At 33.4% G+C, this 144,179-nt stretch overlaps 2 protein-coding genes across 5 annotated transcripts; both read left to right on the top strand.

The window, feature by feature from the left end:
- Positions 1-49,287: 49,287 nt before the first annotated feature.
- On the top strand, positions 49,288-66,070 carry LOC136976471 (uncharacterized). Of its 4 annotated transcripts, none has more exons than XM_067271761.1 (10): positions 49,288-49,564; positions 55,847-57,876; positions 59,525-59,617; positions 59,785-60,165; positions 61,498-61,605; positions 61,695-61,861; positions 61,952-62,097; positions 62,939-63,019; positions 65,128-65,278; positions 65,572-66,070. In XM_067271761.1, exons 2-10 carry the CDS (start codon positions 55,867-55,869, stop codon positions 65,825-65,827), a joined length of 3,393 nt encoding a protein of 1,130 aa, XP_067127862.1. In that variant the 5' UTR covers positions 49,288-49,564; positions 55,847-55,866; the 3' UTR covers positions 65,828-66,070. The 4 variants fall into 4 exon arrangements, with proteins under 4 accessions (XP_067127862.1, XP_067127863.1, XP_067127861.1 ...); XM_067271762.1 differs by lacking the exon at positions 49,288-49,564 and adding an exon at positions 49,653-49,839; XM_067271760.1 differs by lacking the exon at positions 49,288-49,564 and adding an exon at positions 54,019-55,633.
- Positions 66,071-90,058: 23,988 nt separating this feature from the next.
- LOC136976474 (U3 small nucleolar ribonucleoprotein protein MPP10-like) lies at positions 90,059-139,408 on the top strand. Its single transcript, XM_067271766.1, has 11 exons — positions 90,059-90,177; positions 96,736-97,264; positions 98,582-98,823; positions 106,478-106,631; positions 115,465-115,606; positions 117,590-117,657; positions 121,175-121,306; positions 125,775-125,891; positions 129,637-129,744; positions 134,735-134,920; positions 139,225-139,408. The coding sequence occupies exons 1-11, from the start codon at positions 90,101-90,103 to the stop codon at positions 139,309-139,311; spliced, it is 1,842 nt and encodes a 613-aa protein (XP_067127867.1). The 5' UTR covers positions 90,059-90,100; the 3' UTR covers positions 139,312-139,408.
- Positions 139,409-144,179: the final 4,771 nt, after the last annotated feature.

The raw sequence follows: 144,179 nt of genomic DNA, 5'->3' as shown, positions 1-144,179 counted from the left end.
ACAGTTTCGTTTCGCGCAGCATCACTATGAATGCACCTTAACGACGCAGCCAACGTTTAAGCTTATCATGATATTGTTCGTGTATCTTGAATTAGGCTTTAGGCCATTCTGGCACGTTGCTCATCACTCAAATATCCCAAGCTTAATTCAGATTAAGAATGAGAACTTAAAACCTTTAGCTTTTGCTGTATGAATAAGAGAAATCCTCGTTGAATCTCAATTAATGTGAATCTCAATCCCAAAGCCGACGTTCTGACACGGTCCTTTAAATAAAGACATTTAGACAACTTTTTATAAATACGATACTTAAATCTTAAAAAACGTTATTTATAAAATAAAGAAATTAATATTTCTATCTCTAATTATTAATTTTAAGAATTTATTTTCGATAATTTTAGTTTTGTAAAATTTAATGGCGACACAAGAAATTCCATCTGAGTACATTCAGGCATTACATACTGCAGAGTATATTATACAGTTATTTTTTAAATATGTAAAAATAACATAAACTAAATATAAATTCATTTTTAAAATAGTATATTATGTATTATACTTATAAAATATTGAAAAATGGCCAGAAGCAAATGATTTTGCTTCCGCATCATGTGAAATTTTACTACGTATCTTGTGGTAATGTGACGCATAATAAATAAATGACGAAGTGTACTGTACAATTGATTACAGGCACGAAAAACGAAAAACAAATGATCGTAAAATAACATATTTTATGTATTCGGATGAAATTCGCACTTACTGTTCGAGCTCCTGCATTAGATTCGTATAGCTAATGTATTAGATATACAAGTATTAAGTCTAGACGAATTTTGGACTGTTCTTAAACACGTATTTTACAATTATAATAAATGTTGTCAGAAATATTCATAACTTTAGTGATTATTATTATTATACTATTGTAGTATCTTGTGTGTACTACTGTAGTAAGCCTATATTAAAAGTAAAGCAAAACATTTTACAACTCAGAAATGAAATAGTCTACTACAAATGAAACTATATAAAATTTTTTATCTTTATATTAAGTGTTATATATCAAAGTTTATTCCTAAAGTTTTCTTAGAACCAGTGCAACTTTTAACATAACGTGTTATCAGTAGAGTAACAGATTTTATGATTCAATGCCAGAATGACTGTGTGAGACAGTCATATAATATAATTTAGTTTACTATCCACAGGATTAAATTATGCAAAGGAAAGACAATAAAATTAAAGAAAGTTATGTAGTCTATTATTACTCATTCCTTGAAATTTGTAATGAATATTTCGGCATGAAAATAGTCAATTTTAACATTATATTTCGTTTCTATTTAAAATTAAATTATATTATTGATTTATTTTTATTAAGTCAACATTTCCTTTTAGATCTAATTAAATTACAGTTAAAAATAAATAAGAGAGGTATAGTAACTTTCCCTCTAAGCATCTTTCGAATGCTTCTCTATGAACTTCAAACTATTCAAGAGATTTTATAATATTTTGGTTAATATAATTCCTATAGTTAATAACTTCTGTTAAATTTCTAAATTACTAATTCTATCACTTATCATACTATCACTTACAGTAATAAGTTCTGGAAGAATTTATTAAGTTATTACGACCTTAAAATAAAAGGTAAATATGTTCTCGTGGCCTACAAGCTATAATTAGAACTATAAACATGCAAATTTTATAAAAATCACTATTTGTGTACAATATAACTAATAAGTTTTACAAATTCTTATAGTCTTTACAAATCTTCCAGTTTTATTAGTTTATATTCTAGAAACTGCAAATTCAGTTAGTCTCGATATATAGCATTTTACTTATGATCAATTGCATGTAGATTTTTATGCATAAAAATTTCACAACATCTAATAGACCTATTTCCATAGTCTATAACTTTTGTTGGAATTTGCTATATTCCTATGGATCACAAATTCTTGAAAGAAGTGCAATAGGTACGCTACGTTTCTACAATCATAAATGATCCTTTCATCTATAATTTCTGCGGGTGTTCATTAAGTTTGACACTTTTGACACTTAAATTTTGGTTATAAATTTTAACCTTCTTAAGATTCTTAACATTCAAACAATTAGAAGCAGATATGATATTATGTTGAAACTTAAATTTTAATCAGAATTTAGACATAACTGTTAAAATTTTACAAGCAATTAAGTACTTTGATTACAGGATTGATATAAAGTTCTTCTATCTACTTTATGGTTAACGAAGTTAGATCGGAGAAATTCAGCAATAATCATATAGAAAGGCATGTATTTAATGAAAACAAGCCCTGAATTCTATATGAGCACATCAATATCTCTGTGGAGCTTAAATCTGTATGCAGCATTGCGGAACACATTCCCTAGTATTGTTTGTTGACTGGATCTCTTGGACTTTATATGGGGCTTCATCAAATTAGAGTTCTGCCAAATGGAAGTTAGAAGTTTGCAAATTTTGCACACGCTTATTATAACGGAAATTATAAAAATCATGTAGAAACAATCCAGAATATGTCTCGCAACTTTAAATTCATATTTGAACACTTGCAAGCATATTGGCTGCAAATAAATGTTTATAGCTTAAACTTTTTTAGAGTTATAAATTTACAGACTTCTGAAAAAGAAAATTTATAATCTATTAAAGATTTAAAACATTTTTTATTTTTGCCATTGTAAAAACAAAAATTAGAACGAGACGACTTACTGAACTAAGTTTCCTATTTTGGGATTAAACAGTAAATTTGGGTGAGTGGTTTCTCCAATTTGAACAATATAGTTAATCACGCGATATTAAGAGACCATGTGATTACTTGAGAGGTAAACACCGGATAGTTTTAACGATTAAAGTTGTCAGAAGTCACACATTCCACTTAAGTTCTCAGATCTAAAGCTTGAGTTACCAAAGCAAACTACGATCGCCCAAATAGCTTAAGAGGTTAAATGAAGGTCATTTAAATTATAAAATATCTTAGTATAAGTTATGATAATCTGCAGGAGGATATAGTTTATCGCTTTTTAAATTTATCGATTACTTTATCTTCTATATCTTTTTACAATTTTTTCCATTTCTGAATATTAATAATTCTTATTCGCGGGGGCGGTTGTATTATTAATAGACATCATTTACACAAGTTTCTTGATAATTTTTCACGTTTTATTCGACTTCTAGCGTTAAAATAAATTGAATTTATAGTACTAATGTAAAATTTGAAACGCTTTAAAAATATATTTATTAAAGAATTTTTGCTTTCTTAATCAGGGCAGACATTTTTAATTTTACAAAATAAAACCATGAACATTTTTATTTTGGTTTTTAATTCTATATGAGTTTACGAATGCCACTCAATGATTCAAATAATGAGGAAAAAACTCTTCGAAACGTACAAAATTATCATAATTTTGCAGTATACTTCATCGAAAGGAGAAGAGAAAAAGATAAATTACAAATATGCCATCGAAATCTTGATCTTCCGTAAGCTTAGATGAGTCAGGCCTCTTTTATGTAGTGCAAAGAATAAATTTTTACGAGATATATTATGAAGGAGCAAATTATCGATACGAAGAAGTTTATTCAAGAAATTTTCTTTTAAAGATTAGGTCTATTCGAATATTCTAAACTGAACGACGTACAATATTTTCTTATCTAGCTATTTTGTTTGTAGATGTAGAAGTAGCTGATAGTGAGAGATTTTTTTAATGAAATGACACGTGCTACCTGCAGGCATGCCTATCATGTGACATATATGATAGGCAGGCATGCAATTTGGATCTACTTTTAAGATATTATACGGACGTGAACGGCTTATAGAAAGATTTAAATTGACTCTTAGGTCTATTCTTTGCATAGTTTAAAAATGACTCACGAAGCTATTTTTTCCCCCTTCTTTCTTCTTTTTACTTTTTCTTTTTTTTCGTAGCTTCTGTTTTAGATCTATTCTTTGCCCACTTTAAATTAAGTTTAGACCTTTTTGCAGTTTGTAAAAAGAAAATTGCTTGGATAGATTAATTGAAATATTAAATAAGAGAAGAGTCGTCCGTGGAACGTATTATAAGGAATTCTTTTGGCATTTATCTAAAAGTGGTCTTGTTTTTGACCCAATTTTGCCTTGATACATTAAAGTTTTAAAAATCGTCTACTTCATTCTACATTTTATTTTAAAACCAAGTATTCTTTCTTGAGTATCTAAAACACTCCGGTATAATCCATAGACCATGAGAAGCTTCGCTAACAGAAAGGATACATTTAAAATTTAGGAGTTAGGTAGTCATTTATTTTACGCTTAAAGTAAAATATTTGACGACATTTTCTAAAGCCACAGTGTTGCAGCAAAAGTACAGAAGTTTTTAATGTACAAAATAAAACATTTCCTAATGCGGGTGACTATTATCTAGCTGAAAATCGAAACGTAAGAGTCATTTTCGAGCTTACATCACTTTAAACACTTTATTTAAAAGTGACCGGCCTATTTTTAACGACTAAATTAAGACTTTTCAAGACTCCTTTCGGAAATTAAAAAATATAGCCTTAAAACTATTAAAATTTGAAAGTTATAGGCATAAAAAAGTACCCCAAAAAGACGGCATTTTTTCATATTCGCCTTGATATTTTTAGTTTTCGATCACAAGTTTCTGCATTTTAAAAAGGGTTGATGCTCACACAATTGAAATTAATGGAGTTATGCTTGAATTAAGTTCTAATGAGATTCCTAATATCTTCTAATGAGATTCCTAATATCACGTACAGTACTCGAACGTCTTATCTATGACTAGAAACTAGCTTTACACGATATACCGATACAAGAATATACATATTGAATGTTTTTTTATTTGTATTTTTTGCTTCGTTGAATAAGAACATTGACGAAATGCATTGAAATTCACGATCTTCTTTGGGATTAGACCTTACAAATATTTGTGAAAAGTCTTTCTCATTAAGACTTCAGTGAACTCGAACAAAAGAAAGTTAGACCATTAAATGATGAGAACGTGGTACACATTTTACTCGCGGTAACAACATAATACGAAAAATTGCCGAACTCGACGGGAGGTGCGACTTCTCCAATCGTATGCCTCCCTTTTAATGTTAAATAGAAGCTGAAAGTGGCCTCTTGTTTATGCGGGTTATGCACTCCTACTCCAGACGTGGGATACAAAAGCGACCAGTTCTCATTGATAAAGAGCGGAAGTTTAAACTATTATATCTAAGCCTTATACGTTTTTAAAGAAAAAGAAAAAAACAAAATCTGATCAATTTTACACATTGATTTACTCAGTCTATACATTATCATCTATCAATAATTGAGATAGTTCAATGTTTCTCGTTAATACATTATTTATGATAATATTTTTTGTGATGCATTTAGAAATAGCCGTGTTAATTCTTCTAACAGCCGTTATCTCGTATGGTAAATTAAGAATTAAAGTTTTTATATATCTCACAAAAAAAAATAAAAGAAAAGTCCAATCAGTTTTTGGGCCAAGAACCTAATAAAATAATCAGATTCCTGGAATAAATCTCTTTCGAGCACAATCACGCACTTATATTAAACGTTTGATTACATTTCCATTCATTAGTATTTGTTCGTTTCTTTGTCTTCAACTCTTCCGATGGACATTAATGTCAACCACGCTGCTTAAGATTCGATATAAGTCATTTATCCAAATGAAATCACATTTCCTGAATTTTTTCAAGGAATCCCTTTTCTAAAACATTAGCTTATATCCTATCTTTCCATTAGATTCATCATTATTTGCTTAGCTCTTTCATCGGAACTCTATCGAACATATTAGACTATTTTTCTGAGTGAAATGCGATCTCATTTAAAATTAATAGGTGCATTTTTGCAGAACCGATAATAATTTATTTATCAAGTTCTGCATTTTTTTTCTTCGTCTGCAACGTTTTCTCCTTTTTTTCGTCACAGAATACAAAAGTAGGGCTAAATAACAATTTTAAAAATAACAAAAAGAAATAGTTTCTGTTATTTTTCGGCATCAGAAAGCTTACTTTAATATAAATAATCGCTTCTAAAAATCGAATTAAATATTGAAATTATTATTATAATTTTTTTAAGTTTAAAATGTCTAATTAAGATATGCCATACTGTATAGACCTACTACAGATCACTAGAAAAATTAAACAGATAATAGAAAAAAAATATCCCATTCTTAATGAACTTATATGGAAGCAGAAGAAAAACGCGGAATTACGCTACTCAATTCCAATGTCAGAAAACAAAAATGAAGTTAAAACGGACGTAAAATGTAATCAGAACTAAATTAGAGATCTGATTATCTTTCAAACAATATTCTGTAATATTAGAAATATCCAATTTCATAACCATCTCAACTAAACAAAGAAATGAATTATTATTTATTTTAAGTCTGATGAACATAATTCGATCAATAAGTTTACATATTTATAAATAAACAATAATATAAACTTCAAACTCGATTATTCTATGCAAGTGTGAGCCTATAATCTATATCAGAAAAAGTGAGACGATATAGGTTTACTACAGATGCAAGGAAACGTGAAATATTTATAATAGATTGGACTTAAAAGAGGAGGAAAAAATAATCAATAGCTACTTTAGTCATTTCAATTTTCGGAAACAAAAGCAGTGAAATAAACGATTCAGAATTAAACTAAGTCATATACTAACTAATTTGATTCTGATACATTCCTCTATACAATATACGGTAGGTTACTATAAATAACAAAAAAAGGTAGGTCCATGTTTCATAATAGAGTTAACACGAACTACAGCATAGTGTAATGCTACGCTTTCAAACGGTTTTTCGGAAAAAAAGCGCAGCCAGACACCGCACGATTGGATAAATTTAACCCACAAATTTAGCTATGTAAGTTTATCCTATCATACCGGTAAAACAAACAAACACATCCTACTACACTGCAGATATTAGAAAGAATTATAAGTTCATTTCATAATGGAGATAATACAAAATAGAAAGTAAACTCGGCAGAATTACGTCACAGCAGTTTTCGGAAACAAAAGCGAACTTCAGATAGAGGTAAAGACCTATCTTCGTCTGAACTCCGCTTTTGTTTTCGAAACTCTAGCCAGATCGCTAATCTGTACACAGAGTAAACTGCATGTACAGTACTGTACTGTATTGTGAATATCATGACAAGACATTACTAGTATAAGAAAAAATTAGCTTCTTTATTAAACGACAAAAAAATATTTTTCATAAAGAATGTAACGCGAAATTCACTATTCATTAGGATTTTCTGAAACAAAAGAGGAGTCAGACAGTATACGACTGGATGAAGACCAAACAAACTACTGTAAATGTTTAGCTTGAGTTTATGCTTTACAGACACCAGAAAAAGTGATCTGTTTCATAATGGACCTGATGGAAAGAAGGGGAAAAAATTACCTCTTCAGTCATTTCAATTTTCGAAAAGAAAGGCGAAGCTCAGACAGCTACGTCTGGATCATGAGAAAACTATCCTGTAGACTATGATCTAGCTCTACTAAGCTATACAGACGCCAAAAAAAAGGGAACCATTATACTGCAGACACTAAAAAAAAGTGGCTTGTTTCATAATGGACCTAACCCGAAGCAGAAGACCAAAATTAAAAAAAAACAAAAAATGTACGGAATTGCTCCACTCATTTCAATTTTGCGAAACAAAAGCGGAGTTCAGACAAACGCATGACCGGATCGGGCCCAAAAAATACGATACCGAGCCACTTGGAAAGCAATTAAAATACTTTTCGATCATTTATTGCATTGTCATTCCCGAACCTCTTCCTCCTGTTTACACCCAAAAGCGGGCGTTTATCGGTTCGCCACACCTTACTGGCGACATTCAGTTCCACCCGGTCAAGGAAGAAGAGCGGGCTGTGATATCGCACGTGCAGCACTTGTCTGCCTTCCCACACTGACGTCTGGCGCAAAGTAAATAGGCAACGTGGCAGACGCTAGACATGAGGTGGGAGGGAAAACAGACGAACCGGGAGACCGACAAGTTGGAGCGTTGCCAACTTGACGGGGAACCTCGTCGAGCGACACCAACGGTCCGGATGCATTCCGCCCCGGGTTCGGTATACGTCTTTCTTCTTTTTTTTTTATTTTTTTTCTCTCTCTTTCTGTTGTCTGGAAGCGATCCGAGAGTTGATGGGAGGACCGGTCTACGAAAATCGAGCGTCGTAGAAAAAAAGGAGATGGAAGTAGGGTCGGCGGGAGGCTTTTTATGACGCGTGGCCGCGTCTCTCAAGTACTGTAATTGCTGTCGGAAACGGAATGTCGAAAAAGTGGTTGCTTAATTGGGATGGAGAACCGGATCGTTTGTTATGCAGTGCCGATGCTACCCAATTCTTCGTCTCGCCTGCTACTTTAGTGGTAAAGTTTTCGCCAATTGTCTGGCCGCTCTGTTTATTAAGCGCTCCCGGTCTGGTCGTCGCTCGTTATGTTCGTCTAATGCTATCACCATAACAAAATTTGGGAAAATTCCGAAGAACAATTTCCAACAACTCTACTGCTTCAATAATAATTTACAAAAATACTTGTAACTATTTTCGTTACCGTTAAAAATTTTAGCTAATTATTTAAATTTTCTAAAATTCAATTTAAATTCTAATTTTGTACGTTGAGATTGTTTATAATATCTGATATTACGTCAGTAATATAAACTAATAATAACATAAATATTGGTTTATATTTTTCTCCGGTTACTAATATTAAATGTACTTTGCTGTAATATGTAAGTTTTAATATGTCTACGTTGCCAGACCAATTTATTTAAATTGCCGATGTGTTTGGATATCATTATTATAATAAAGTATGAAAAATTGTTCGTATAAGGTTTAATTTGCATTATTTAATCGAAATTATGTTTGAATTATTACAGTAATAGTTTCTTAAACGAACGTACAGTACGGTACAGTACGGTACAGAGCACGTCGTCCCCGTTGGTGTATAGCAGTAGCTGTAATAAATCGGTAAAGCTCGAATATCTTTTACTGAATTCTTTATCTTTCTACAACATTAAAGATTTAAAGTATAAATATCCGTAAAACATACTATTATAGTTAAATTAGTATGACGTATTATGATATTTTATCATATTTCTCCTTGATTTGACTTATAGAAACGGGCGAAGATATTAATTGACAGTTGAGAAAGGATAAAATTTCCGGAACGTTTGCGAATTTAAGATACCATTTTGATGAATTATGTGTTACTATAGCAATAAAATTAAACAAATTTGTAAGAAGTTTTATAACTTCGGAACAGATGTATGAGCGATGATAAAATTATGAAATATATAAAAAAAATACCCTCGATACTTCTTGATAGACCGATTACCCGTAAAAAGAAGGTAGTAAAGTTTACTTAAATGAAATTTCCTCGGTAAACAAATCTCGGATAGCACTCCAGAAACATACACCTAATTGACTAGTATTAGCAATGTCGGGAGACACTGAACAATTAAACAGAAACGTAGGGAATAATATTATAATAGATTAATTTTGTCCTCTCGTTTTCCAACTTATTTTTATATTGTTTTTCTTCAGACGAATTTAGAAATTTTTCTGGAACAGGAAATTATTTTTCTCGAAGCAGAAACGGCGATATAAAAAGAAAAGAAGGTTGGTCATATTGGGCCTCTTAAAGGAAGGAAAAAAAAGTCCTAAAAAATTGGACGTGGAGGCAGAATAACACCATTTGGAGACTATTTGGAGAAAGCAAAGGGGGGCTTGGAAGATCTTAAAGTGCGATTAGTTTGCAGCCGAGTCGGGCCCTTTCTCAACAATCCAGAAAGACAATTACCTGATATGTGCACGATAATCCTCGGTCTTTTAGTTGCCGCATCTGATGAGGAGGTCGGCAATTAGGCTTACAGTTTTGCTACATTCCCCAAGGCCGAGAGATGTTTTTTGGCTGAGTCTGCCAATACGCTTCTCCCTTCTCTCTCATCAATATCTCATCAGCTGACTGCCTCTCTTCTCCCGAGTTCGAATAACACAAAACTTTAATACCAGGATTTCCACATATGCACTCGCGCCTTACTAAACATTTATTTTCCGAATGGAAACTAATTTAAAAAAATAAATAAATCTAGTATCTTAAGAGACTTAAGACTAATGGAAACTAATTTTAAAAAATAAATAAATCGAGAATTCGAGACGATATGTAGCGTATAACACATTAAGGATGTCACCTCAGATAAAACAAGTACTGTTTAGAATCCTAAATATAGGGCTCGAAATTCCCATTTCGTCTTGGATTTTAGCGATAAAATGGATTTAAAATCTTTTTCAGACTTCAAATTGTTCGAATTTCTTCATTTTTTTCCAGTTTACTATTTAACACTCTAAAATGTTTCTTTGTCAATGAGTGATTTTTTTTAAACAATATAAATCCATAGATTGAATAGTTTTAACTAAAACTACTGTTTAAGAACAATATAACCTATTAAGTTCGGACGAACAATCTCGCATATAAAACAACAATTGCTATTTACTATCGTAGATACAGACTCTAAATTCCCATTTTCAACTTAGATTTTTGTGATAAAATGAGTTTAAAATCCCGTTTAGGCTTTAAATTTAGCAATAGGCCTAATCTTCCATCGTATTCTCTCTCCTACCCGCTCCTATTAGTGTGTAAATTATTAAACGGAAATAGAAGTTTCACGCTTAAACAGGCCTACTAATCTTACGAACTGGATCTCTCCGTAAGCATTTATCAAATAATCTCTTTTATCTCTGTCCTCCTAAAAATAGACCCGCGATTAATCTCTTACAGATTGAAAAATGGTTTGAGATTCATTTCTTATCTCGTTCTAATTTAAAAAAAAGAACTAAGTCTATTAACTAACATAATAATTATAAATGGGCGAGAGCGCGACACTATAGAAAATTTTAAAGTGGGAGTTTCCATCTAGAAAACTTCCATAGGACAAAGCGGTTCCACAAAAGTTAAAGAATGACAGGGTGCTCAGTAATTGTCGAGGATAAATCATTATTCTAAGTGATCCAAGCGATATCGACGAGAAAATCTTTCGGACGTTTTACAAATAGGTGTTCTTTGTATAGGGTCTACACATATTGTAATAAGGGAAGAACTGCTTTTATATACTCAAATTTACGTTAGAATGGTTCGTATGAAATTTCATCAAAATCCGTTCAGCGAGAGTGGCCCCAATAGGTGCATAAAGATGGTGGGTACGGCGAATCTAATAGGTGCTTCTCCTTGCGAAACCGCGTTTAAAAATTGTACCTTACATAAAGAAAATCCCCGGCCTACTAAATATGGAACGGGTAGGGCCAATTTAAGAAAGATAATAATTCCGTTTCTTCTTCTTCATTCACTGTAACCGAAACAAAAGACTGCGTTAAGTTAAAAAAAAAACCGTACCTTGACCCATGGTTATATAACCCCATGACAAACATGGCATACAGATTTACGCTCCCGCCGGATTCGTAGCCCGAAGCGAGCCCAAACATTTCCTGCCTGGTGTTGACACAGCAGTCGACCGTCCATATTTTGTACACGTTCCACGCACTGCACATAACAGTCACATCATTAACGAACTTCATACTTAACCAACCTCTCCTTAATCCATAAATACGCTTCCCCTTTTCGATCCGCCTTCTTTAATTTAATATACGAATACACAATTTCGATTTTTTTCTTTTAGTTTTATTAATTTTCTCCGCTACGCTGTCGGTCCAGCCTTCTTAAAAGACTTTACAGGAATGCAGGACACTTCAAAAATGCGCCCTTTAGGTCGAAGAAGTACCGAAAATGTACCGTTCTATCATATTTTTCTTCCGCTCAAATTCATAGAGGCTCTTTCCCTCATATTGCATTCTCGACGTTTGCTCTTCTTAAATCGAATTTCCTCTCTTTCTTTCGAACTGCAGTCCCTAGCAAAATTTCCGAAAAAGCCCCTGCTCCCTACATACGGAGTAAAACCATCTGAGAGTGACTAAAACAATAGAAAAAATAAGAAAAACTACAACTGAACGAAGAATTTGCGAGCCCTGAAATAATCGTTCTATCGGGGTTTATCGCGTGTAAATTTTTTATACCGCCAAAACACACTCTCTGGAAGTCATATTATCGATAATAGTTACCCTCATCTTTCAGTTATCTTTTCTAAAGCAGCCAGTGCTATTTTTTATCTAGGGTTTTTGACCCTTATACTATTTTTTCTATCAGTTTTGAGTCTGTAGTACTATTCTGTAAAGACTCTAGGCTATTGATAATCACCGCTACCCGCGAGAGACATCGGAGGGAGAAAAAAGAGACCACAATACGTAATATCCGGAATTTATTTTGGGTGCCGCGGCCTCTCATAAACTGGGCAGAGAGCCGTCACTGCACCCTAGAGGCTCCCGTTTCGTGACGATCCGAGTCCTCACTTATTTACACTATAAAAGCGACCATCGTAGTATCGGACACGAATTGTCAAGTTTTAGATTGACAACAAGAAGCAACGACAACTTGACGTATGTCACGTTTGCACGAAAGAAAAATAAAGCCGGCTTCTTCCGTAATGCAATGCAACTCGTCATTGGTTGAGTTGGTACGCGACCGCTCTGACCTACTTATCGCCTTCAACTAATTAGTCGGTGCTCCAGGAAAACAACGGGGACGAACCGACAGCTATTGATCAACGTCTCTTTCAGCGAAAATCTGCACGGAGCGGTAACGATAGCCTTTCCTCTACGTTCTGCCGTTCGATCCTGTCGGCCGGCTTAAAAATTTCCTGGAATTTTTTTCCGAAAAATTAATTTCGTCTCTGAAAAAAGCTTCTACAGAAATGTGTGTTAATTTTAGAAGAACGTTACGAATTCTCGTAATGATATGTATGTCTGGACTCCGTATCAATACAGAAACTCATACTGGCAAGGAACCAGCTTTGTACGAGCATTTTTTTCCTATAGGTAGCCTATATATAAGTGGGACGTCTGCACTCTCCTCTGCACGAATCTACAGTACAGACGCTTAACAGTTTAAAAATTGATTCAATAAATATCTTACCATCTACGGTTTTTGTGGTTTAGAAGTGTCTTTATTCTGTCAACAGAATAGGTGAACATCTACAACTTTTTATGGTTCTCTAGAGAGCTGGAAGTCCCACCGATAATTACTTTTCTCTCTCCCTTTTTTTTATTTCTTACCCGAGTTGAAATACAAAACTTAAAAAAGTTGAGCCATTTCGGTTATACGATTCTTTTTCGTTCGATTAACCGGTTTGGGCCGTTGTGTAAACACGGAGAATTTTAACGACTTGGCAAAGGCCCGACCCGTGACGCTGGCAGCATTTCCGGTATAGACCATTAGCAAGCTAGACACGGAAAAATAATTGAATAGCAGAATTACGGTTTTAACCTGTTTGCACCTCTTTTGTAAAATGGTCGATTGATAACTAATCAAATATTTGCGGTCCTCTGTACTTCTGTACGAAAGAAAACATAATAATTTCATAAGTCCCCTCGCTTGGTCAAGAGTGGAGCTTGATTTCATCGCCGAGATTTCTCCACTTGTATCGAAGCAATCGGAATCTCTTTCGCTCTCCTAAAGATCGGTGTTCTCGAGTGCAGGTGTCCTAAACCGTGTCCAAGTATAAATTATCGCGAAGGAGCGCTGAGTTTGGGCGGATCTGATGCTTTGCCTCTTTTAGAAGCATTTTTCAGGCCAAATTCTAATGTATGGCATTAAAACTAAACCCCTAGTAATTACAAAGCTCCGACCAATTTAGATTAATATCACTATTTAGGAGGCTTTCATTTATTAAACTGGTGAAAGAGGCAACGGCTCCATTTAATGAAGGGCGTCTCGAGGATTCTTTCAATTAGTCTTTACGTGGAACTCTCACGATAAGAAATTTATAATTTTGGTCAGGGACGGGTCTTCGGATTGATTATTACTATTATTATATTGTTTTTATTTTTCTTTACGACATTACATCCTTTCGGAAGCTGCATTGTTCTATAAATTTAAGAGGGTTACGCTTTGCGGCGCGAGTTTTGTAACCGGGGACAACGGAATTAGTTACGAAATCCATTAGTAAGCACGGCTCGAAGCAGACGGAATGTCGAGGACGGGAGAACAAGTAGACCTAGCTGGAATCGAGATAAACAGAAATTACTTATCGCATTTTATCAGCCACACCTGGACACGTGAGAATCAGACGTGATATCCGGTGGTAGGTTATCTCAAGGCAGAAGATAAGTTCTCCTTCCAGTATAGACCCGGCGTTTTCTCCAGAGATGAGATGCCAGATTGTGCAGACGGCGGTGAGTTCGTAATCGGAAGAAACTATGGCTTGTCACGTCTCGGATTTCTCTCGGTTTTCCTTACCAAAATTTCTCTTCCCCCTTTTTTTTCTTCGCCCTTAAATTCCGATTGAAGGACTTGTTAAGTAAACAGGATGACCAATCGATCTGGATATGCACGGTCTCGATAATGCGAAGACGGATAATCGATGGTAAAGTGGACTCGATTTAATGGACTGTATAGTCTAGCAGGCGGTCAGTTAAAAATATGAGGTCTGAAGTGGAATTTCGATAAATTAATCTAGAGGAAGATGGTTACGGGTTTTTTCTCTTTTCGTGAATTTCTCTATAAATCACACCATTTTAGCGTAGTTAAGTACTCCTTGCATATATTATTCGCGGATATTAATTTTTTTCCAGATGTTTCTCAAATATTCGTCTTAAAATTTTAATTAAACTTTATTTTTATAGGGGCGATAAAATAATATTATTTATTTTATTATCTTATTTTAATTTTAATTATTAATGAACGTTTTACAACTATAAATGAGTAAAATGAATTATAAAAATTTCAAGATACATTTAACGAAATTAAATAAAACCCGATTTGATTAATGTCGTCTCATTATTTAATATTATAAACCATAATATTAAAAATATTCTACTATTTTATACGATTTTCGACTCTAAGTAAAACATCGCCGCGATATCGCGAGAAAAAACACGAAACAAATGGCAAAATCGCAAAATAAAAATTTTGTTTTTTTTCTTTTTTAAGTTAAAAAAATGTTATAAAAATCGAATAAAAATTGAAGCCGCGATCATTATTCGTTGAAGAGTTACCAGTTATCAACTTAAAAATAATCGCTGTACTCGAGATATTTTTAAAACTTTTCGCAAGAGCGCTCGCCAATCCGAGAGATCGCGATATTTCTGCAGCGTTGCATTTATGGCTGTATCGCTACCTTTCCTATCGCTAATTCGTCTCCCGCAAGATCTTTTAAGAAATTTTAAGCTGTTCCCGATTGGCGGAAACCATTAGTTCTGTCAAGAATCGTCATCTGGCGGAACGCGTCCTTTAACATGTCACGAATCGAACTGACGGTCAGAACATGACAGTGCACAACGTGACAAGCGAACGATCGCGCAGAACGAACTAGAAGACTTAATCGATGAGAAAGGAGAGTGAACAGCCTTGCAGGCACTTCCGGTAATGGAAATGGTGTTGGCGAAGGACGATTTTTTTTTTTCCTCGACGAAACTAGAAAGAAAAGGTAGAGGAGGTCTTTTGTCAGGATATATTCGAAGTATGCGTGAATATTCCATCAAAATGGGATTGAAATCTCGGATGGAGGTGTTGTATTATTTTACTATATATCGAGTTTCAAAATGTGAACAACCCTTGCAGTCGAAACAAGAAGTGGAACAATTCGTATCGAATGTCTCAACTCATATAAATTATAGGCAATCAACTTATTCATTGAACCGTACTTTTCTTTTAAAAATCGAATAAAATATAAAATGTACGCTACAGTACAATTGTATACGCAATAAGAAATTTGTTGCTGCGCAATTTTCTCTCGACTACGCTACCACATTTTTCCTTCCAACGAGAAGAAAATTAAGCAATTATAAAAATTTTTTCCAGCGTGAAATGCATAGTCTAAATTAGTCCGCTTGCGCGCAATAAGAAGAAATTTTATTTTAATTCCTTTATATAAAAACTATCTCCCCTTTTATGTTAATGAAAACAGAAATGAAGGTTTGTTTAGTCGAAAGGAAAAATCGATTTTTATGCGAAATATGAAATTTTTAAATTTTATTGATCTCTACGAAACGGCTATGTTTATTTCGCAAAATAAATGATGAAGAGATTCCGAAGAAATTCAAAAAAATAATGTTATCTTTCGTCGATATTCCGATATCTTCTATTGTTCTATATATATTTATACGAAATCATTCGGGCCGAATATGCAAATTTGAGGAAATTTATCCGCCGTTTACTGAAAAGTATTCGTATTAATCTAGTGTAACGTGTAAATTTTATGTCAAAAAAAATTTTTTTTCTGTATATTTACTTTCTAAAGAGGGAAAGAAGAAAATTTTCACGAAAAATTATAATTATAACTCAAAAAATTGTATATTAAATACGTGCATTTCGTAAGGGTAAATTGGAGAAATTTTTATCAAATTATCAATAAATAATTAATTCTATTAAGTATTTTATATACTTTTTAAACGGAAACATTCGACGATTCAGTCCATTTTATTGAAATTAATTAAATTATTCGTGTAAATTTTTCTGTGCTATTTTTTCCCCCGATAAAAAATTACTTTATATAAAATCGATTAGTTCATATTCATTGATTAATTTGTCAAAAAAATTTCCGGAATAGATAGCCTAATTTTACCTTACGTGAAACTGTTTATTTTTTAATATATTATTTTTTTTTTAATATAAAAATTTCCGAAAAAGGATTAATGTTTTCCTTTACGCCAGGCAGATAACACGGTATTGACTAATTTGTACTCGAGTTTAAAAATTTTTAATCTTCGTGTAATGCTTTAATATTAATCTGACGAATGGAGTAAATTTCGAGGTAAACTCCAACAGATTTATTATATTTTAGCGAAGAGGAAGATAGAAAAATTAAAATAAAAAAAAATGAACGCGAAAATAAGTAAATAGATAAAATGGCATTTCGGTAATTGATCGCAAATTGATTTAAAGATTCGGGAGTTAAAAAAAAGGAGATAATTAATCGTTTAAAATTCGCTTTATGTGAGTGGAACGTAAATCTATTGTCGAAGCCGAAATCATTTAATCGTTTGAACGAAATCGAAAACAAAAATTCGTCAGAGAGGTAGCAGAGCGTAACACCCGAGGCAAAACGTGGAAGGAGAAGAGGACGACGGGAGGGTCGAAGTTCCATCCCCTTTAGTCCGTTGACATGACAACCAGAGGGACAACTTTGCTTGATGTCAGCAGGCAGTTGCTAAAAGCTTAAGAGTCAGACGTGCGAACGTTGTAGGATGCTATTCGCGTATACGTGACGAAAACTTTTTTCTTGTCTAACTTCTCCTCGCCTTTTTAGCCAAGTGTAATCGAGGCGGTTAGCATGCGTAGAAATTGTTAGGCGTTGTTCCCACCGGGGAAGTGGACTGATCCCGTGTGTGATGCAGATGCAGACGAATAACTCATCCCCTAAAGATGGGAAAGCGTTGCCGATATCCTACTCATTAATGCAAAAATGGTATAGGGAGGTTTTTTCTTACAATAAAAAATAAGAAATATCCTATTACATTTTCTTCCAGTGATATACATATAGATATATATTTTTTCTAATTGCGTTATATTGCTATTGTAACAAGATGAGTTTAGTTCGGTACGATTTATAATTGGTTTATTGCTTTATACGGTTTCAGATTTTTTTTTCTTATTTATAAAAGTTTTTTTGTGGTGTTTATCTTCAAAATTTAAATTAACAGTCGAGAATTTCGGTTCAAATTTGAAACACCGTAAAATATAAAAAATGAAATTTTTCCTATAGAAAGATTCACAGATTTTCAATAGAAAACTATTATTTATTCCTTCATATTTTCTCCTTTCAGTACAGATTTTTTAGAATTTTATCGATTTTAATTTGTAAAATATACAAATTATAATAATTTTAAATTATTTACGGTTTAAATATGTTATTTTTAAAGATGTGTTTGTATATGTTATATATGTATAGATGCTGCGAAATTATTCCTACAAAGTTTATGCTGTTCTATCTATCGATAGAAAAAATTTGTTTTCGAGTTGTAATATTTCACGCATACAGCATACATTTTAAAATCTTTCGTTATATTATAGTTTTTACCGGAACAGTTCGGTATCTGTACGTGTTCACTGAGAAAATTCGATGTGCAGGTGAAGCAGTGTACAGTTAAACCTGTATAAGATGGGAATTCAATGAACAAAAATAGCCCGTTTCGTGGAGAGATTTCATGCCTCACTCTCTCCAAAGACCAGAAACCCATTGGCATAAGATAAGTTTCGTTTCGAACAAACTTTTATTACTTTCAAAAAAAAAAAAAAATTCTTTCATTAATAAGCCCACAATTATATAAGCTTATAGACATTAAAAGAGAAAAAGTAATTTCTTTAACACTTACAAAATGCTCGTTGTGTCTTTTTATACTTTTTAATTAATTATTACTATATATTCAATATTTATAAACTTTTCATGCAAAATGTCTAACTCAGGAATCATTTCGAAATTAATTTTGCTCGGGGGCATTTCGATAAAATTCATCTTGCGTTTCGAGTTTTTACTGCAATATGAATTTCCACCGAATTTATATTGTGTTTCGCATCTAATTTTACGAATTTTGCATTGACAAAATTCATTCCGCACGTCTGTATTGCATTTTTAATGCAAAATTTTCATTCTTGGGTCTTTCCTTTTAAAAATTTTATAAAATTCAAACTATAGAAATATTCCTTTTGATGCATATTATACATATTTTATTCCAAAATTTTGTGATCGATATTGTTCAGAATTTTGAGAAACATATGAAATATTTTATTCTGTATCATTTTCAGAAATACCCTTTGCGGACCATTCTTAATGTACGATACTTTACACACTGATTTTTTCCGTTACGAATTTTGTTGAGGATTATATATACTTTTCTTTTTTTTCTAATTTCTTTCTTCTTCCGAGTTTATTCAATAATTTCCCCTTTCCCCTGTTACGGATTTGCTTTGGTGATGCGACGTTCCTCATTCAGATTTTTTAATATTTTCTCGCAGGCCACTTTTGATGGTAACCCTATACAGATTTTCGATATTTCAGAACGGTCTCGGAAAATTTACTAATGCATCCGGTTACGGGAGGAGCGTGTTTCCTTTATATTTTCGCGTTTAACTCAGATCGATAACGAGGTCTACAAAGCAAGAATTAGGAGGAAGCGTAGCATTTTATGTAATCTTTCCCACCAGATACGGCATATTCCCCATAGCCAGCGCAAGATCAATGTAAAAGGTTCATGACGTTATGCGTTACCGAGGCAACCACATCGGAAGCGCAAACCAGTGTCGTTCCCGTTCTGGAAAACAACCGCTACTCCTCCTCGTTTTGTTTTTGTTCTATTTTTCCTTTTTTTTTCTTTTTTCTTTTTCTTCTTCTTTTAGTATCGTCTAAATTTCCGAGATCAGCATCGCAGTTTGGGTAATTCTTACCGTTTTCTCGGTATGACTGCAGTTTTATTGGAGACGGATGTAATAGTCACGAAGTTTGTCAGTTTTTTTTTCTGCCTTTCTCGGATAGCTTAAAACTTTTACTTTCTTTTTTTTTTATTCTTTGCTTCTAAATACGAGGTCTAAATCTGTATTATGGTTACACTCCCTCGCACTATAAACGAATTAGCGGCAAGAAAAAGAAATTACATGCGGAAAAGTATACTAGGCGTCAACTCGCTCTATACAAAAATGACTTATTCTACTTATTGTTCCATAAAGAAAAGCGTGCTACCTACACATAAACTTAAGCACGAAGATTTCCTCAGGCTAGTATCATCTACACTGTCTGACTGGCTTAAAATATTACGTAAAAATTAAAAATATATAAAAGGTAATCGGAACAGATGGATCTGATTCTATCATAAATTTTTTTTATAGATACGTAAACGTTCCGTTGCAAATTTGATAGATTTGACTATTAAAAGTTTGGAAATCTTTCCAAATATCCCGCCAAACTTTTAATAGGAAAAGAATCCTCTGGGTTAAATAAAAGAGGAGTATGACCAAACGAAAGGCCTTTTGCAGATAACCACTGAAGAATTTTGAAGGAGAGGGCTTAAAATGTTATTAAAGTCTAGCGTTGAGCCTATTTGTAAAGCATACGCGATCCGGCAACGATCGGTTTAATCAGAGGAGAGGCAAAAGCGGCGTAGAATATTTAGCACCATCTGTGCTTATCTTGTGTCACGTCAGTGTTTGGTCTTGTCGTGGCAACAATTTTAACGATAACGAATCGCTTCTGTTGATCATTGTCGTCAGACAATCCTGGAGATCGTGCTCGAGCCGGAGGAACGGTCATTGCTCCAATAAAGAAAAAACTAAAAACTTTTCCTTTAGGATATTCCCTCTCTACGATTCGAGCTTCTCTTTTTTCGTGTTGTTTGTGAATATTTAACTAAATATTGCTTTTATTTTTAGGCTCTCTTTAAGAAAGCAGAAAGAGAGATATTGGCCATTTCCTTCTCCCTTGTGAATGCAAGAAAGTCATTTTTTAAGATGCAGATTGAGGAAGAGCCGTAAGAGCCCGCATAGAATTTTCGAGATAGCGAATAAAGAAAACTATTCGAAAAGAAAGTAAATTATGAGGAAACACCTATAATTGAGATTATACCGGATATAATCTGCGAAAGATCTCGTTACTTTCGTACTCCTAGACCATTTAATAGATAAATACACAGATTAAATTCGGATTTTATTTTGCAATAATATCTAACATCTGGTAAAGAGCAAATGATAATTAGACTTTATTAACTATTGACTTATATTATTCAGCTGCCCTCTTCTCAAAGATGGAAAACTCTATTAACTCGCATCTTGCAAGTTAACATTAGAAAATCGATCAAAGTACTCCATCATCATCAGTTTGACTGTGGTTTTCATCGTGGTCTCTCCTTCTCTGATATCTTTGTTTGTCAATAAGTTTCGTAAGGTCTTCTAGGCAAAGTGCCCCTTACTTTATCGAATGAAGAAACGACTTCTCTACTAAACTTCAACCTTTGATATCTTCTCGGTTATCTCGCCACAAATTTTCTATCCTTGACCTTTTCGCTTCTCCTCTAACCATTGCGGTCGATGGTCATCTGACGGCAATTTCTCTACTACTAATAGGTCCTTGGCTCTTTCCTTCTTACTTCTTGGTTATGTCGATGATCCTTCATTCGTAGATAATCCCATCGCGAGATTTTGTCGAGTTAGCGATTTATAAATTTTAATCTTTACCTAACGATGCCATTTCTTCCCTTCAGATTCACAAAATTATCCAAGAAATATTTGGCATTTGTGTCAGGTTTCTGTCAAGGTGTTTTCGAGTTAAAAAAATATATAGGCCTACTAGTAATGGAAATCTAGAATACTTTTCAGTTTCAAAATAGCCTACTTTTAGACTAATGGATCATATGTAAAGTGAAAAATATTATCTATTAAACAGATATTGTTATCATCGAATACAAAATATACTAATGATGGTTTCAAATTTCAGTTGAAACGCTCTTCAGACACTAATAATCTGGTGATATCGGATATGGTTCGATGTTTATGTGGCTAATTCAGTTTCAAATCTAGGAGATTTTTGCTTTTGGAAATCGAATATAGAAGAAATCTTATAATTCGACAAGTTGCGAAATGTGTTCGTACTTAATATCCGACATTCATTTGTAATTTATATGTAACACAAGGCTAAGCAGTTTTATGAAACTGTCGGTGTTTTCTATCCTCTAAATCTCTCTCAAGTTCAGACATTTCGGTAATATTATTGAAATATATATAAATTTTTCGTTTTTAAAAGAAATAATATTCTCTCTTACATGAGATAGATATTATTCCCATTAGTCGGAAGCTTAGATCTCAATCATTAGTCGGGTAGGCTTTTACATAAGTAAAGCCTACCGACTAATGATCATATTCAAGCTTATTAGATTGAAATCCAAATGACATTAGAATGTTATTTATGTAAGCTCAGACTCTATCAATTAGGAAATTTTCATTACAATACGTAATCTAAGTTACTTATCTGACTGAAACTTATCCATAAGCTATTGTAGGCCGGCTAGGTGAAAATGCCTATGCAACGTATAACTTACCAGTTTAAAACAGTAAATAGGTTACACTTTTAGCACCTAAGCTGTGCCTATAGGCAATATAAAATAGGTCAACCGCCTCTTATAAATAAGCCTAGACAAGGAGGCACTATAACCGACCTATAAGTGAACTAGGCCGTTTAGTCTAATTGCAAATGGAAGATTTCCTTTTTTTTAACCATCGGCATCGCACTGTTATCAATGGAGATTCCGTTAATAATAACGAATAACAGACGTAGAACTGTAATGTACTTTTGAAGAAGAAACAGAAATTAAAAGTTCGATGATAGTCATTATAAGGATATAAATTCGTTATATATGTATATGATTTTCAGTGGAAAATCTCTTAAACGAGGATGTGAAAAAGTGTTTTAGAAGTTGGGATAAACTTGATGCTTGGAGTCGCCTGCTGGGCGTTTTCCGAGCAAGTAACAGGGGACATTTAACCCCTCTGTTGTCATAGTTACATGTCGATATCGACGTTGTCAAGGTGATGAATATTTCCTTTCCAACGAAGGGTAACCGTAGAGACCACTAAGGTTGTAATTCCACCCATTTGACGTTCGTCTTTTTGCTTTTTTTTTCCCCCTCCTTGGCAATTTAGAAAACAGGTGTGCGATTGTGACGTCATCGATTTATGAGTTCCGTAAAAGGAGACACGTCTAACATTTTTAAAGTTTAGACAGAAAGGTGAGATTAGTGTGGAGAGAAAGAGGTGTTGATGAATGTCTCCATTTCTATGCTTTTTTCTATAATGAGAACAGGTGCACTCGGTAAATTTATAGGTTTAAAAACGGACAAAACATTCTTTAAGTCTTTGTAGTAAACGGGTTAAATTGATTGGCAGCGAGACGAAGATGTGATGTATGTAACGAATTCTTTTTTCTTTTCAAAATGATTAAGAATTGGAGTCTTGAGTAGAGTAAAATGCGAGATGTTCAATACTTTCTAACAGATTTAGCATAAGATTACGAAAAAGAATCGTTAGCAAAGTTTAAATTTCTTTTTCGAACTACGTATAAATTTTACTAAGTCTAATCCCCGAGGCAGAGAAGAGAAGAGATAAGATGCAAAAAAATAATAAGTATGCAGGAATTTCTAATCCGAATAGGTCCTTATGCAAATTTTGTCTACGAAATAAAATTACTTTGGCGGAACACAAATTTGAAGAAAAACAATTCTAGGAAAGAGTTACGAGAAAAAGTATAAGAATGGAAGTATCATGCTGAACACGTCTGACCGTCGCTATAGGCAGCGTTTTCTAGTCAGGTGATGGGGGTTCGCCTTGTCCGACTTAGCACAGACGTATTTCCTGGTAGACTAGGGACACGTCTGTTCCGAATTTTTAAATTCGGCGCAAGTTTCTGAATGTAGCACATTTCGGCTCGAATATTTTTGTTTGGTATTCTGTACGATTTGGGATTTTTCAGGTTCTCTCTTTTTTTTTTTTCCACACGCACGCTAATTCGAACGTAGAGGAAGCGGTTTTTTTTTATCGTATTCATATTTTAATATTATAAGCTCTTCCGTATAAGCTGTTAATAAAATAATCTCCGTGTTACGATTTCAAATCGTAAATTTGCTAGAGAAATATTTGTAAAACCATCTCGGAGAAGAGTAAAGAGCGTAGAAATGATTTTTTTTAATGCTGATTTTTATTCAATTAACTAGTTACAACTGGAAACTGCGCCCCACGGGGCTCCAAATCTCAAAGAGAAGACGCCATTCAAAGTTCATTAAGCACGAAGCGGCCTCCGTCTCATTTAGGATCCAAGGTTCAAAGCCCCTTTTACAATCTGGCACGGGGCCTCGTTAGTTAAATAATAATTTCCATTTAAAAAAAAAAATCACGTGATGCTGGAACCCGTCAGCGCTTACGGTTCCATCTAGCGAAGTGCCATTTGCCACCCATCCACACTCAGCCGCATTAATGAGGCGACGTAACGAAAAGAGCGAAGCGGCGCCGAACATAAAGTAAGGAAAAAGAAAAAATATATATATCCCACTCTTTCTCTTTACTTCTCCCGTCAACTTTCCGTCCTCCGGGAGTTTCGCTACGAAGTATTATCGACCGGATAACCGACGATGTTCCCGAAGCCAGCGAATTCCGTCTCGCAGTCCGATAACTGGACAAGCGAATGGTTCGGAGCGAAGTGAAGAGAAGGGGGATTTTTGCGTTGTTCGCCGAGAATAAAAGGGCGGAAAAGGTTAGAAAGAAGGTGACGCCGAAGAAAATGTCAGGAGAAAAGCATAAAAGAAAGAATTGCCGAGGAAATGGCTCGACCAGTTTTATATTTTGCATCGCTCCTCCGCATCTTTTTTTCCCCCCCAGCTATTCTTTGGTTAGTGGGCGTCTTATAAATACTTCTATATTTAAAAAATACGAAGCAGTTTCTACTACTATTTTTTATTAATCGCTATTAATAAAGTATTAAAGTTTACATTAAAAACATTTCTGATTCTAAAGTAGATCAAGCATTAAAAAAGGGGAGAAAAATGTGATCTGAAACGGAAACAACAAACTGCGATTATTGTCTTGCCGAATCGAAAGCGTAAATTTATATGAAACGGAAAGATAAATCCGGCCGGAATTTATACACAAATGTTGGAAAGGGAAAGCACAAATCTGTTTTGGAAAAGAAAGCTCAAAAATTACTTATCATGATACGGCCGGAAGCGTCTCAAATGAGAAATAAAAATCGAAAAAAACGTAAATTCTGATTTTATCCAAATATACGTAGGTCTAGTATAATGTTACTGATACGGAAATATTTATTTGCTTAAAAAAATATACGAATAGCAGGGGGGGAATTGATTTGATTTATTTATTTAAGATTGTTTAACATAAATTAACGGTTTTAAATTAATGTCATTTTTAGAATTTTGACACGCAATCTCATATCGAATTTCGTTCCAGCTCATTTTCAGTATATTCTACCTTCCGGTTTCGCTTAGAGTGAGGCCTTGACCTAAATGTAACCCAATAGAATATCAAAATTTTCTGAAAATTTTAAAGAATTATTAAGTAGTCTTTAACCCTTTAGAAGATTTTTTTAAAATTATTTTTAATTTTCATGCGAAGAATCGAGTAGAAGAGTTTAGCAAATGTCTTGGTGTGTTTACGTTTCTATGGAATTTTACTTATTTGTAAAATATTCTAGGTTAGAATAATATATAAATTTGAGATTTAGTGAGTAATACGTCTAGCTTATTTATAGGTTTGGATATTGCTAAAAATAGACTTTTTTCCGGTAGGTTTAACCCCCTTCGTACTATATTCGAGAGATGTGAGTGAGGGGGTAAGTGTGGATTTAGTATGGACAGTCACTGGTTTCAGTGACCGGGGAGGGCTGTTCTCATATTGGATCGTTGAATAGGCACGTGGAGTCCTTCTTAGTCAGTAACATCGACACCATTTGTTAGAATCTCATACAAAGTAAGATCATACTTGCCCATTATTCTCTATTCTATAAAGTTATTACACCGGAGAAAAATGCGAAAAAATGGATGAAAATTCATAAACTTTCTAAAATTTCAAGTTTATTAAAAATTTCCTGTTTAATCTTCATCAGATTTATTTATTTATTATTTTTTTGGAAAATGTACTTTTTGCTATTAAATTTATTCATAAATTTCTATAAGCTGTTTAGTTATATGATTCTACTTTTTGAATTTTCATTTAACTCGATAGCGCCTTCAATTTTTATTTATTTTCGATGCGATTAAATTTCTTTTTTTAAAGATATTTTTTCACTTGAATTTTCTAAATAACAGTCTATTAAATTTTTTTTTAATTTCAATTTATGTTTAATTCTTCTGTTCCTATTTTAATCAGAAAGAATTCCTTTCAATGTTTCACCTTTAAGAGTTTCGTGTTTCGAATCAAATCGTTTCGTAGCGTGAAACATCTCTTTAAGCGTATCGAACAATTTGAATTTAGTTAGACCTTTTACATTTAGTTTCAAATTTTTAAATTTCATTTTCTAACAACATTTTTATTTTTTACGCCATTTTGGAACATTAACCTAAATTACTTATTTAATTTCGAATTCTCTTCGGGGATTGCAGTTTTTCGTTTTTTATTCTTTTCTTTAACCTTTCTCGTTTAACATAAAGCGTTATCGTAAGGTTTACACTAGTCGGAGACGTGATAAAAGTGCTGAAATTTTCTAAAATTGATAATTATCTTGGAGATTTAATTACTAAAAATTATAAGCAAACTAACGAGAATCGATCGCAGATCGATATTTTTTGAAGCGATCGAATATAAATTTTGTAAGATCAAGAGTACTCTACGGATTCGGCCTATTAAAAATGATTGGTATCGGCAATCCGTCCGTTTCTCCGTCCGTCTGTAGGATCGATACGCTCGAAACAGACGCCCGATCGAGTTCAAACGAGGACCTAACCGTGAAGGTCGACTTTCAAAGGCTTTTCAACTCAAATAATAAGGCTACACAGCCGATTTAATCACCGTATTTCATAGTAGTTAATGCTTTCATAAGACACAGTGTATTTTCTATATTTAGCGATATACTGGCAGTAGGGGGGTTAGATTATATAATAAGACCCGAGAAGTATTAGCATCGTGTATTATTATTAAATATCCATTTACGTGTTTATTTATTATATGTATTTTTTCGTAACAATTTGAAGTCGTTGCATTCGATCGCGGCGTGCCGAGTAGTAACGGCCTTCGACTGCTGCCGAGATATCGTGACGTCGAATCGTTATTCGCGAACGGGCTTTTCACATTCCCGGAACGACGGGAGGCTCACGAGCCTTCTTTATAGTGAATTTCTGAGGATAAAAGCGGTCGTAGACTCGTTCTAATCAGGCAACTTTGTCGTGTATGTGATCGATTATGAATTAATAATTCGTCTCTGCTTTTTTCTATTCGAAACCGCTTTAATACCGTGCCACCTCGTTTTTACGTTAATAGAAAATTCAGAAGACTTTTACGATAAACTTTTACGTAATATATGCTAATAATTTATACATAAAACACAATACTAATTAATAAATTAATATTTTAAGTAGTTAAAATATTACGCCTGTATAAAATATTATATGGAGATATATATGATGTTTGCTTAGCGAAAATATTAAAATTTCGTGCATAACATAATTGACTAGTCTACAGATGTTGTCGATTTAGTTACGTCAACGCGACCTACTTCGTTGACGCGTCGCATTCGCGCCGTCGCGTGTGTGTCGCGTTCTCTTCCAAAAACACGAAAATAAAGGTATTTTCTCCCCCTCTCTCTTATCTAGCTGATAAAACAAAATCCGAAACCAAGTTTTTCATTTATTTCTAGAAAATCCATTTATTGAAATATATCACAACGTTTTAATATTTTAAACGATCGCTATTTTATTTTAATGTGGAGGCGGTTGAAGATGAAAACAGTTGCCTGGAATATCTTAGAATTTACACATAAAACAACGATTACAGAATTTGTCCGAAGCATACAAATCTCTAGATAGGACTATAGACAGAACGTTGTAAATATAACGATATACAGATAGATATATTATGAATTATATTTATTTAGTAACATAAAATAGATCGATATATAAAAGTTATATATTTTTAAATCTTTACACATCATTGGTAAAGAAGAAACTTTTTTTAAAAATATGAAATAATTTAAACGGTACTTCCAAGCCCTTATAATTTATTGAATATTTTTGTAGTAACTTATATAAAAGTTAATATTTTCTTAGTCGAAATTATTAACAACAAATTGTTTGTTGTTAATGTGCATAAATCAATCGAGAACAAAATCATTCATGTGGTGTCTGTGCCTTTTCAAAATGAATAATGAGAAAAAAGGTATGCCACTTATTCTATACACGCATTTATTATTAAAACTAGTTTTGTTAGAGTATCGTCATCCAGGCATTATAATACACGGAATCACACTAGATAATTTCCAAGCAATTATTATTTTCTTTACTATTTTCTAATTTTCATTAACGTTTTAAATTAATTTTGATTTTCTTCAAATTTTGTAACATTTATTTTTAATTTTATAGGGAAAAAAAGGCACCCGACAGATAATTTCTTGCAGAAAAACTAAGATTATTAACAGAGCTTTGATGTTATAAGATAATAGATTTGATGGTTGTTAAATTATAAAATGTATATAACTTGTAATATATATATATTTTTTCATTCTTTCTTCGTTAAGTTAAAACTTTAATTATTGTACTATATTCATTCCAAACTTATTTTGTCCGTCTCTATTTACGTTCCAGTCACCGACTCATGAATATTTTAATATAATTTTATTTCGTGCGCTTCTAAATTAAAAAAAAAGAGAGAAAAAAGTGCATATGGATCTGTATATTCTCTATTAAATAGTTCATCAACTCTATGACTGCCTAACTTTTTTCAGTAGTCTATACCATTTCTTTGTTAAATTTTTAATCCATTTCGAATTTGAAAACAAAAATTTTCATGTCTCTTCTCTCAGAACAAGTTTCAATATTTCATATTGTAGTTCGATAGATCTTTTTCTTTTCGTATTTCCGTCCGTGCATTTGTTTATCTGTTTCCTGTCCGATTTAAAAAAATTAAATTTATTCATCGGAGATGCGTATCTATTTTTTATTTTTTTCTATTTTTTATTCTTATTTTGTTTTCGATTTTGGGTCAAGACGAATTTACTTAAAGTGTTAGCTGGACAATATTGTTTGTCTCGACCCGTAGGGTTCATACATCGTTTTCAAAATGGAAGGTGTTTCCGTTACCGATAAGGCTGTTTGCTCATCTATTCGTCCGTTAGCTCTATAATAAACTCGATTACAACGGAAATTACATTTAAAATTTTTAAAAATCCACACGAATTATACAATTTGATTTAGTAAAGGAATTATCTATCCTTGTTAATAATTATAATTGGGTAGGAAATCTATTAAAATTGGTACTAGAATTATCTTTCGATTTATTTTAGTGTGTTTCACGATTTAGTTATATGCTTTAATTTATAAATTATTCTGAAAAAATATCAGAAAAAAAAATTTGCCGAAAATCGTGTATAATGCGCACCACTTCGAGATGCGAATAACAAAACTAGAAAAAAAAAATTATTATAGAATTCGAAATTTGGTACAAGAAAAAATAAACTGCCGAAATATTTTGCAGAAATTTTAGTACACAATGAGGTAAATAATAAGGAGAATTACACCAGGGTAAATTGGGAAAAGTGAAGTTGGTAAAGTAAACTCGATCCGTCTCGAATTAATTAACAAGAGAAATTCTGAATAGAAAGTGCAGAAGAATTAATGAGTGAAATTTCTAGGAGGAAATATAAATTAAAATTAAATTTTTCCGTCACAAGCCGTAAACTAACTAAAATTTGAATTTGTTATCGAAAACGGCGGAATAATCGAAATTGTAAAGTTTCCTATCGAAACAGACTGGTAATTAAACTGCAAAACCTGTCAAAATAGAATTAAAAAAGAAAAAAAGAAAAAAAAGAAAAGTGGAAATCGAAAATTAAAATCTTTCAGTTTAAATAAATAAAGGGGTGGGAAAAGAACCGGGAATTTGTGAATCAGCAAATATAAATTCGAAAAATGCGCGGGAACAAAGCGTAAGAAAGAGTAGATATAGAGCTCGACCGGTTTGATTTTTTCCCATCGATAATTTGAGCGAATAATAGGACAGACTAACAGAACGGGCTTGACCAAATGACAGCCGTGCAGACACGTCATTGCACGGATGACGCAAAATCGAACGAACGAAACGTCGAATGCAGATGGCAGACGACCACAGTTCCAGTAGAGCGCTCAGCCGATAGTGAGACGAGATGAGAGCAAAGGGGGGTAGCGAGGGAACGGAACGAACGTGCGCCATTTCAAAAGCAAAGCCGACCACAGCAGCAGCCGTCCTTTTTTTATATTTTTAGTTTTTATTTTTTTTTATTTCTTTTTTTCTTTTTTCCCATATCCTTCTTCTTCTTCTATCCTACCCTCCTTTCTTGTTTCAATTCGTCGATGCCGCTTTTAAAAACCGGTTGGGTTCTTATACGAGGGACGAAACGATACCGGGTGCTAATTTACTAAAAGTTACCGGATCTTCGGTTGGTTATTGCTGAACGTATATCGCGCTCCGGTCGCAGCTGGTGTACGTGATGGGTTGGTGGGTTCGGCCACTAGATAGGAGCCTTTGTGTTTTCCCGATTCGCGCGCGCACACACACACACACACACACAGACACACACACATACACACATACACATACACACACACACACACACACACACGAACTATTTAGTCTTCTTGTTTATTGGCGACTTCCGCCTGGTGTTATATTTATAGAATGTACTGTACGTTGCGGGTGCCGAAAATTTCTAGGATTTGCGCTTTTCTCTTGGCCCGAATTTATTTTGGATATTAAAAAAAAAAATGTTTTTTAAAGTCTTTCGTACTCGCGGTGGGGGTTTTCGGAATTCGGTTTCGTGAATTAGGAATTATGACTACTTTCTCCCCCGCTTCAATATATTTTTTTTCTTTTGGAATATATCCAATTTTGAATTTTATAATTTTGATCAGGCGGGATTTACTGTTTATACCTTATGTGGTCCATTAAAATACTTTCAAAATTTTGATTCGATAGAATTTTTTGTTTACTTTAATTTTGACCAAATAATACAGTATTTTTATAATAAAAATTTAACTAAATATTTTTTAAAAAAAAGCGTTTTAAAATTTTATTAAATTTTATTTTTATTAAAAGTTTAAATTATTTATATTAATAAATTTTATATCCGAAATTTTCAGTATTTTATTTGAAATTGTAAAAGTATTATTCCTTTACGAAATTCGAATTTGCAATTTTTTATTATTATTATTTTAATTCAAACGAAAAAAATTATGCATTTTGAAGCTAAAAATATTTAATTTGAATTTTAAATTTTTGATTGAATAAAATTTTAAATTTTAATATTAAAGTCGAAATGAATTTGAGAAATTTTAATTATCTAGCGGAAAAGTTTTGGAATTTTGACGATATTCGATTTCTATTAAATTAAATTTTGATCGAATTTACACATTTTAAAATCGAAAATTTTAAATATTTTAAAGTTTTAATCTTTATATAACTAATTCATTTAAACATATATTTTGGAAGACTATTTTTAATGTATTTAATTAATTTATAAGTTCAAAATCTTTATTTTATAAAGAAATTCAATAGGTTCAATCGATGCAAAATTTAATTTTGGATCAAAATCATGATTTATTAATTGAGCATTTATCACTTAATTCTTTTACTTTAAATATATATTTGTAATTTTTCATTTTCGATATTTTAATATATAAGAAATAAATAATTTTTTAAATAAATAGTCTAATTCCTTTTTTCCTTTTTCTTTAAATTAGGCAAAATTCTATTTGACAATCAAAATTAATTTTGGAATTTTTGAGAAAATTCAAATTTAAAATCTTATTATAAGAGCTTGATTAATGAAGAAAATTTTGTGCGTCACATTCAAGCAAATTTATATAAATCGTATTCGTTAAGCCAAACTAATCAAGTTTTGATCGGAACAAATTAAGTTTCGAATTGAACCCCTTTTCAGGCAAAATAATCTAAATTTGGTGCTTGACTACATGAGTAATGACCGTCAGAATTCTAATTAGAACCTACATTTCGGTTACGGACGTCAAGAAACTATGAATTTTGTGGATTTTTCTTCAAAGAACTTTCGTCTAAAATTCAAGTTTAAATGCAAAATCAGGCAGAAAAAAAATCTTAGAAAATGATTAAAATTTTTTTATTTCCTGTCGAATTATAAATATCAAATATAATCATATAAAAATATAAAAAAAAAACATTATCGATCCACAAGAGGGATGGTCCATGAATAAGCGGAAGAACGATTTGGAAGTTTTACCAAAACAAAAATTATTTTTGTAAAAGAACGTTAAAAAAATCAAATCGGGACTGGAACTGAAACTAAAAGACACGTAGTGAAGTTCTATTCCATCAAAACAGGCAAACAAAAAAGTTACCATTGGGTCCGATCACAACTGTGCACCGTCTGTACCCGATCTGCCGTGTTTACGACGACCACAGCCGACAGTAAACAACTCGCTTTCTTCTTCCCTCCGTTTTCTCCCCCCTATAATCGCGTTGTGCGCATGTCCAGACGGGCTTCGGCTAGTGAGCGACCTCCCACAGCGACCAGTCAGCCTTAAAGTCTGCCTCTCAGGAAATTAACGAAGGTTGAAGATACGATCTGTCGGAAAGGGGAACGAACTGTACCCAATTGCAACCGTTTCGTATCCAATGCAGGATGGTTTCCTGCAGGATGCGTTCTGTATAGTCGGGTTTTTTCTATTTTCTTTTTTTTTTTACTAGGCTGTATTCCGGTAAAGGAGTGTCAGCTAGTGCATTGTAATCCCCTCGTAACTCCGAATATGCATTCACTGGTAATTCCGGGTGTCCTCTACTCGTCGGTACGGGTTATATCTCGGAATTCCCTCTAGCTTATTCGTAACAGGTTTCCTCCGTGATAATTCGTAACGCCGCTTAAATTTTTTTTGCAATAAAAATTTGTTTCTCTTTTCCCTTAATAAATACGCTTGTATTTTTTCACATAACTTTTCCTCTAATGGGTTTCTTGTTATATAACATTCAACTTTCTCTATCGCAACGACGGGTTTCTTTCAGTCATAACTCTTGATTTCTACCAAATAACTTCGTATTTCCTCTGTTCGTGGCTCCGAGATTCTCCGCTCCTCCCGATCGTGCGGGTTCTCTCCACTAAATAGCTTCGGGTTTCCGATTCGGTTTTACCATGCTTCGTGACGCTACAAAATCGGGTTTTTGTCCTCACGAATAACAAATATACGCATAATACTCGCAGCTGGTTCGCTTTTATTCATAACTTTAGATTTCCGTCGCAGCAACTTTAAGTTCGCTTTACCCGTAACACCGGTTTTCGACTATAAAATGGGTGCATCTACTCACAACTCCGGTTCTCCTCCGTTCATAAACTTTACCAGTTCCAGAACACAAGATCCCTCCTGAGGGACATTTAGGAATTTGCACACCTTTCAAGGGAGTATTTCGGCAATTCCTGAACTTCTTAAAGAGCGGCCCCGCTTTTGTCGGTGGTTATCAAGTTTTTTGGGGGGAAATTCTTCGAATGGATATGACCTAGCGGGAAGGCCGAGTTTTGTGGAAAAAGGCATGAAAACGACCCCGCCCTGTGACTAAGTATAGTGGGTGTGGTTCGCCTACAAACACCAACTGGTCACAGCATAATGAAGCGTTTTCTCATCCTAAGTTTTTTCGGCCCCCTAAAAGTTCTATCGGAACCGAATTAGCGAGGGCTCGTCCGTAGCCACCTTCCCGCAACACCACACTTCACACATCAGCGCATGAAGAGCCGGGTGGTAGATGGGGGCCTTGTAGGGGAGCATAAGACCCCTTCAACCCGTAACGATTGACCCCTACCAGGTTAACGCTGACGTCACTCATTAGCGGAGACAGTTTAGTCACCTCCGAAAGCGGTATCTCCAGTAAGGATTTCCCGCTTACCGCTTCGCCGATGCCGAGTTTTTGAACAACATCCAGCGTACAATTACGGTGAGGTTGGAAGTAAGGCCACCCCGCGAGCGGGACTAGTTCGGATGGAAAGTCGTACACAACACACGCTCCTTCCGAACCACCGAAAGATCGGTTTGAAGGTTTTCTGCTGATTTAACAACCAGTAACCGCTTTAACGGTAGGTTTTTTGAAAAGGGGGAAAAAACATCGTCGCGGCAAATTCCATCTCCGAAGCCAGAGCTTCTACGCCGGAAAAAGGAAGGCCTAGATTGCAGCGATGGCGTGCAGCCTTCCAGACGGGATAAGCGGTGCTGTGTGTAGTCCTAATCATTGCGCTGCTTTTTTTAAACCTTTCTTTTTCTATCCGCTTTTTTCCGTTCCGTAGAAAGAGAGAATCGTTAGGTGCGTCGACTTTGTTTCTGCCATTGTTTATTTCTTTGCTTGAATTCTCTTAATTTCTTTATAAAGACATTGAAAAACCCCCTTTTCTACATTTTACCGTATCCGAACACTTCACTAATTTTAAATTTTATCCTTTATTTGTCCAAAAGAAAAAAAAAAAAAAGGAAATTATTCTCAAAATTTAGGGAGAACCCGGCTCCGAAATTAATTTCTTGGGGGAGAGGCACGGAAATCGGGTTTGAGATCTAGAGGCACAAAAATTAATTTTCGGGTGGACTAGCGGCGTGGAAATTAATTTAGAGGGAATATGAGCACAATAATTAATTTTCTATGAGAATATGAGCATTATAGTTATTATTGTTTAGTCTTCTGTATGTACTAAAGCCATAATTTCTTAGTCGGGATGTAATAGAAAAATACATTTTTAATAAAGTACTCTATATATATATATATATATATATAAACTTGAATTTATTTTTAAGGAAACGAATGTAATAAATTAATATTCTACAAGGTTATACGTGTTATAATTAGCATTACTTAGTCTTTAGCATCAACTAAAGATATAAATTAATTTCGTTGGGGGACATAAACATAGAAATCAGTTTATAGGGGAGTGGGTACCAAAAATTAATCTTTGGGGAATATGGGCAAGAGAAATCAATCTTTTGGGGAGTCTGAGTACAGAAATTAATTTTTTGAGGAATATTGGTAGAAAAATCTAGTTTGAGAGAGATGGAGGCATAATAATTAATATTTGGTGGTTGCAGATATTGAAATCGGGTTTGGACAGATGGAAAATCCGATAATTAATTTTTTGAATAGCAGGGCTACCGAAATTGGGTCTAAGCGGGAGAAAAATTAATTTTCCAATCATAAAGACCAGTGAAACTTCTATATTATATTATATTATAATAAAATCCTCTCTATTTATTATAAAATAGCGAATTAAAATTTATCGAAATTATAAATTTTATATGATTTACGAGCCAATTAAATTTCGAAATTTAAATTTAGTTCATTCAAAATGGTTAAAATGTTAATTTAAAATATAATTGTGTTAATTTTTGTAGTTAGTTTCTGTTCATTAAAAAAAGATTAAAAAATTAAAAGTATGATTTTTCAATTTTATTATTCCTGGTCGTAAAAATTCATAAAAATATTTATAAGACTTTTTCTTATGAATAAATATATCAGTAACGTACAGTTAGGTAAAATTTCTAGTGGGAAAGTCCGGTTAATTTAGAGAATAAAAAACTGGTACTATTAAGTAAAATGAATTGGTATTCGATCTGAAATTATTCAAGTAATAGAAAATATGAGGTTGAAAATGCTTACAGGAATAAAAATTTACATGGTTCTGGTCCATAATAAAATAGGGATTTTACTAAATCGGATTTAAAGCTTAAATTTCGGGCCACGATTTTTTTCTTTCTTTTTTCTTTAGAGTTTAGGATGTGCGGGTCTAAATTTAAGCTCGTTGACCCAGTAATCTAATCAGATAAGTATTAAGGCTTTTAACTTTGCTTAAGTTCGTTAAAAAAGGGAAGCAAAGTGTGACGTAGAAGTGACGTATTATCGGTGCGGAACCATAATTCTCGAGGTGACATTAATTAGAGGATTCCGCTTCATCTTGGCACATTAAAGTCGGCAAGGAAGGAAGAGAGAAATTAGGGAAAGTCTGGGGTTCGGCAGACTAAAAAGTTTTCCGTCGATAGGAGTAGCACGTCGTCTACAATGCACGCTATCTAGACCAGTCCGTGTTGGCGCGGTAATGGGACGAAGCCATGTGAACGAACAAGGCCGTGCCCCTCGTCTCTTACCAGTCTTTCCCCCTCTCTGCCTTCTACGTGACCAGAATCCCTTGGGGCCAGCTAGATTGCCGACGGAAAACGGTAACCAGCTTGGCCTACGCGTGGTTGCCATGGTGACGCCTTGCAATGGGCTTCCGCCGCTCTCGCGCTATCGCCGACCTTCCAAGCCGAAAAGACCTTCTATATTTTAACATAAATTATGGTATAAAGCGATATTCCAATTCCTTAGTCGTACAGGAATATTTCAACAGGTTAAGGAGGTCGGGACATAGCGAAATATTAACCTTCAGAGCGGTTGCGGCTCGAAACTCGGGCTCGATGCCGCAGGGAGAACCATCGCGCCCGTATGGTGTTTCTTCTCCCGAAAGGGCTTTTTAACCGCAAGTGAAGAGGACAAATGCACGAAAGTCGGGCACAGGACGCTTTAAAAGAACGCGGCGGTGACCCCGCCGCCTCGGGGAGTTGGGGAAAGACCATTGTATTCCCCCCAACGTCAAAGGCGGAGTTGACTCACAGCTTCTCTACCCCAGGGGGTAGACTGGGGTCATGACGTCATCTCGTCCCTCGTTTCTTTCTTTTTAGTTGGGATAGAGTTCCATTATGTCGTTCTCGAGGAATGCCGATGCGGCGATAGCCCCATTCCGAAATTCTCAAATTATTTTAGTCCCCTTACGAAAGGCCAATACCACAGTCCGAGCAGGAGCACTTCCGAACTCTATTGGAATGTGTACACCGGCACTACTCGGCCAGATTTAATGAATACTTTCCAGATCGATGGCGGAATTTTCATAAAACGAATATAATATAGCTTAATCTTTTTTCTAAAAAAAAGAAGGGAAAAAAGATCGGCAGTTGTGTACTCAAGAAAAGTTTTTCCCCCGCTAAACTGACAAGAAGGAATTTTTTCAAATGAAAATTTTTAATTACTTTTATTTACTTTGGAATCGGAAGAATAATATTTCCTTGTCGTGTATCCGAAAATTCCGAAGCGGATCGGTGAAGACTCGAGGAGAATAAGACCGAAAGGCAGAAAAGAAAATTCGAGAAGATCCGAGAATAAAAAAGAAGAACGGAGGAGAATCGGGGCGAAGGGAGTCGAGAAGAATAGAGAGAAGATTGGATAATACGGAAAGGGAATATTAACAAGAAGTCCGAAGTAGAAAGAATAAATTTGAAAATTTCCGTGTTTTAAAAGACCGCGCCGGATACTTTGAACGTTTCGGGACGGCCTATGGACGAGGCTTTCCTAATAAAATAGGATGTCGTATCTGAACCCGAATCCGGGACGTTGGGGTCAGAACCGTGACATCCGGAAACATTTTATCGGTAGCCGACGAAGGAAATGACAAGGTCGAGGGGACGACGGGAAGTAGAAATCGGTCCAAATCCCGTAAAACAAGCGAGGGAAGAGAAAAGCGAAAGTCGGGAGAATTAATAAAGAAACCCGGACGCACCAAAAAGACAGGAACAACGGCTCCTCCGCAGCATCGGCAACTACGAAGAGAAAACGTTCTCTCCGACAATACTTAATAAATCTTGCCGGCGTGAGATAGAGACCGCTGCCGTCAACTCCCCGAGGCCTTGGCGGAGTGAGTGAGTGCAAGGGGGGAGCGGCGGGGCAGGAAGAGGAGGTTGGTAATCTCCCCGCTCGGTGGGGCGGGAGGAGCAGCGGCCTGGAGTCAAATTACATGCAGTCAGTGCTGCGTGCCCGGCAGACCAGACCATACGCCGTAAAAAGCCGCCTTCTGCACACGCTCTGTAGAAAGAGACGAGTCGCTCTTTCTCCGCTCTCTACCCCTCTTCCGATGATCGATTCTGGAAGACGGGCACAACTTGTGAAGGGAGCGACCGTAATGTATGGCCTCGTTCCAGTAGTAAATCGAAGCGAAGGTGTAGGAGGGTTATGCTTCCTAGCTGACTGCGTGTTTCCTCGCTCCCACCGTGTTTTTTCAGATGGCTAAAATAAGCAGAGGCGACGATGTTCTTACATAAACATGTCCCGGGGACGTTTCGTAATGGGCGAGAAGATTTTGCTAGCGTTTCGTTCGGCAGATTGACTTAATGTCTGCCGCGTTAACGATTTCTATCTCGGTAGTTCCGCTCCGACGGAAACGGGCCACAAACCGGGAAAAGCCGTAAATTGTAATTTACAAAACTCCCAAAAATCAGACCGTAATCTACCAACGCTATCGCCTTCGACACCATATAGATCGCTATCTGCCAGATATCGATAAGGACAGAAAAACGGTCTCGGAAGACGATAGCCTGCAACCAAGCGCTTCCAATAACAACGGCGTTAACGCTCCTACCAAAGAGCTGCCGACGTTAAGCAATCGGCTACCAGCCTTCGAATTCTCAACCTTAGCTACACTTCTCGAATTAAGGGCGTAACCGGTAGTTTTCGTACGCGCCGTTCGTAATCGATGCCATTACGCGTAACGACCACTTAACGCCGGTCGGAGTGTGGGCAAAGACGAGATGGAGCCGTCTCCGGCTTACGTCGCTCTTCCATTGACCAAGAAGGAAAAAAGGCGAGTAACCCGTAGCGAAACGTTGTCAAGTCAGGCGTATGAAAGACGGTGTTCCCACGACGACGCATACGCAACGCCCTCTTCTTGTGTTTCGCCTTGTTGCAGATCGAACGGGATGATAAACGTGGTGTCTGCCTGAAGCGACGATTAAAAAGAGCGCCGGCTACTATTTCACATGGAAACGAACAGACAGCCAACGTCTTCCGACGGTGGAACTAATAAATTGTGTCAGCTGCATTTTTCCAGAGGGGTGAAAATGCACAAGACTTGTCTACACTTAGAACACTCCTGTTTCGTATACATCATTCCGTTCCGCTTTTCTTTTACGCATATTTTTTCTCTTTTTTTTATTCCTTCCGTCTCGCGAACGAGACAAGTTATTTCGGTATGTGACGAAACGATGTCCGATTTTCGTCCGACGTGTCATGGTCTAAAGTTCAAGTGGCGCAGCGAAACTAGAACGCAACCTCGCTTTGCCGAGCCGAGATAATAAAACGGGGCCTCGTTATCCGGCTTTTTATCAGAATTTCGTCCTGTTTCGTGTGTAAAAGTCGAGTTTTACGTAATTTTTCAGGACGGACGAGCTAAGCAGACGGAAGATCGGACGATAGTAGCGGAACTCCGGACGAGCTTTCGACGAAAATAGGCGGCGAGCATGCGCCGCAGCGTTATTATTTTTGTTCTGGGTTTTGATCCGATAGCGAGCGAGCGGTCGGTCGTCGACGCTATTAAATTGCGTAGTGGTAGCGAGCGGGGACGACGATAAAATTACTGCAGGCCAAAATTGAATAACACGACCGACCACGCTAATTACGGTCGCAACTCGCAATCCGGAGGGCTTGAAAACCCGACGGAAAGCCGGGCGAAATTCGAAAATCCTCCCGGAGCTAAAACGTAATTTGGCCGTCGAACGCGCATGATCGCAGAAAGACGGTAATGTCGGTCACGTGACCGGATATTCCGTCCCAGCAGTTCCGGAAGTGGTACTTAGTCCGGGGGCGGTGAATTTCTGCCTCTTGCATTGGAGCAAACGGCGAGAAACCTTCTAGTCAGCAATTCCGTCTGGTTTTCTATCCCTCCCTGTCGGCGACCAGACGGCGAAGCGTGAAGCGTGACTCGTCACGATACCGAAGTCTGTCGAGCGTTTCGCGTCAAAAACCGGCGGCCCGACAGAACAGATCAAAGCGATTGAGGCTCGGGACCCCAACGTTCGGTCATTTAATTAAGTAGTCTGGTCACGAAATGTCGTAGCCGAGTGTGGGTTCGTAGTCATTTTTTTCCATCATCGACCCGGCTCGTGACGTCACGTTGCCGCTGGCATCGCGCCAAATTCCGTGCTTAAGCAACACCGCGCATTAGTTGACAAGTAGATAACCTGGTGGAAAGTTTCGACGCGTTTTTTTCCCTTCCCCTCTCCCTCGCCTTCCATTTTTTTTCTTTTCATATTTTTTACGGGGCGATTCGGTCTGGTTAAGTTTCCACGCTCTTTTCACTCCTCTGTTCCCGATTTTGACGTGCCAAAATAGTATAATTAATTATAACGTAACAATTTGAACTCGGTTGGTACTACCTGTTGACGGGAGGGAAGAGGGATTTTTAGTACGCCGCTGCCTCATTTTTGTCGATTTAACGCCATTTTCCTTTTTTGTCGGAGTAGAAAGGATAGAATCACGCGACTATAAAACGGGAACGATTGGTCGGGGTGGGCTACGGAGCCGAGACGGTGCCGGAGCCGAAAATCACGTGACTCCGACGTCGGAAGGGCAGCTGTTGGTGCGGGGTTTAGACAGAAAGAGTGGGAAGAATATTGAAGGTTAACCTGAAGAAGAGAGCCAATATATTGAGGATCGGAGAAGAGCGAGCCGTACGTATTGTGGAATGCGATTAAATATTGATTATTTTTCCAAAGACTCGGGGATAATATTGAGGATTTAGATGAGAAGGTGGAAGGGATATCGGAGGTTTTACACGGAGAAGACAATATATTGAGGATCTAGAAGGAAGGAATAGTTGATATGGAGTAAAATATTGGGGATTTAGAAAAATGTGCAGGAAGGGAGTAAAATGACGGGAATGGGACGAGCGGAATAATATTTGAGGGATCGAGTCGCGAAGAGCAATTTAGTAATAATGAGCGGCGCTTGTTTTTAAAGCTTGGTCGATTCAAATATTTACACAATATCTATGTAAACACGATAAATCCTTTTATCGGCAACGTCAGAAGAGGACTCGGTCCGCTAATCCTTCAGGGCCGATTGCAATTATCAGTAGAGGTTGTCGCATCGATTGGGAATGACGTCGAATTGAGACAAATTTTTGATTTTTCTCTGTCGTCGGGCGCCTTTAAGACGCTTCTCGATTTCCATTTCGGACACCGGAAGTTGACATTTACCTCGCCCGTTTCGGCGTTCCGGTTGCTTAGTAACAGTACCACAAACGGAAGTTAATCCTCCCTGGCTTCCTGAGCTGACGTCAGCGAGTGTGGCGTCGGTGTCGATCGGAGTCGACCGGCGATAAGGGCAAGCCTAACAATGACAGCAGCTAGATAAAACCAGCCCACAGGGACATCGGCGAACGCCTTGTGGGGTTCAACAATGAGCGACCGACGGACGCCATGCACGGCACCTGGTCGGAATTTAACGGTTGCGTTTGCTTTTCTGATGGTCGGAAAACTTGCCAACTGCATTCATTTGTTGTTCCGAGTGTCGGGTTTCGAGCGGGGCGCAAATTCCTCTCCGGCCGTTTAGTGTCGGGTCGAGGGCAGACGGGTCCTTTTAAACTTTCAGACGCAACTTTTGTGGGGCCTTTAAGGGCGCCGATGGGGCTCGGGCTTTAATTTATTCGCAAATAAACAGGTTTGAATCGAGCGTAGGACACGAACTTCACTTTCTTCACCCCATTCAACGTTTTCCATCTAAATCTCCCGTAATTTTTAAATTTAAACATAAATTTATTTATTAACGTTATTTTAAAAATTTCTGTCATTCTTTACGTTAATATGATTTGTAAATGATTTTATGATTCTCGTACATATATTATGACTATTCTCCACTGTTTTAAGTCTATTTCCTGCGTGAATTTCCCAAACGATTTATAAGAATCTGTTATATTAAGTATTTTGGGTTATTATTAATAAATTCCAGAAATAATATCATGTCGACTCCAGTATTTTCTATAAATAATTACTCTCGTAAGTGAAAATGAAATTATAATAAGAGCTTCACGAGATTTAGATTTATTTAGATCGGTGGTTTTATAAATCGCGATTCGGAATTATGACATTTCAATTTAAATATTGCTATAGACTTCTTATCTAATTTAATACAAATCTCGATATATGCTCGTTGCGAAGAAGAGACGAACAGCTGTAAATCACGTGATTCGAAACTTCGCTTTTATTCTTGGCAGAGTTTATACAGTAATACGTTTCATTAAAGTACCGAGTTAGCTTATGTACCAATGGAGAATATTACGTACGCAATTTCGAAACAGACAGACAAAGACGTTGGTCTGAGAACAAAGGCCATCGTCAGGCGCGAACCTAACAGGTTTAAAAATGGTAGGTCGGCGGGTCAGGCAATCGGGGTCGTCGCTGCGTGGTTCCTGGCTTTATGCCAAACGATTCACCCGAGTTTGTTGGCGGATTTCGTCGACCGACTCAAAACAGATTGCTGTGTAATTTAAACCCGAAGCTTACGAAACCCCAAACTGATCTCTTTTTTTTTATTTTCTCTTTTCTACTTCTGTAACACACCGTCTAATTTTTATTGTTAGAGTTCCTTTCGGAACTAACTGTTGACTCACCGCATCCATAATTCGGTGTCACGTATACGCGACGTGGAATAAGAGAGAGCTTCGCAATCCGACAAGGGCAGGCCGGCTAACGACGGGACTTAACGGAGAATTTCTCTGCTACGTAAGACACTACGATCGAAATTTCTACATTTTCTAACATAACTAACGTATTCCTTATATAGTTCTATATATAACCCAATAATATATACATATACATTATGATTTTCTTATTGTAATATAGAAAATAGAAAGTTTAGCTATGGTTAATTAAATTAAATATTCGGTGTAAATTAAGGCATAAATGTTTAAAACTCTGGTAACTTTACAATAAATTCGATCAAATTTTTATCCCGCAGTTTCTCGGTTATTTCGGTAGGAAGGCGCCAACGAACGGTTTCACGCGCGAACGAATGCATAAACGGCTGCGAAATCACGGTTTTAAAACGATTCTTAATGATATCCAAAACAGAGGGAAAAAATTTAAATATATTCTCTCCAACTATTAATCCGGTAGATTTTGTGAACATTGCGGTGCGCAACCGCCGGCTCGGGCATGCATAACCTAAAAAAATAAGCAGAGGAAAAAAAAAGAACTCGTCTGACGTTACCATGACAACTAGTGGGTAGCAGGCGACCCCAAGACCTTCCGCAGACTGCCCACTATCTGGTTGAGGTCGTGTGGATAACGATTGCACCGCTTGGCGAGCTGAGAGGGAGAGTTCGATTCCATAGATCTCCTTCCGTGTGCGTGATCTCCGTACCGTCTAGATTTCCGTCCGAATTTGGTGTCTGAAAAATTGATTCTTGCTGCCGTATTAGAAGGAGATTCTTCCGAAGATCTACCTCCGGGAACGACCCTAGATGTTGTTTCGCTTGTAAATCCCTCTGTTGGGATAGGTAGATGCGGCGACTGTTTTGAAATTTGGGAAGGGATTTTCTTAAAACAAAATTTCTCTTTCTTTTTTCCTTTATCTTTTTTTATACACGCGATAATGACTAATTTCTATCTTTGCTTACATTTAGTGAGAACGTTGTTTATTTATAAGTAAAGCTACTGTTATGTTTACGTCTATTCGTCCCATCAGTCCTCTGAGAATTCGGCTACGATTGAACTGATTTAGCCTAATTTTTCACACGTTTCTTTAATATTTATTGAATAATATGATATTTTCTTTGAAATTAGAAAGAATATGTAAATATTTTCAAGGCGAAAAAATTCGAAAAACAAAGTTTTCTTAGCAACTTTGAAACGTGAATAAGAACTTGAAATCGTATGAAACAACCCAATTTTTTTCTCTATAATTTCTATAAATAATTAGCAAATTTTAGTGTTATATCTTTTTAAGTTTATTTTATGAAAAACGATATTGTGCTGCCTAAAAAACATGAAATGAGAGATGTAATTTAAAACAATTGGCTTAGAATAGTTGAAATTTGATCAACGTAAGTGCAAATTCTTTTAGAAATTAAGATCAATGCCACGATTTAATATAGATCTAAGCGTTATTAAGCTATGCCCCTCATCTATAAATACATTTGAGTGAATTAAGATTTATTACTTTAGATAGTGTTTGAATATTTTATTTTTGATGTTAGAATACAAACAATTATGAGAATAATTGTACACATTTATTAATTGCGAGATTTAAATGGGCAAACCTTTATATTATACAGATCTTACACACTGTACTGCACTGTCTATAGAAAGTAATGTCCCAGACTTTATGATATTTAACACTTATCGTGGTTTAATAATTAAGCTTAAGAACTTTAATATCCACCAAATGTAATAAATACTATTCTACTATATATGTTTAAGCCGTACTTTTCGGGTTCCTTTTCCTTTATCAATTTTAAGTTCACTTCAATTATAATGTATAGAGATTATATATAATTTTTCAAAATTTTAAAATTATGATTAAAAAATTCCAGAGATTTCTCAATAATAAAAGTTTTATTCGTTCAGAAAGAAAAATCGTTGCTGTCATTCTGTTTGTCTGTCCTCAACGTTTGATCTTCAAGATGTAAACAAAAGTGATGGTCTAATCTGGGGTTTTGTTTTAGTTAAGGAAGATCGATAAGAAAGGAGAATTGCTTATTGAATTTTTTTAATAGAGGATAACCTATATCCTGACTTGCGTAATTTATTTAAGACCGGGATATGTTTAATGGTAAAAATAAATTGCAAAGAATAATCTTACCATTAATGGACCATACAGCTTGGGACTTGTATCAGAGATCTTCAACATCGTTTATGTGTGATATTTAGGAAGAAATAATAAAATATATTCTAATAATATAACTGGCCAGACTTACTTTAGCCTAATTGGTTCTCTGAACTTATTCCAAGCCATTATAACTGAACCACGTTAAATAATTTCAAGTAGCCTAACTTGATTTAAATAAAATGCAAGATTAAATATGATAAAAAGCATACATTTCATTGAACAATAAAGTGCGTATTTAAGATTTTAATTCATATTAAAATTGTTTAAAATGGTTAAAATTTGACTAAAAATGGTATAACTCCATTTACAATAATATGTAAACTAGAACAAGATTTTATCTCGACACTCCTAAGTATTATGAAAACGTGTCTATAAAGCATTTTATAGGAAGATGTCGTACAATAATTTACTCCAGTTTTCGAGATGAGTGTCAAGATAATGTAGGCCTTCAGTGAAATTGGCTTAGAATAAAATTTTGAAGGCTTAGTCTTTGAAATCTTAATCCATATTATGTTATGGGCAAAAATCTATCAGTTGATTCTGATTTTGTATAACTGAAAAGTCTAAAATTTATAATGTGCCATTGTGTAAGTAATAAATGTAATAGAAACATATGTTACAAATAGATTTAATGTAAAATTAGTAGTCCTATGAAAGCTTTTTTTTACCTGATTTATAAAACTTTTTGTGAGTAAAACTGGATTCCCATAGGAAGCTTCAGTACAATAGTTTAAAGCTTTCTGTTTCAAAGTTTTAGCAAATTGTAGTCTTTTTAAGTACTCCAATTAGAAAAGAAGTAAGAAAACGCATTAAAGTCGCATTCGAAAAAGTTTCGTGTTAGAAGTAAAGTCGGCTTTAAAATAATTTTGCCATCTTTTCGACCGTAAATTAACTGCAAGATATCACTTTTGCCAATTCGTTAGGCAGAATAACATATCGGAAGAGGCAACAAGTAGGTTAAAGGCAACTTGTTGCGGTTCCTCTTCAAGTACTATTTCATTTAAGTTCTGCTTTGCTTATCATCAAAGAAAAAAATACATAAAATGTAATTTCCGTAAAATGCACGATTATACATAAAAATGAAGAAAATTTGAATTTACAGAAACCAATTGAAAGTAAAAGATTTCGACGGAAGAAATTTAGTGATAGATCTGAATGAATAACAGTCGCTCTCTCTCCTATCCTTTTTTTTTCTGGGGAATAGCATGATTGATAATAAAATTGACCACGGAATAAATATTTACCAGAAATGATCGATGCGCACGAAAGATTTTTGAGAAATTATATATTTTGTAGTTTCTTCTATGATGTATCGGATGAAAAGAGGCAAGACTTACAGTCGCAACTTGGATCCGAGAACTTTTTCCATTTTCCACGCCTTTAAGCTGGGAATTTGTCAACGACTAAAAGGACCAGAAGATTTTTAAGCATGAAATAAAACAATAGTTGAACGCTTTAAATTCTCTTTTTCTGCTTACTACTGGGGACCCCAAAAGTTTTTGTTAATTCCTCAAAACTGTAATTCCAGCTGGCTTCACTCCCGAGGGCATTAAAATGACTTAAGTAAGACTCTATCCCTTCGATCGAAAGAGGGCCATCTATTCCGCTCTTCTCCATTAAGTAAAGAAAAGGGATTTCAGACTTCTACATAGTGGTTCCTCAGTTTAGAACCTTGCTACTGTAACTCATAGCAAAATAATAATTCTCACATCTCCCCAATAAAGTTTTTTTAATTTAAAATTTTCCAACTTATTTAATTCATAAAATTGAAAACAACTTTAAATAGTAAGTTTCGTGTTTACGGAAATTAATTTTTATAGTCTTGCTTAAAATAAACAATTTAGTAGTTCAACCTTATATATTTCATTATGTTGTCCGGTAAAATAGGCTGGTTGAACTTCGATTTTATTTCAGGAATTCTATTTCCAGTTCTACAGTAAGTCATTAATGTCTGAAGACAAAAAAAAAATCTCAGTTTATTCAGAAGACTTTAAACTCTTTTCATAAATCATAGATCTAATTTATAAAAGAATTTCTTAGACAGAAGGCCTTAGTTTCCTTCGACTTAAATTAGGAATGCAATCAATGAAAACAATATGTCTTTGGCTTGGGTAAATTCGTATGCCAAGTAATCAACTGAAGCGAACTGACGGATTTTTATATTTTAATATATCATAAAAACATAATCTGGAAATTAAGATTTGGTATATCATTAATCGGAATCTATTATATAAAAATCTTGCAAACGGACGGACGTTTTAACTTTCGAATTATTTAAAAAATTTTCGTTTTCGTTTATTTATTTGTCTATTAGAAAACGGAACAGTGTAAATAAAGATAAGTTTCTGTATGAAGTTATGAAAGAATTCTTGGAATTTTCAGATATTTTTAACATCTTTTCTTTCCCAGAAATCTTACTGACAGACGTCCGACAGGCCGGATAGCCGTAATATTCGCTTACAAATATAAGAGATCCAGACTCGAATCTGGTCCGGATATTCGTAATTTTTCACAAGTAAGGACGTCATTCTTCATCTTATTCATCCTATTGTGAGTCAGGACCACTCGTAATGGGTTAAAATTGAGATTGAAATTGAAAAACAAATAGCTTATAAACGAGTTAAACTAGATATAAATCGCACGACTATTAGAATGACAAAATGAATAAATGACAGAAGACGGAATTTTTAATAAGTTATCAAATACATAAATAAACAACGATAACAAAATTATAATCACGCACTCTTCACAATAATAATATCTCATAATTAATGTAAAATTTGAACAAACTTCATAAATAATTCTTGAATTAAATGTTTAGTAGAGTTTTTATATTTAAAAAGTCTAGAAAGGTGCTTTCATTTGTGGATTTATAGCTACTGTAGAAGAATGGAAAATATTGAAGTGTATCCTTAAAACCGACGGTACTGTACTGTACATAACGTTTCTTATCTAACTTAAGTCCCGAATAGAAAATATGGGGACTTAAAGTAGTCTACATAAATTAGGATTTAACCAATATATGTAGTTCATAAAAGTTTTTTAATGGGACTAACATTTCGACTTAGAATAATCTAAACAAGTTCTTTCTTTACAGTTCTCTAGGAAAAACTCATCCATCATTCGGAGATCTTGGCTGAGAGAAAGTTCTCTAGAAAATTTTCATATTGTAGGATGAAGAATGCTTTCTTTGCTTCACTTCCTCTCAATGCAAATGACAAAAAACATTTCTATATTTTCTTAGAATCGTCAACGATTTGGCAATATTAGAACGTATTACTCTTATTCTATTGCTTAGTGGGTCCAGTTGTTATACGAGGCTATAATGCAAACTTACGATTCTTTTAAAAATCCACGATATTATACGATAACGGATGTAAAAATCTTCCATATCGAAAGTAAATTTTCTTTTAACTGTATAATCTATTTGACCCATTTATTCGGTTCAAAATCGCTGTTTACTACTTCTTTTTACGGATTCGGTCCGATCCGAAACGTATTTAAACGTCTACAGCATTTTACGCGGTCCGCTAACCTCTGTAAATGATGTATTACTCGTATGCCGCCCCTATTTCCGTTAGAACTATAGCGGTACAACTCGAGAGCAATAGGACTTAAAATAATAATTTCTGTTGATATTGGTGAAGGATGTTACTCCTAATAGTGTAGGAGACTGTTCTAAAGAAGTCAAGACGTGCTGACGCATTAAGAAAGTCCGACGATAAAAATAACTGACCGGAATTAGTAAACAAATAGAACAAACCCAGAGTGCAGGTGGAAGCGCTGCCGTTTCCTCATAGACGCCGAAGTTGCACAGCTGCCGTTTATAAACTGCTCCTTTATTTTTTTTTCTTTCAGTTTTTAATCGCGAGACGAATCCTTGGTAATATCGTAGAGATTTTAGAGGACGGACGGATTTATGTATATCTTTTCCTTTACTTTTTAATTTTCATTCTTTGCCGTCTGAGTTATTTCCGAACACACCCCCGCGCAAACTACATTACGAGATGGCGATAAAGCTAACGTTTTTAGTATTTTATCGCGGCTAGAAATTTCGAGGTTGCGGCAACACTAGAAATTAGTTTTATCAAAAGCTCCGAAACTGTCAGTGGCAACTGGCATTTTAGCGATTTTCATTTGTGACCTCATTAATATTTGCCCTCCCCTCACCGATTAAAAATTTTCCTTCTCGTGATTAAAAATTTTCCAATAATTCTTAATACGAAATTTGCGCGTTTAAAATTCTTTCTTGGTCGGCGACTCATTCATTTAAAAATTTGCCTACGAGGAGAACATTAATATATAATTTATCGAACGGCGGGAAGACGTAAAGGGTGCCGTTGGGTCGGAGATTGGAAAAATGGGAGACGTTTCCGGGCGGCTCCACCCAAAAGCGGAGCCGCTCCACCCGCGGGACTTACGACCGAGTCAGAGAAGCGACTACGATTTATAAATATTCAAAATTCCAAAGTGACATTCCCGGTGCAACCCTTCTCACATTCTGGCTTCTGCTTCATGCCGCCGCAAGACTATTCACACTCCGAAGGCCACCTACGAAGACAACGCGAGAGGCACCCGACACTCGAGCACTCAACGCCAGCGCGCAACACACACCAGCTGTGCATCCCCCCGGTCGCGTTTTTATTTTACAGAAAGACGGTAATCAAATAAGGCAAAGTTACGAAGTCCAGGTACATTGCCCCGTTTGTTTTGACCGGACCGGATGGCAAAGCGCAACTTTAGACGTGCCCATCCGACTTCGGCGGACTCCCCTCCGGCCCAGTGGGTGCGGTCTCGTGTCACGGAGTCGTGCAGTGCAGTAATGATGGTAATCGCTTCGTAGCGGCAGCCAGCCGGAACAAAGGCAAGCCGCCAGCCAGAGAACGATAAGGGATCCTGCGCCGGCGCTGTCCGTCCCAGTGTTGTAGGCGTCGACCAAGCGGAAAGACCTGCCGAACATCCGTCGGCTAGAAGCGTAACACAGACCGGACCAGTCCGGTCGCACGGCACTTTGTAGCCCCCGACTCGACCTACCGAATTTTTGCCGAGGTAACGCCACCCTTGCACACTTATGGTCCGTGCAAGCCAACGACATGACTGGGTGAGTGGCGCTTTATTTTGTTTTTTTTTTCTTTTTTCTGGCGGCTTTACGTCGTACCGGGTGTAGAAGTTGCGTGAGACTGTTAATTGGGGCCGCTACTGCTACACGGCGGCCGTGTGTTGGCAGAGCGTCCACGTGTCTCGTACTTGTTAATGCGGCCTGGCTCTATCGCGGTTTCTCTCGGCGGAGTGTGCTGCCGTTTCCACTGTTTATCGTCGGGTCTTAAGTGGAGAAAGTTTTGCCGGATCGTTACGTTGTCGACTCTGTCTTGACAGGTAATTGCTAACCTTACTTTTCGCCGCGTGTACGATTTTCTTTTTTTTCTTCTTCTTTCTTTTTCATTTTTCTCCGTTAAATCGCGGAGCGGACAATCCGGGGCTGCGTCCGGGATGGGTGGCGCCGAAACTATCGGAAAAGTCCCCTTTTCCGTCTGGTCCGTCGCCTACGTTTTTACCGTTTCCGTCTCCTTTTTCGTCCTCCTCTCCGAGTTATGACGTAAGAGCGGAAACTAATCTTCTCCCGCCGTAATTTTTCCGAAACTCTAGAACGTTTCTTTGGCTTTGCCGACGCGTTTCCGTTTCGTAATTAAGGATAAAAGACCTCTAATCAAATTTTAGCTTTTATTAAAATTATTTTATAACAGCTAATTGGTTTTCTAGCAAGGAAATATTCCATTTTTTTTAATTATTATTATTTTTTTCGGAGGGGTCGGTTCCTCGGATGCCGTTCGATTCGGAGATCCCTTACGGGGAAGCCGGTTCTATTTAAGCAAATTGCGAAGTGCCACCGACGTGTGTCACGTCTTCGCCGACTTCCAACGCTGGAAATTAATGAGCCATTGAAAGGGTTGAGCGAGTTCCCAGTCCGTGACACCCCGTCGATGTTCCCTGGCTAGTCCTCTTCTCGCTTCCTGTCGTTTGCACGCGTCTGGCTTTCCTTTCATCGTCGTCTGTGTTAAAACCGGCGGCTAGCATTCGTTAGACTGCCGAGTTCGCAGGACCGTGTCGTTTGACCCCGGCTGACGCCAAAGGGGGGCTCGGGGGATAGAATTTTGGGGCCGACGGCCGATTCTTTTTCCCGCCTAACTAGCCCGAATTATCCAGATGGATTCTTTCCAGAAAAACTCACGAATGGATTTTATGGTCTGCATTCACGTCAGCGGGCTGCCGGACGGAATACGCTCGAACTTTTTTTACTTGTTTTTTTTTGTATTTTTATTTTTATAAGTATTCTTTTATCGGGGTTTATGTCTTTCCTGCTATTTTTCGCTCGGTCGTTTCGACGATTTCGTCTCTTTACACTTTCTCACAAAGCCACCGAACTCACGATTAACGAAAACTTTCCCTACGGTAACTCCGATACTTCTAACGCGCGATAATAAATTTCGCTGTCTCAATTTTTTAAAGTGAATTTTCGTGAACAATTCCCGAAATAATTTATATTAAACTCTAAAAATATATAGTTTAGTCCGCCGGATATATTTAGAAATGCGTATTTTAAAAAAATTATAGAGTCTAGACTGCTATAGAAGGTGAATTTTCCCGTCTGTACGGCTGACGTAAGCCGAAGTTTTTAATAAGTTATTATCCCCAAAATAGGCGGCCCTTAAACGCACCGACTAGCTTTCCTCCCTAGGCCTATAGATTATGCCGTCTAGACGACGTCTATAAGCAGGCCTAGCCTATATTATTGATCAGCAACGAGCTTATTGATCGATCGCACAATTTTAGATTTTTAATCCCCTTATGGGCTTACATTTAGACACTGGCAAAGGGCTAAATTAAAGGGAAAGTGGATAATACGGTTAAGGCCCACGGTCCTTTGAGATTTCGTTGACTGAGATCCAAATTTGTTCCGGTCCGTTTTAGGGGATCGTCGCATTTAGGCGTGAGAAAATGCGATCGCTTTGAACGTTTCGAAGGTCACCCATTGTCGGAGTTTTCTAATGGGAATTCGGAGGTCCACACCAATTACAAAGAACCCATAACTTATCAATTAAGTATTTAACTTGGTTCGTGACCCGACGTTCCAGTCGGAAGCCAAAAATGGGGCAAATCTCGTAAAATTGGCAAGAGTGTGAAGATCGTACAATTTGGCAAGAGTACCGAAAAGTGGGAAGACCTCGGAATTGGCAGACGAGCAGGAAGGGCTCATAATTTTGTCGGAGAGTCAGAAGTGGAAGACCTTATACGTTTGGCGGTGAAGCCAAATTGCGTAAGCAGGATCGGACCACAGACAGAATTAGTTTTTATTTTTATTTTTTATCGTCCCGGGAATGTACGAAATATAAATCTGCGCCATTATGTAAAAAGAAATCTTGGTCGGGCCACTAACTAATCATCCTAATCTTCCAGGTAGTGGGTCTAATCAGAAAGATAAAGTAACACGATCCGAAATGAGTGCGTGTAACTAGAGGTGGATGGCACGGTTTACACATAAACACCCAAATGCGTTACGCCGTACGTTTCAGGCGTTTTCTTCCATCAAAGGTTCTTGACCTCATTAATAACCATCTCTACATCCGGTTTTAGTTGTTTTAAAAAATTATTCGGAACGTCTTAATTTTGTTAATTTTTCACGGAGAATGTACAACGGATAGTACACGTTAGCATAAAATATCATTCAATCCACTTTTTTACGATTCCGAGTGTTTTACGATGGTAACAGGTGTATCTGCGCCTTTCCGAGGTCATTTTGATAATTAACCAATCACCGTTAAACTCACCCGTTAAAACGATTATAAATGGACAAATGATAAATAAATGTCACTCTAAAAATGCTCGATTAGTCGAAATTAATTTTCGAAATGACCGAGATTGTGAAATTTTATTAGAAACGACAACGAGAATCATCGAGAAAGAAACCCGAATTGAAAATTTTAACGAGAAGACAGCTCAAATTTCACGTTAAAAACACGCAAATCGAATAAAACACTTTATTATAACCGGATTACGATTCATAAATTTTAATCGATTAGAATTATTCAAATAATTAAATTTCTATATTCTAGATTTTATCTGAATTATTGATAAGTTTAAACTGTAAGACCCGAAACTATTGTAATTAAAATTCGTTGTATGTAAAATTAAGAGGGAAAAAATAAAGAAATATATATTAAATTCGATTGGAATTAAATCATAGGCCTAAGCGAAACAAAATTCTCCACTTAAAAATAAAAAAGAAATGTAGAATAATAAATTTTGCTGGCGAAGCGGCGACGTCCCGCGAAGAAGGATATTCTAAAGGCGTGCGTTCGATTTCTATTTTTTTAAAGAGGAGCGAGAGCTTTAAAGACGGAGCGAAGTACGACGAGACGGAATCCAAAATAGGATGCATTTTGGACGGAGGCAGTCGATATTCGTGCATTTCGGTTCGGTTAACCAACACATTAAGTTTGTGAGTTGGCTGCGGGAGGCGTGCACTGGCGAACACAGACGGACTCCTGTCTACCGTTAAGTGCGCCCTATCACGGCATCCGCCAAGCTTTCCTCCCCCTCCTCTCTCTCCGCTGCCCGACGAAAGGTTGGGGGGAATCAATAAGAACATGCGGCATGTTCATGTTAACCCGATTTGAGAAAGTTTGCCGTAGGAAAAAAGAAGGAAAGGAAAATTATTTAGAACAAAATTTTGGCCAAGGACCGACATGACGGCGGCGAAGGTATCGACTATCTGCTTTGCTGAACGGAATGCAAAGGTGATGGTCGGATAAAGCTGCCGCTTCTGCCGTCTTTCTTATCGGCTCGATGCTGTCGGCTCGGTTTTTGAAGTTTTACTAAAGTTTCTCTCGCTATTTTCGATGTTTGGAAATTATATAAACGTCATTTTCGGGGTTTCTCATTTATTCCGTCTTTTTACACATATATTCTCCGCGCTCTAACAATTTTCACCATTTTTAAAACGGGGAAAGAAGAAGTAGAAGAAGAAAATATATATTGCCGGTTATCCAAATTCTTTCGAAGAATTTGTGATTGTTTGGATGCTTTTTTGGCGTCTTGATCTCTCTTTTTTAGCATTCTTTTTGTAGCTCGGAGTCTTTCTAAAATTCCTCACGCGGCCACTCCACGCATTTCGTTTTTGGGTCGTTCTTTCGGGTTTCCGCAGCGTAATATGATCAAACGCTTTAAAATATTGTTATTAAGATTTTATAGATATTTTGGATCATTTTAAACTTTCTAATTTTCCCCCGGGTAAAACCTACTGAATGTACAGTACTGTATTTTATGATGTCACATCCGTTGGAACGTTTCCGAGTCTCCGGAAGAGGAAAACGAATTGCGTATTTTTAATACATTTCGAATACGGAAATATTGAAAGAGTGTAAAATTTGAGGGAATTTCGAAGACAATTGTAAATTTTTAATTGTGATTTAAAAGTCAAAATTTGAAAATTTAAATAAGCGCCCAATCAGGAGGAGAATATATTTATTAAACGCCGTGCGATTGGCATAATTTAAATTTGCTCCGTACCTTAAGAGCCATTATAAGCCGAAATAAAAACTCGGAGTAATTATCGTTACCCGAAATTATTCGTTGGACGATTTTTAAATTCGTAGAAATTTTAATTTTAGAATTTTCCGATAAAAATTCGAGAGCGGAACAATTTAAACTTCAGTGAATATCTCGGCATTTTAAATGAGGATTACATAGAAAATGCCGAGTTTCATTAAACCGTTCCGTCTAGGGAAATGCATCATTATTGAGTAGACTCTTTCGGCTCTTTTAGCCCTGGAGCAATGAAAAAAGAGAAGCAGTAAAAACAGAAATGCGGCATTTTGGAATAATTTTGACTTCTACGCGGTTTTATTTTTCTTTCGCATGCGTCAGTCTGCGAAGATTAAGGTATTGAGGATTGGACTGTAGTTGGCGTGTGTTAATCCCCTCCCCTCTTCCCCATATAAGGAGAAGCGGTGAAAATTTCACAGCGGGTCGAAGCTAATCACTCGGAGACCGACCAAAGCACACGTGATTACCTTTCTAATGGCGCCGTCTGCTGCAACTCTCCGACCGTCGTTACATAGGCTCGGCACAACGTACCCAATACGGTTCAACGGACGACTGCGGCGTTTCTGAGCCGAAACTCTGCTACGACTTATGAAATTTGCCTGCAAAGAAACCGCCATAAATCTACTACGCCTAACGATTTAACTATTACCGAGTGGAAAATATTTTTCTAAAACGTGTCTTTTAAAGAAAAATTTGTTTGTCAGCTTGCTACTCCGATTTCCACAGACAGAGTCTCGAATTTCAAGCATTTATCCTCGTATTACGCTCCGTACCGGGTTTCTGAATCATTTGTAAAGACCGTCGGTCCGACGGAAACGTTTTTTGTCTGGACGAATCCCGTGACCCAAGGAGGGTGTCGTTGTAATACGGTGTACGAACTCGGAACATTTCCTGCACGCGCCTGGTTGCGTCACCGCGTACCTGTTACGTCTTTGGTGTCTGCGAAGCGTGTCGTGCCCGCGCGCTTTATAATGTTACCCGTACCGAAGAATCGGTGAACGTAACCGTATTCGCGTTGGAATATCTGCAGGAAACAGGAGCTGAGTTGTCTGGCTCTACGGTTTCCGGTGCAAATATTTCATGGAAGGAAGTCGGGTGACTTAACAAACGGGAGCGGAAATGGAGAGAGAGAAAAGGCGAGACGGCCGGTAATAAACTGGACTATGGGGGTGGTTGCACGGGCCGGGTTATTGACGCGAATCACTGACCATTACCAAATACAGCTTTACATACATGGTGGCATTTTTTAGGACTCTAAACTAAGCCCAGAAGGCACGTACTTCGACCCCGAGCTACTTCCTTTGTCTCTGACTCCCTTGAGCCTATAGCATGTGACGCGGGAAGCCTGTCTGGAGATAACCGCTCTACGGTCGGCTGCTCCCGACCGACAAGTCTCTTCCCTTCTCCCCTCCTGGGGGGTAAAGGGGAGTGCCGCCGAGGTGTGGGCCGTGAAGGATGACGGGACCTCACGTCACACCAGCCGGCCCGCGGTTTGCACAAACACACCCAGAGCCGAGTATGACGCGAGCGGAGAAGCGTCCACGCTTTCATCCTATGGATAATCCAGGTTGGTGACGTTATTTTTATCTTTTCCGCCAATTTCGGCCGTCTTTTTTATCGTTAGCGTCCAGCCTGCAAATGATTAATAGCGTTTCAGTACCCGGTTCCATTTAAGACTCGGCAGGGTCGGTATCTGATAGATCGAATTATATATTCTATGTAGCGCAGAGTAAGCGCGCGCTTTAAGATGTGAGCCGACTAATTGTGTTTTTCTTTACAGGGGGCGTTGACCTGTCAGCCATGTACTATACCAGTCTGTTCTCTACCCTTCGACCATACGAAACAGCGGTAGTGACACCTGGTTGCCGCAGTGAGCGGGGCGAAAACCCTTTGGACTTGTCCAACAAGAACGTTCGTCAAACACCGGATCCAACTACTGGAAGCGACACGGAAGCCGAAATCTTGATGTTGGAACACCGGAAACTTGCCGCAGGGTTAGTCTCTCAGGCCCTTCCAGGCATGACACGACATCTACCACCTTCGAGTGTGTCGTCGTTTTTTGATCCGTCGCTCTTTAGACTGCCCGCTTTCCGTACGGATGCCAGCGGATTATGTGGACACTCTACACCCACTTTGGTGCCGCAGATAGGTACGACACCTAACCCTTTTTGTTTAGATCGGACTCCAGTCTCGACGGTGGCATCGCCGACGTACGGCAACCATGCCCTAATGAATAGCTTTCTTCAGCAGCAACAAAGAGAACGATGCTTAGATCAAACTTCTGTTTGCAGTGCACCACGCAACCCGTCCCAACCCATCTCTTTCTTCGATCCCGTGTCGTTGCCCCTCCATCTAAGGGCAAACGGACAGCGGGAACGAGCATTGTTCACGCCGACACTTGCCGCACCCTTGGGACTGCCTGCCTACCCCCTCTACCCAGATCTGTTGTCTGAAGTGGGTAGGCCGGAGAAAGGAGCTTTTACATCACTTCGTACGCCGAACGCTGCCGATAAGCCTCTATATTTGAATGGAAGTCTAGAGGCCGCGCGATTTGCCGAACATTTACAAAGGTTGAGAGAACAGCACGTTCAACAGGCAAAGTGTCCCACTAATTGTTGTGCAACTGTTCCCTGTGGATGTTGTGTTCAGGGTCCTTCTCAGTCAGCACTGTGCACTGCCCGAGGCGGAGTGAATTGTCTCACCAAGGATCCGACTGGCGGAAAATTGTGCGCCGGTACTTGTGACCTTCTGACTCCAGGGCTCTCATTACTCGGCGCACGGCCGAACCCTGCTGATCTCCGTTTCGCTGCCGTCAATCCCTATTGCCCTACCTTAGGGGAGGGCCTCCAGAGAGACGATTCTGTTCCAGGATTGTTTCAGCCTTCTCCCTTATGGGGCGCAATCCCGACAGTGCCATTCCCCAAAAGTTTGGTTCCTCTCGCCACAACAACACCGTTCACCGTACCCAAGAAAAAAGATGTTGCGCAAATTAAAGAAAGCGCGAAAAAGGAATCTTCACAGAAGCAGGAGAAGGAGCCGGAAAAAGAGAAAGAACGAACTACTCCTTGTGAAAAGAGGGACGATCGCAAAAGTCACCCGGCCTCCTCTAATCACAGGCACGACCACGATGTTATAATCATTGAAGAAAACTCATCGAGGACTACACCGGTGATCAAGGATGGCAGTAAAGGAAACCGCCACAAGTCTCATCACGCGGATGAAGCCCCCGCCAGCAAAATGCCCAGACTGGAAGCGGTGGTTTCCGAGAGCTCAGTCAGCGTCTCTCTACCGAAATCAACAACCCCGCTGAGTCCGCCTCCCTTAATTGCCGTATCGTCATCAGCCTCCGTCACCTCACATGTACCAACCCCTACCGCACTTATCACCCAGCCGCAATTTCATCCCTCATCCAACGACATCGTTCACAACGTCTACACAGCACAACATTTGGTGAACGAAATGGGTTTCTCTACCTCCAACAACCCCACTAAACTGATGGAGCACGTTCCGTGCATCGTTCCCACTCCTCACTACTTTGCCGATAAAATAAGTTCGGAACGCAAAGACATTGCTTTCGAACCTAAAATCAGACCATTCGACATCGCTCAGGTGGTGCAACAATCTCATCGAAATGAAGATTCGCAAAAGGACGTCAATCGAACTGTCTTACAGAACTTATTAACGGAACAGAACAAACAAGCAGAATACAGACTTCCTTTTTCTAACGAGTTACCGCAAGACTTGAAGAATTCCGATAACGCGTGCGTCAATGTTAAAGAAGCGAACCAGGACAACGGCCAAGTTTTGCAGGTGAGAACCTTTGTATTCAACGTATTCTACACTCGTTCACCCCCCTTCGTCTCGGCAACTTTAGGCTTGAAATTATCTTTCGGCTCGTAACACGTGATTCACGTCAATCTCGAAACCGACCAATCAGCTAGTATCAGTTTTCGCACGCGTGATCACGAAGCGAAACGAGTCTGCTCGACATTTTTTCTTTTTCTTTTTCCGGAAGCATCGAAGTTGTTCGTTCCGGAGTTCGATTGTGTCGTGACGTCAGTCTCCCCGCAAGTCGTTCGTCCCGACCTTTTATTCTCGTCCCGCCGCTCGCCGTTCGTTCTCTTTGTCTTTCGTTTTCGTTTCCGAGCGTCGTCGCCATTATAATTTTTCAATTTTTCCAAATAAATTATTAAAATATATTATATATTTATTTAAATATAAAAAATATGTCATCTGGTTAATTAATTAATACCGGTATATAATATTAACGCCTTAACATATATATATATATTTTATAATTCGTTGTCGTCTGAATGACCGAGTATTGTTGGCCAAAGGACATGACCCGAACGGCAGAGAAAATTTTAATTTATTCAGAAATATCCGCCTTCCTTGGTAATGCTTTTTATATAACTCCATTTTTACTACGCTATTTTATATCGACACAAAATGCGTAATATCCGTAACGACGTCGAGAATTCTCGTAACGTGATCAAAATTTGTAATGGATCAAAATCAAAATTTGGCGGTGGCTGCCCCGTAAAGCGAAGGAAGGAATAAAGTGAAAGCTGTCCATTTGGAGCGCCCTAAAATTTAAGTAGTTGCCACCCCAACCGTAATAAAACTCCGTCCCCATTACAGACTAGATTTAAGTCTGGCGTGCGGCTTTCCGTATACTTTGCTAGAAGCAGATGACGGGGAAAAGCTCGCACTCCGAGTGCAAACACACTTTCTCCTCCCCCATCGGAAATCAATGGGCGAGGCTGAGTAAAAGTGGTACCAGGCTCCGCAGGTTTGTATAGATGGGGAGAGAGAGAGACTCGCGCCCTCGGCTCCGACGTTCCATGAATCGTTTGCCATCGATCGGGCTCTCTCGCTCACCAACGCTGTCGCTGGAGATGAACGCGGAGAGGGGGAAGCCACTAAGTTTTACTTCGTCTTTCAAGTGGAGGGAGGCGGAAAGTTTCTCCGTTTTTTTTTTCTTTCTTTCTTTGCCGTCTTTTCACACTATAGCATCGGCGTGTAAAAGACTTCCCGCTGAATTTGCTTTTTGAGCTTCCATTTTAATATTTGTTCCTAGTTTAATTTCTCCACCCTTATTAATAAATGTTATCGGTCCTTGGCGCGCGAAACTAGATGAGAGGAGCTTTTTGTAATGAGCAATCTAAACGGGATTCGTGCAAAAATTATATCGTAACGATTCGATACGCTATCTATGGATTCCCGGAGATCGAACGGCTGTCTAGCTGGTGTCCAGCTTTATGATGGGTTTCGGACTATAAATTAGGAGGCCCGTCGATGCTCTTACCCATCTTTTCCAAATTTCTGGAAAAACTCTATAATTATATGGAGTTGTCGTTAAGAGGTAGAGACCCTCTAGGCTAGATGTAACAATAGAGAAGGTTCGAAAAAAGTGAAAACACTTATGTTTGTTGTTTTCTTTCTTTATTTGCAACAGAGGACACTTCAGGATGACCAAGCTGAATATCTTCACAGAAATGCGTCTGTTGTGGTTAAAATCGCCAAGTCTCTCCGTAACAAGTCCCGAAGGGTAAGTGCCGTCTTTGATGTCAGCGGGGAACTGTTTGATAACACGGTGTCGGGCATGCGGTTTGTCATTGATGGATCGCAGCCTCTACCTTCTCTTTTCACGCTAGTCGGCGCTATTATAAAATATGCGAAGTTTCGTTAAGGGGCTCTATACTTTCTTTTTTACAGATTTTAGGTCTGAAAGATTACAGGAGAACGAGTTTGTATAAATTGTTGTCTAGGAAGTATAAACAGTTCTTGTATGATGAAATCGTTCGCGGCGACAAAAAGTTAAGTAAAGGACGTCTACGGAAGCGTCTGTTGACGAGGATATACCGTCCATCCGAAGGCGATTCGCAAGAAGGTAAAAGTGAGATCGAAGAGAGGTCAATGCCTCATGCCGAGTCTGTTTGGAAGGAGAAGAGGCTATTAGGCATGTATAACTGTCAAGTAATTAAGCGCCGAAGATTGAAGTCAGGGCTGGATATGATGATAAAGCGCAAGAGGAGGCCTCGACCCTCCATTAGAATGCCTCCTATTCCCTCATGGGAGAATGAAAATTCGTCCAAGGTATATCAGACCTGTTTGTTTTAAAATAAAATGTTCTAACGAAAGAGTCAGATGGGAAAGAATTATAAGAGGAAAAGTCACTTTTTTTTTCGAAATTGCCTGCAGAATTATTTTCATAAAATAATATTTTCTCTAAAGAGAAGTGACATTTTTTCCTATGCTAATTTCTAACATAATCGAAGAGAGAATTTTAAAGTAGTTCATTAGACGATGCGGGTGCGGGTAGAAATGACATTCTTCTGAAAAGATTGTTTAAACTGCACATCGTTAGATGCCGCAGCAGAAATGTGTTAAATGGCGAGTAAATTTAAAATTATTCACCGAAAGAATTCTTAGATGGTGAAAGAATTGTGATTTTGTCCCGCTTTCTCGAAACTCGCGGACCGACACTCTTGGAGAAACCGCGCTCCGCTAGCTCAACTGACAATGAGAATCTAATAAAAATATAGAAAAATAGTATCGTTTAGGCTGTTAATACGTGAGATAATTTTCTTTGAAATCCGATCGGTTGCTTTTAAGTTGTGTGGCTTAACATCACGAGTAAAGATTCCCTTTAGATCCCTCCAGAGAGCGTCCTAAAGTTTACACCTAACCTTCTAGGGCATCGCGGGGAATAGGATATTTACATAATAAATTCTAGCGACGGCGACATCTGGTGGTATAAAAAATGCGATTTTGGCATTGGTCTATGGTACGTAGCGCGGTCACCCGCACAGATGTGCATTTTACGTCAGAATTTTAAAAAGGGTTGAAAGATGAAAAGGCCTAGGGTTTAATAGATGCAGAAGCTCGAAGGCTTATAAACTTTTACCGTAATATTTATGTTTAATAATTGATAACTATCTAAATAACAATTTTTCTTTTATGCGAACGCGTACGCTGAACTTATTTTATCATCAGATTTTCAACGTATCCTAATATAAATCGGCCCTAATTACAGGGCTGTAAAGTTTTCAGAAATGACTAATGACGTGTTTTAAATAAATAAATAATTGTCGATAGTGCATTAGTGTTTACAATTACAAAATTAATCGAGCTTTTGAATTAAATTGGTCTAATGAATTGTTCTTCTACAGATTAAAATTTTATATAAACTCCGCTTACTTTTATCCATCACCGGCGAGAGGAACTTAAAAATGGTTCGGAGATTGATAAACGCTAAAATAGACTATATATTTTATTCGAATGTAATCACATTGTCATGAATGCTTAAGATGTGCAGCTGAGAAAGAATATAAAGTTTCCCAACCGGCTCTAAACCGATTAAACCATATAAGATTAGACAGACTTGTCTATGTATTATCTTAAACTTAAAAAATGAATTATTTACAGGTACTTTCGGACACAACCAGCGGAGTACCACCCGAAATGAAAAGGTTAATGGTAAACAAAGCCTTGGGAGAGACCATATTGCACAGAGCAGCTCGTCTTGGTTATACCGTAAGTAACTCATCTTTCCTCATTAAAAAAAAAAGATAAAATAATGGAAAAATTCCGATATAGTGCTTTACACCAAACCTTATTTTTAGGATGTTGTTGCCTACTGCCTTGACACTAATTATTGCGATGTAAATATTCGAGACAACGCCGGTTACACCCCTCTTCACGAGTGTTGCGCCCGAGGTAATCTGGAGATTGCACGGGCTCTACTGCAATACGGAGCTGACGTTAATGCCAGCGCTGCAGGAGGCATTAGGTAAATTACAAATAGGCATATCTATCTTGCTCTTTTGCTTGTATGCAGTTTAATTTTTTAGAATTTTTCCACCTTGTTTATCTCACGTAGGCCATTACACGATGCCATCGAGGGCGGAAATGTAGAAGTGGTCAGATTGGTGCTTTCTTACGGTGCGGATCCGACCATCGTTACTTATTCAGGATTAACGCCTCTAAAATTAGCGAGGAGTCCTATCATGGCCGAATTCCTTCAAGGTAAGTTCGAGGAAATTAAATAGACAAAACGGTGAATTAGCGGTACATAGCGTTCTATCGAATTCACGTGTGGCTTTGGGGGAATCCGGTTAAAGTTTAGTCGCGTGACCGATCGTAGTTTGGTCATTAAATTATTTTTTCCTTTTTCTTTCCTGTTATACGTTTGACGTATTTGTGTAGGCTGTTTACATGCCGCTTCTAAATTGGATATAAATTCTCCGCGCCGGTAATGTTCGACTCGCAAATCGATCACTGATTGGTACAGTAATGATATATAGAACTTCGCTTCGTAATTTTAGAAGCCGACAAATAACGTGGATCACACGACCTATCATTGTTAGATTCTTCCGTGACTAAATTCTCTCCTTTCCCTAAAATGTTAAAGATCGGTTCAAATCCTGCTTCCTGTATATAATAATCCTCACGTGATTCCCGATTCCGGGTGCCGGTTCGTTCACGTAATAGCATACAATGACCAGCTGGCAAAAAGCCATCGATCTGGCATTGTTGCTTCTTCCCGTGACCAAATTTTCTATTTTTTCGCTAAAGTGTGCAAAAGACCCGGGATTAAACTTTAACCGAAGAGAACAGGAGAGGGAGTGCCGAACATCACGTGGTTTAAATGGCCTTCGACCCAATACGCGGTATTTTACAGTAGGAAACGGAACCAAATTCCGCTTAGCGGGCGGTAAAATATGAATTCCGTTCACGGAACAAAATTTTGTAAATAAATAGTAAATAAGTAATAAATTATTATTATTTTAAATAAGTTTTTAATAAACTACCTGTTGAAAATGTACGAATTCATTTTGTGACTCAAATTATTTTTGGTTTTATGAAGGGTTCCTGGCTGATGTCACCGGTGAGAATAATGGCCGTCCTCTGTTACCATGGAGATTTCCCGGTTCTGCATCCTGTTTAGGTGAGTGACGTAATCACGCAGGATTTCCGTCACATCTTTTCCGCTTTATGTATTAGGAAAAAAAATAATAATTAATTTTAAAATTAAATGCGATTATCCGCTAGGTGTCTATCGTTAGGGTCACATTGGGCAACAAATGGCTTCCTTACGTAGCGTAAGCGTGTAGCGAAAGGCACTTTCCAACCGTTCCGTTCTGCTCGAGTTTTCTCGTCTTCGCGCGATACACTCAGAAAATTCTCATTAAATATCCAAACATAATATTATTTTAATTTTAATAATAAAATTGTTGATACAAAGTAAATAACGATAATAACAAAATGTTATTATTATTAAACTTCGGAAATTCTTTAGGGAGGTAAAACGTATGTTAAATAAACAAGAGAAAGAAAACTTCTATTCTTTTAGGCTTATAGGCCTTTAGATAAAAGTGTATACTTCTTAATAAAAGTAAAGGAGAATTGAAGAAAAACGCCACATCACTCCTCCATAATATGATCCGCCCTCCCGGGAATACATTTGGTTTGTTGAAATACTGAAGTTTTCTTGGCAATTAGTGCACTGATTTATGCCAGATCTGTTTTTAAACTGCCTACAAGTGAAGAGTCTGCGATAGCAATAATAATTTTATTTCGAATTTAAACACGTGATTATTCCAATAAAAAAAATTAAAACATTGAGTACATCGATTTATCTCAAATATAATTTGTCCCATGAAATCGTTACGTGATTTCGTGGGACAAATTATTTTGATATCATTGCTCGTCGTTTATAAAATATCAATTAATTTTGTTGGGAAAATATAATTAAAATAACAATTATGCCTCGAAGCAAAATTGGGTAAAGTTTGGAGAAGTTCGCTAAAATAGAACACAACTAAACACTTAACAAAAACTTTTTAGACGTCTTTAAGTGACGTAACAAATTACGTTACTTTCGCTTTTCAGATTAATCTATTTCCTTTCTGCTATCAGAATTTCATCTATAAGGTTATATATGAGTCAAAATTATTAGAGATTATTATCTAAATGATCGTAGATAAACGTATAGAATAGAAAATTTCTTGCCTACTGTATAGCAATTACAGTTTTAAATGTCGTTTCGTATAGGCGCGAATCCAGTAATATATTATTGTTTAAAAATGAAATTATTTCTAATTTTACCAAGCATTTTAATTAGTTAAAAGCTTTTCGAAATCATAAGAATAATATATTTGCGTATGGTTAAGGACGAAGAATAAACAACACTATGAGCAATGTATTATATTCGGCTCTCTTCATAGATGTCAAGGTGAATTCGAGTCAATGAAATCCATAACTTATTTACTGATTTTCGATCGTGTTAATGAAGGGAGTCGAATGTATTTCATGAGACAGACTTTTCTCATTCTTGACCAGACACGAACATTTGAGATTCCTCGAAGTTTTTGTCTAGTAAGAATAAGAATTCTCTTTATTTAACAAGGGTCCTCCTCACGGTATCCAACAAATATATTTTCGAGGGCCTCCTATAGATGTCAGGGACCTTCGTAAATCTTGAATATATACATTACGGGGATTGTAGGTATCAGTGCCCTCTTTATTTGCTTTTCTCTGTATTTCGGGACGATCAGTAGGTCTTTGTTAAGGTCGCACTTCTTAATTTTCTCCATACTCAACAAACCTTATTAGTATAATTATATGGTATATCTGAGAATATCCGCGTGTTATATATTTTAAATATTTAGGTTAAACACACACGTTTAAAATATTAGGAAATTATACAAGACTCGATGTTTAAATATGATCTTAGAAAAACTTAAAAAACCGGATCAAAAATGGCGTCATACTTAAAATTAGCACGTTGAAGCGCCCTAAAATACGATGCGTTTTGCGTAAATTCTGTTTAGTGAGATAGCTTCACGCTGAAAGATTCCGAAGGTTTCGGTATGTAATTCTATAACAGATGTGGTAATTTTAATCGGAATTAGTTTAGGAGAAGCTGACGGCATCGTTAGCGGGATAACTTACATAAATTTTCAATCAAATTAGGTTAGTCATTCGCGTTTTAAGCGGAACTTCGTTTAATCACACGACGTTTTAACTAAAATTTTTTCTTTTTTTCCCTTCCAGATTCAGCCGATATAGGATACGACATCTTCGACGGCGTACCGACAGATGCTGAGGGCGATGCCGACGGGGACATCGACTTCCTGTTCGAGGTGAGCGAAGCGCCTCATCTTCCGGCTTACCGGCTACAGTTGCCTGCCACCGCGAACAAGCCGTAAGTACGCCCCGCCTAAAAAACACCCCTAGCTTAGGCCTAGCACCCAACATGGCCGAGGTGGCAGGTATCGTAAACTTAGTTGTACCCACACGCGTAAAGCGGCTCTTCCTTCTAGTAAAGCTTCCTGCCAACTCCGAATATTATCCCTGTGTACAACTGAGTCTGAATATTCAGACTCCAGTTGGGTGCGCTTGAATTTATTATGGAAGGACGAGTGCTAGCTAGTTAGAATTAGGGGCAAACTGTTTGGAATTGTGATTAATTATATCAATTTTTATTTCTATTTTCAGCGCCTGTAACTGGTTGAGGCTGAGTGACGTTCTAAACAGGATAGGAATGGAGAGAGAAGAGTTCGTGAATCATCACGCTCATATCGACATTATATCCGTTCCCAGGCATCATTTCGAACTTAATGCTGTGTGCAGCCAACTTCTGACCAGTAGAAGACATCCCGTCACCACAGAATTGGAAGAAAACGTGGAAGTGGTCAAGCTGGATAACAACATCCGAGAAATCCTGGGTATTGAGACTATTATCCTTCGATAGCACCACGTGGAGGACCAAGAGTGGTTTAGTGCCCAAAATTGATCGACCAAAGCCCATTTCTATTGGTGTGTATACATAAAAAAAAAGAAAAACGCAAAAAAATAACATTTGAACGTTCCTATGTGCTTGTAGATAATCATTGCCTTGTGTTTAAATGTTTATCATGTTTTTTCTGTGTTCGCTCGGAATCGGGATACCAAAAAAGTGAATTAAAAAAAAAAGAGAGAAATAGAGAAAATTGTCTGTGTGTCATGTCTGAATGAGTAGACTGCGCGAACCGAGCTTCTATCGATCTGGTTCCATATGGGGCACAGGAAGCGCGAGTGCTCTATTATTAATTGCATATAAATAGCCGAGCTTTCTGACAGCTTTTCCCACGGCACCGATGCCTCTACAATTCTAGTTCGGCCGTTTGTAAGTACGTTAAGACTTCGGGGTGGCTAAAAGAAAAAGATGACGTTCTCCACCCGCTCCTTTTCTTTTTTGAGCTCTCTTTAAACTCATACAAGTTCCAGAATTCTCTCTAGTGGGGAATATCAAGAAACTGCTGAAGGGAAAAGAAGTGTACACTGGAAGACAAAAGATGCCGCTCGACGGAAGCACAACAAAACTATCTCATTGGAAGGTAATGGCATCAGCTCATTGGAGGACAAATAAAAACAATTCTTAGTGGAAAATAAACAAAAAGCAGATGCCAAGCAGAGACTGACCGAGTTGCCTAATGGGAAATAACCAAGAATAAAAGTTTTCTCCTTTACTTTTTCTACAAAATTTCGTTTCTAACATGCGTACCGTCGGCGCCAGACTTTACGATGTAAGTCACGGACCGACGACAGGTGGGCACAGTTGTAAAAGGATGCACTTACACTTATATGTGTGCAATTAAAGGTCGACGAGAAGATTTTGCGATATAGTGCGTTACGTGCGTTGCGTCGATAGAGACGAAACTATACAGTTAATTAGGAGAACGCAATTCGCTGTTTTTTGAATAGAGCCAGGTCTTTCTATCTGTTGCAGAAAACTTCTGATGAGAAGAAAGATACTATACAAGGGTAAAACACGTAAAAACGTTCTTAACCTAATTAAAACCTTTTCTGCTAAGAAAAACTCGCAAACATTTAGACTTTTATTAATTTGAAGTAATGGAAACTTTTGGCTTAATTAAAACTTTTGACTCTATTCAATTTTGACTAAAGAATAGATTTTTCTTTTAGGCCTTTTAATAAGCGGCAGAAGAACATTTTAATTAAAGAAAACATTCTGAAAAAGCTTAAACATGCTCTTTTTTCCCCCGTTATTCTTGCTTAAACTCATCTTGCAGAATTAGGATGAAATACTCGAGCCTTGGGACCAAAATATTTTTAACATGTCATCGGACTCCATCCAAAATTATATATGGGTTTATCATAATATAGAAAGAACCTATCGAATTTTTACTTCTTTCGTTATCAGAAGGATATAAATTCGGCAATTCGCAAGCGCTTAGTAGAAATAACGCCAATGCCTATAATATCTTCAAGCTTAAGCCGATATATAACCTCTTCCTGTTTAAACTTATAGCCCTTGAGGAAAGCTGTGCACATCGCTTCCATATTAATTCTCTTGACTATAATTTTATAGACTTTACTAAATATTATATAGCTCTATCCTCTACAGATTTCCAGAGAAATTACGGTAAATGGTAGCCTTTAATTAAAAGTTTTTATAGAGTTATTTTATGAGGTCGGAATTTGCGCAGTTGGGATTGCGCCTATAGGCAAAAGGGCCAAAGAAGCAAAGTGGATGGATTAATTTCATTTCGGTCCGGTTTCTAATCAAGTTTTTCCAGTTGCGGCATTTCTGCTTGCATATTAGGCAAACTGTTATAGTTATCTCTTCACGAAGAAGAAGAATTCCTCTTTTTTTCGATCGATTCTACCTAGAAATCGATGTGGAAGCAAAGGACGGATTTTTATCACGGCACTTCCGGTGACGCCAGCCTCGTTATGGATTGCCCGACTTTTTTCTAGCTCGTTGCATTCCTCTTTCACCCTTCCTGAATATTCCAAATATATCATTGGCGCTTCTTTTCTTTTTTTAACAATTCTGAAAAATAAATTTGCCCCTTTTCCATTTTTTTCCAATAAGTTAAAAAGTCGAAAATTATAGTTTCTTAATTTCAAAAATATTGGATATAATCTATATTTTGGTTAGAGATTCTTTTATCTTATCTCGTTATTTATCTTCCAGACATTGCAGGGGGAAATCGTCCCTTTTGAAACGCTCTTGATATCGGGTCTCGGTTCGCATTTACAACCTAGATTTTGAACTATATTTGTCTGCAGACCTCATATGAAACCGAAAGACGAATGAATCGTATGTGGGTCATATTAAAAAGGAAAATATACTTTTTGAGAAGGTATCATCGATATTTTCCTTTCTTATCCTGTTAACAGATGTGAACAGATTTTGTCTTAAACTGTTAAAGAAGGATCTTAGACTTACTGGAAAGCACAAAAATCCAATTTGAAGACGATCCACAGTTTCTATAGAGCTCGCACCCGAGCATGAACGTGGTCTCAATTTTGTAGAAAGCTTCTTAAGAGAGATGCTTGATGTACTATAAACAACGAGGGCAGCTAGTATAATGTTCAAGTCATCTAAATTGTAAGGAGATTCAGAAGTGCTCTTCTTAATTAACGATAGTCTAGGACGCTTTTTTGATAGAAGAGAATCTTAAAACTCCTAAAGTTAGCCGAAAACGAGCTTCTATGCTCTTTAAATCCAAGCATCCGTCACCAATTTAAAAATGATAACCACTTAATCAAAAAGAGAAAAATCCAACAGACGTACTTGAATTTTTGACTCGTTTTATCACGTGAAAAGATCAACAATGGACGACTGGACAAAAGCAGTTTGTTGAAAAACAATATTTTTAGAGCTTTTAAGAAAGTCGGCAGCACAGGAAGACGACGGCTGTGCCTCTCTGATCTTTTCTAGCATCCGCATTGGATTCATGCCAACCTTCGTATATACACTCCAACTGTTGCTAATAGTTATCGCCTATTTTTGTTCTAGTCGTTCAATCAGACACCGCAACACTAAAAGCGGCAGTTTCACCCAAACAGCGGCCTTGAAAAGTCCGATCGAAAAAATTCCAAACTCTAAAATTACCAATAAATAAACTATTTATAGACCTTTCAAAACGCCGACGGTATTATTTAACTTAAAAAAAACATGTATATATATTAAAAAATAAAGGAAAAGTCCAACTCTTTCGAGAGATCGGGAACGATATCCCGTTAGAAACGAAACCGAGCGGCCACCGTAGTTGTTTATCAAAAAAGGTTGATCGACCGATTTATTATTGTTTGCACCGACGCTATTTAGAGACACACGCGCAAGTTAAGATGCCTGTCACGGGCAGGTGGTGTTAATTAAACAGGGGTCCTATCGGGATCCCGCTTCCATCAGAAAATAAGCGCTCGAACGGCCGACCCGGCTAAATGACCGCCCGCGCGATTAATCCCGACGATAAACGTGAAAGTGACGTCACGACTGAACTTTACACGTTATTCTAAAGGGCAGACACGTTATCGCTACACTCGTCTCTTACGATTATAACAAAAAGAAAGAAAGAAAAAAAAAACCGCGTGAAAAAGAAAGGAGAGGTAAAAGTACTATACGTATTTTGGGTAAAGTTTCTGAATGGGGAGAGCGGTTAACTGTAGAGTGGCGTGTCCTTTGCTTTGACCCCAGCCTCTCTTTGTCACGGCGAATAGAACAATCGCAGGAAATTCACCACCTGTTTCACACCGAACAGCCCACAGTGCCATGTGGGAGGTCTGACCGCGCCGCTCCGTTTTTATCTACAGTCCGAATCGGTATCGGAAGTATTTATTTATTTTTTTCCCCACATCGGAAATCAACGTCATTGTTTAATTAATAAGATACGAGGCGAAAATTCTTCTCTCGAACGACCAAGTCGGTTTTTTAGAAAATTACGTTCGAGGCGGAAGCCAACAGATTATCGAGAGACGCCTTGGCAATTCGACAGCAGAACAAAGGCTTCGATCCCATCAGCTACTATCCCTCTCCCCTGGCTTCCGTCTGCTGAGTGGTATGACCCCGTCTACATCGATCAGAAGCGAAGTAGGTCCAGAGAGAGAGGGCGCTGCTCGCCGCTAATCCTGATCGTGACAATATTACGTTCGTCTGTCAACACACGTCACGTGGTCCTGGCTATTTTTTAGTTCCTCCCTCTTTCAATGAATCAGTGAGTCGGCCGTTTTTTGCCCGGTTAGCTATCGGGGAAATTTCGTCTGGAATGTTAATTTCGTGGGGAGTTTTCCCTGTAAATTTTTGAAATTTAAATTTTATTTCGTAATTGAATAATGAGATATTTGTTTGTCGATTACGACACCGCAGTTTGAAACGTGACATGTGCATGGGGAATTTTTAGGGAATTTCTCCGATATTAGGGATATTTTTAGGTAAGAAAATTCTCGGAAATATCAACATTTGGACAAAATTAATCAATTATTTCTTTTTATTTATCTCGAATTTTTTAAAATGTTTTACAGTTTAAAACAAAATAACTTTAAAAAATAATTACGTGTGCTTTTAAACAAAATTAAACTCGATTTTAAGCGAAATATTACGTTTATAAAAGGGGGAAAAACGTGATAATTTTAAAATTAAAGATTAATTTCGTTCATAGAATATCGATTTATTTGTTCATATTTTTCAGAATTTCTTTTTTGTATTTTTTTAAAAAATAATTTAATTAAAATTTCGTTGAAGAATATTAGGGATATTTCTGAAAGTTCAATTTTGAGAATAGGATGATAGATTGTTTCAAAAAATTGGGGAGTTTTCGGGGAAATTCGGAAATGGAAACTTGATTTGAAATATAATATTAAGGAAAAATTTAGTTTAGATTTTGAGGGAAAATTTGAAATGGAAAGTTAATTATATTGGGGAAATTTTTTGAAGAAAATTTTGCTTTCGGAATATTAAAACAGATATTTCAAATGTGATTTTTTTTTTTTACTTTTCCCTTTAGTTTTTGTTATTGATTATCGGGAAAATTTTAGAACAACGCTTTATTCAAATATCTAGGGAAATTTATTTTTGATCGTTTCGTTGAAAAAATATCAGGATAATTTTGGAGGAGAATATTTTAATTTGTAAAATAAAAAAACATTTTTTTTTCTTAAAAATCGAATGTTAATTTTGTCACAAAGATAATTTACAGTCGATGAAATCGCAAAGACAATTTCAAGAAAACGTTTAATTTTGTTGCCAAAATGTCAGAATCATAATTTAATTTTGCTATTTTAACTGAAATTTTTTATTCATTTATTTAGTGAGAGGTTAAAATTTTAATAAAATCGTAAAATTTATTAAATAACAATTGTATTTTGAATGAGAAATTTTTAAGAATTTATTATTTATTTATTTATTTATCTGTGGTTTATAAAAATTTGGCATCTTTCGACAATTTTTTTTAAAATTTAAATTAAACATTATTCATTAATATATTATAATTATCGAAAAAAATATTATTAATTTGAAATTTTAACCAATACGTTTATAAGATTTAGGAATATGTTCGAAATATTCTCATGGAAAATTTCCTTATCTTTTACCGAGTTTCAAGAATTTCAAAGAAAACATTTCGCTTCGAAATAATTTCGCCGAAATTATTATGCATTGATTTACAGAAATTATGTATTTTTGTTGATACGCACGGCCGGCTAGGGCCATTATTCCATCGATTTTCTGATTGCGTGTCGCCGATTAACTAATTTCTCCCTCCTCCTCTTTGTGAAAATTTTCGCTTTTCTGGGACCCAAATACCCATCTCAAAGGGGCTCAATTTTGACTGTCACGTTATCTTTACCTTTTCCATTCTTACTTGAAAAGATATTTTTTCGGAAAATTCTTTAAATTATTATATATATATATATATATTTAAAGAGAATAAATTATGCTCTTTCTTTTGTTATATTCGTATATTTTAGAGGAAAAATGCGGTAACCGAAACGATTAAATTAACAAGGAAAGGTTTTTCTCCAATGATAATAAACTCACAAATTTTATAGGGACGATAGTTTCGGAAGAAATGACAATAACAAAATATACATAAGTAGGCCATATAACTTTAAGATAATTTTTATCGCTTTTCGGCTAAACGCTCGAAGCGTTGCAGTGCTCTATCTGACTCGTCCGTCCATCCGGAGGGCACGATATAACTTTTGTCAGAGATCCGATCCAGCTCAGATTTTCTATGAACATCAACAATGGTCTAGTAATTTATGCTGTTTGCCTGTGGACAATCCGTCAAATGGTTTGTCCATTTACGATTCGATATCGTTGCTAACAGATGACCGATGGAGCCAAAATTTTGTGTGAAGTTCAACAACTGTCCTACGATGACGCTTTTTCTCTCAAACTGGAAACGTTACAGCAGTGATTTAATCAGTCCGTCTACGTGGAGCCACGCTAAATATCGTAAATGAGAACCGTTCGGGCTTTAATTCTGTGCAAAAATCGATAATAATTTCGTTTTACTTTTTCTTTTCAAATTGTCATTCGAACTATCGCGTGAATCTTATTTAGAATTTTATCAAATTCTTGTCATTATTTGCATTTTTTTCAGGTAAAATATTACGGAAAACCATTGAAAATTTACGTTTATATAAACGTTAACATCTCTTTTAAATGCTTTTATTTTAGATATATAACTTAATTCTGCAGACAATTATTGCACCATTTAGTTTCTATAAAAGTATGCTTGATTCAAGACAATATAATCATTTTTATTAATATGACATTAAATTGTTAAACGGTGATATACGTCTATGGGTTTTTAGTTCTCCACACATTTTTTGCACTTTTTTAATTTAATATCTCAATAATAACCAGTAGTGTATGCGGGTATCAGCGTAATGGTGCATCGAGAATAGGTGTGCAAAGCGACTTTGTTTTAGATAAAGCTCCAATATTTATATAAAGAATAGTAATTCTGCTTTCGTTATATTTATTTGTAATTTTTGGTTAAGGAGAGACATATACTCTTCGTTGCTTGAATACCCTTAATGATAACACTAATTAAATAGATTCGTATAGTTTTATAATAGTGTTTCACTCAAGAATTATATAACATTTTTCTGTAAATTTATTTATTTACAGTTAACTTATAATGAAAAATATTTCGAGAACCGGCGATTAATTGTATTCGATTCATTTAATTTGCCTGTACAATTTTCTAGGAGAGAGAATAAGAGTGTGATAGAAATTTTTATCCGTTTTCCATCCTATCGAATGATACTGTAGACTGAGAGTTCAATTCTTCCGTTTGAACTTTCAATAACTTTTGTTTTAAAAAAAATCCAATCGAGCTGAAAGTTCGAGTTAGGGTCAATGATGATAGTGGAAAACGGGTGGCAACTTATAGTGAAAATGTCCGTCTATCTTCAACCATAGATAATAACATCGTTAAAAGATGATCGATCGAGCTCAAATTTCACATTCGGATCAAACATGGCTCAATGAATCATTTTAACTCATGCAGAAAGTTCCGTAACAGTTATTTAACCCGTTTGTTCGTCCGTTGGCTGTATATCTAGGACAGGATAAAATGGTCCGTTCTAGCTGAAGTTTCGTGTGATTAATAGTCGTATCGCAAATTATTAAAACTTTGCAATTCTAATATAAGTAATAGCTCTCTCTATTCGCCATAAATTAAATAAAAATTTAAATTTTATTTATTCTAGTTTTAACCCAAAATGTCATAATTAAAATATAAATTAATCCATAAAAACCGATAATTAAGTAGAATATGGATTATGATATTCTCTAATTTGCTTCATATTTACTGAATAAAATTTAAAATTGTTAAGTTTATAATGTTTTTCAGAGAAGTTTATGACTTTTATCTAATTATTATAAGGTGTAATTTTTATTATGAAGAAATTATAATAAAAATACAATTGATAATATAGTAATTTCTGAGCATTTGAGCTAGACAATACAGTCTAGCTCAGAAATTTGTAAGTATAAACTGAATTTGAATTAAATTTAAAAGATATTTGTACAAGTATAAGTTATTTTATTTGGATACTATATAGATTATAAATCTATTAACTATAATATTAACGGGACTTAAAATTATCTCTACAGTGTAGAAAAATAAACGTAATTTCTTTTAATAAAAAGCTCCCATAAAATTTTATTAATTTTTAATAATAAAAAAATTAATTTAATAATGAATTTTGCGTGTTTCGATGATACACGTATAATATAACATTCATTTTATGCGCTTCACATCAGCAGGACTATATATCAAAGGTACTATTCAGGTCTCTGAAATATATAATTTGGGGCCTAAGGATGTTACTCGAGTAAGGAAATGTAGGCCTATAAGCAATTTTTTGGTGCAAATTTCGATAGAGAAAGTTTCAATTAGATATCGGAAAGAGTGGCAAGACCGCTTCCTTCTTTAATTATCCCCCTTCCTTCTTCGTTCCTTTCGTTTCATATATTTGAGAAGAATTGCAACTAAAATGGAGAAGTAAAGTAGAAAAATACTTTCTGCGAAGTTTCGTCAGAAGCAAACTTCAAGACAGACATAATAAATAAAATCCAGACTGACACACAGCCGACTCTGTAATCTGGAAACTTCTGTCGATTTGAGTACTGACGCGGTTGCTATGGTAACAATCCCTCTCTTTCCCCTCTTTCTTCTACCCCTATCCGTCGCCTGTCTCTTTTCCAGTTACGAAAGGAAGAGAAATTGAGAATCAGTTTGAGGAAAAAATGTCCCATTCGGAATTATTTTTTCAACTTGAAAAAAAAAGGATAGAATGTTACAAATCTATCTATGACCGATTTTCATCCCATGAAACATATTCGAAGTTTGTATTAAAATTATATTGCAGATATCAAGTACAGATATTTCGAATTTGATATTTTAATAAATTTTTAAAATTACAAGTATTATATCCTTTAAAACGATGTTTTAAACTCGAGTATGAGCGCAATTTTTTAAACTAAAACGAACAAATTCACTTTTTTTCAATCCTGACAGATAAAATCTGAGCAAAGTGATGTAGTAAACGCAACAAACAATAACCATAAATTTAATGCAGGTAATGTTTGCTTATATTAATGAGCCATTCCATCTTGCACGCATAGAGATCTACTGTACTTAAAGGCCTTGTTATATATGTGATCCCTTGGCCTTATCAAGACGAATCTACTAAACTACTTTCGAAAGGTTTTTCTCTTTCTCTCTCTCTCTCTTTCTCTCTACTAAACTTTTCAAAGTTTCTAAGAATTTGAAGATGATCCAATACTTTTATTAAAACTTTTTCTGCATTTTGGAGCCCTTTGGAATTTTACAAAAGAATCGTACGTGCGGTGAATGGAATGTTTAATTTCTGAACGGAACTAGAAACTGCATGGGGTGTAATAGCAGGCTAAATCCTCGAAATGTCAAGCTTTTTGTGGTCTAGTTTTCGTCACACAATTATTTAACGTTTCGGTTTTGGTAATTGATTCGTTAATGAGGCTGCTAATTACTAAACTGGAACCTTTTCTAGATATTATCTTTGTTTTTCAGGTAATAAATCAGGATAAAAGGAGATGACAACTTTTAATGATTCATAAATTTATCATTTCATTACAATAATTAAGTTTTCAAATCTACGATAATTTCTTATATTCCTACGCAACACTGTAACATATGTAACCTACTAAATGTTCTAGCACTCCATGATCTGTTAACCTATATAGGTCAATTAGACTTGTAATTCTCATCACACTATGTCTATACTAATGAATATAGGCCTCTACAGGCCCATTATTACTTATTATATGTTCGCTAGCATATTTACACCCGTTTTACTCCCTGTATGCTTGCAACATCTTATCAATCCAAATAGTACTTTTTGAAAATAAATATTAAATATAAGCGTTACATTATCATTTTATGAGCTTAAAAATAAACAATTAAAAACATTTTCTACATAAAAACTATAATTTAACTTCAAAGTGGAGATGACATTATCCTTATCTGATAATCAGATCAGACAGATAATAATAATAATAATAATTAATTAATTAATTTCCTAGACGTACTGTAGGAAATATTATATGAAATATCTAGAACATTATTTGTCTCAAACAACTAGTCTGAAATTAATTATTTTTGGTCTGTTTTTATGAATTTTGAAACATTAAACGGCAAAACTCATTAGATATTTATATACCTACAGGCATTTATGTGTTACCTGTAAGCGGGAAGGTATTAATGTATTGGCTTTATTTATAAATAATAATATTATCTTATCGGAAATCTATATAGGAATTTTAGTAAATCTATATTATAGATTTACTAAAATAGGTCATAGTGTAGCCTATAGGCTCAGACGGATATATATTTTTTTCTTTCGCTTTTTTCTTATTGTCATCTAAGAATTAATGAGCAGTTACGCTATTGATTGACATTTCTGAGAATGTGCCCATTGTGCTACAATGTGCTTTCTACCAATTTGAGCATCAATCATAAATCGATCTAAGATTACATATATACGATTAAGATCAATCTAGTCTTATGGGTTTCGGTATAAATTGAAGAGGAATCGAACGTTTTTATGCGCTTAATAGCTTCATTTTGCACCATATCGCCTAAATAACTTTGCAATTTAGAAATTTATAACTTAATTTTGGACAATTTTTGAGTAAAAAATGAAAGCGGAAGTCTAGAATTTAATTAGAATGTTAATTAGCACAATTAAAAGCATTTAAGTGATGATTCCTTCCATCTTCCTATGAGTTAACGGTCGGCATCTCATCTGTTTTAATTGTATAAAGAGACGTTTTTAATTTTATAATTAATGAAATATGAGAAGTCTCTGTAAATCAGACTATACAAATGATATAATTTAAGCTCGCAAAGATATAAAAGAATTAGAAAATTTTGAAAAAAATTATATTAAACGCGAACAGTTTGAAGAGAATATTTAAATTTGAATGACTATAATGTCACCCGAAATTGAAATGAATTTCAAAAGGGACAAAATGTCATAAAAAAAAAAGAATTTTGAGACGTTACTATTGAGGGGCAAAATGCTAGGAAATATGGAAAGAGCCTGGAAAAGAACAAAATATGAGAATATCGAAAAGGTACTAAACGCAAAGATAAATTGTTCCATGAGCCGACAAAAAATATGGAAGGGAAAAAATAATAATAAAATGTTCTCGGAGAAGACAAAAATGTGATGTGGAAAAATAACAGAACAGACCACGAGAAGAGCAAAACGGAGAAAGATAATAAACAGATTCTAGAGGTATAGTAAGAAGAAATAGTCTGAAGACGAACAAATTACGAACTAGAATATAATAGTACAGAGCAGACCCCGAAAAATTGACGGGGGAAAAAACCCGCTAAAATCTTTATAACAACGAATAAACGTTAAAAAGAAAAATAATTTAAAGTAGTCCCAAGCGAGACGATAGAAATTAAACGATAAACTGTAATTTACTCTCATATATCTTAGGCGACGAATTTATATGGTGAAAGCTTGTAATAAAAAAATAAATAAATAAATAAGTACCGAAAAATATTTTCGGAGAATACTTTAAAAATCAGCTTCTTCAAAAGCGTAAGAAAATTAACAAGTGGTCGGTAGCGGCGTGAGGCGATCAAGGCGTTAGGTTCCAGGAAATAAGGAGCATGGAAATCAAAAAGAGGGGGAAAGCAACGGCAGATGAGAGAGAAAGAAAGAAGAAAAAAATACCGCGGCATTTACTAAGGGCTTCCGACGTCGAGGACTGCTAAAAAACATGCCTGAGTTAGACGCCGCCAATTAGCGGGTTTACGTACCGACCTGAGGACTGCTGCTTTGCCTTCGGGCGTTTGATTAGATTTTCAATCGATGCTGCATCACTTTCGTACATCTTTCGTAAACTCGAATTTACTAGCGATTTTTTTTTTCTTTCTTTTCTCCTCTCTTCTTCTTCTCGCTTCTCTTTCTCTCCCCCTCTTTCCGCTACGAAATCTTAGATTTTTATGTCCTCTTTTATATTTTCGCAGGGAGCGGCGAGATTACAGGATTCGATGGGGTAACTACCAAAGTGAAAATGTGTCAGCTTAATTTGTTTTCGCGCCGTTACAGCTCCGGTACTACACGCTGCATACCGAATTTGGTTCGTAAGCATTTTCGCGGAAACGGCGGTTGCAAAATACCACCCAAGTTGCCAAGAGAACCGACGGATCGACAGACGGATCGATAGCCAAAACGCGCTAGGATGTATTCAAATTACGAATTATATAACTAAGCCAATCGAACCACCCTCCCACAGTCGATTTCGTCGTTCGGCTGAAAGTAGTAAGCATTTTATATTCCGTCCCGTTTTACCCCGACTACTTCAATTCTCTCTTTACCGCTCGGCGAGGGAGGGTGGCTTTATATTAGTCACATTTCGGGGAGAGGCGTTAATAGAGAGTGCGGCGCAGGAGCCGCGGAAACTATAAAAAGGCGGGATAAAAAAAAAGAAATAATCACGCCGGGCGAGCGGTAGCGTGTGAAAATTACAAATTAGAAAATATCAGCGGCGTCGGGACTAGAACGGGGAGCAATCTATTCGCTTTCAGGCCGAACTCGAGCGGGGGCAATGGTCATCGATGGATCGAGAGCAACCTGACTATCGGGCTACCGTCATTCTCCTCCGTCCATTGCGATAAGCGCCGATAGCGAGCAGGCGTTAAATTGACGGCCTGCACTTCGACGTCCCAGCTGCTACACTCGTTAAGGGACAAGGGAGAGAGGCTAGCGGGTTGCTGTAGGCGTCCTTTTGGCCCTCGCGGGGGACAATAAATCACTCGGTGTGGTAGCGGTCTAGAATCTCCGCCCAACGGATTCCAATGTGACGCGATGCACCGGATATAGCGCAAGAACATCGCGCGTAAAACTAGAATCGATCAACAACGTTTGCTAGACGATGGGAGGAGAGCTGCAATCGTTAATTTTTCCTCCCTTTTTTTCTTTTGCTTTTTTTTTTTTTATCTCTTTTCTTAGCACCTACGTTTTGCGGTTTTGTTTATAAAGTCTGCAGAAGTCTAATAAGGTTTTGCTGGATTAATAATGCGAGTACGATCTTCTGAGTTATCGCCTCCAGTGTGAATGTTTTTATAGAACATTTCGGTTCCTCTTGTGGAAGGGTTTTGTTCAAATGCCGTTTTATTTTGCTCAGAAAAAAATTTATTTAAAACCGTTAAATATATATAATAGCTAGTCCCGAGAGTTTATTTTTTATATTTTTTATTTCCTGGCTTTTTATCTTTTTACTTCTAGCTTTTTTAACGTACACAATCTTTTAAAATTATTCTGTAGCCTATAAAATAAGCATTTAAACGATTTCATTCGAAATATTTTGGAGAATGAAATCATTTGAATAAACTTTTTTCATTTGATTTAGGTTCATAAGAAAACATGTGGGATATATATATATTTCTGTTTCATCGATAAGTCAATCTCCTGATGAATATTTTGTTCATCAATACGGACAGCCTTATCAGAAATGTTTTACCCATCGATACGGAATGCTTTCCAAGAAATATTTTGGTATCAATACAGCAAGCTTTACGAGAAATATTTTGTTTGCTTTTCGGCAAAGAATGCGCTGAAAATGATTTATTTTGCCTTCAATAGTGACTGTTTTATGAGAAAATATTTTGCTTGGAAGTCCCTGAAAATATAATATATTTCACTTTTCCAATAATAATTTTTAAACTGCAATTATCGATGTATTTGATTACATAGCTTGTACCAGCGATATTTAAAGCGATTATGAAAGATATATATTTAAATTGTGTAATTATTATCTGAATTTACGTTCTTTTTGAACAGTTATTGTTATTCTAATGGCTATAAACGTTTATTATACTTTATAATGTTAAAATGTAAGAATGAATTATAGAGATATTTATAGGTTTATCGATAAAAGAAAATTAGAGAAGCTAATATTTAGTTAAATGTTTAAAATTTGGAAGATTATATTTTGACATAATACAGAACTATAAATATCCTATAGGATAGATATTATAGCAATTTTCTTGTGAGAAAATTTCTACACACGATCACCATCCTAGATGCGGATCTTCTCTAAATGATAAACTTTCAGCATCAGTTTAGCTTTAGAAAAATTATTTCTTTTCAAAATGAATAATAAAAAAAAATTAATCGAACGTTAGAGTGACCATTAAAGAAATATTTACTAAATTAATGACATTGGCCCTTTTCCAGCGGGTAACTTTGCCCCGTACAGTTCTGAAGACGTAGAACTAAAAAAAAGAAAGCTCTTAGAAATAGCATCGAACTAATAGTATGGAAATTTTGATAATAATCGATTGGGTGGAAGGTAAGCTGACGTAAAAATTTCACCGACAGACACACGACCGCACTCGAAATCGAACCATACATTTTTGTAATTTATATCGGTCTTTATCGGCCGTCAGCAATAAGATAATGTCTTCTTAGTAGAAAATTTCGTATAATATAAAATTTATAACATTTTATTAAATTGTTTTTGAATTTTGAAATAGTTTTAATTTTGATAAATTGCTACGGGAATCAAATTAGTAGCAATTATAGATTTTGTAGCCATCACGATTTTAACGTAACAAAATTTTACTATATAAAAGATCTATATAAATATCCAACTTATATAGGCCTATAATTTAAATAAAAGTTTTCAAACTAGAATTTACATTAATTTGAATTTAAAAGTTTTTATTTTAACGACAACTTTTAAAACTCATTATATATAAGAGGGGAGAGCGGCGTAGGCTATATACTTAAATTATTAAAGAAAATACGGGGAAAGAAGTAAAATACGTGCTCGAAAATTAATTACAAGAAATCTATACATTCATTTATTAAGCCAAAAATCAAAATTTTTACGTAGAAAATGAAAAATTTCCCAAAAAATTATTATTATTCTTTTTTTGCACAGACGTAGGAGGGGAGGAAAAAAGATAATTATTGGAAGAATGAGAGATAAATTTTAAAGTTTAAGGTTGGAACCCTTAATATTGATCTATTATCAAAAACTCTGATGATAAATATATACACCACTCCATCTGGTTGTGAAGTCATAAGATACAAAATCGATTTTGTCTTTAGAACGATCATAAATTACAACAAAAGACTTTTTCTTTCCTCAGCTGATGAAACTGGACTCTGTGGAATAAGAGGAAATCTGCGGAATCTTCTTACTAACGGCTTTTCCTTCTTCAAATTTGCTAATTTTGTCCCGATCGATTTTTTAATAAAAGAAAAAAAATATTTTACTCTACGCGTAATATTCGATAAACGGTGGTAGTCGGCGACGGACTCATACCCAAAATGGTAATGTAGTTCTATCCATCGTTGATATTTTGCGAGTTTAGGGAGGATGGATTTACAGATTTCTGGATTTTCCGGGGAGTTAAAGAAGTATATATATCACCTCCCTCCAGAGAAAAAGATCTTTTTTTATTTATTTATTTACTTTTTTGATTCGGATAAAAGTTTAAGCAATTTTGGCATCGACGGAAGAATTTCTCAAGTATAAAATCTGCACGATGTATTTTCGTTTCCGTTTTCCTGTTAAATTTGGCTTAACTTTTTGGCATATAATAAATTTTATCGCTTAAAAAAAAAAAAAAAAAAAGGTCCCGAAATAGTACGATATCCGGACTCGATAATAGTAGAAACCATTAAAGATCGAAGATTTCCGAGTCGTAAATATAACGTATAATGATTTTTTTTTTTTTCTAATCTATTAACCAATTTTCACGTCCGTAATACTTGGAAACAAACGTAAATTACGACCGTTCCTCCCAAATTTAAATGGTAAAATAGTAACTTTGTAGTTGTATAATTTCGTTCCGATATCGTCGATAATAGAACGAACTTGACTTTATTGTTTTTTTCTTTTTCTTCTTTCTTGAAATTCCTCAAATTCTGGATTCACCAAACGCTAATCTCCATCGCGTAATACAAAGCTGGATTGTATCCGTCAAACGGCGGAATACTTGACATCTTCACGTTCGTATCGTGACTCACGCATCAAGACCTACATACGTGCGTGACTAGATTTGTCACGCAAATCACAAACTAGTAGTATGTCCCCTAAGACAACCAATGGAACAGATCCTTATCTGTTCGTCGTTCTTCGTTTCTTTAAGTTTCCGCCGATGACGTCACAACCGTATATTTAATCCCCCTCGCGCTTCCCCTCGTCACCGTAAACCGCGAAATGTCCCAGAGCCGTTAAGCTTCGTTGGTTATCGTTAATTGGTCCGTCAGACCGCACAATGGTCCTTCGTTATCGAACCGTTACTCTCGACGACATCGTAGCGCCATCTCGTACTCGTTAATTTAAGCAATATTACGAAAAAAAAAAGAAAGGAGGAAAAAAATGGTAAAAAAAAAACCTCGAAAAAGCCAGCGACGCAAAAACGGGGAATGACCATTAAACATAACAATACAATAACAAAGCTTAATGACGCGATCGCGTGCCCGGTTTAGGATCCTTTCGAATAATGAACGTTACTCGAATTGAACCTAACGCGACCCCTTTAAATTTATATCCGTTAGGGGGGTTATAACTTGTTGGATACGAACCTGTTTACGTCTAGTATGATTTTCGTTAATAAGCTAGATATGTGTATGTATATATATATATATATATATATATATATATATATTTTTTTATTATCATTCTTATAATTTTTTTTAATATCTCACCTTCTCGATCCGCGTTTTCACATTGACCGATAATTAATACTTTCTCGGTCGACAGTTCTGATGCGGCCGTTGCACGTGATTCAATTAAACGACGAATCCCCCCTCTTTTCCTCCCCTGATAACGCGGCATCGTTTCCTAGCAACCACGACGGTAACCTTAATGGAGACTCCGGATCTTTGTGGTAAGAGGCAGTTTGAAGGTGACATGCAAGGCCTCGAGGTGTTTTTCACAGTCGACGATGAAATTCGATCGTTTTGATTTTTTTCTTCTTCCATTTTTTTCCCCCTTTCCTTCTTCTTCTTAGCTTGTCTCGATTCGTTTGCTCGAAAATCGCCCGGTTGTTGGAAAAAATTCGGTTTCTCCAATTTACAAAATATATCGGAAATTTTTACCGGTTTGATTATGCGGTTAAATTACTGAAAACGATTTTAAACTTTCGGGAAATTTTCATGTGATTAGTAATTAGTAGAAGAAAATATTCGATTTTTACGTGCCGAATTGAAAAATCGAATTGTTTTTTTTCTTCCTTTTCTTCCATCGGACGTGTTGGAACACGTCCGATGGAAGAAAAGGAAGAAAAAAAACAATTCGAAGATTTTTTTCTTCCACTAAACCAATTATAACGTTATATCGGGTAAAGTTACACGTTTAACACTACAAAATTCAGTTTTACTTATTGTTATAAAAGATTAGTAAATTGATATAAACAGCGCGATGTATCGGAAAAACGTTATACGCGGGAAACAATAAAAGAATTTTTAAAAAATTAATTAACTGTAAATTTTATTAATTTAATGACATTACATATGCCTTATTTTAATTATTTTTTTTTATACAGCTTAATAGAAAAATTCTACTTTACTAAGAGTAGGCATACAAGATTTACATTATATAACGTTCTTTATGTTTAAAACGTAAATTTTAATTAATTAAATGTTATATCGAGTAATGTGCAACCTCTAGAAGTGTAGTAAATTTATTAAATCGGCGAAATTTGAATTTAAAAAAAAAATTAAAAATTAAATTAAGACACTAATAATGTGAATTAAAAAAAACTACTATAGTGAAAAACGCGTTATAAGCGAGAAATAGAAAAAAATTGCCGTTAGAAATTTAACCAATTAATAAGAAAATTAAATTAAGTATTTTTTTCCTTGTGAAAATTTTCATCATGTTGACAATTATAATAAGAAAACTTTCGCCTTTTTAACACCAAAAAAAAATTTTTTTTAGTATTAGCTAGAAGAAAATTTAATTAATTAAAACGCTAAATTGAGGTGAAATGCTATCTATAATAATCGCAAATTTGTTAACTGATCATTACCCCGCAAAAAGGGGTAAAATTTGGATTTCGAACGTGTTAAACAACGAAAACTCAAGCCGCCATATTGAAAGAAAAAAAGAAAAAGAAAGAAAAAAAAAAAAAAAAACGTTATGTGCGGGAACCAATCCACAAAATGCTAATGATGGAGTTTAATCAGTTAATGAGGAAATTGGATGCAGCGAAATTTAGCAATAAAGTTTCTCGTAGAAGAATTTTTAGCGTTAAATATGGGAAACAACGTTTAAAGGATTAATTATGTAGCTTATTTGGGGGAATACTAAACATTAAATGACGTTCTAGGCTGTGAATTCCTTCTCCAATGTTTAAAGGCGTTACAATATATAAAATATAGTCTATACTTTAGATTTTGGGTAGAATTAATGAAGGAAACAGGAAAAATAATTTTGTAAAAACAGGCGTTAATTTGGGTTGATATTAAAAAAAAACGACTGTTTCTATCACGTGCTACATAATTAAGATTAAATTTATAGAGTAAGATTTAAGGAGGATTTTAAATAAATAAATATATATATATTATTTTTTAAAATAAACTAGATAGCCGAAGCGAGAGATCGGAAGTGAAATTCCATCGCGGAATGCACAAAATATATTTATAAAATAGGATTTCTAGGAGGAGGAAGCGTTGGAAATTTCAATTTTGGACTTTAACAAAATCGCTTGTGGACAGAAATAGCGTAGGATAAAGCATTTTATGACTTCCTACGACTAGCAGAAGAGGCGATAAACATTTAAAAAAATTATTATTTTAGAATTTAAATTATAAAATATATTTAAGTGCACATTTTTTTGCTCATAATTCCAACTTCTCTTGGGTATGGATGCCACATTATTCTACATTTTACAACTGAATACGGAAGAATAATAGCTAGTTAGTAGCCTCTAGATTATGTATAATTATAAATAAATAATTTAGAATTTTTTAAAAGATTTATTTCTGCATTTTTATTATATTGTTCTTATACATAAAGTAGAAAATAACATAAAATTAAAAATTTAAGTTATTAAATTTCTCGAATAAAATTATTTCAAAAATACAAATTAATGGTGAAAATATTTTAAATATTATATAATTTATTTAATGCTTTTTAAATTTTATTTAGCAATAAAAAATTAATAATATAATAAATAATAAAATTGTAAATGAAGTAACGTTTGTAGTGCCATCTATTGGTACGATATTTTAATTATAAAATAAATAATATTTTTCCTTTATAAATATGCAAATAGTCTTATAAGGGGAGAATATTAATCGGTAAAAACTTTTCTAAATCATATTTTTGTTAATATATTAAGAAAAATTAAAATAAAATAAAATAAAATTTAAATAATTTCTAATAAATATAAATAACTTTGTTTTTAATATTAAAAAAATTTTAAAAATTAAACAAAATTATATTATCAAAGAATTAAAAAAAAAAAAAATTAACTCGGTTTAACATAAATAGCGTTGTAAAATTTTAAAATATAAATACTTATCTGCTGCCATCTGCTGTCTACAATTTACACTAATATAAGAAAAGTTTCAAAATTCAGATTATTATAAACTCACTTTATATGTATATATTATTTATTTATTTAAGTTTATAAAATCTATATACTTGCTAATACAAATAAAAAAATATTATAAAAATTAAATTTATTATATTTTAACTGTAATGAGATACTATCTGTTTGTTATCTTATTTAATATTTATAATAAAAATCTTTTTATAAAACTTTAACAATTGAAATATAATACTTGCTGATTTTTTTTATTTATTAGAAGATTAATAAATGTAATATTTATTGCAAATATATAATTTTAGAAAATGGGAAATTTTTTAAAGATGAAGAACTTTTGAATTTTAAAATAATAAATCCTCTTCATTTAAATTATTAAATGAATAATAAAGTTAGACTCGACTAATTTTTTTTTCTTTAATTTAATAATTGAATTTAATTTTATAAAGTAGAATATTTAAGTTTTTAATTAGATTTTTTTTTTTAATAATTAAAATAAATTTTTGGAAATATTTGCTAGAATTGAGAGTTATTATTGATTTAAAATTTATCTTATTGATAATTGATGTATTATTTTTTAAAATTCTCATTTCTTTTATTTGATTTTTATTTTTATAATTTTTCTTCTGTTTGATTGGTAAATAAATTTCAATTTTAATTTGTTGATAGCTTTGTTTAATTTTTAAAACTTTTTTTATAATTTAAATTACTATTTATTTTGTTTTAATATTTTTAAACGCAATTTCTTGACGTTTCAATTAAAATTATTAGGAAGAAATAACGACGAATCAGATTTTAGTAATTTTAACAAACCATATTCCTTTTATAATATGTGACGTAAATTAATATTTTAGCGCCATCTTTGGAAAATAAATTGCAATATTTTGAAATTATTATTACTAAAATATTAAAATTTTTAATAATAACGAAACAAAATAATTATATAAAATTTTGTTATTTTTTCATATAAAAAATATTAACTGATATTAAGATTTAATTAAATTTATCTTTAATTATTTATAAATACTATTGTTATTATTCAAACTTATAAATCGATTAATAACTGATATGAAATAAAGAGATTTAATAGTATTAAAATCTCATTTATTCGACAAGCCTGATTAGTGAACATGATTAGATATATATTTATAATTTTCACTAAATAAATTTTAATTTTATAATTACTTAATTGAGTCCAGTTCTATTAAAATCAAAGCCGATTTATACCCAACCGGGAATTGGTCACGGACGTTTCTGGTACTACTCATTTGGGACTTTTATAAATAGATTTTATTAGAACAGATTAAAATATTTATTACACCCGCACAAACAGAAGTTTATTTTTACTATTAACTTATTTATTCTATTTATTTTTACTGACAGAATCAATGAGAACAATAATTTTCAGGGATATTACAGTATAAGAATGGAAATCAAAACATAAATTTTTCGTTAAGATTTGCTTTTAATTTCCTAAAATTTTAAAATGTAATCAAGGATATTGTCATTTTTTTCTGTTCTTAAAATGGTAAAACGTTGAATAAGCAGTTAAAAGTTTATTTAAAATGACAAACCAACTTTTTAAACAGGAAGTTAGAAGTCGCCATTATCATCTTTCAAACCAAAGACATTATATATGTTTCTTTCAATAAGATAAATGCTTATTCTCTTTGTCTTGAATCATTTTTCTATTTGAAATATAATAAAATTTGCGGAAATAATAATATATAATCATTGTGAATGAACATGAGAATTTACAATAAGAAGTTCGTAATTCAACCATTGATTTAAGTTGATAAATATGAATTCTCCTCTATTCAGACTTCAAATCTTAAGCCTGTATTCTTTCATCCAACGATTCTTACCTGTATTAATTTAATAATGGTGTCTTAACGTCGATTAATTAACGATATAAAAAATTTTCACTTAAATTAGTTATCAAAATAAGTGTTGAGAATATTACATACATTTAATAAACAAATTTTTTAAATTAAAAATTTGATTTACAGTAATATCTTGAATTTTATTACTATATTATATATATATAATATAGTAATAAATTCAGTATTAAAATATGATTCTATTGACAGATTAATATGCTTATATACTCCAAGCCACAGAATTATTTACGACATTTTAAGGCACATAAATATATATTTATAAGCATATTATTAATTTCAATACAAACATATATATTGAAATACATTAATGTTTCTTGCTTGTATGCATGAGATGTTCGTATTTTTTAAATGTTTTATTATTTTATTTTATAAAGCTGAGTCTATAAATTTATCTCTCCATATAACTATATAATGTAGTATACACAACAAAAGAAGGCAGAAAGTCCTCTAAATTCTGTCAACAGTATCATATTTTAATACTGAATTTATTTCAGTGCACAAATCATTAACTATTCATTCAATTTTATTGCTAATTATCACTTTTCTAATTTTATTTTTATGGCAGCCAGATGATCGAGACGGTTAAGGCATAGGCCTTCCACTCTGGAGGACCCGGGATCGAATCCAGGCAGTTAGAAAACCTCGGGAATTTTCCAGGGGTGGTCTGTCCCGGATATATCGCATCCTGATGCTCACCACCCGGCCACCGCATTGTAGGCTAGGCCAAATCTACAATGGGTATGAAAAATGCCTTCTTAGTACCAACAGGATGGAGAATTTAAAAAATATAAAAGTTTGTTATTTATATTAATTTTTAAACAACAATAACGCCATATGGGTTCCGTCAAGTATACAATAGGATGGCCTGTTGATGAAGGACGAGGCTCGATAAATCTGGGACTGACCACCCGTGAGAAATATTCTGAATTTTTCGATTCGTCCAGATTTCGGATTTCCCAGAACGGTAGGCTTGACGTCTTAAAAGTTCTGCTATTCGGCCATCTAATCTCTCTTATGGTATTCAAAATCTTCTGTTTTATTTTATTTATTATTATATCTCGAAAACTTTGAATTGTATATATCAGTAGTTACTCTTATATAGAATTTAAAATGTATTCGAGAATTAAACAAAGAACTAACCAATTTCTCATTAATTAAATTCAACCTATAGCGGAAAGGATTAAAACCAACGATATTGTTACTGAAGCGTAGTAAGTGTGCTTTGAAAACAGATTAGATTGGAATAATTAAATTTGTCAATTATTCAGTATTTTTTGAAAATACCCATAACTTTCTGATTTCAATAATATAGATATATGTTTATCGGCTAGGATTTTCATTCCATAAAATAAATGTTTCTATTAATTTTAATGGTTGGATAAAATCACTCAGCACTGAGGCTTGAAAAGGTCATTGTGTCGGGGTCAAGCGGAAGCTCAGAGGCGGAGAATGAGCTATTCAGTATTCTGTCTAAAGATCCACAGAGACATTTATAGCTTCTGCAAACGGATTTAGAAGCTGCTGCACAACGCAGAATCCCTAGAGGGCAGCCGTTTCATCTTCATCTGAGCCTAGCCGAACCCACAATGGGATTGATTAAACAAGCCCTCTTAGTGCCCATAGACCGAGAGAGTTCTTTTTTTTTTTTTTTTTTTAACTCTTTCCGCCCTGTGGGCACTAAGAGGGCCTCTTTTAGAAGGCCCATTATGGGTTCGGCCAGGTCCACAATGGGGTGACCGGGTGGTGAGGGACGGGGCCCGACATATCCGAACGGACCACCCCCCGAAAAATTCCTGGGGATTTTCGACCCGTTCGGAGCCGATCCCGGGTCCCCCAGAGCGGTAGGCTGCCACCTTGACCGCTCGGCCATCCGGCCGTAACCGAGAGAGTTCAAAAAGAAGAAGAAAAAAAAAACAAAAACATTATAAACGTTATTCCAGAAAGGAAAGCCGAAGCTGAGTTTTTGCGGCTATCCGCCTGAATTTCTATATTCTAGTACAGGGGCATATCCAGATTGTGCTTGTGGCGCCCGTCGGCAAGGGCCGATTCGAACCGACAGAGGGCGCAGAAAAAAGGAAAACGGTGAACTTCGAACTGGTCACGCACTTCCTGACCAGCGACTACGGAGAGCGGACATCTTAAAACACGAACAACTCCAACTTCGGCCGGCGCCAATTGTAGTCATATTGTATTATACGTTATTGTATAAAATATAAATAAAGGAAAGGATATTGATATCCCGACTGGATTTCCTTCATCCGCATCGGACGAATTTTATCGGCGACAAATACTCCATATGCTTATAGTGCTGCAGAACCTCCTTGATACCAAAGTAATCAGCATTGTTACTTTAAAATGAAAATAAATATAATAACGCATATCCCATGACTTCCATTAAGTAAGATTCGGCAACTAATGACATTCTAAGGTAATTAAGTAACCTTTTCCGAAAAACAACAAAGGGACACGTGCCTTACTCTTCCGAAACTTCTTGAGTAGCATCCATATTCTCAAATTTCTGGATACACCACTGTTCTTGTGTTATTTTTAAACATATGTCATAGGCTGTGTGTCGAGAAATAATAGATAGAATTTATATAAAATATATTTTCTGCAGGAAAAGTTTTTATCCAAAATTTAAAAAATTTAATAATTTTTGTGATATAAAATGTTTTATCTATTTTTAGCGTTAGGTGGCGCAGAGAAACTTTATTTTCACTAGAAGAATCACGTGTAAAACGAAAGATGCCGGATAAACCTAACATTAAAGAAGTAATTAAGGAATTCTCGTCATTAACGAAAAATCTAGATCAGTATTTAAGGTATATTATTTACAATATATTATAATGTTAAATTTAAATATAGCTTCATTGACAGATTACACATGCAAGTATTTGAGCGTGATCGTTGCATTTTCACGATGGTGAACATGAAAATTTCTATTCTGAGAGTTTTTAATATCATAATGTATACATGAAACAATTTAAATTGTGGAATTTAAACGTTTTAAAGTGTGTAGAATGTGACAGACTTTCTGAAACACCAAAAAGAAATATCCGAAAGGACAAATATGTTAGGTTTTCAGGTTAATCAACAGAATAAGTATTTTTGGTCAAAGTACACCTAGGTAATAACCCCAATGGCGGCGCTTCTGTTAGGTTAGGTTAGATTAGATTAGATTAACTATATTTTTAATAGACGTTTCCTTTTTTTTCTTTTGTCAGAAGTGCGGCCATAGCACCACCATTGGGGTTACCCCCAATGCCGTGGTGCTATGGCCGCGCTTCTGACTGTTTGTGCTCCCGACTGACCTCTCGGAGGGGAGCTGCCGGCAAGCCACCATGTGCTAAAACGTCACTAGTTATTGATTCACAGTAGTTATTGAACAAAAGAAAAAAAAGGAAATGTCTATTAAAAATATAGTTAATCTAATCTAACCTAACCTAACAGAAGCGCCGCCATTGGGGTTACCTAGGTACACTTTAACCGTATTTTTTTATCCATATTCCATAAAATCATTTACATTTATATCTAGTATTGTTTCTAATGTACTATTTGTATTTCTGGAATACATATTTGATCCACTATAATGAATTATTTTTCCATGTTATGAGTTGATCACAAAAAATATAAGTTGAATTTGCGTTCATTTTAAATATTATCAACTTATTAGAAAAATAATCATTACAGTTTATCTTTGATACATTTAACATTTTATTATTTATTCTAAAACTATGAGATATGCTTTAATGGAGTATATAAACAACTGTTCAAGTACTTTTGAGTTATCTCACTCGTGTTCAGGAGAAATGAACAAAAACACATTGTTATGGGAAACCAAGTAAAATGTTCAGATATTTTGAATATAATATAAAATAAATAAGAAGACATAGAGATTATTAACAGTAATAAAGTAAATTAAAATAAAATGAGATGATGTTATTACAGTGGCGTGTCGTGACATTTGATGATAGGGAAGCTGTGTTTCTGTAAGAAGCCGACTTCCAGGGGCAATCAGTTAATTGCGCGTCAGTAATGGTCTAGGGTCCATTCGTACACGGGTGGTGGCTGTAGAGACAAAGACGACAAGTATCTGACAAAAACCGTTTATTTTAACATAAAATAAACATATACTACGTACAAAATAGTTTGCTTTAGGCCAATCAGCCGTTCGGACATCCTGAGCATCGATGTGATTCGTTGATGGTCGATCGAAGGTGGCCCCAGAACAGTGGCGTTGACTAGTCTGTAAGGCACGGGGAGACTTCGTCCGTTGGAATCGGGGACATGGACTAAGTCCGAAGTGGCACGGGTTACAGGTTGGCATAATAGACGAGAAACTGTTTTTTTTTTCTTTCCTTTTTTTGCGCGTTGACACACGGCGTTTTGGTTATTCGGAACGTTAACCGAGTGCCAGGTATCCTCGATTGTCGGAGATTACCGTATTTTACGGACTATAAGACGCACTTTTTTCTTTGAAAAATTGCCTCCAAAATTCAGGTGCGTCCGTAAAATACGGTATATCAATCTCCGTTCTTTCTTTCATCCATTTTGATTGGTCGTTCTCCCTTAATCACGCTTTCCGAGTGGTCGGTCCCTGGTTACTAAACGTAACGAGACTCTTACCCAGAGAGTAAGAAAAGTCAAAATCGACGACGAATTCAATCTTCCACCGATCATTGGACAACTTCCTTCCACGATTCATGGTTTCTACCCGGCAGTTTGATATAAACCTTGAGTGTCCGACTACAAACGACTTTTACCTATGTTTTTTTAAACTAATAAATTTTTCTCTAAATTAACCGTTTTTTCGCGTCTTTCGTGACGGGTCGGACCCGTCCGGTACATGACATTTCCATAAAAGTTTTAAATACCGGAAATGACAAAAATAAACAATTTATGTATTTTAGTTCTAAAATACAAATAATACATACATAATACAAATTGATATGATACAAACAATGATAGAAAAACTTGTTTTTTTAATTTTTTATAAACTAATTCTATTCGGCAATTTTTTCCGCAAAGTCGTTAATTACTTTATCATAAAAGTCGCTGGTCATCGACTCCATGAACGTATTTAAAAGCTTTTTTTCTATCGAAAGCGACGCTAGCGACCACAATTTTTCCTCCAAGTGTTCCTGGCCAATGTATGAATTTGCTCCGTGGTCAAAAAACTGCGCTCAACAGACCCACTGGTAGATGGTACCGTAAAAATTAATGATATTAAATCATATAATTCTTTTAGTACGTCTTTGTTCAGATCGACATTAATTATAATATGTTTTATGTTTAAGAGTTACTTGTCAATATAGTCCGGGCACGAATATAAATATTGCGATTCACTATGTAATTTAGATAAATCAAAAAATTTCCCATAAAATTTGCTTAATTTAAAGAATTAAAACATGCTTGGAAAAATTGTTAATAATTTTAATATGAAAAACATCTAAAAGTGATAAAAATTCTAAAGATTTTATGTCTGAAAATCTGTCAATATAATTATTATTTTCTTTTAATTATACTGTAATTAAATATAACTTTGCAAAAAAACATACATAAAAATAACATTGAATACTCTTTACTTTTTAAATCTTAAACAATTCACTTAGTCAGATAGCTCTCTACCCAGTGGCTAAGGGATAGAATCGTTGGAAGCGTTACACGTGTGTAGTTTCCACCAGCTAAACCGGCTGAGATTGGTGCTTTGTAAAGCGCATGCGCCAATGCCCTCTGGCTGCTTTACATCATTCAGTTATTCTCGTCATGAAAGCTGTCTCGGAAGCGCCTCCATTCTGCCACTGACATTTGAATATACAATAGCAATCTTATCGTTTTTTTCACATATAGTATAAAATTTTTAATAAGATACATAATGCAGTTATAATAAAATATTAATTTTAATTAATTCAAAGTACGTTAAATTATGAAAATTTATATTTTAGAAAATACAAGGGAAGGTCATTGGAAGGTGGATGCGGCGCTTCCACCGCTTCCAATGACGGCACGCCACTGTGTTATTATCTTATGGAGTCCCATTAATGGGACTCTATGATGGTTAGTTAGTGTTAGCTACTTCCAAGATATTGCTAAGCTGCGAGAGTCACTGTGATTGATTACATTAATTGCTAAGCTTTTCTCATGCATCCAGATGGCAGTAAGGTGGTGGGCTCTAGATCAAAGATGCTCAAGCAACCTAATGTGTTCCATATAGTGTTAAAGTCTCTGTCCAGCAGCATTTATTCCAGGGTGGTAGTGTCCATATTCATGTCTGTATCTCTTTGATGTTCAGGAATTTATTCCATGATGTTACATGCTGTTACCCCAATATACTCTGAGGAAGATCCATCTTTTTCTCTTGTAGATCAGAATTCAATATACTCTGCTTATGTCCAAATGTCTTTTCTTTATCATTCTGTAGGGTGTTAAAAATGAAGGCATTTCATTTCCAAACAATGTTCCATTATTCATTTTTACAATTCTTTACAGTAATTTTATGGGTGGATTTTCTAAGATGTGAAAGGAAAATCTGAGATCCATTTTGTCAGAAAGTCTTGGTGGAGTATGTATTTATACTTATCCTAGTTTCAATCCATGACTTGATAAGTTTAGAAGGTAAGCTATGCAAAAAGATGAATTTTCCTAAATTCTGATCTGAGAGTATTCCAGTAGAGCGTGGAAGGAAAGCTATCTGTTAACTTTATGAAAATTACTTTTTTATGTTTCATCAGTCAGCAGAGATCCACAGGATGTAGCAAATTCATAAGTTGTCTTCCAATATACAGTGATTTTATATTTATCAAGAAAATAGACCTCATATTGGTTTGTCTGGTCCTTACAAGTTTTTTATCTCCAATGAGTTGTCAGATAAGTTGTTGTTGAGGTCTTTTGCTTTACTTTCCCCCTTCCAAATTATCAGGATGTCATCTATTTTTGTAAAGATTAATATGTGCCTTAAGATGATGTAAGGCTTTCTCTCAGCTTTTCTGTCAATCTTGGCAACTGTACCAGTGAGGGGGAAGCCCATGGGTAGACCTATATTTTGTCTGTAGAATTTCCTGTTAAATGTAAAATATGCTTGCTATACAATTGATTACATGTAGCATTTCATAGATGTCTCTAAAGAACACTCTTTTAAAGGTACCAATTGCTAAAAGTTCTTGTCTTGTATAAAGGAAAGCAGGTTCATAATTTTTTGAAGTCAGATGTTTCTAGTCAATCTTCTTCCAAGACCAAAGTGACCAAAGGAGGCAAAATCATTCTTGGTTGTTGTTAATTGTGTATTTGTTATATTTATAGATGTTTGTTAATTGTGTAATTGAAAGGCATCATGTTATTTTTCAGCATACAATGCAAGATTCATTCCAACTTCAACATTTCTACATGATGGGGTAGATGTCCCAATCAACTTTGTGCGTTTTAATGTATCTAGAAATTATGGATACTGAACAACTATTAAGTAATACTGAATTTCTAATGGGATTTCTAGAAATTATGGATACTGAACAACTATTAAGTAATACTGAATTTCTAATGGGATTTCTAGAAATTATGGATACTGAACAACTATTAAGTAATACTGAATTTCTAATGCTAACATGTTTCTTCTTTTATAAGTTCTTCAGTGAATGGGAAATATATGTTGAATGTTTAGGTAATATTTAATACTTGATGTTTATTATGTGCTCCATGAATTTGTTAGAGTATTCATCCCTGTATAAGTTCTCATAATAGTAAGTTCTTTTGATTTTTCCATTATTTTCTATGATTTGAATGTTGCAGATGTTATTGTATATTCTGTACTAGCAAACGCTGCTGTATGCTTCTGATCTGTCTAAGCACACTATTTAATGAATCTGAAGATGATACAGTGCATGAATATACTGTATTTTGAAAAACTTGCAAAAACATTAATGAACACATTTTTGCACAAAATTAACATTCATAATGATTCATGTGCACATAATAATTATTTTCTGAACATATATTGTATTCATATGATTTACAAAAGCTACACATACTCAATATGAGAAACCTATTCTTAGGTCATTGTCTTGTGGGAAAGAAAATATATTAGTTATACATGTTACTGAACATGAAAAACATGTGCTAGCTCTAATGAAGCAATGCTTGGTTAGCACAACACAATGTGGAATGTATATAGTTTACCAAATTACAGTTAGATAGTGCATTCCAAATTATCAGGTGCTGCATTAACAAACTTCTGTACAGTAAAAATGTGATTGACTAAATGTTTACGTTTGGTATCTTTGAAAACTGAAAATTTAATATTAAAGATTGTTGTGAGTATACTTTCAAAGAGAGAGAGGAGTCACTGAGATTAAGGAAGAAATCAACAGATTATTTGTAAATACAGTAGACCCCCTATAAAACGGTAGATACATTCCGTGTTATATGAATTCCGTGTTGTACGAATCACTTAAATACATGAGCCAATCACAGCCTGGCACGTGTGCAGTTTAGCAGCTATGGCTGTTTAAAAGGTTTTCTTCCATAAAATTAATCAATTCTAGACTAATTTGACTCAACATTTCCAAATCACGTATAATTTTTTGGGAATAATTCATATAAACTATGCTATAAATTCAAAAAATTGTAGGATTACTTACCAAGTGTGCACCGTTTGAAGATGCCATTGCTTAAGCTTGTTTTTGTTGTGGAGCGGCTCCTTGAATGGTGGACGCGTTTCCTGATAAATTATTCTTTCTGCGAAAAATTCGCTGAACTTTGGAGACATCATTAATAGAAATATAATATTTATGGCTGTTGAATAATAAATGTGTTTTAGTAGGTCTGCTGCTTGTTTAAACTCAACGGTTTGTACATTATCTGTTATTGGTCCAGATTCGACCAATCCTGTCGCAATGCGAGTCGGCGATGACGTTTTACCATGTTATACGAACATGATCACAATTTTTCTGCCGTGTTATACAAATCCATCTTATATGAACCCGTGTTATAGGGGGGTCTACTGTATATAACAAATTTAATAAGAGTGGTAAAATAAATTGCAAACTGTATATTTAGTATATGTAATAATAGCTTTTAACACGAATAAATTTCTTGAAATGTTATTATACAATTTTGTATTTGATTATTACATTCATTTTGATTGCTACTAATTTATTCCTGAAGGATTTTTTTAATTTGAAAGGAGAACTAAGAGTTTGGGAGTTTGTATTGATTATGAAAAGTTATCCTTGCATAACTCCCAAAATAAACATTACTAAATAATAATTTTTATAATGATAACAAATTGTTTATCAGGGATTGTTAATTATAATTTTATCTTAATTATATTTAGAGTATTTTAAACATATTGAAAAAAATACTAAAGTAGTTTTGATTTTTGTTTTTAGTTCTCAAGCACAGCATTCTGTAAACTTCAGGAAAGTTGCAAAAACTTTATATGATCTTGGAAAGTGTTCAGAACCTGTAACAAAACATGTTATTAAATCTGCTTTACAAAGATTAGTAATAAAAGATTTTGATGAAGAGCAGATCTGGCAACAAATTGAATTACAAAATAAGCCCTTTCTTAGTCATTTATCAAAGAATATTTCAATATTGTCTAAGTCTCATACTGCTATTAAATTAAGAAATATACCACATGAAACCACTGAAAAGAAAGAAAAATTATTAAATAAACTTGGAAAAGAAAAGGTGAAAAGTAGAAGTTCAAAGAAAAATGAAATTAAGAAAGTTAGATTTGTGCCATCATTATCAACATCTATTGTTGATGATAAGTTCTTTAAATTATCAGAACTTGAGGAATTTTTAAATAGTGAAGATTTAAAAGAATCTAAAGAACAGAGTGATGACGATTCATCAGATGAAGATTTTATTGATTACTTTGAAGATATCCCTTCAGATAGTGATGATGAAATAGTAATTATTTTTATAATGTTAATAATAATAATTCTTTATTCTTTAATTTAATTTATATTATTTAATCTCAATGTTTTATATGCAATTTTTTTTTTAATGTGAATATAAATAAATTTTATTTAAAAATTATTTTGGTTAATGTTACCCTAGGTATACAAAATGGCGGCTCGTCTCCGATTCCAGCAATCAGAAGACGGAACAGTGGGGATGCATGTTCTAACCTAACCTAATCTATTCTAATAAATTACCATAATTATTAGCAACCAAATTATTAGGATAGGTTAGAACGTGCGTCCCCACTGTTTCCTGTCTTCTGATTGCTGGAATAGGAGACAAACCGCCATTTTGTATACCTAGGGTAACAGTAACCATTATTTTTATACAGCAATAACTGCAGATAAAATAGCATTTAATATAATTATACAATGCTGTCATTAAAAGGAAGTTTTCCTTTTAATGACAGCATTGTATTGGAAAATTATTATTGATTATATTCAATACAAATTATAATTGAATCTTTAAATAATTGAATAATCTCATAAATAATTGAATAATAATCTCATAACTATAACTGAATGAAAATCATTATTGCAAACAAAGATTGCTAATTGTTGTTTTTTATCCAAATTATATTAATATTTCAATTATAATTTGTATAGAATAATTTATTTTTAAAATTTTCTTTTATTAAAATTAATGTTCAAATTTTTTAAAGTTTTGACTTATAAAATTAGGTGAAAAAATAAAATTAAAAATGGTTTATGTTCACGTGCGATAAAATTCTTGTAAATATAGTCATTTAGTTGAAAAGTTTAATTTATACAAAATGCAAAACTTAATACTTTTCAGTTACAAATATGCAAATTTCATTAAATTCCTGTTTATGTAAATAATTTAACTAATTGAAAAAGTGTATTATATTCAAAGTACAGTACATAAATTAGTTACTTTGAATAAGATATAAAGAATAGAAATTTATATTTTAATTTATTTATACATTCTCCCTTGATAAAGGAAACATTTTTTAAGTTAATAAAGAATTGATTGATTAAATAGTTATATAAAATGATATTTGTATAATTTTTTCAAATTAAAAGTTGCTCAAAATTTGTAATATATTACTTTTGTATATGTTCTTGTATTATTTCCTTGATAGAACATTAACATTATAGGTTTCCTATAAAGTATTATGCATTGAAATAATAAATTTTTTTATGAGTTTTATCTCAAAACTTTCTTAATTATTTTAATAATAATTTTTAACATTATAACTTATTTTGTATCCTTAATTTCTAAAAAACATATTTTAATTTTAAGTCGGCTCGAAATGCTACATATAAAGATTTCTTTGATCTGCCAAATAATGAAGATATTCAAGAAGAGGATAAAACTGAAGATTTTCAAATACAGCATGATAATGCAAAGGAGTACGATACTGATGAAGCACAGGAACAGGATGATAATTCAGAAGAACAAGATGATGATGATGATATGCCATCAGATTCTGATCAAGAAGAATCTGAAGAAGAATCTGAAGAAGAAGAATTGGATAATAATGAGTTAGTTAAATTTTAAAAATTATTAGTATTAAATATTTTATAATTTTTATGTTAAAAATCAAATAAAATACTTATGTATATACAAGTTAATAAATATATTTATATTTGTTTAGAATACAAAATACAGATAAGAAATGCCAACATTAGTATGGTTAACTTAAACAAAATAATAATAATTAACGGGGGGCACTGCTTGCTGCAAAGAGTGGTGGTGAACTTTTTTGTGAGCTTACTTGGAATTTTAAAATTATGGAAAATATTGAATTTTGGATAATGGTGTTTGAGTTGCTGTTAATAATAAGTGGTATTGAATTAAATCCTGGTCCGGTTGATCGTACTCCGCCACATTCACAGATCCAATCACCGATATCTACTGTGAAGCGACGTCGTTCTCCGAGTGAACCTTCCTTGAAGTCAGCGAAACTGGAGGATTTTTTCTCTTCAAAGTCAGATTCAAGTAAGTCCATTCCTAGGGAGATTATTTCATATTTGGACGACCGGTTTGAAAAGCTTTTTTCGACTTTAAATGAAGTTGTTACGAGGATTGACTGGTTGGTTAATTCGCATAATGAACACGACCAAGGATTAACTCAGTTGGAGGTTAAATTAGAAGAAATTTTCAAAATTAAAGATGATATGCAGCGAAAAAACAGTTTGATTTTGCATTCTATAGACAAGGTGTCGAATGAAATGAGAAAGAAAAATATTTTGATAAAGGGTTTAACAGACGACAATTCCGATTTGAATAGGAAAGTGCAAAACCTGTTTTCTAAACTGATAGGTGAATCAAGGTCAATTTCAACAGTTAAGATAGTGAAATTTAACCGATCAGATACTGTATTGGTGGAATTGCAATCATTTACAGACAAGAAATTAATTTTCGGTAACGTTAGAAAGATAAAGGCACATGATGCATTGAAGAATATACAAATATTTGATGATTTATGTTGGCGTTCAAGACTGAGACGGAAGAAGCTTCTGCCTTTTCTACACGATTATAAGCTGCAAGGCAGGAGAGTTCGACTGTTGGCTGATGTTTTGCAGGTTGGCGATGAGAGATATACTTACGACCTAGATAAAGGAGAATTATTGAAACTTGATTTTTTAGTGGAAAATCGATTGGCAAATTCTCAAAATCTTCATTCTCCGATCCGAGCAAGTGTACAGTTGGATTGAAAGTTTCAACATGGAATTCTCAGGGTACCCTCCTGACTAATCTAAGTAATAGTGGTTTTGTTAAACATATTTCTGAAACTGATATTTTGGGATTAACCGAGACTTGGTCTACAGCCCCACTGTGTTCGAGATTTAAAAGCCTTAACTGTAGATTAAAAGTTTTTGAGGTAATGGCTACTAAAAGTTTAGGAAGAGGTAGACCTTCCGGCGGGTTGCTTCTAGGTATAAATGAAGATTTGGGGGAAGTAAATTTGCTGCTGTCATGGCAACATATAATGGTTGTTAGAGTGAAATTTAACCGGAAGAAAAATAAAGGGCTACGAGAAATGATGGTTATATTGGTATATCTTCATATTCCTATCTTTGAAACTTTAATTGCAAAATTGGAGGATTTGATTTCTGATTATACTCCAGATTATGATCTTCTGCTGATGGGTGATTTTAATGCACGAATTGGCTTGAGTATGGACACTATTTATCATGGGGATGCGATTTCAAACATCCGACTATCAAATGATAAAATTTGTAATAAAAGAGGAAACTTACTTATTGAACTAGTGAAAACTTATAATTTATACATAATAAATGGTCGATATCCTTCTGAATCACCAGCAGACTTTACTTACATTTCCAAACTGGGTGCTTCAGTAATTGATTTAGTGATCCTGAGCGAGAGTCTGGTAGAGAAATTGAATAAATTTTTTATCTCTGAAGATTATATGTCCGACCATCATTTGGTCATTTCTGAAATCTTGATAGACACTGACGAGGATGGAAAATCTAACTTGATTGACAAGAAAAAAGGATTAATCTGGAAAGAAGACAAAGCCAGTTTATATTCTGAAACAGTTTCGGCCAGATATGTAGGTATTGTCTTAGGTGGTGGAATAGAGGATAGTTATTCTGCTATTCTGGATTTGATCAAGTCATCAGCTGAACAATGTAGAATGATAACATACCTGGGAATGACAAAATTACCGTCTTCAGTTTGGTTTGACAGAGACTGTAGAACAGCGAAGAAAATGAAGAACAAGACGCTGAGGAGGTTTCGAATGTCCCGTAGTAATGAAGATCTAATAAAATACTGTGATTCTAGAGCAATCTTTCGTTCTTTATGTAAGACTAAAAAGAAGAACTTTTGGTCAAATATTAGTAGACAATTGCAGTCTGCGCGATCTTCTGTACAGTTTTGGTCTATTGTTAATAGATTTAACAGGAGAAAGAAATCCGATAATCAAATTCCTCTTCACGACTGGGAACGTTTTTTAGAATATAACTTTTGCCACCCAAGTTCTGATTCAATTCTTGATTTTGACCATGATAATTTCTCTCCTATTTTAGATGATCCAATTTCACTCTCTGAGTTAAAAATTTCAATTCGTAAACTAAAAAGAAAATCAGCCCCTGGTATGGATGGTATAAAAAATGAATTTATTATGCACCTACCTGATGAAATATGTTTAGAATTACTTAAACTTTTTAACAAGATTAAGGAAACATCAAAATTTCCCGAGCATTGGAAAAATGTGTTGTTGCAGATGATTTACAAGAAAGGAGACAAACTAAATCCTCAAAACTATCGTCCAATAGCGTTGTTAAATACCTTTAGAAAGTTGTTTACCGGAATTTTGGCAGATCGGTTGAATCAATGGATAATAGAATTTAATGTTATTTCCCAGTTTCAAGGAGCATTCGTTAGAGGAAGAGGGACTATGTACAACGTCTTTATACTTAATGGTTTAATACAGTATGTTTTGTCAAGAAAAAGACGTAAAATCTATTCGATATTTGTGGATTTGGAAAAGGCTTTCGATAGAATCAATTTAAATATTTTATGGAAAAAGTTACATTTGTTAGGAGTTTCAACTCCGTTCATTAAGCTACTAAAAAATTTATTTTGTAACACAAGATATCATGTGAGAGGCAATCTGGCAAATACTAAAGGTGTCATTTCCGGTAGTGGGTTGCCTCAGGGGGAACCTTTAAGCCCCCTGTTGTTTATATTATTTATTAACGATTTACCACAACTGTTTTCTACCTTTGAAACTTCGGAATTTGCTCTTGGGGAATCTGTTGATCTGCATTGCTTAATGTACGCTGATGATGTAGTTCTGCTAGCAGATTCAAAAACGGGTTTGCAACGAAAACTTTCTCTGCTAGTTAATTATGCTAAAAGAAATGATCTTACAGTTAACTTACAAAAAACGAAGGGAATGGTTTTTCGCAACGGAGGCAGACTACTTAAATCTGATAAGATATTTGTGAATAATACTGAAATTAGTTTTGTGCCATATTTTAAGTATCTAGGAATACATTTTTCTTCGTCAGGTGCGTATAATCATCATTTCGATTTAATAGCCAAAGACATACAGAATAAGACAGGCTATATGCTTACTCTACAAAAACGAATGAAGCTAAGTTCTATAAATAGTATCTTTAAACTTTTTGACGCCTTTATTGGTTCTAAGATGACTTATTTATTCCCGGTCTGGGGACTGGAGTTTCTGTCTAAACTAGAAAAAGTACAGATGAAATATTTTAAGAGACTTTTTAAAATAGAGCGTTCAGCTTCAAGCTCTGCAGTTCGTCTTGAATTGGGAAGACCTCCATTGGAATTGAAATTTGTCAAGACTATTCTTCTGTTTTGGTCAAAAGTTATGGAGTTACCCTCATATGACTTGCGCCAAATTACTTATAATGTTTTGCTAACAACAGTTAAACCTGATAAGAAAAGTTGGCCTGCTTCAGTTAAGAATATTTTTGATAGCTTGGGCTACTCCTTTTTGTTTTCAACACGATCAGCTTCATTGTTGAGAACTCACTTAAATGATATAATTCAAACTAAGTCAGACCAACTGTGGAATCAGGATATATCGTCTACTTCAGCTAAACGAGTGAACTTGTTCGAAATGCGCCAGGGTTGGTGTACAAAAAACTACTTAAACTGTGAAACTAATTTTTCCACGAAAAGCCTTATTATGCAACTTAGACTTAATAGATTTCGGATTATGTTAAAGGGTTATCGGATAAATATATCAAGAGAGAAGTCTTGTAGTTATTGCGGTAGTAAAGAGGAAGAGAACCTTTTAATACATTTGTTTGGATCTTGTCAAGTGATATATCAACTAAAGTGTTTTGTACTAGGAGAAGATTTCAAGTATAATCATTTGAAAAATGACGACATGTCAAAATTTACTTTATTTAAGATTTTCTCCTTCTTCTCTAAATCTTTACAATTTTTGTGATAATTTACTTTTTTATGTATATTTAATAACATTATGTAACTAATTTGTTCCTCCATTGTAAGAATTAATTTAAATCAATAAATCAATCAATCAATCAATAATAATTAACATTTTCTGATATAGAAAGAAAATATTTTAAAAGTAAATACAGTAATTCTTGCTATGAAATAAAAATCACTGTTTATTTATATAGAAATATTGATATAAATCCATTTTATTATAACTTTTTAATCACATGAAAGACAACTTCAAGAAGTTTGAATTAATTTAAAAAAAATTAGATTAGCTAATCATGTATGGAGTCAGGGGATTTATATCTCAATGGAAAGCAGTTTTTGGTTTCACTTTTGTAGTTTTCCTTGGGTTTTGGCCGAACAGTGGTTAACTTGTATGGGTAGCAAGATGTGTTGCAAGGGACCAGATAAAGAATACTCATCTACACCATCTGTTAAAATAAACAAATGATTTTAATGTTGGTGAACATTTCTGGTTACAGGAAGTATTAAAGAACAGTAAAATTTTGTGTGTTTATGGTAATTAGAAACAGTCTTGTGAGGTGAGGCATCTTGGTGATGTTACATGTGTCTCTGCTCCTTGATTTTTTTAAAATCTACAGTTCCCATTTTACCAATTGATCTTTTGGTAGTACATAAAACTGGAGGGTATAAAGCAATTTCCTAATGTGAAGTGTTTGATCTGTGTCCATGTTGAACACTTTTACTCACAGAGCCCTTCTTTGATTTGTTGATTTGTATGGGGAATTGAATAGAACTGGCACATCACCTGAAGCTAGGTGACATCCAACAGCTTGGGACATCTCGGACCAGGTAAAACTTTGATTATCTTTGCAACCTGAGTTGCAAGAATTTGATGTTTTACCTTTGTGCTTTTTTGATACTATTGCAATTAGATTTTGTTTATTTTGAACTTTAGGAGTGTTGTTAATAAAGGAAATTAAGGATTTCATTATAGTTTTTGTTAATTGTGGGAACCCAATTTACATACGTATGAAATAGTTATGATATAATTTATTCTTTAATAAGAATGTTTTTCATAAGAATATAATACTGACTGATGTATTTTATTCTGTAATAAGAGTGAAATATATCAGTCAAATTATAACGTAACAAAAAGGTAACAATTTAAGTAAATAACTATCTAATTTTAATAAATAAGAATTGAATAGACTTATTGTTAACAAAGATAAGTCAGTTTTATGATATCCAATGCATTAATAGACATTTGTCAATGAGATATTGTAAAATGTTATTAAAAATCAAATTTGTAATGTTTTCATTTCAAATCTAACAGTTGATAAGTAGAGAATTATATTTAACGCATGGATAAGCCTTAAATGTATGTAATTGGGCTGCAATTTGAAAAAATTGTAGACCTATAAATTTCCACTGTTGTCTCTGTCTGTCTCTCTGTCTTCATTATTTTAAGTAAATTGTATGACTCCATGGTTTACAATTAACTAAAAAATTTCACTTTACACATTTATAGGAGTCAGTAAATGGCTTTTTCTTGGATCAATGTGTTCAGAATCTACAATTACATCTAGAGATATGTTACATTCTGATAAATTGATACTGTAACATTAATCTAATACATTGATGCAGATGGATATTAGAATATTAATTGTGAAAGCTATAGTTGGGTTTATAATTTTAAAGTTTTTTCATGTTAAATAAAATCAGATGATTTTATCATATTATTATATGAATCCTTAAGTATGAAAACATAATTATCCTTATCACTACCCATTAATAACATTAAAATGTTTGCTAAATAAAATAATTTTGGATAAATTGATATATTTTTCTATAATAATATTCTAATAAGATAAAACAACTCATATTTTCTGTATTAAAAATTTTTTTTAAATTAATTATCTTAATATAATTTTATTTAATACTAGAATAAAGATATAATTCTTAATATTATTAATAATAGTATAAATTAATTCAATACCTTCCACATTTCAACAAAAACAAGATTTAATCAAAACACAAATGTTTTCATCCTTCTTTGCTAGGTCTTCTTTAGGTTACAATCTTGTGGAATATGTTCAAAGGATTGTAACCTGAAGAAGGCCTATTGAATAAGGCCAAAAACATGTGTTTTGATTAAATCTTGGGTTTACTGGAATATAGAAAGTATTAAGTTAATTTGTCCTATGTTTCCAGTTTTTTGTATATAGTATAATTAGTAGTTAATAATACAGTAGAATCTCATTTTAATGAATCGCTCAGACCATCAAAAATCATCTATTGTTTTGAGAACTCATTACATTGTGAATAACATATTTCTCGTCCATCCAGGAAATTATCCATTTCTCAACCCTCTACATATAAGAAATATCTGTACTTGAAATTGTTCAGTCTCTTGAAATCTCTATTTTATAGAAACATATATGTTACAAAATTGTATATTATACCATACATACATGTACAACAAAGCTGACAGAAACCATATATATTGTAAGCACAAAAAGAAGCAAATTAGGCTATGCATGCTAATTAGTACTTCACTTGACTTCGATTTGTTAAAAAACTCGTTTATCTTGGTTTGTTGCTGTTGTGATGCTGATTTTCTATTTATTGAATACAACCACCACTTGATATTAGCAATTTCATGTACTGTACAATACAGCCTGTTCATTTATGCTGAAACTCACCAGGAAGATCACCAGGAACCCTTCATGACTTGGAAAAACTCAATGGCTTTGCTAAATTTTTGCACTACACTTGGACCAATTTATGAATGTTCACCTTCCATAATCGTATCTGTCTGCCAACTCTCTTCAAACAATTCTTCAATTGTACATATCCCAGATGTAACAAGTGCATCATTGAACTCTACAAATTCCCAGAAGCATCCAAATATTAACTAAATTGTGGGGGGAAAAAAAATGCAAAGTTCATAATAGATGGGGCTAGAAAAAAAATCCATTATTCCGAGTTATGGATCCACTAAAAGGAGGTAAAATTACATTGATTTGGCGGGACCTAGTGAAAAAATCCATTATTCTGAGAAATCTATTGTTCTGCAATCTGTTAAAACAAGTTTCTACTATAATAAATAAAATTGTTTAATATTAGAATAAAATTATTTTTTTAACGAAGTTCTACCAATTTGATTAGCTTTTCTTGTGACATGATCAATTATTAGAATTACATTTAATTAATTAAATATAATGTATAACAATTTAATTTCAAAATGTTTGCTAGTATGTATGATACAAGAGATGTGGATGATGAAGAAATGAATGATATAAAAGGAAGTAAAATAGAATCTGTAATATCAGATGAAAGTGATAATGAAGATGAAAAAGATGAACCTGAGTTAACAGTTAAATCAACTTATCAGAAAGAACATGAAAAGGTAAATATTTTTTATTGAAATTTTGATATTTTGATAATTATTTTTTTGAAAATATTCAAGCATTATATGATTAATTGGTTAATACAAAAAAATTGTTGATTAAATGAAAATATGTAAAAATAAACTTTAAGAACTATCAAATGATTATTTGAAGACAATAAATGAAACTCGCATCAATAATTTAAACAGTTGCATAAAAATACCCGAGAAATGAATATCATTATCATAAGTCAGTAGCTGCATATTTCTTAAACATATAAATTTGTAAAGTAAAAGTAGTTTATTTAAATAACATCTTTATTAATTACAAAATGATTAAGTCAATATGCTTTGTCCATCTGTCAACAAGCTTTTGTATTCCCTCATTAAATTTTTTGGCTGAGCTGTGAGCCACAAATGCACTGCTGTCTTCACTTCTTCATCAGATGTAAATTTTCATCCTTGTAGGGCTTCTTTTAGGGAACCAAACAGGTGATAGTCTGATTGAGTGAGATCAGGACTACAGGGAAGATGATCCAACACTTCACAATGAGGTTTTTGAAGAGTATTGATAGTGTGGGCAGTGGCATGTGGATGTGCATTGTCATGCAACAACACAACAGTCATCTGCATTTTGTCTGAATTGCAGATGTCAGCTCTTCAGTGAGCATCTCACTGTAATGAGCACTGTTGATTGTTGAACGTTTTTCTTAATATTATTTCAATACTGGCCTTTGAAAATCCCAGAAAACCGTAAGCATTAATTTTCCAGCTGATGGTTGACTTTTGAACTTTTTCTTTGTCAGTGATTGAGGATGTTTCCATTTTATATACTGCCATTTACTCTCAGGCTCATAGTGATGAATCCATGTCTCATTATCAGTAATGATTCTTTGCAAGAAACTTTTACCTTTTTTAGAGTATTGGTCCAAATGTCATTTGCAGATATCTAAACACTTCTGTTTGTGCTCTTCTGTGAGATGTTTTGGTACTTGCCTTGCACAAATTTTTCAAAATCCAAGTCTGTCATGATTATTTTATAGACAGAGACATGGCTGATATACAAATGATTAGCCACATCATCCACTGTCACTTGTCTATCTGACAGAATCAGTTCATGTGCATGTTTAATGTTGCCATCAGTCATGGATGTGGACAGGCGTCCAGCTCCTTCTTCATGGGTGACACTTATGTGATCTTCCTTGAATTTCTGTATCCATTCAAACACACTTCTTTGCAACAAAACACTTTCTCCATACTGTGCACAAAGTCTTTTGATAAATATCAGCACCAGACACACCCTCAGACCACAAAAAATGAATCACTGCATGCTGCTCTTTGCAAATCACAAATGAGACAGCCATTGTTTCTCATACCAAAGTCATAACTGAACTAACATGTTGTACCGTTATACTGTTGTACAGGCTCAAACATTAATTTGAAACTGTACAACAGTAACTAGAGAGACAGTGACCTTGTACGAAAAGCACTGATAATACAATGTTTTAATATAATCAAAGTGCATATAATTTTTGACTTCGCATAAATTAAATTAATTTGTTTATAATTATTAAATTTAATAAGACAGCCTAACTGCCTACCTTCTGCCAAATTATTTAGTAATTATTTATCCTTAATTGCCTGATAAAGAAATTTGACTATTCATTTCATATCTTCAGTATTAAAGTAATCATAGATAATCTACAGAGGTGCCAACCACTATGGATTTTTCTCACTTTCTACAGAAGTCATGTGTAAATTAAGGACTTATGTATATCTTAAAAACTGGGTAATTGTAACTATACCACTCACCAAATAAACCATCACCAGTTCATAACTCAAAAAAAAGAAAAAATTTTTACGAACGTTTTCATCTATGTGTAATAGACATTCTCAGGCCATTTGTTTGATATCGTTGATACCTGAGAATGTCTATTATACATAGACAAAAACGTTCATAAAAATTTTTTCTGTTTTTGAGTTATGATCTAGTGTTGATTTATTTGGTGAGTGGTATAAGGACTTATGGATAATCATCTAAAAACTATGGAATGATTTCTTATACTCTCAAGTAACCACACTAAGACAGCAATACATGTAGGTGTTAGCATTTTGTCTTCATAGAATTTCCAGTATACCAAATCTCAAATCAGTCAGTCAATTCATACCAATAATGTGGAATGTGCAGACAGTGAGTGCTTCCAGTTTGCAAGTAGCTAATTATAAAGAGTCTCTAAAAATTGTTCCTGTGCATTGGGTTGAATGGTTGTGCTAAAACTTGTTAAAAAGTGACTCATTTTTGCATCTTAAAAATGATGCATGTTCTCACATCATGATCAGGCATGCTGTAATAGAAAAGCCCAAGCAAAAGGACTGTGTAGTATGTGCATGATGTAGACAAAGTGGGGGGTTCCATCAGTTAAATAAATTTTATTCTGTTGAATGAGGAATACTGTTGACTTGGATTGAGGAGGATTCTGTTGACTTAAAAACTGTTACAACACATTTTTTCATCACAAAAGAAAATAAAATAGAAACAGCAGCACAGAGAATTGATGAATTGTCTCAAAATTTTTTAACAAATGGGTTAAGCTTGTGGATGAATGAATGAAGTGAGTTGGGAAACGAAGTCCCTTAGCGACATTATCATCTTAAACAAATTATAAAATTATAATTTGAAAATATTAGAATAAATTTTAGAATAATTATCATAAAATTACAAATTATGAATATCTTAAAATTGAGTGATGACATCATAACAGAAGCAAAGGGGTGAATGGGGAATTGCTTTCTCTTCTTTCTAACCATGACATGATCTTATGCCACTGATTGCCCTCTTCTCAGGTTGGATTCTGTAGATCTATAAAATATATTCTTAAAGTACTTAAATAAATCTAAAATGAATAGGTATTATCACTTTTATAAGCCACCAACTACTGGATTATATTGGGCTATTATATCACGATTATTTTCAATTAATTACTAAATAATTTGCCACTAGAAGGAAGCATTAAGTGTCATCTCGTATTAGATTTAATAATTATAATTAAATTAATTATTATCATTCAAAACATCTTCAGATAAGATTCAATATAAAAGTTCAACTGCAGAGCAAATTTATAAATTTGAAAATATTTGAATTCAAAATGAGCAGTTATTTATTGTGACATTCTCACAATGCCGGGCTGCAATTTTTAATCATATTTTTAATTAATTTAATTTAAAATACCATGTCAAATTAGTACTGTAGTGTCTCTCTCCTGTACATCATATTTTTCTGTTAGCAATGAGTTGTACTGGTCATCTATCTAACTCCTTTCAAGGGAAAATTTTTTAATTGAAATAATGTGACTTCTGGTTTCCATCGGAAGTTCATATATATTTAATCGGGGTCTCTTGCCCCTAAGCTTTCCATATCTGGTCTTGAATTTAATTTATCTAACACCATTCTCGAGACTAAGAAAAGATAGACGACAGATGGATGACAGTGAGCATTTATAGGTCTATAATTTTTTCAAATTGCAGTTCAATTACAAAAGTTATATCAATTTTTATAAATACATTAAAATATGGTAATGTATTTAATAAAGTTTTCAGTGTATTAATTATTTTATCAAAAAATATAATTTTGTATTTTAATGAATTCAGTGTTTGTGTAAGGAACAATTTTGTGATGTGATTAATATGGTTTCTATTACAAATAATACTTTATTATCTCACAATGAAAATATGACCTTGGCTATAATCCATTCAGATTCAAATTTGATTTAATTTTAACTGTTAACTTAGCATTGTATCTTTGCTATTGTTATTAATATCTTTCTTTGTTCTTTTAATGTTTTCTTTAATGATTTTTTTGTTGCTCCTGTATAGTAAAGTGTTTTGAAATCTTATTTTTTATAAGTTGGGAATGATAATATGAAGAAAAATGCATTAAAATCATTAACTGAAGATAAATTATCATAAATTCTCTGTTATTTACATAAATTCTATGTAACTTAAGTGGAAACACAATTGGTAATTTTAAAGGAAAGTAATTTGTCAACTTTAATAACTTATAAGTTAGATGTTTCAGAAAAATTAACTGAGTCATTGAAAACTTTACTCCAGATTTAATTGGAACTTAGATAAGTTTAATCTACTCAGATAATAGAAACAATGTACACTTGACCTAACTATTTAATTATTTAAACTTAGGCTTTGAAAAAATCATTACAGTGGTGCTTCGTACTTCGAATTTAATTCATTTCAGGAGGCCATTCAAAGTCCGAATCAATTTTTCCCATTAGAAGTAATGGAAAGTTAGTTAATTTATTTTCATATCTTAAACAATACTTATTTTGATAAACTTAAAACAGCAAATTTGCATAATTTAAGGAAAAATAACACAATTAAATGCCCTAATAATGAATTAAAACGTGAAAACAATAAATAAAACATGTAAATACTGTAGATAAAATGAAAATTGCATTTACTGGTCTCACACCATTGACTTTGGCATCTTAAACATTGGCCACATGCTTAATGCTTTCGCACTTCATGATAACTTTCCCCCCACTTCAATTGTCGATGTTACAACCTTCCTCTTAAACTTCATTGCCTACACTCACTTCTTGGACGTCATGGTTAATTAATAAGTAAAGGTTACATTGGGTTAAACAGATTTTTTTTTTGCATATTTTGACAGCTATTATTTCTTAACAGATGTATGATTTAATTATAACAGTTGTGAAATTTAACACATTATAGCTAAAGTGAGATTATATTCTTTGTTTAAAAGTATTTTAAATTTTTTATTCACATTTTGTTTCAATAAAATCAATTTGAAATGTTTTCTGATAAAAAGCATATTAGACATATTATGCTTTGAGTTTTGGAAAGGATACATACAAACAGTAAAAAAAATTTAATGTGTATAGGGAAGATGCTCCTAAACTTCAAACACATGAAATGTGGTTTAAAAAGTTTCATTGGGGAATTTTTGAACTAAAGGATACAAAACATATGGAGTGTCTAAAAGCTGTTGACAAAGAAAAATTACAAGAAGAAATTATTAAAAATTGATGAATAACATACAATTTGTATAACCAATCACAGCAAAAGTGAAGCAGAGGAAACACTGAAAACATACGAGTGTAACATGAGAGTTACAGATGACTCTGTCACACAACAGATCATGTTTACACTTTGAATGTGTTTTTTCACTGCCCATGCAGTTTGAATTCTGAGGCAAATTTTTGTCAAATTAGCATTCAAACTCTGAAGTGTTTGAAGTACAAGGTACCACTGTACTTAACGTTGCTTCTTTTATGATCTTAAGTACAATGTTCAAACTTTCAACTGAAGATGAACAGAGATATGCTCTTCAAAAATAGGGAGTAAGAGTGGAATTAACAAGTGATCTGAACTGAAAAGAATATTTTCTGAGAAAACTATGTTATTTATATGGTATAATTAAAGAAAAAAGAGTTGTTATTGGAAATGGAAATAAATAAACCCAAAAAGGAAAGTAGACAATTTAATATATTAAAAAATATAATTTAATATTAATAAAAATAATGTAAAAGACAAAAATTACTTCAAGATAACTCTTATCTTAAAAACCGATGGTGTCAGATAAAATCTTTCTTTTTGTTATTTGCACTGTATATATCAGTACACGGAAAGTTTATCTCCATTCTTTTCTGACGTTCGGAGGCTTAAAATTTCTACAGTACTCTAATCTGCTTTTTTTTTAAAAAAAAACAAATCCGAATAAAATTAGAAGATAAAAAAGGTTGTAAGACAACACTTCAACAGATACTCTATGAGAGAGAATTTTTTTTTTTTTTTAAAAAAAAGCAGATTAGAGTACTGTAGAAATTTTAAGCCTCCGAACGTCAGAAAAGAATGGAGATAAACTTTCTGTGTACTGATATATTATACAGTGCAAATAACAAAAAGGAATATAATTTAAGTTTTAAAACACCTATCACTCTTTTTTCTAGCAACTTCTTTAATTAGTTAAATAAGAGAACAAACGCTCCAAAAGCGTTTGTTCTCTTATTTAACTAATTAAAGAAGTTGCTAGAAAAAAGAGTGATAGGTGTTTTAAAACTTATTTACAGAAGTTCTAGCTTCTGTGCATAGAATTGTAAAAAAAATTAATTTACAAAGGAAAATAATATAGGGTACATCCATGGCACTAAGAAAATCATAAAGTTATAAAATAATATGTTTTTAAATAGTTTCATCATTGTAATACAGTATGTAAAATTATGAAATTTTAAATTGAAATCTCATTGTAGTTCAATAATAAACTGTGCACAGATCAGAACTGGTCTATGGACCACAGTTTGAATAAAAACAAACAAACAAAAACAAAAAGTAAATTAATTACAAAAAATAAATAAAATTATATATAAATAATTTCCAAATGTACAACAAAATACACAAACATAAATGCTAAAATTCACACCTTTCTCTCACTTCCAGCAATTTACTGATTAAAAATGAACATTTTCAGCTACTTTGAGTGGCCTGCATCAGGTTAAGCAGAATTCTATATTGAATGTCTATATCAGGTTTGAAGTTTAGAATAACATTGTTTTTCTTTGATGTAATTGTTTTTGAATTAAAATATACTATATTTACATAGAGATTAATATAGTTTTAACAAATTTAACAAATAATTACAAATAAAAATATTAAAATGCCTTTTATAAAGAATATAACTGAAAAACTAAAAACTTAAATTATTTGAAGAGATGAAATTATTGTTATTGCATGTATTATTGGTTGCCGATATTTTTTAAAGGGGTTATCTATTATAGATTGCCATGCTTGATAGACAAACACAAACATAAACAATCTATACAAAGTGTTAAACCAGATGAAATCATAACTGATATAGTCCCTTAATCAAAAATGGCTCTTTGCACCCAAACTCAAGAGTCTAGATCCAAACTGATTTTGTTCTGATATTTCACAAATTATCTTTTGATGTTATAATTACTAATTCTTCTGCCATAGGGAGCAAAAGCAACTTAAAATTAGGCAAGAAAAATGATTAACTCTGCCTCTCACCTTTATTTATTGCTTCCATTTCAACACAGTAGTATCTTTACATTTAATATTATTATTCAAGTGTTCTTTCCATTGTGTATCAAGAGAATGAAATATGTTCTTTATGTAAAATCAGGTTGTAATTCTCTTTAAATCTCAATAAAATCTTGTACACTTTTACTTTCTTATTCATTGGAGTTGGTATCTTCTCATTATTAATGAGGTCATAAACTAAAGGTGTTCTTTCACACAACGGCAATGTGGTCATAATGTGTTTTTGCATTTTTCGATATTTCCAGGTCCCCTAAGTTTAAAAATATAAAAATCTTGAGGGGGATCATTTTTTGACTGATTGCCATACTTTCCCTCTGTTATCTATATCAGAGCCAGGAAAGTAAAAATAGGAGTCCATGACTTTGTTTTTGATATATGAAGGTATGACAGTGACAATGTCCATGCTCTTTGATGTGACGAGTGCACCTAATGGAATTTAGGCCTAGGGATCAACAATAAAAACAGTATTATGTGCACCTAATGGAAAATAGGTGCAAAAAATGAACAAAACACAAGAAAAAATGCAATCACCATTAATTGCTTTGTTCTTGGATCATCTCTCCATATCTGGCTGGGTCTAGGATCATGTCTCCTGTGTCCTTAAGGTACAAGGAGAGCCTGTTTTATGGCAGCAAGTGCAAAGTTCACCTGTCCATATCCATCAAGTATTGTACAAGAACCACCTCTTCTGTGCCTAACAGGTGCAGGGATTGCTTCTTTTCTTCCACCTCCGCTTCAATTCTATCGCAATATGACAAAGTCGCATGATATCCTAGTTTATTTTTTGTTTTAATTAATATGCTTTTTGTTTTTGTTTGTTTATTTTTGTTTGATGATGTTTATATATGATATTACAATTTGTTATAAATTTTGGATTTAATTTGTTTGAAGCACACTGTTTGTTTCATTTAAGAACATCGTACAATTATGTATTTTGAAGTATTTGATGCTGATTTTTATTGTGATATGAAGATAGGATGATCGGATGGGATAGGATCTGAAGATAGGAATTTGGGAAGATCTATTAAACATTTTTTGGTTTCTTGAGACTTTTCAGTGTTTCTTTTTTTTTTTTTGTGTGTGTGTGTGTGTGTGTGTGTAAAGTTATTTATTTATTTCTATACAAGCATTGCCCAAAAGAATATGATTGAAACTCACCTTATAAATATCCCCGATTAAAATGAGGTAACAATAAAACAGTAAGATGGTAAATGTATAAAATACAACAAACGAGTAAAGCTAATTATTAGTGATGTACTGTACATGAGCTTTTTGCACAATAATTTATATTTATAATAATCCAAATGAAATAGCTGCTTGACATGGTCTAAATTTGTTTGATGTCCATCAAAAAATGATATTAAATATGTGCAGGTTAATTCATAAATTATATTTAATGAATTAACTTGCATGATTGAGTTCTTTAAACTATTTTTATTTCAGGAAATGAAATATTTCAGTTTCTTATGAACACAGCTATCAGTATTTTCACATAAAATGAATTAATATGAGATTTATAAAAGTTTTCAGAATAAAAGGGTTGGTTGGTTGATTTGATTGGTGCAAGGTTCAGTTTTATTATACTATGCATCATGTAAAAGTACTAATAAAAACTATAGTAAATAAATAAAATAAAGAAGTAATATACAATTCAAAATAAAATTATTCATTTTGAAATATATAGTAAAAGCTTTTTAATAATAAATATAATCATTAAATTACATAAAAAAGAAACTGTAAATAATTATATATCTAGCTCAAGAGGAAAATGGAACAACTGGAAAATGAAATATTATCAGAGAAACCTTGGCAGTTAAAGGGAGAAATTACATCCAATAGTAGACCTGAAAATTCTTTATTAGAAGAGAACCTACAGTATGATCATTTGACTAGACAAGGTAATTTGAAATTTGGATAAAATTACATTTTTTATCATATACAATTTATAAATTGAAAGTAAATTGTAAATAGAATGCATAAATTATGAACTTTGTTATTTTTTCACCAAGTTTATAATTGAAAATTTGAGAAAATAATTGCAAGTATGAAAAGTGTATAATACGGTAAATGAATGAAAAAGAAAGGATTAAATCAAAAAAACTTTATTATTTATCATTCTAGTAACTGTTTACTGTGTTATAATTTGACATAATGTTATTAGCTTATTAAAACCAAATGATTACCAGATTAAATTGGGCTACATTCCTGCTACTAATAATTATTAAATACTGAGTAATTTGCATTAAAGGTAGGAATTAGGTGCCATCTTGTATTAATAATTATTAGTAGCAGGAATGTATCCTGATTTGGCTTTGATATTATTATTGGGCTTTAAGATATTTATTAGCTTATTGGAGAAGAAATATATGCTCATTGCTATAAAAGTTAGTGCACCAAGAAAGCATTGTTGGAATTGAATGAAATTGTACATGTGTGAGTGTAATGGGGATTTAAATAAGTGATTACAAAATAAAAGCAAAAGAATCATTTATTGCAAGAAAAACTACAAATGAAAGGAGGTTCTAGTACCCTGTTGGGCCACCTCTAAGGTGAATACACAATGTGACATGGGCAGGCATGGGGCATACAGGTGCCATTTGGTGTCCTGCAGCATATCAGTCCACAGTTGCTGCAAGCAGTCCTCTAGTTTGGCCAAACCCTTTGGCTGTCTAATTTGGTGTCCCAGGTGATTCCAGACATGTTCAGTCAGTGACAGATCAGGGGACTAGGAGGGCCAGGGAAGTATGGCAATGTGGTGGAGGCAGTCCTGTGATACCCTTGATGTGTGTGGTCGAGCATTATCCTGTTGGAAAAAGGCTCTTGGGAGCACTGCCGTGAGAAGCAACCCATGAGAGTGCAGGATGCCACTAACATACTGCTGGGCTGTCATGGTTCCTTGGATCACTACTAGAGATGACAGGCTGTTGTATGTGATGGCATTCCAGACTATCACACCAGCTGTGAGGGTGGTACACCACTTCAAAGTGTAGACAGGATTGAGGCATTCACCACAGGACCTCCAGACAAACACAGCCATCATCAGTGCCCAAACTGAATCTGGATTCATTGCTGTAGACGATGCAGTTCCATTCTGTTGCGGTCCAATCCTGTCAAGAGAGACACTACTCCAAACAGAGACAACAGTGGGTGGTGTCAATGACAACAGAGACATGATAACAAATGTTTCTCACCCAGGCACTTCAAAATGGTACCAACAGACACATGGACCTGTAATGATGGTGCCACCCACAGACACGATACAGTCGGCTGTGTGCAAACTTGTCAGAGGACCAGGCAGTCCTCTTGGCTAGTGGTTTGCTGAGGTCATCCTGAGCCTGGGTACCATGTGTGCAAGCTCTCTCTCATCCACTGGTCTCACTCACAGTGTTGTCAGAATGGCCTACAAGTTGGGCTATTCAGTGAGATGACTATCCAGCTTCTCTCAACCCAATGATCCTTCTCCTCTCAAACTCAGTTAGTTGTTCATATGGTCTTTGATTGCAACATAAAGGCATTTCTAGTGATACAGTGTGTGTCTACAACTGGTAAACTATAGACAGGATGCCTTTGTGCACTTTTTATAGGCCAAAGAGGATGCACTTCAATGCCCTCTGCTAGCATTATCCAAAGAGCCATCATGCTATAATTCTAATCATTTTCAAATTGCTTGAGTCTTATCCACATGCCAAATTTCACAGCAATATGACAACTTCTTGGTGCACTAATTTTTCTGGCATTGAGTGTATTATGATGCCAAAAATCAGTAAATATGTTAAAAAAATAAATGTTTGACTGAAAAAAATCTAATTTTTCTTGTTTTTTATTAGCTTATTTATTTATTTTAAAATTCATTTAGATGTGAATATAATTTATTTTTTCAGCTCCTGCAATAAGTGAAGAAACTACAATGAAACTGGAAGATATTATAAAACAAAGAATTAAAGATAAAGTAAGTTGTGATTTTTAGCTATAGTATATTATTATTTCTGAGATTTATTTTAGAATATTGTTTTTTAATTTTGGTGTTAAAAAAAAAAACATTTTCAGTTTTACTAGCATTTTATTATATGAAAAACCTGAATATGATTTTATGTATTTTTATTTTTATCTACTACTTTTGACTTCATTTACTTTCATTTTATTATTTAAACATTTTTCTTTAAATTGCTTGATATATTCATTACTCAGAAATAAAGTAGAAGCAGAAACATTACAAAAAGAGATATGGTATTAGCTTTAAATTTCTCAGTTAAGTATAACCTTTATCAGAAATAAAATATCCATATTTGTACCTTATTTTGTCTTTGAAAAATACAGTAGAATCTTGTTTTAACGGATCGTGGAACAACAGATTTCTTGGAATAATGGATTTTTTTTTCCCAGGCTCTACCAAATCAATGTAATTTTACATCCTCTTAGTGGATTCATAAATTGAAATAATGGATTTTTAGCCCCCATCTACTGTAAACATTATGTTTATCAGTACAGATCCTATAAATAAAATGAGAGCACCAGGAGTATATAGGATCCCAATAGTAGGTGAAAGATTTAAACATGATCCAGTATATATTAGGTACATCATCAGCTCACTAAATAAATGTATTGCAGAGCACAAATATGGCATCAAAAAAAGAAACAAACCACCAGTTTGCTCATACAGTAGACCCTCCTATAACACAGTAGATGTGTTCTGTGTTATATGAATTCCATGTTGTACAAGTCACTTAAATACATGAGCCAATCACAGCCCGGCACATGTGCAGTTTAGCAGCTACGGCTGTTTGAGAGGTTTTCTTCCATAAAATTAACCGATTCTAGACTAATTTGACTCAACATTTCCAAAACATGTATAATTTTTTGGGAATAATCCATATAAACTATGCTATAAACAAAAAATTGTAGGATTACTTACTGAGTGCACACCGTTCGACGTCACCATTGCTTAAGCTTGTTTTTGTTGTGGAGCAGCTTATTGAATGGCGTGCGTGTGTTTCCTGATAAGTTATTCTTTCTGCGAAAAATTCACTGACCTTTGGAGACATCATTAATAAAAATATAATTTTTATGGCCATTGAATAATAAATGTTTTTCAGTAGGTCCAGTGCTTGTATAAACTCAATGGTTTGTACAATATCCATTATTGGTCCAGATTCGACCAATCCTGTCAGGACATGAGTTGGTGATGACGTTTTACCATGTTATACGAGTCTCTTTTAGCATGTTATATGAACACAATCGCAATTTTTTTGCTGTGTTATACGAATCCGTGTTATATGAACCCATGTTATAGGGGGGTCTACTGTATATGTCTTTGAAACAGGAGTGAAATCTAACTTTGAACAAACTAGCCTGATTGGACATTACTCCCTTAGAACATTCTAAATTATTAAATGTAATTCTAAAATTAAAGTAATTATTAATATCAGTACAAGATGGCTGTCTTACTGCCTACTGTTAGTTTAAATTACAGTAGTTTCAATGTTTAAAGTCTAAACAAAATATAATTTGAAGAAATACAGCTTTTAAATTTAAATGTGTTCAGTAATGAACAATTATGAATTTTTAAATTGTTCTAGCATTAGACCAAAAAAATGACACAAAATACAATAATAAGATAAACAATTATTAGTAAATATATAAATAAACTTTATACACACTAATGTAAATGATAAATTAATAAATTATAATTATTAGAATAATTTAAATTATTAATAAATTAAATGTTATTTATTAGAAGTAAATTAGCATACCCTTAGAAATAAATTAGACTATTTTAAATGAGGTAGAAAATTGAATGAAAATAAATAATCACTTTGATAAAATTAAATACAGTAGTGAACCGAAAATCGGAATCAATTGGGGACTGGGGTTGTTCAGATTAGGGATTTGTTCCGATTACGGTTTATGTACGAAAAAATATATTAACCTGTCCGATGTTCAAATTTTTCTCCGTTGCGTGTCGCTTCGTGTTGAATTTTTGTCAATTTTAAGCCTAACGAAAATTTTTATAATAATAATCGAGGCTATCGTATCGTTAAAAATTATTTATGCATTTTGTACAAACAAAATAAATATATTGAAGAATATAAAAACATGAAAATTATACTTTAGCAGTAAATTTAGTATCAAAAACGTTCAATTCAGCACGACACAGTCCGACTGAAAATCGTGCCGATTACCGGCGATTCTGATTACCGGGGTGCCGATTTACGAGTCTCTACTGTCTATACCAAATGAAATTAGTACATTTATATAATATTGTAATTTATATTTATATGACCTACATAATTAGTATTAGTACATTTATAATGACTGATTCCAGAATTAATGAATCTTTTTGTAACATAATAATTTAATAATATGACAATATGCATCATTTGAAATATGAAATAAGAACAAACATTGAAATTTTAAAAAAGTTAGATCTACACTGTTTTTTGGAGTTTAGAGACAAAAATTGAATATTCTTTGATGCTTTTAATAAAAAAAATTATCTTCAGAGGCAGATTTAAAAAGCTGTAAAACTTATGTTGCAAAAATATTTAACTGTATTATAATACAATTAAATATTTTTAATTTGAACATGAGGGAATTCAAATTATCATGAGGGAGTTTTTGAAAATTAAAATAATTTTTTTGTATGTTTCTAATGTTTGACAGTAAAAAAGGAGTAAAGGTAAAGAGAATATTTTCTCTTTACCTTTCAATGTAATTTTAAAAAAATAAAAAAGGAGTAAAGGTAAAGAGAATATTTTCTCTTTACCTTTCACTGTTAATTTTTTTAAAATTACATTGAAAGGTAAAGAGAAAATATTCTCTTTACCTTTACTCCTTTTTTATTTTTTTAATAACTTATTTTAATTAACAATATTGTAAAAACATATCTAAACAACCCTATCATCAAGACTCAAATGTTAAACTGTGAAACACATGACGATTTTGTCTAGTCTGAAGTTTGCAGAATTACCACATATTTGCATTTTGTGGAATTCCTGAAATGCAGATATTCTTTAAATCAGTTGACAATCTTTTCTTTTTTCAATTTCATTTTCAAAATATGATATACTAACTTTGAATTATCCAAATTTACAGTAAAAAAATCAAATTAACTCTATTTTTCACCACTAATTTGATTTAAATTTCAAGACAAATAATATTGTATTCAAATTTATCAGATTTGACTTATGGTTTATTTAATTTACAGATAGTGAAACAAATTAATTATAAAATTTCACCAATCATAATTTCCTATTAATGAAAAATTTAAAGAAAAATATATTTAATCTCTCATTACATTTAATTGAAATTAAAGATGATTACTGAATATGATTAATTTCGATCACTTAATTTTTGGCTTTGTATATTATAATTTTAAAAAATTAATTTATATAAAATAAATGATTTACTATAAACTTTTTGAATGTTGAAAAAATGTGACTAATAACATTGTTTTAATATATTTTTAGGCATGGGATGATGTAGAAAGGAAACAGAAAGTAGTAGAGAAACCTTTTGAATATAAAAATGCAGTATTAGTAGAAAAAGAGAAGAAGAGTCTGGCTGAAGTATATGAGCAAGAATATATTAAAAAACAAACAGTAAGAATTATTTTATAATTTCAGTTTTCTTTTATCTAAAATCTGATCATTAATTTTTTATTATTATTATTATTTGCAAATATCATCATCATCGCATCTTGTTAATTTGAAATCAGCTAATTCAGACTATCTGTAAGATTCTTTACATAATGAATTTCGTGGAATAAATAACAGTAGACCTCCTATAACACAGTAGATACGTTCCATGTTATATGAATTCCATGTTGTACGAGTTACTTAAATACATGAGCCAATCACAGCCCAGCACGTGTGCAGTTTAGCGACTACGGCTGTTTGAAAGGTTTTCTTGCATAAAATTAACCGATTCTACACTAATTTGACTCAATGTTTCCAAATCACATATAATTTTTTGGGAATAATCCATATAAACTATGCTATAAACAAAAAATTGTAGGATTACTTACTGAGTCCACACCGTTTGACGACGCCATTGCTTAAGCTTGTTTTCGTCACGGAGTGGCTCATCGAACGGTGGACGTGTGTTTCCTGATAAGTTATTTTTCTGCAAAAAATTTGCTGAACTTTGGAGACATCATTAATATAAATATAATTTTTATGGCCATTAAATAATAAATGGTTTTTAGTAGGTCCGCTGCTCGTTTAAACTCAACAGTTTGTGCAATGTCCGTTATTGGTCCAGATTCGACCAATCCTGTCGCAACACGAGTTGGTGATGACATTTTACCATGTTATATGAGTCGTTTAGTGTGTTATACAAACACGATCATAATTTTTTCACCGTGTTATATGAACCTGTGTTATAGGGGGTCTACTGTATTCTTGTTTATTATCTTAAAATAGATTTTTAAATTTTCTGAATCAGGTTATTACAAAAATTTAGAATATTGAATGGCTTTTTTGATCTCTAATGATTCTCTTTTTAAGTATTTTTACTTCTTGTCTGTGATTAATGTATCTTGACGTGGTCTAAATTTGGCTAATTTACAAACTTAGTGTACCTTGAGTGATGAAAACTGAGTCAGAGATCAGATCCAAAAAATTATTATGCTTCTGTTGACATTGGAAATGCATTTTAGACTTATAGTTCCTCATCAGTCCAACCCTCTTGCATAGATGACTAAAATCATATAATACAGACAAATTTAATTGTCAGTTACACAATATTTAAATGATTCTTTCAGTTTATTAGCATGGTAAGGAAATCCATTGAGAGATATGATTCTAATTAGGTCTCATTGTCTATTATGAATAGTCATGATGAGTCATTGCTTGAATTTCTGATCTTTATAGACACTACAGTATTTTAGAAGAATTTAATTTAATGAATTTAGTCTCTTTTTAATATAACATAAAATTTAACTAAATACACTGGTAACTTGGTATGTTAACGATTCTTGGGATCCAAAAAATTAAACTGCATTGTAAGAAAGAACTCTTTCTTTCAAGTTTATGAACAACTCATGTTACATGGTGTCCACTTTTTATCACCTTACTGTTCACTGACACAAATCTCACTTTATTAATTTTTTTCTGGCTTTTTACGTATCAAGACACCCAATTATTATTATGTTATTAAGTGTTATTCAAGTATAAAGTATAGGTAAAGCTTGCAAAATATATTGCAAATTAATCCAATTGATTTTGAACTGTGCTGTTAATTGTCAGTTTAACTTGGTAGTCTAACTAAAGCAGTGAGGATCTGAAGAGGCTGGATGATAAATTTGGGTGCAAAGACTGTGTTGCACAGTATTTGGATTTGCATTCTATCAAAGCATGTTATATCAAGTCACTATTGCAATAAAATTCCATAATTTAAAATTGAAGTTTTTATATATGAAACATATTTGTAAAGTTAAGATACAAAGTCCAGAAAATATTTCTAAAGCATTTTATTTTTAGATTGACTTATAATACCTATGGAACTTGTGTTTGTTTATTTTTCAATATAGTTATCATGGATCTCAATGCATTTGGTAAACCTGGAAATGAGTTTCTTAATGCTGACATTATAGAGATCTCCCACCTGCTCTCATATCCATGTAATCACTTCATCTTAAACCTCGTTGTCATCATAGTCATCAAACTTCTTTTCATAGAGATGCTTCTTCAACTTCAGAAACAAGTGATAATCACTCATTTCAGGACCTGGGCAATGTGATGAATGTTCCAAAATTTCCCACTTGAATGTCTGCAACAACTCTTGTGTGACATAAATAGCAATATATTTAATTAACCAAAAACATTTTAGACCTACTTCATAGGCTTTCTTCAGTCAGAACATCAAAACAGTCAATGCAACCTTCCTGTTAATATATCAGATACATCTATCTGTTGGCTGTGAATCCCTATGACATGTTCATAACATCTTTTTCGTAAATGGAAACACGTTTCTGATGAATTTCAGTGGCAGTTTCTCCTTTTGGGCAAAGGAATTGAATCACTGAAAAATCTAGCACTTGGTGGGTGTGACCGGAGGGACGGCACCACATTATTGCCTCATCAGGATAGACACCACCATGTCTTGATTGACAACAGAAGACATGGTGTTGATGGTGTGTTGATTCAGTCACGTGAATGGTCGCATGCACAGGCAACTGGGCAGATGGAGTGAGAGACAGCATGCCGGAAGTGACTCACGCAGAGACTAGGATAACAAAACAACCGTTTATTTAGAGAAAAATTTAAAGGAAAAATACTTGGACCACAGGAATCTAACTGATAAGGTTGATATGCATAGATATACATGCTTTTGCAAATGCTGAGAGAGAGAGTTTACAAAAAACGCATGGCGATAGATACCTGATGCAGCGATGGGTCTTCCTTAGGCTGGAGCAACCTATTTGACTGGAGTTGAAAAGTTTGGTGATGGAGAGAAGAGATAGTCCTATTTGGTAGCATTTAACGTCGATTCGGCAGCAATGTTAATCCAAGGATGGGGCACTCACTAATTCTGTAGGTGATCAGGAAAATCCAATAAGGTAAACGAGAAGGTGAAAGAGCCAGAGGTGATGTGTATAGTAAACCTGGGTAATGACTGCACTATTGGAAGAACGGGCGACAACTCTCTAAATTTTCAGTTTCTTGTTATATTCAACGGATGAACTTGAGACAATAAGTCGGGAGGTTATGAGAAAGCGTCGCTCACCTGCTGAGAACTTAACAAACGATTAACTCCCAGGTGCGAAAGTTGACAGTTATTTGACAAAATGGTAGTGTTAGAAGGTTATGTTATGCTGTAGTTAAGTAAACAAATTATGTAGTGCTGAGTCTCACAGTGGGATTACAAATTGACATGATCATTTTAAACACACATTGCAAGCATAATGATGATGCAATTAAAGTCAAGTGACTTCTGTCATGTAACTTAGATCCTAACAGATCTGAGTTACATGACACTTGCAGAAAATTGCAAAAAAATAACTTTTCTTGGATTTCTGCTTGCCTTGTATCTTTACTTTGTGAATGTATCTCTTTCGTTAATAATAATTTGAAGTCATAACATACAGTAAGTCAATATGATATTGTTATGAAATGTAATAGTTTGTCTATGCAAGCAATAAACAAATTCTTAAATAACTATAATTTGAGAATATAGTCAATATGGATTCATATTTTGTTGTTTTTCAATCACATTTTAATATTTGTTATTTTATTTTGCCAAGAAATGGCTATAGATTTATATAATAGATTATTATTCATTAACACTTTTGCTGCTGATTGATGTGATTTTGCATCATGTGACCATCACAATATGTCAATGATATCATTTTGATGCTAGAAGTTTTTGGTAAAGCATGCATGCATTATTTTTCAGATGTTATTTATTACAAAACATTTTACAGATTATATGGTATTTTATTGCTTGGTTTCTTACTTTTCTAGGACATAATTAATTATAATGGCTTTTCAAAATATATGTTCTTGGATAGGTGCCAATGACTCAATTTTGCATTATCACATAAAATTCCATAGAGATTGCTTAAAATAAAAATTATTCTTACTCAGTATAACAGTGACATAATTTATGAGAAATGAATTGGCATATTCAGTGCAGCTTTTTTGAAATAGTGGCCACCATTGAAAAAAGTGTTAAGGGAATGTTAGTAAATGACAGTAAATATTAGAATGACTGGAAAATATTAAATTGAAGGAAATTGTTATTTTATACTGTAAATAGAATTTTTTTAAAGACTATAGACTACAGTTGTATTTCATGATGATAGAAAAATAATAATGCTGTAAGTAGATTAACAATACTTTTTCTGTTGTATTTGTTATTTTACAGAGGGAAGTATATTTAATCCTTGAAAAATAGTAATAATGAGAAACAATTATTGCTATAGGAATAAACGTTATATATAATTCAATATGTATTTTAAAAGATGATATAAATTATTTTAATTTAAATACATATAATAAAAAGTAAGTAAATGAATGATATTTTTATTAATATTTTTGATAAAATTTGTTATAAATGAAATATTAGGTTGAAACTGAAGAAAAAGAAAAAGAATCAGAAAAACACCAGAACATAAAAAAGGCAATGGATTCTTTATTTTTAAAATTGGATGCTCTCTCTCATTTCCAATTTCATCCTAGACCAGTAAGTAAATATCAAAATTCATTTATTATAATAATTGTTTATTAGAAAAATTATATTTGTTAGTTTCTGCAATTATTGGATAAACTTTTTCTCAAATTTGGTTTTGATTCTTTTTTCACTTTGCTTATTATAAATAATTTGAGACTATAAATTTTTAAGTTTTATATTATCTGGTTAATTAATTAAATTTAATTACTAAAAATATATTTTTCTATATAATAATTCTTAAATTTGGCTACTAAATTCAGAATTAAGTATATTAGATACATATAAAAGTGTTTAGGAGCAATTTCAGTGTGTTCATGAAATTGATTAATCCAACTGCTCCTCTCCATAAGCTCATATGTCATTCATTCTTAATATATGTCATATTACAGATTTTGTATTGTGTAAATCTTGCCTTTATTTTTCTGATAATGGGAGCAAAAAGTAAACACTAAATTTAGTTCATTTCTGAAGTCATATTAAGGTAAGAGAATATTTTAAGCAATGTGATTTGATAATGAATTATGCTAAAAGAATTGATGGTTACAATAACTTTAAATGTTATTTTATAAGTTTATCAGATAAAATCTTCAAAGGGCATGTCAACTCTTTTGTAAACTTTAATATCAGACGACAGTTCAGAACTTTGCATATTAACAACACTTTGTAATTGGATAAAAAGTTCAAGAAATGATGTATTTATGAGGCATGAAAATGGACATAGAAGACATTCATTTTGTTTTCATTTTATTTTTAAATCATATTTTAAATTTTTGAAAGTATTTTTTTTTCCGTGTCTTTTAAATGGAATTTTTATCACTGTACAACAAAGTAGTGGTCTAAAAAGGACAGTCAACACTGTTGTAATTTAATTTATGGGACTGAAAGTAAATGAACGAAACTTGATAAATTTATTTTAAGTTTTTATTAAGATTAAAAAATATCTCTAATTGTTATGTGAATAAATGCAAAGTATATTTCTTCTAATGAATATTATTTGAATAATATTAAAAAATGCTTTTATTTAAATTTGCATTTCCTTTACATTCATATCATCCTGGAACTTAATTGCTAATTTTTATATTTTTTTATGATTACACTGTTCTGCATCAAAATCCTCCTGTGAAAGAAAATGTGATTTTTTTAATGTATTTTAGTGGACTGAATATGAATCTGAAGTCCAAAATCTTCTATTATCCACAGTTTTTTTTAAAATACCACTTTTTTGCAGAAAAATGCTTCTTTTAGACAAACTGTCCATTACTGTTATTTGAATAAAATATCAAACCATAATATGAGAAATCATACTTGCTTAATAGCAGGAATCATTTTAAAAGGACCCTTCTGGGTCAGCTGCTACATCTTAGTAGACGACAGGTGTCAGATGGCCCCATTCATCCATCTGTCAGGTGTGGAGGCATAGCCTGTCAGCTATACAAGATCCAGCAGAGATCCAAGAATCTTAGTCTCAGACACTCTCAAACTCAACATGTCACATGTGTGCAAAAACCAGCCAGACTGTGTCTGCTAAATTTGTGAACTGACTTTGAAAGCACAACGAAAATCACTGATGCCTCTAGTGAAGAAAGCATACCATTGTTATTTAGGCTGTAAGGAGGGAGATCAAGACAAAACCCAAGTTTCTAAAATATGCTGTAAATTCAGGCAAACAGATACTGACTGGATGATTGAAGGGCACACATAAATCAATGCCTTTTGCTGTTTCTATGGTCTGGTGGGAACTTCAGAATCACATTAATGATTGTTACTTTTGCATGACTAACATCAAAGGCTTTACAAATCAAAATCAAGATACAATATCCTAATTCTCTATCTGCTCTTTGACCAATGCTTCTTGTTGAATTAATGCCAGTATCAGCTTCACCTCTGAATTTCATGGAAGATTCAGAAGAGGAATCTGATACTGAAGATGCCTTAATATCTGTACCTATAACGTTTAGAATAATTATTATGGAAAAGAATGTATACTATTCTTATTTTTGGTTAATAAAAACCAATGAAAGACTATTAACAATTTTTGTCACATCTCTTTTTGTTATATCTGTCTTTAAAAAAACCAAGACCACTAAATCAACTTCTAAAAATATTTTTTTATTGCAATGCATTTTGGATGGGAGCCCACATCCCTCTTCAGGCAACCACAAATTTTTTTTTAAATATTATATTACATATGTAAAAAACATTTTAATAATTTACAATATAAATTTTATTTTTTACCTGTTTTCTCACAATAAAGGAAACCACTCCTCAAGCAACTTTCATATGATAGCCACCAATACAAGTTACAAGACATTCACTTATCATCTTGCACTTACAAATTTTATCTCTAACATCACTTCATACGTCATCTGTTCCCATTCCTTATTTAAATTTATTAATTTTTTACTGTTAACCTTTCTACAATCCTTCAAATTTTTTATATACCTTTCTGTTACACACTATATTAAAAGCAAAGTAATGCCTCACATTGTGTGATGCGTTACTACCTCACACAATGTAAATTTAAAAATTAATTGATTTACAATTTTAAAATTTCAAAACAACTTTTAAATGGTTTTTAAAAACATTCTTTTACTTTTCAATTTATTTGATTTTAATTTTAGTTTTGGTTTCAGTGTAAAGGCCAGATTTTTAATTATTATTTTTAATAATTTTTATTTATTTAATTTTGCCTGCATTTTTTGAATTCTTAATTCCAATTTTTTAAATTAATTGCAACTCTTTTTTCCTTTTGTGACATGATTATAGAAATTGTTTTAGTGTTGTTTTGCACAAAAGATAATCAAATTTAAGTTTATTTTAAATTTTTAGTAATTTCATTAATTTTTGTTTCATAAATTTGCCTGCTTTTTTAAAATTTTAATTATAAGCGAGTTAACATTGACTTAACTATCGGGCTATCTAGTTTCTAATCAAGATTGGTGATTAAGAAAACAGTTTAAAATGTAAACAAAATTATATTTTAATTGAAACAATATTATATAAAATTGTTTTTAATATTTAGTATGTTTACTTACAATGATAAAACAACTTTCTCATTATAATTATGTAAGTTTTTATGATGATTCACAGATGTGCTGTAATACATTAAATTTTCAAATGAGATTTGCACGATTCTGAGTAAAAGTATTTGTTTGCACTGTTTAATGCCATTTTGAGTTTTAAAAATTGATTTTTCAAGATGAGTTGGTCTAGATATTTGTGGCGGGAGTTTAATGAAATCAAAAATTGGTTAACTTGCGACGATATTTCTTCGGCTCATTTGCCAAACCTTATTTAGTATTAAATATGATGGAGTTAAATCATTTATGAGACATGCCCATTGCAAAAAACATAGAAAAAAAATGTATCTTCTCATTTATCTTCCAATCTCTGTGGCCATTGCGTTGGATCTTTCTAAAATAGACTCTTTCCAGTGCTAGCAATGTTCTATTTTGGGACACTACTAGCACCGGAAAGAGTCTATTTTAAAAGGTTCTACCCAAGGAAGGTCCTAGAAGTAGACCAAAAACATTAGTAATGCAATAGTTTTCAAACCATGTGCAAAGCACAATAAGGTTCGTAAGTTTGATTTGATTTTAACTTAATTGCACTAATGTAAAGTTTCATTAATATTTTCATGTAGGATTTTATAAAATATCAGTTATATTAGTTTTTGTTAATTTTTATTGCTATTACAGTTATTTATTAATTTACCGTACAGTTAAATTATTATTAAGAAACATTTATATTTTTGTAGCCTGTTCCTGAAATTAAAATGGTTAATAATATACCAGCAATAACAGTTGAAGAAGCTATACCCGAAGGTGTAAGTGATGCTGCATTATTAGCACCTGAAGAAATAAAAGTAAGTTTAAAAATGTTCTCAAATCTTTAATTTAGAATAATAATAGGCAATTTACTCAGCTATAATTTGTTTGTAATTGAACACATTAACTAAATGATGATTATGCAACTGTTCTTTTATTGAAATTAAAACAATAATCTCTAACAGAAAATTTTAAATTATAAACTTTCTCTTTTTTTTTTTGTTCTTGAATCTTATTTAGTAACCAAAAGCCTGTCTCAAAAGAAATTTTTGAGAAAGTTAAATAATAAACATATTAACAAGCTTAATTTTTTTAAGATAAAATCTTATTAATTCTGAAACAACACATTTCTTGTTCTTGTTGAGTCATATCCTTAGTTCTATGACACTGCTGTTCCTAAAATTTTTTTCCATTAGTTAATTTTTATAAAATAAATAATTCTAATTTTTTCATAATAAATCGAAATGCTTTCTTAATCAGTTTTACCTATCTATAAAATGTATATGGTTAAGATGTAGAAATAATGAAAATTAATGAAATACTGTAATTTAATTTTAGAGGTAAAAAGTTATTAATTATTGAATTAAATGTTTTTAGAGACTTTATATCTGAACAATCTTAAACTTAATGAGCTACTTAAATGTAATTAAACAACAGTTTGTAATTTTTTAAGGATTTAAAGAAATAAAATATTTGTGATCATAAAACATTTGCAAGGTCCAAAATATCAAAGAAACAACTTATACTAGAGTTTGTAAAAATATCAAAAACTTTTTAAAATTATGGAAGTTGTATAGATTACTCCCTATGGAATTTCGGGATTTTGAGTATTTATCTGAACTCAGGATTGAGACGAGTTCAATGATACCCTACTTTTGGACCGGAGACCAAGAAAGTTATCATATTTATGATTTCTTGCCTTTCACAATGTATTCTATGCCATTTTAGAGTTTTCCAGTAGGTGTCGCTGCTTGTAGTTCAGTATACATTTCCTTTTTTTCTTTTGTTCAAAAACTACCGTGAATCAATAACTAGTGATATTAAACACTGGGCTGCCTGCCGGATGCTCCTCTCCGGGAGGAGTCCATCAGGAGCACAAACAGTCGAACACCACCTAGTGGAAACTCTAAAATGGTGTAGAATGCATTGTGAAAGGCAAGAAATTGTAAATATGAAAACTTTTTAAAAAAATTTTAACATCCGACGGAACTTCCAAAAAAAAAAAAAAAACTTTCTTATTTTTGGTCTCCGGTTCAAAACTAGGGTATCATTGAACTCATCTTGATCCCCTGAGTTCAGATAAATACTCAAAGTCCCGAAATTCCATAGGGAGTAATCTATACAACAGCCAAAATTATAAATGCCAGTACTGGATCGTCTGACTACAAAAATATTTTACAAGAATAATTAGTCTAAAACCCAAATTTTACAAATTTCAATTCAGTATTTACAATAAAATCAACTATTAGTACAGTTTACAAAAGTACAATTATCTAAAATATCAAACAGTTAACCTAATTAGGAAAAAAATCTAGAAGAAGAAAAACTCTTAAGCAGCACCAATCAATTAATCACTTGCAATTCAACAGTCATACACTGACCATCAGAAGTTAAGGCTACCCTGCTATACCAATGACAATACCTTTTTATATATTGCTGATTTGCATACTGAACATACTCGCACATTAAGAAAAATTTTATTTTTATATATCTATTATTAACTAGTTACAAAAATTATAAGTAGCATATTAATGTTTTAATCATATCTAAACCCTTACTTAGTTTAGTGGGATGTAATTCCATTCATTATTCAATGCTATTGTGAAGTTATGTAAATGGAGACGTGGTTGGGAAGTGTTGAGATAGCAGTTGCAGTTTAACATAGCTGAACCTAAAACTCTAAAATAAAATAAAATAAAATAATAATGAAATAAAATGAAAATTAAATAAGGTAAGTAAATAAATATAACTGTAAATAAAAATTCCTCTGTTGCTACCTGAAACATAGATGCAATGAATATGCGATAACCATTAGAGCTAAGCTTATCTGTTAAACTCATACAGATATATGTTATATAGATTGAAAATTAAAGAAAAGAAACATTTTAAAAGTAAAAAAGCAAGTTGAGATTCAGACTTATAAAAATAATGTTAAAATAATATACTTAGTTGATTATTATTTTGGCAAATTTCAATTGAAGGAATATTTCTTTAATTTTATTTATTTATGATTGAATATATTTTACAAAATATTGCTAAATATTTTATAAATGCAAAAAAAATAAATGTGGAATATTTAGACATTTAATATACATTAATTTTATAGTTTTTACATTTTAGAAATTTATAAGCAATTTTCAAAGTTTTTAATTAACCACATGATCTAAAAATGACAATTGAGTGTTATTATTTCTGCCTAGTTTCACTTATTATAAGACAAAATAATTGGATACATTTTAATAACTCCCATAGGAATTATATCCATGGTTATCATCTAAAGTATTCTATACATAACTATTTTTAACATAATTACACATAACTATGATTATTTTTAATATTTGTTTTTTACTGTATCATAGTTCAAACTTTAAAGCCAGAAAATATCTTTACTAATTCATATGTACTGTACTTAATATATTAAATACATTTTTAAATTGCATTTTAAAAGCTAAAAATATAGAATGTTGAAATTCCATGAAAATATTTTTGCAGATATCAAAATTTAAAATGCATAACATTGTATAAACAAATCACGTTTAATTATAAAAATTAAAAACAAGACTACTAAATATACCTTTAACACTTTCCAAATGCAATGCAACAATCAACAAGAATCAAATCATGTTCTCTAGCAAACAATGTACAAAATTAAACTTAATCTTTTTGCACCTAAAGCAAAGGAGCTAATATACAAGGGGTGATCATTTAATTTGTGGACAGGAGTGAAAGTTTTACCTTAAATGTCATCTTGAAAATCTTTTGACTATTTATCTTTCTCAAAATACTCTCTGTTGAACCTCACATATAGTTGTGCATTATAAGCATCTTAGAAGCCATTTTTCAACAGCATATTAAGTGTTGTTGTTGTAGCCGTGCAAGCTTTGTCATCAGATGCAGAATGTTTACCTTTCAAATCTCTCTTCATATACAGAAAGAGGAACAATTGCAAGATTCTAAGTCTGGGAAGTATGACAGATGTGACAGCACCCTTGGCACCTATGCAGTGGTTGTTGGCTTCATAATATTAGCTACAACAACAGCCCTTTGCATGTTGTCAAAAAATGGGTTCTAAGATGTTAAGATAATTAAATTACTCTGATATTTATGAAAATATTGATTTAACCAAAACTGACCTTTATCAAACTTATCCTAATGTTTTATTTTTCTAGAAACACAACTTTATTCAAATTTAATATTTTAAATTTTTTATATTTTTTAGCTTCAGGAATAAAATTTAATCAGAAGTTATGTTTTAAATAATAATTTTAAAACAAAAGTATATACCAAACATTTTGAATTTCTTAAAATGATTTGCATGATATCTGTAAAGTAATGGCTAACATTTTATATTGTGAATGAACCCATTGGTAATAAAAAGATGTGTTTATATGCTTGGTAGTGACAACTTCATCTTATTCAGAAATATGAAATGACAGCACTGGCAACAGTCATGTAACAATGTGCTGTAAGAAAATGAAAGGCAATGTCATCATTTTGAAGATGTGCAATGACTGAATTTCTCATTAAAGAGGAATTCCTTCAATTGATGATAATCAAAAACTAAAATGTAAATATATAGAAATTTGTATTAGTGTTTGCATTGTTGGATAATTAAATTATATATTTATTTAACTTATAATTTTAATCATCTGACACTGAAGATGTTAAAACATATATCACATATTAATCCCATAATGATCATCTATGTATTATCTGTAACAAAATCAATCAAGATAAACTTAATGACCTCATAGGAGAGAGAATCAACATATAGAGAAATTTCAGCACATTTTAGAATCCATCACTGTACACTGCAAGAGACAGAGTTTGGAATATCACAAAGTTTGTTCCCATTGGATTTTTTGATTACTGTCATATGACAATAAACTTAATCTTTCATATAGTTTGTGTCCTTCAGATATTTTTCTGTTCTGTTTCACGAGGAACAGATGCAAGATCAACATTACAAAAACTGCAAAGCAGTTGTGCAAGCTGTTCTTTGTTGTGGTCAAACAGTTGAAACAATTTCTAACTCAAGGAAATTTTGAAATGTTCATAATAATGGTACAAATTTAATTCAATAGAGATTTTGTAGAAGAGTAAATAATGGCACACAGATTACCCTTTTGTAATATTTTCTTTCAGTGCTATTATTTAGAAATAAAATGAATATGATTATAATTTTGATACAAATAATATTTAGTTGCAAAGAGAACGATCACTGAATTTATATTTTAACTATTTTAGAATCTTTGCATTTTAAATTAGATATCATTACAGGTATCCTTTGCTTAATGTGATTTTGCTTAATACAGGATTTGATTAATGCACAAAATTAATTGTGGCAATGCTTTTTATATACTTGGCAGAAGTTTTAATTAACACGATTTTAACAGCTATCTTTACTTAACCTAGATACCATATTTGATTAACACAATTTTGATATACATGGTAGCATTAAGGGATTAATTAACCACATTAATAAAAGAGATACCTGTATTTCAATTTTTTAAAAATGACGTAATGATACTTATATTGATATATTGTTTTTATTCATAAACTCCTTATTTAGGTTTATAATTCATTGAAATAAACAATATATTATTAATTGGCTATTTTATTTTTATCATATTTTCACTTTAGTTCTTAAATATTTAATTATCATCTAAAATAGAAACTAAGTTAATTTATGTGAATAATACATGCATAACTTATTTTAAATCATATTACTCGATAGTTACTATATTATGTATAAATTTACATATATTTTCTTTATAATTTGATGTAAATGACATTTTAATTTTTTAGAAGAAAATTAAAGGTGAATTGAAAGCAAAGACAGAAAGAGATATTACAGATAAGAAAAGAGAAAGAAGAAAGAAAAAGCTTAAACAAAAATTTAAGAGCAAACAGAAACAGAAAAATAAAGAAAAATTAGATCTTGACAAAAAAGTGTCTAAAAAGAAGAAAAAACAAGGAAAAGTTTTATTAGAGGTAATGTTGATAAACTATAAGTACTTTATTATTATTGTTTTTTCTTTTTTATACTGTCTCAAAAGCTTTTATTTACTACTACTAAGAGAAGTTTACTAAATTCTCTTAGTATAAATTCAGCTGTTTGTTTTAGCATTGTGAATAATTGATGACTGAAATTCAATCAGTAATACATTGTATGTATTAAAATAATTTATTGTTAATATTTGATATTTAATACATCACAATGTAGCTTCATGAGAAATGATTTGATCCCAAATAGGTTAATTTTATAACACTTAAATATATTCATTAATTGAAATTTCTAATTTTATTTTAATTTGTACAATATATTACATAAAACACAAAATTTAGAAATTTGATGTAATTTTTTTCTGAAAAATATCTGAAAGTTGAAGATAATCATCCAATGATCGCCTAAATATTCGGGCTGTAATATGGCTATATTACAGCCCGAATATTTAGGCAATCATTGGATGATTATATTAACTCATAGGGCTTTGAGATGTGTATTATATGAAAGTTGAAGACTAAACTTAGTAGAATCTTCCAAAATTTCTTATATAATTTTTATAAATATTAACAAAACGTAAAAAAAATAAACATTTAATTTTAATAATAAATGAATAAAAGCATCAGAAATAAAATATTTTAAGAAAACAAAAAAAAAAATTGCTTAATTATTTTGAAATATAATTTTATAGCATAAAATTTTGTTATAAATGCATCATTTTATCTCATTTTTGATATGATATTATAATTTACAATTTATTTATTTATTTTAATTACATATAGAAATGTCCAAGGACAAATGATTTTCACCCCCAAACCAACAAAAAACCCTGACATAGATAAATTAAAATTTAAAACAACATATAAGAATTATAAAGTCTACTTTTACAAAATTTTTTATATTGCAAATAATCAAGGTGTGAAGCATATGTTTGTATTTATCAAACTATTAACTATGTGATAAAAGAACAATCTATGAATTATAGTTAAATGAGAAAAAAGAACATGAATATATAATAAGTTATGGGTACTTTTAGAAGGTACTCTTAGGTATAACCAATCAGATAAAATAAACCATTAAAATATTTAAAAAAGAGTAAATGTTCAAAATATTTAACTCTTTCATTAAGAATGGATAAACCTAATTAACTCTAATGTCTAGATAAGTAGTGCAAAATAAATGACAAAGTTTATTTAACAACAAATAGATTTTATTCAGTTCCTATGAAATTCTGCCGATACTGGCCAGGCCATAAACACTAAAAACTACAGAAAACACATCCTGAAGGATACATACTCACAAATGACTCGTGCTGAAAATGCCATATTTTGCCAGAAACAATACAACATGTAATTTCTGGTTGCAAGCTCTTAGCACAGACTATTTACATAGGCATAACCAAATAGCAATTATAATACACCAAGAGCTTGCACAGAAAAACAGATTATTAATTAAACACCCAGGTACCATACTACAAATATACTGTACCGGCAGTATTAGAAAATGACATACACAAAATATACTATGACAGTGCCATAATCACAGTAAAACAATTTATCAATAGACCTGACATCACTGTCATTGACAAATGCAGTAAGATCACTTATATAATAGACATCTCTGTTCCAAATACTCACAACATAAAATAGATGTGCTTATTTCTTCCCAGTGATGAATTATGACGTTTTTAAGTTCCTCCACACTATTATATTACTTCTAGGGATTGCAATCCAGCAGTGTTTTCAATCCAGCTGGATTTTTGCTGGACCAAAATCATTCCCGCTGGATCTAGTGCGGATCCAGCACAGATGTATTTTTGGTGCAATAAAGTGTTATCTGTCTATCTATCTATCCAGCAATTTATGGTTTTTTTAAAGAAATAAAACATTTTTTTTTTTAAATACTTAAGAAGCTTTTATTATTTAGACTGGTCACTATAAATCAGTAAAACTTCTCACACATTGAGGTAGTAAACTTGACTTTGGTTTGGTTTAACACTTGAGATAGAGATAATTAACTTAAAATATTTAGTTAGATTATAATTATAATGTAATCTTTAAGTTAAATAATAGCAAAGGTAATTCTACTAATTAATTTATATTAATATATTATATTATAATAATGTAAGGATGGATAATCAGTGACTAAGTGGATATTAAATATAGAACATAAAATGTGTTTGGAATAAATATAAAAATTAATGGAAAACACCCAAGCAGACAAAATATAGATAAACAAAATAAATAATGAAATGGAAAAAAACTATAAGATATAACAACGAAACCAGCATTGTCCATTAATAACATTAATTAATGTAAAAGGATCTTCGCACGGTAGACAATGAGTCCGCATCTCTATGGTTTATACAACTAGTTGCCATGTGCGCCTTGCAGATTTCCAATCTCTCAAGATGTTTGACCGTTTGCCTATTCGTCGTCGTTTTTATAATTGCCGCTTGATCCCATTGGACGTTAACATCCTTCTGTCTTGTGTATGATGCCAGCACAATGTTTTCAAGGTTTTTACTGATTGTATATTTGTGCTCCTTGAGTGTTTTAAACTGTGCATCGTTGCATCCACATAAACAAGCTTGGAATTGAAACGTTGGTCGTGTAAAGGCACCAAATATATACCCGTTGTTGAACTCCTATCCTCTTTCTTTTTATTGTTTCTTAAAATTTTGAAAACAGTGGGATTATGTTGGTATACAATGCGAAAATTATTAGACATGGCAGTACATCTATGTATCTTGTTTAAAAATAGGATGTAATTAAGAACTATTCTTTTTATATTTATTCCGAACACGTTTTATGTTCTATAGTTAATGTTGTTTTTTTTTTGTAACTGAGGAAGATTGTTAAAAATGGTTGAAAACGTTATTAATTTATTAAATTTTGCTGGATTGATAAAGGTGTAGACTTTTGTGCCATTATTTAGAAAGTTAATTGAGTATTTGCGGATCTGCAGTGCTGGATCCAGCAGGCCGAAGAATGCGCTGGATCCAGGTGGATTGCTGGATGAGGGATCTAGCAATAGCAATCCCTAATTGCTTCCCATTTGTGTACTTAGCTTTAGCTAGATTTCCCAAAGATTTTTCATTGGATTAATATCAGGCCAATCAATAATAAGCTAAAAAATCATTAGCTAAAAACCATCCATAAGTAGAGTTTATTGTGTGAATGGGAACATTGTCCTGTTAAAATAAACCATTGATTCTCAGTAATACATTCTGCAAAAGGCAAGAGATTGCTCACCAACATGTCTTGATAATCATTTGCTTTTGTATGCCTGTAAAAAAGAGCAAGTGGAGTCTTGCCAACTAAAAACCACTTCACACCATAAGTGAGCCACCACCTTGTTGTCTGGAATATAGACTTCCTCCCTTCTCAAATGATGCTATGTGGCTTTGACCTCTGGACTGTCAAGGTTGAATTTTTTCTTATCACTTCAGATGATTTGTTTCCACCTGTCTGTCCAGTGCATTTTTTCCTCTTCTTATAGTACACATTTCTCCTTGTGAGTGAGAGTTAGTGAGGGGCAGGTTTTCTTGTCTTATATACAAGATACTGGCATGTTTGCACAACTCTTCCAGTAGTTGATTTGACAGTATTTCATTTGGGCGTTGCTGTTAACTTCCAAAATGATGTCTTTTTGCTGGCAGTATGGCAAACAATGGCTTATTTTGTCCTGTTCATAAGCTTTGAAGGGTGTCCTGTTGATTTCTTTTGACCATATTGATCTCCAAGTTTAATAAAGTTGTCAATTACAGTGTGTGACTGATTTTAATTTTTTAACAATCACTCTTGCAGAAGAAATAGAGCAAGAATTTCACCTTTCTCTAAATCTGTTAGGGGTTTGCCTTGGCTCATTATTAAATTAGTGATTCTAACCAACTACAGTCATTTCTAGTAGTTTCTGCTGAGTTAATGTTGACCTCTGATGTCTTAATATCAACCTGCTTTTATATTTTTGGGACGGTCACTTTTAAGTTAATTATCTAAAAAAAATTTTCTGTTTTAATGAATTATTATTATTTTTTAAATATATATATTTTTTAAAGTTTTAAATAAATTAAAAATAAATAGGATATGCAAATTATTCCATGTGAATGATTTTATATGGAAATCTATTAGTGTCTTTATATTTATGGGATGCACTTTGTTATAAGCATGGTTGTTTTTTACTCAAGTCTCTGATCCACATTTGTAAAATTTAATATCTTTGAATTAATATAATGTAATTAATGTAGTAAATTACTGTATAAATATTATTGAAATAAACTTTTTTCCAGGATTCTTCAAAGAACAAGACATTATCTTCAAGCAAAGCATTCTTTACCAAGTTACAAGAACAGGTTGACAAAAACTCGAAAACATGAGCACATCATTTATTAAAATAATGTAATCATATTTTAGATTTTTCATCTGTTTGTTACATATTAAAAATTGTAAATAAATATTCAGTTTTTATACATATTTATGCAATTAAATTAATATGTTAATTACATTTATTTGAAATATATAGGAAAGAAATTTAAATGATCAACAGACAGTTTTTAAAAATATTTTAATAAACTGCTTATAATTTATTGCTATAAATTATATGAACTTTAACAACAAACTGATAGAAATAAAAACACATCTATTACATCATACAAAGATTTTGAAACACTAATTGTCATTCTCATAATTCTTTTGTATCATTAAAAATTTTATAAACAAAAATTATAAGTATAATAATAATTTTGACTCAGTAAGCTGTAATCATTTTAATTCTTTGATATTTTGCTATTGTAGTATTTTGTTTTTTTTCCACATTTTAAAATTTAGAAAAAGTACTAAAAAGAATACCAAAATTGTTCTGAAATTAACTGCAAAAAAATGTGATTAAAAAATCTGAACATTTGTTATAATGAAGTGATGTTTACAAAATTCATGTATAGTTCATCTGAATTAGTTTAATTTAAATTTTAATCTACAAGTGTTTACGTTAAAAACCAACAAAGTATACTTACTCTACATAAACTAAAAGTCTGTATGGAGTAAGTAAGGATAACTGTTGACATTCTGCTGTTTATGTACCAATAGTCCTATTGGTTTAATACAGTAATTCTCAACCTTTTTGAGCTAGTGGAATGTACAATTTTTGACCACACACCAACAAGCCAGTGTTACTTCAGAGATGCTCTCTTACATATGAATAAAAGAGTAGCATTCAAGATGTGAATTTTTTATATAAAAACGTTCAGATCTTGTAATATTAAAAAGTAGAGAACGATTAGCATTTTTAAATTACTTTTTGAAATTTTGTGGTATTTCATGAGAAGTTTGTGACATAATGGTTGAGAAACACTGGTTTAGTAATATGGATGAATGTAATGCTTATTATTTTACATAAATACAGTAAACACTCTCATATCTAAACTAATGTGATTGGAGTGATCTGGATAAGAGAGAGTGATAATTTTTAAGTAAGACTGTAACATATTGTATGTATGAAAAATGTTTATTTTGACTTTGATGCTTATTTTTACCAATTACAATTAATTTTGAAAGTATTGTGTTGTCTTTGATCAGTCCAGATATAGGAGGGCTGGATGTGGGAGTGTCTACTGTGTTGCATTCATTTTCTTATATTATTATATCTGCTTTTTAAGAAATATACTGTATACTTTAGTTTAATTGTACTTTCAAGGCCTTGCATGTTAAAATATTTAGGGATGAATAGATGACTAATGCTGCAAAGATATCAGGCTACCACTATGGGGAATCTGGGTTTAAATCCAGGTCAAAGAATCTCAGGAATTTTTCAGAGGGTAGTCTGTTCTGGATGTGTTTGGTCCTGTCCCCATCACCTGGCTACCATCATTGTGGACTTGGTTTGAATCCATAATGGATTTGGAAAAAAAAATTGTTAGTGCCCACAGGACAGAAAGAATAAACTAAAAAAAAATATTCTTTAGGATTTGAAAAATACTCTTGTTTATTATTTTTATATTTGTTATGTTTAAAACAAATCTATTTGGATAAAATTTCTAAGTTACAAATGACTTATATTTACAAGTAATCTCAAGTGTTGAAGCATTTATCCACAGTCTAACAAGGTGGAGGATGCTGTCTTGGAAGAAGTAGGCTGTTGAAAAGTCCTGAATGGCATTGTGCTTTTCAGAACTGAGACCAAATCAACAGCATTTCAATGTCTTTTCAGTAGTCTGAAAACAGAAATTGTAGGGTGAGATCTGGAGAGTAAGGTGGTGAGCCAAAACCTTCCAATAAAAGCTGGATTTGCTTCTGATGCTGAGGTGTGTGAGGCCATTCAAAATTTTTGCCAGCAGTTGCAGCCGCACTTTGAGGATAGCATCCTCCAGTTTTGTTGGATAGTGAGACAAATTCCTCAACAACTAGGGAAATTACCTGTAAATTAAGTTGTAACGTAGAAATTCTATCCAGGCAGATTTGTTTTGAATAGATCATATATATGTTAATAAGTTAGACTTAAATTTATCAAAATAACTAAAATTATTCATTATGGAAATTACAATGCTAAATATTTTATGCTATGAAAATTCATGAGAAGACTTTTTACTGTTCTTATTAATCATATTTCTTAATAGTTTTTATTGAAACATTTCATATACACTACTGTTCAAAATTAAGAGAATTTGAGCATTTTGTCGAATTTATGAAAAAAAAATGGACACCTTTGAATGAAATTTGGTGTGGATACATAGTTATATAAAAGAAAAAGTATACTATACAACAGTTACGGTATGCACTCATGATCGTCAGTAAGGCTTCATCAGCACAGGAATGTCCAAAACCTACGTTGCAAGATCGGACATAAAATGTCTAATATGGGGTATGGTCACCTCTCAGTCATACAGCTCAGTATGACTGAGAGGTATGACAGTCATCGTGACGTCATACTGGAAACGAGGCAACTGATGAGTCCCTGTGGCAGTTGGCCCACTCCTGCAGCAACACAGTTTTCAGCACCTGGGTGGTGATTTCGAGCTGCAATTACCCTCCCAAGAGCGTCCCAGACATGTTCAATAGGGTTTAGGTTTGGAGATCTGGCTGACCATCCGGCGAATATACTCACTTTCAAGATAATCGTCGGCCAGGTGAGCCCTACGTGGACAAGCATTGTCATCCGTTAAAATGAACCGAGGGCCAACTGCTGCCCTGAAATGTCGAACATACGGCTGTACGTTCTCATCCCTATACCTCTAAGCAGTTAGGGAGCCTCTGTCAAACACATGGAGAGGTGTGTGGTCATTCAACATGATGCCTGCCTAGACCATGACATCTCTGCTTTCCTCGGGTGTAGGAGGAAAGAAATCAGGTCCCAGGTTCTCTTCAGATGAAGATGCGTCGAGAATCTGTGTCCAGGCTGAATCGCGACTCGTCTGTGAAGAGAAAGATATCACGCTGAAGTCTGGTCCAAGGCTGATGATGTCTGTACCATGCTAAAAGCGCTATCTTGTGTATTGAAGTGAGCGGGACGCAAACAGCGGGTCTTCTGGAAAAAAGCCCTCTCTGATGAAACCTCCGGGAAACACTAACCCTTGAAAGTCGGGTTCCAGTGGCAACATGCAGCTCACAAGATAGCTGTGAAGCTGTAGCAGTCCTGCGGCGCTTCGCTGAAAGTGCCAAATAACGATCTTCATTGACCGTCGTGGCCCTTGGACGACCTTGCTCAGGCCTTCTCGATATGGATCCGGTGTTCTTAAACTGTTTCCACGACACTGGGTGTTACATCGAGCTCCGTAACAACCTGCACTTGTGATTGCCCTGCCTCCAATCAATTCATGATCTTCCACCTCATTCCGTCATCAAGACGTTCGTGGCTACTCATTTTACTTGATTGCTTACGAAATTGAACCAACTCTTGAAAGAAAAACAGCGAATGTCGCCGATGAGTACGAGAGAACTAATCGCAGACAAAGCCACGTATGCTTTTCGTACCCTCCGTTGTCAAAGTTCTGCCCACACAAACGTATTCAACATTAAAAATTTACATTCTTATTCGATGGCATAATTTGTACTTTCGGTTCATTACTTTTTGTTAAAATCGACAAAATGTGCAAATTGTCTTAATTTTGAACACCAGTGTAGACCCTATATTAATTATAATAAGTTTAAATTTTAATATACAAATTACAACAGAGTATTTTTATTATAAAATTATTAATTCTTAATCATGCTTCATATTTAAAATAAAAATAGGTTAAGTAAAGTTCAGTCCAGAAATAAATAAATTCGTGAAAAATTTTAATTATATATACATAAACAGTAGTATACATTTATTGTTATTTTTTAACAGAGTTAAATAATTTTAAACAAAAGTAATTAATTTAAATATATCTGTGTTAAAATATTCTTGAGATTAATAGATTATATTACCAAAGAAATTACAATATTTAATTTATATATCAAGAAATGACAGCATTGTTCATTAACCTGCTGTCATTCAAATTAACCGTCATGATTTCTAATACTTTAATTTCGATTAAATGATTTATCTTTTAATTATTCTTTTTTATTAATTAATATAAATTTATGTAGTGTATGTTATTTATCTGTTCATTTTTTATACATTATATAAAGTCTTGGTGAATTGTAACGAAATTTGTCTTTTATATACGTTAATAGAAACTCGAATCTTCCAAAAAATTATTTATTTTCTTTCAAACCTTGTCTAGTTTCTATTTTAAATCATTACAATAAAATGCTTGAAAAACAAATACTAGACAAATTAAATTAATTAAACTAATTTTTCCAACGTCTTTTTAATAAGTTTTATTAATTTATTTATGTATTAAGCAATTTATAATACTGTATATACACAGAGGAAAATTTAAATTTTTAACAATAACTTACGTTTATGAGCAACTTAAGTTGTTATAATTTAAAATTAACAAATTTAATTAAATTTTCACCTGAACTCAACTCAGAATTATTCATGAAACGAAAAGAATGTAATTAATCGCAATCTAGTATCATTACTTAGATTCTTGTTCTTTATACATACATACTACAAGAAAGACATGGCCGTACACAAGGTATTTAGCCGGCAGAAAAGAGGGTAAGGGAAAGGGGAGGGAAGAAGGATGGAGAGGAGATAGTAGAGAAAGGTAGGATCCCTCTGAACGGCGTACATAGGCTACAGTACCCTCTATGTTTGATGTTGGCGTGCAGTTTTGAGGCTGCAAGGCCGTAGTCCTCCGAAGGGTCTAAAAGAAAA

This window comes from Centruroides vittatus, unplaced genomic scaffold (assembly GCF_030686945.1).
Source record: "Centruroides vittatus isolate TY-2023 unplaced genomic scaffold, ASM3068694v2 contig_400, whole genome shotgun sequence".
In the NCBI taxonomy this organism is placed as follows: domain Eukaryota; kingdom Metazoa; phylum Arthropoda; class Arachnida; order Scorpiones; family Buthidae; genus Centruroides; species Centruroides vittatus.
The sequence above is the reverse complement of the archived record's forward strand: the minus strand, read 5'-3'. Positions and strand labels throughout refer to the sequence as shown.

Excerpts from the sequence above, each read along its gene's own strand:
- LOC136976471 (XM_067271760.1), top strand. The coding sequence starts at position 55,522 with ATGACGGGACCTCACGTCACACCAGCCGGCCCGCGGTTTGCACAAACA. Across the intron at positions 59,618-59,784 it reads TCCGTAACAAGTCCCGAAGG|ATTTTAGGTCTGAAAGATTA; the intron begins GTAAGTGCCGTC and ends TCTTTTTTACAG. Across the intron at positions 65,279-65,571 it reads CCTGCCACCGCGAACAAGCC|CGCCTGTAACTGGTTGAGGC; the intron begins GTAAGTACGCCC and ends TTCTATTTTCAG.
- LOC136976474 (XM_067271766.1), top strand. The coding sequence starts at position 90,101 with ATGCCGGATAAACCTAACATTAAAGAAGTAATTAAGGAATTCTCGTCA. Across the intron at positions 97,265-98,581 it reads CAGATAGTGATGATGAAATA|TCGGCTCGAAATGCTACATA; the intron begins GTAATTATTTTT and ends TTTAATTTTAAG. Across the intron at positions 117,658-121,174 it reads AACAAAGAATTAAAGATAAA|GCATGGGATGATGTAGAAAG; the intron begins GTAAGTTGTGAT and ends ATATATTTTTAG.